The following is a 144,179-nucleotide window of genomic DNA, read 5'->3' on the forward strand; positions in this document are numbered from 1 at the left end:
TCTCCCTCCATCAGCGGTTGCAGGTTAGCTGGTGGCTGACACAAGGGCAAGGTGACCACACCTTGATTGAGTGGCTATGGGCAGCCATACGGACGGTGTGGAACGACACCAGTGAAATACTTGAAACCATGAGTAAATGGCAGTTGTATGCCAATTTGGTGCAAGTCAGCTGGGAGATAGGTATGCAGCAGGCTATGTGTATTAGGGTTCCCTTGGACAAAACTAATAGGAGATACATACATATACATACATACATATATATATGTATATATATGCGAGTTTATTAAGTAGTAAACTCTGTCTGCAAGCTGAGGAGCAAGGAGAGCCAGTTCAGGTCTCAAAATTGAAGAATGTGGAGTCCAATATTCTAGGGCAAGAGGCGTCCAGCATGGGAGAAAGATGTAGGCTGGGAGGCCAGGCCTGTCTCTCCTTTTCACATGTTTCTGCCTGCTTTATATTCGCTGGCAACTGATTAGATTGTGCCCACCAGATTAAGGGTGGGTCTGCCTTTCCCAGCCCCCTGACTCAAATGTTAATCTCTTTTGGCAACACCCTCACAGACACACCCAGGATCAATACTTTGTATCCTTCAATTGAAGCGAATTGACACTCAGTATTAGCCATCACACTATGTTTGACCTGAATACCCGGGGGCCAGATGATGAACATTTCACCTCCCATATGAGGGATCTCATGTTGGGTTCTGTGCTCCCGAGTGCCTTTGGCTTCCTAGCTGCTGTCCTTACCCCATACGTAGGATGCGGCATACATGAAGTGACTCCTGCTGTGGCAGCTCTTGGAGAAGCAGAAGGCCATTGGTGGGACCAAGGGCTCCACACAGTAAAGAAGGGGAAGACGTCTTGCCCATAGGGTCCCCACCATGGGAGAAAAGGGGGCCATAATGAGTGACATGCTCACAGATGTAGATAGATTTGATTTTGGCCAGGATTGGATGAGAGAAAATTGATAAGCAGCCCAGTGAAGTACTCTTAACTTTGTGAAGATAGTTGTCTTCAGAGTAGCAATTCCAGAAAATGCCCAAGGGGGAGAAGGACGTTGCTGCGCCACCTGGTGCCACCCTGTCCCACCTGGGTACTTTAGCTCAAAGACTACTTGCTTCAGCCAGGTGGAAATGTGGAGCCTTTTCTGTTTGATTAGGGAACTGGCTGAGGTCCCCAGCTTGCAGGGACACTAGATAACTGGAGGCCACGTATGGAATTAGCAATCCACTGCTCCCCCACTAATGTACAGCGGGTGCTGGCGCTGGCGGATACTGGCACAGATTGCAGCCTTGTTTATGGGAACCTGGATAAGTTTCCAGGCAAACCTGCTTACATTGACAGTTATGGTGGCTGATCAATGAAAGTGAAGCCTGTATCGTACCTTGGCATGGGCTGTTTGGCTCTCCGCTTATATATTGTGTATGTGTCTCCCATACCGGAATACATTCTGGGGGTGGACATTTTACAGGGCCTGGTGTTACAAACCACGGCAAGGTAATTCAGACTCCGAGTGCATGTGGTGAAGCCAGTGCTGCATGGACATATGCATCGCCAGCCTCAGGTCCTGCCACAACCCCAATGGGTTACTTCCATTCATCAATACCATTTGCCGGGTGGGCATACAGAGTTGACTGAGACAATTAAGAAGCTGGAGGAGGTGCAGATAGTGTGTGGCACCTACAACCCCTACGATTCTCCAGTGTGACCAGATAGAAAGCCTGATGAAACTTGGTGGATGATGGTTGACTATCGGGAACTAAACTAAGTAACATCCCCTTTGCATGCAGCTGTGCCATCAATAATGGATTTGATGGACCATTTGATGACAGAACTGGGACAGTACCACTATGTAGTGAACTCGGCCAATACATTTTTCTCCACAGACATCACTCCAGAAAGCTAGGAACGGTTGGCCTTCATGTGAGACGGGGGACAATGAACTTTTACAGTGTTGCCACAGGGCTATGTGCATAGCCCCACCAAATGTCACGGTCTAGTTGCCACAGATTTAGCTGCTTGGCAATGTACAGAAGGGGCCCACCTATTTCATTATGTTGATGATATTATGTTAACCTCTGATTCTCTTGCTGATTTAGAAGTGGCAGTGCCCCTCTTGCAGCAACATTTGGCAGCATGCAGTTGGGCTGTCAATGAATCCAGGGTCCAAGGGCCTAGATTATCTGCCAAATTATTAGGAGTTATCTGGTCGGGTGAGACAAAGGCCATCCCAGAGGTTATCATTGATAAGATTCAGGCATATCTCCACCCCACCACGGTGAAGCACCTGCAAACTTTTGTGGGCCTCCTGGGATATTGGTGGGCATTTGTGCCCAATTTAGCTCAAAGTGATAAAACCATTGCATTGATTAACAAAGAAGGGAGCTACCTGGGATTGGGATGATGTGGCTGAGACTGCCTTCCTGCCAGCCAAGCAGGCTATTCAGCCAGCAGAAGCCCTACAGGTAGTTGACCAGGGGTACCCATTTGAGCTGGATGTGCATGTGACCACAGATGGTTTCAGCTGGGACCTGTGGCAGCACAAGGAGTGCTTGAGAATGCTATCAGGCTTCTGATCTCTATGGAAGGGAGCTGAGCTCTGGTATTCCTTGATAGAGAAACAGCTAGCAGCTGTATATGCCACCCTTCAGGCTTGTGAGAGTGTGACAGGATTGGCTGCAGTCATTGTGTGAATGACTTACCCAGTAGCAGGATGGGTGCATCATGGGTAATGACTCCCTGGACTGGGACGGCACAGACATCCACCTTGGCAAAGTGGGGCGCCTACTTGGAGCAGTGGAGTATGCTGAGTACAAGCCCCTTAGCAGTAGAGTTGCAAGAGGTCTTGGGACCTGTAGTCTTAATGCAAGATAAGGCCTGAGGCACCCCTAGACTCTCAGCCTTCATTTAAGGAAGGGTGTCGCCCCCACTCCCGATGTGGCATGGTACACAGATGGGTCTAGCTGAGGTGCCACTGCTGCCTGGACCGCTGTTGCAGTCCAACCTAGTACTGACACCATATGGTTTGAAACTGGGTATGAACAAAGTAGCCAATAGGCTGAATACAGAGCACTATGGATGGTGATCACCAAGGAAGTGAAACCTATGGTAATCTGTATGGATATTTGGGTGATCTATCAAGGTTTAACCTTGTGGTTAACTACAAGGAAAATACATAAGTGGCCTTTGGCTACCCCCAGCAATGATGAGGCAGATGTCTTGGCTAAGGTCTGATGGTTAGAGTCGGCACCTACATGAGATGTGGCCATGTGGCTACACCAGAAACTGGGACATGCGGGGGTAAACTGATGCAACAGGTCAATATAGATTGGGATCTGTCCCTGCCCATGCAAGATATTTGGGAGGCTTGTCAGAAATGCCCAGCATGTGCTCAGACATACCCTAATCAGAGGCAGCTGCCCAGTGTTACACAACAGTAACGATAGGGCAAGTGCCCTTGACCAGGTGGCAAGTAGACTACATCAGGCCACTACGGAAGCTGCTAGGGTATACACATGTGCTAATGGCTGTGGACGTGGCCACAGGCCTTTTGTTCCCCTACCGTTGCAGGGTGGTCAACCAACAGAACACCATTCAGGCCCTGTAACACTTATGTGCCCTGTGTGATTACCCTCTGGCCATTGAGAGTGATAGGGGAACACATTTCACTGGACAACAGGTACAAAAATGGGCACAACGAATGGGCATAAAGTGGGGACTCCATGTGCCATACAACTCACAAGCTGTGGGTATGATTGAGGGATATAACAGGCTCCTGAAGAATGGGTTATGCTTGCATGTCACACCCCCATCTTTGCAGGGCTGGAGTTCCAGGCTGGACATGGTGCTCCAAACCTTGAATGAATGACCACCAAAAGGTGGCCCAGCCCCAGTGGAGGCTTTGTTACACTGGGCCACTGTCCCATTCAGTTGCAGATACATACCAGGGATGACCTCCTCTGACCAGATATGGGGACTTATGGTAACCTGTTGTTGCCTGCCCCAACACCCTTGAAGGCAGGAGAACAGAAAACCTGGCTGTGTCTGTGGACCCTCCAAGTCCCCCACTGCTGGTGGCTGGCCATCATAGCTCCCTGGGGGGAGGGCCTGCAGTGTGACTTGCATGTCGCTCCTTGGGTGTTTGATTCATGGCCCCCATGGGTGGCTGTTCATGGTGGGGCGGTCGGGGAAGGAGCCCTCCTCCGGGGGACATATGTACTGTCTGTGTGGCCTATTATGAGCTCCCCTGTGACTGTGGCACTGATACAGGACTCAAAGAAACCATGGGGAGCTGAGAAGGTGTAGTACCGTTGCCCAGGGCAAAAGTCCTTGGGGGCTGCATTGTTATCCAGGGATGAAAGGTTAGCTTGTATTTTGCCTGAGGGATGTGACTTACCCCCGTTAGTACCTGTGCTTGCTCTGTCACTTCGACATAGGTTAACATACTCCAACTGTATTGTGGACCTATGCTGAGGTGACCAATGTTTTCAACTGTTGGGTCTGCACCACCCTTCCAGCAGCAGCTGCGGATAGCTTGCCTTGGCACATGCATCCCACATCTGCAGAGAACTGGACATAGTTGGAGACTTGGGGTCCCATAGCTGACACTTGGAACACAAAGTGGCAAGCACTGGATAAAGGATGCTGCAAGACCCATGGTGCACCCACCCCCTGGCTGGCCTGTAGCGTTTATGACAGGTGGGGCTGGCTAGTGGGGGAACATGTAGTACCCCTGGCCCAGGCACTGCAACATTGGGGTAACACCACTGTGGGTTGGGTACCCGTCATGGCCTGTGCAAACATAACATGTGTCACCACACCAAAGGTAGGATGGAACAAGCGGCCCCACCAAGGTCAGGCCCAATGGACTTTTTGCCCCTGAGACTTTATGGGTCTGTGGAGACACAGGGTGGCCTTACCTACCAGATGACTGGATTGGATGTTGTACCTGGGGGTGGCCTTATGTACCTGCCTCTGTTCTCTCCATGTTGTCCAGATGTCTGTGTAACTGGGAGGTGCCACGCTCTTTGTTTTCGCAAATGCGACTAGCCCCCTGGTGGTTCTACCCCTTGGCAATGACTATCCCTGGAGTGGGTGTCGTAACTATAGAAGCACAAGTTACTGCTCTTGTAGAGCACAACACTTGGGCTCTGAATTACACCCAAGCGGCCCTCCTCCTGTTAATGGATGAGGTTGATCAGATCAGAAAGTTGGTGTGGCAAAACAGAATGGCCTTAGGCATAATAACTGCTGCCCAAGGAGGCACCTGTGTCCTTTTAGGAACACAGCATTGTACCTTTATCCCTGACAATCAGCAGAACTTAACAGCAGCCCTGTAAGGGGTCTCATGAGAGATTAAGGCAGTTGAGAGCCTTACTGATGACCCCCTGCAGAGATGGTGGCATTCCCCAGGCTCTGGCCTGTGCTGGGCCCTAACAGTCATAAGTAGCATAGCTGGGATCCTAGTAGTGAGCTGTTGCTATCTGTATTGTTGTTGTGGAATATGGATTCAGATCTCCACCCTATGGTCACGTATCCCTGCCTGGAGGCGGCCCTCAGCCTAGGGGGTGGAGTGTAAGCAATATGGCTGCACTTTAGTCAGGAGTAGGCTGAAGTGGCCTTCTGGTGCAGCATGAGTCAGTGGGTTTGGAGTGCAGGCGCACAACCCCACACATTATGTAACCATGCCACATGAGGCGCATTAGGCCTCAGAGCCACTATTGTCTGAAAAAGGTTTAATTACCCTGCTAACGCTGTACATATGGTTCACTCATGCCCAGAGAGAGAGTAAAGCCATGTCGAAACTGCCTATGATTCCTCGAATGTTTTTCTAGCTACCTGCCACTCACCCACTGACTCCCCTCGGACCTCAGTTAGAACCTGACAATTCTTTATTTATTTTTTAATTTATTATTGAGATAAGGTCTGGTTCTGTTGCCCAGGCTAGAGTACAGGGTTGACATCTCAGCTCACTGCAACCTCCACCTCCCAGGCTCAAGCCATCCTTTCACCTCAGCCTCCTGAGTAGCTGGAACTACAGGTGCACACCACCATGCCTGGCTAATTTTTGTATTTTTTGTAGAGACAGGGTTTTGCCATGTCGCCCAGGCTGGTCTCGAACTCGTGAGCTCAAGCAATCCACTCGCTCCAGCCCCACAAAGTGCTGGGATTACAGGCGTGAGCCACCACACACCTGGCTGGCAACATTCTTTAAATAATTTTCCACAAATGTGGATCTTCCTTGGCTCCCAATTTGCCTCAGCCTCTTTCTATCTTGAGGGATCTTCATCTCTCATCTCTCTTCCTCACTTTGAAAAGTAAAACCATCCAACTAGCCATCAACAAAACAAGCCTTTCCTGGCCTCATACAGAGCCCAACTTACTCCTCTGAATTCTAAGCACCACTCACTCAAAACCCAGGCAAGACAGGAGAAGTAGAAGAGCTCCCCTCCACCCCAGACATTTACCGACTGCTCTCCCCAAAAGGGATTCTTCAATAAGAGCTTTCAAAGACTATTCTGGCAAAGGCACTCATCTTCCTGGGGCCTTCAAAAGGGACTAGAGTTCACCTCTATATATTCTTTTCTGAATTCAAAGTCAGAGTATTTTCTCCTCTAACATTCTTTTTCTTGTGACATGTCAGCTCTATTTTCTAAAGTTGCCATTTTCCCTTTAACTAGCTGGGCATAGCCAAGGTCTCAGAGTAAGGTCTCAGGGCTCTTCCCATATCCCACCATGCCTAGCATTCTAACTTGTTCCCAGTTTTCTTGAATAATCTCCTGTTTTGATTATTCCAAGAGTCTGGCTATGGCTTGCTTGAAAATTCTAATGAAGGTCCTGCGTAAACTAAGACCACTTTGATCTCATTCCTCACCAGTTCTTTTAGTGTCTCTCATATGAGTACTTTCTCCTCTGCCTTTTTCTATACTCCCCACGAAGGCTAGGGAACAACTTTTTTTTTTTTTTTTTGGAGACGAAGTCTTGCTCTTGTTCCCCAGGCTGGAGTGCGATGGCACGATCTCGGCTCACTGCAACCTCCACCTCCCAGGTTCAAGCGATTCTCCTGCCTCAGCCTCCTGAGTAGCTGGGATTACAGGCACCTGCCACCATGCCCAGCTAATTTTTGTATTTTTAGCAAAGATGGGGTTTCACCATGTTTGGCCAGGCTGGTCTCGAACTCCTGACCTCAGGTGATCAGCCCACCTCAGCCTCCCAAAGTGCTGGGATTACAGGCATGAGCCACCGCGCCTGGCTGGGAACAACGTTAAAAAAAAAAATCAGTATTTATCTTTCACAGTGTATCTGTTTTTAATTTTTTCTCTATTAGAAAGTAATGGGATATTTTTGAGTAGAGATTTTTTAGAGTCTGATAGCTAGGAAAAAGGATAATGAATCAGTTTTTGGATGTAATGTTATAATTGGTTACTAAAAGTGCAATAATTTCCAAAACAAAAAGTGTACAATACGTAGTACATTTTATTCAAGATCAAATATTCATATTACAAAAATATTGAGTCTTTTAAAAACAATGGTTATGAGTGACACATTTTTGAAAAGAAACCTTTCAAGAAGCATATTATCTTTTTAAAGAATAAAAGAGTAAATTTTTTAGTGTCATAACTTATCCTAAATGTTACTACATCACACACATGCTTTATCTCCATTTGAATGACTTATCATAATCTAGATTATAGCAATGAGTCACACATTGTAGATTACTTACAAAGAAGGGAATAAAGCCAAAAGAATAAAATTCCAGAGTATAAGAATATATCAAAATTTCCTGCCACTTCTGTTTTCCATTATATGAACTTTTATTGGCCTTCACCTGCTAATCCTGTGTTATCACAATCATGTGGAAGCAGTGGATAAATGGTTAAATGATTGGGCTTTGAAGTTAGTCGGCCTGGATTGAAATCCCAGCTCTGCTTCTTACTAGCTGTGTGGCATTAGCTAAGTTATTAAACATCTCTATGCCTCAGTTGCTACATCTGTAAAATTGGTGTAATAATTAAGTGGGACATAGAGTGATTAAAACTATGACTAGGCCAGAGTAAGAGTTTTATAGATATTAATCTCAATTAATTTATTGCCAGTCTCCCATGTGTGTGGCCTCTGCTTAGGTTTTGTTAATGCCTACCCAATCACCATTCTCCTTCCTTCTTTCTTGCTGGCAGAACCTGTCTTCCATGACAGAGGTCAAATGTCCGATGCTCATTTTTCCAAACCTCCCTTATACTGTGACCTGACAATAGGATATGCTAGCAGGAGGGAGGTGCAAGAGAAGGAGGTGGTGGTTTTGGGATCATTTATAAAAAAGATTTTTCTCCCTGAAAAGAGAAGTCTGGAAAACCCCCATTCTTCTTTCCTATCATGGCGTCAGAAGCTGAGGGAGGCTCTGTGACTGTCAGGTAAAAGGTGTGAGGGCAGTCTTTTTGCTTTTTGCAAAGGGTAGCAGAGCTGAAAGGTAGAAAGAGCTGGCGTCCCCGATGACACTGGTAACTGCTGAGCCAACCCAAGAGCATCTAACTCCAGACTTCACTGTGAGAAGTCACGAAAGCCCCTATTCTTTAAGCCACTTTAACAGTTGGGTATCCTGTTACTACCAGCTGAAGCTGATAACGATTGATAAAGGCACTTCAGAAAATAGCATTGACGTTTCTAAAAAGTGTCAATCAATGTTTGGAAACATGTACATAAAGTGGTTTAATCTGTAAACTATGTAACATTTTGATGAACAAATTAATTTTATTTTCAGCCCTTCTTTTCCAAATAAAAGGATCATGTTTAGCTTAATAAGCTAGCGGGGGAAAGACCTATTGAAAAATATCCATCCAAAGTAGACAAGCCTATGTTAAAAAGGAAAAAGGGAAAAAGCAAAGTAATTGTTAAGGTTATTTAAGCTTTTCTTAAAGTGTGTGCTAGACCATACATGTGTTAACGATGGCAATTTCATATTTGTATCCCTGCATTATTAAGCTTCTGTCTCCAAAGGACCACTTTCTGTCTTCCTATAAATGTTTTTCTTTGTAGTTGGCACCTAGGAGTCCATCATTTTCTGAGGGTTCTTTAAATAGTTCACTAGCTCTCAAATTAATTTCTGGTTATACGAGTGGATTTTCAAACAATACAAGAATAAAAAGTGTCCAATTTCTCTATGATCACACAGCATCTTTATGGCATCAGACTTAAGTTGCTTACATTACCTTACATTAAAAAAGCCCTTAATAACTAATGAAAGCCAAGTGATAATATAGTTTAAAAGGTAAATTTTATACTCAAGCATCATTTTCCTTTGGTCAGACAGAGAAACACTGACGTCCCAGAGGACAGAGTATTAAGCTTAAAATACAAGGTTAAACAGTGTTATTTTCTGAATAGCATTTAAAATAAACAGATTTAAAAGCTGGTTATGTAATATAATGCATTAAATGTTTAATACCTGACCTAATTTCATTGACTGTAGACATTGAACATATGCTGCAAGGTGGGCTAAGTTTGACAGTAATTATTTAACTGGTCAAACATCCCGGATTTTTTTCAGGTTATGGTAATTACTGGAATCATTTACAGTTAGAGGGAAAACTAGATTCACATATACTGTTACTATCCTTTAAAAAAAGGCTCGTGTCTGAAGACTACAACTTACATGGAAAATATCTGGATGAAAAGAGATAAACATTCTTGATTGTGTGTCATGTACTTTGCACCTTAAAACAATCATTGCCAATACCTACCACTTATAGAGCACATATGATTTATCAGCAATAAGGCAATGTATTCTACGAATATGGCTTTAATTATCACAACAATCCTATCAGATGGGTAGAATTATTCCTTAGTTTTTTTTAATAGAGAAGCCTCAGAGAAGTAAAGCAATTTTCCCAAGGCTTCTTGGTGGAAAACATGAATACAGGTCGGTCTCATTCCAGAGCCCTTGTTACTAATTACTGTGTAATTGTAACAACCCATTTCACCCTCATCCCAGGCCCACACTTAGCCCTACCTCCACAGGTTTAGTTAGTGTAGTGCTGGGGTAGTTAGTGCCTTTCTGGATGGTTTCTGGTAAGAACCTCCTTTCAAGGTTCAAGGTAGCATGTTGTCCATTGCTATGGATTGAATGTTTGTATCCCCCACTCCCCAAAATTCATATGTTCAAACTATAATACTGAATGTGATGGTATTTAAGGATGGGTCTTTGGGAGGTGATTAGGTCATAGAAGTGGAGCCCTCAAGATGGGATTATTGCCCTTATAAGAAGAGACATGACAGTGGGGAGGGCATGGTCAGTAGCTGCAGCACTAGAAAGTTAGCGGAGCATGACCAAATAAAATTTCCTTTGGTCCTAGGAAATCAAGTCCTCAAAGCCACTCAGTCAAAGCGGGCACTTTTAGCAAAGAAGGAGCAGAGGAAAGGAAAAGGGCTCAGGTTTAAGTGACTGGAATTATTCCTATATGATTCTTGGCAGCATAAATGTGACAAGCTGCAACTCAGATGACTAGATGTAAAACTTTGTGCCTTGGAACAACCAGATAAACACTCCTCGGCCTTTGTTGTATGCATCCAAAGGATTAATGATGTGAGTTTGCTGGTGCAGAGAATCATCATAAGGCTTTGCCTGAAGACATTTTTCAGTGGTGTCTTTGTAGAAGTCACCCCCTCCCCACCCCTCCACCCTCAGCCTAGAAATGCTGCATATAGTGGAACATTACGTGACCTGGGGATTTTCAAATCTGAAGTCTTTTCAGGAACTCATCTTGAAATGTGGGCAAGCCAAGGTCAAAAGTAAGACCATTCCTTCTGGCAGACAACACAGTTATTGGGGAGCACCTGGGGAGGTTTGGCGTTATTTGCTTAAAAGACGTCATTCACGAAATTGTCTTCCTGGGGAAGTATTTCCAAGAGATCTCATTGTTCTTGCACCCTTTCCACCTCCTTGTGGCCTGTCATGCTACCAAGAATAACATGGTGGGCTTCCTCAAGGGAATGGGCTCACCTGGCTATCAGAGTGAAGGCATGAATGAGCTCATCCACAGCTGAACTAGACCCAGAATACTTGAAAGCACAGTGTATTAGTGTATTGGAAGTATGTGCTTTTGCTTTTCAGAATTGATATCAAGTAACTTCAGAGAAGATTATCTCCTGCTCTATTGTGAAAAACTGGAAGGGAAGGGTCAGGGAAAAGACAGCAGGTTATGTTCATGGCAGGCACCTCTCGGCACAGTCCAGTTCTAAGGAAACATTTCCATGCTCTCCATATTGGCTGCCACATCCTCTGAAATCAGCACATGCCATGGAGGAAGGAGTCCTGCTTTGTCACATCTTCTATCCTGGGGTTTAATATTCATGAGTGAATAAGCATTTTGTACAAGACACCCTAAGACCCCTGCAGCAGTACACCAAGCCCAGGGGTATACTTGAATCTAGGAGTTCCTAAGGCCTTATTTTTAAAAGACTTGAAATACAATTAGGACGAACAGCACAAAAAGAACTGCTCAGTTGTCTCTGCTGTGCATCTGTGTTCCAACTTTTCAGTGGTGGCTCTCAGAGCTCTCAGACTTGGCTGACTCCAAGTATATCTGGTGGCTTTTATATTCTAGCCTGCAACTGGCTTAGCCTTTTTCTCTAAAAGCTCAGGATTTGAGAATGAAAGACCTCTTCAGCAGAAAAACATGCACACACTCAAAATTTTGCTTGCGGTTTTAGGGTATTTAGACCCTTCTCCTCGGGGACCTATGCACCTTATGTGAGGAAGTCCTGCTCTTATCAGGACTGGTCACCCAGGCCCTGATGTTGATCATTTCTGGTTCCATGTCCTGTGGAAGACCAAAGCTTACCAAGAGAGCTTTTTCTCTTTACGTGGCAGATTGTGTTGCCCCCTGTGCCTACTAGAACTCTGAGAAATGCCCACCATTTCTCTCCTGGGCTTCAGGATAGAATTTCCTGATTTCTCTGATGATCAGCACTCTCCTTAAAACCCACATCAGGCAGGAATGAACCATTTTCTTCATTTGGCCTGGATAAAGTTAGCAGTGTCTGGCTTTTTAGGCCCCAGGCAGGCAGCTTAATAAACCTTTCCCTTGCAAATTCTAGTCTCCGAAAGTATTGCCCTTTGTCCTGCTGGTAATAATGTAGGAAACTAGCAACAAGGCTTCTAGGGATTTCCTGAAAACAGTGGATCTGATACTGCTTGTGTTTTTCATCAGTGACCACCCCCAAGTGGACCCTCGCATTACTCCCTTCAATTAATTGCCTCAGCTTGCCATCTGAGCAATTGACAAGGATGTGCCAGGCCTAGGTTAAACTTTAAAACATGCTTATCCATTGTATTTCCTGATCCTTTCAGAACAGCTTTCTACATTTTGGTTTATGGGGCCCTCAAATATAGCTGGAAATTGAGTTAGAGGTATAAGAATGCCTTAAAATATGCCAGCTTATGAGGCCATCAATTAGGCTGGTTGGCTCCACAGTTAGCCTGCCAGGAATAGATACTATAGATGTTACTCTTACACTGTAAAACACTGTGAAATCGGATTACTTTTAAATGATGTATCACAAAGTCATGGAAAAAAGCAGTTGTGAGTATGGAATCCCAGGTCTTCTATCCCAGCTTGTTTTCACTCTGCCTGTAAAATGGGAGCTTATATCCTCCAGCCTGTCCGACTCACATGTTGGTTAAAAGGATTAAGCAAAATAATAGTTTGTAATTTATAATTCTATACAAAGCAAAGATATTATTTACAAAAGGAAGAGACATGAAAGAGCTTGCTTCCCTCCTCTCTCTACCATGTGGGAGTACGACAAGAAGGCATCCTTCTGCAAATCAAGAAGAGGGCCCTCACCAGGAACCAAATTGGCTGGCACCTTGATCTTAGTCTTCTCAAATTTCTGTTGTTTAAGCCACCCAGTCTATATTTTTGTTACAGCACTCCAAGCTAAGACATGCGCTGATACTCTATCTTGTAAAGCAAAGTTGTTCTGTTCCCCCAAGACTTTGCTCAATTCTTGTCTGACTTGCCCTGTGGACAACCATCTTTGTAGTAAATGGAGTCTACCCAATTTTAAGACTTATATAAAACTACAGTAATCAAGAGAATGTCATGTAGGCAAATGTTTTGATTATAAATTATTAGAATAGAATGGATTGTCCAGAAATAAACACACACACACGGTCTAATCATTTTCAGCAAAAGCACTAAATTGATTCAATGGGGAAGAGAAAGTATTTTAAATAAATGGTGGTACCAAATTGAGTATCTGTATAAAACAAAGTGAATTTTGACGCCTTTCATCATTCCTAAAAAACTTAATTCAATATAGGTCATATACTTACTTATAAAAGCTTCAAATAATAAAACTTCTAGAAGAAAACATGGCGACTTCACAAATGTGGAGTTGTGGAACATTAAACTATAAAAGAAAAATGCTGGTAAGTTAGATGTCTCAAATAAAAATTTTCTGCTCTTCAAAAGATACCATTAAGAAAATATACGAGAAATAGGAGGAAAGTATTAGTTACATATATCTGACAAATCGTTTTTCAGAATACATAAACAACTCCTGAAAATCAACAATAAAACAACAATCCAAAAAAATGGGTAAAAGACTTGAACAACACTTCATAAATGATGTACGGTCAATAACTGAAAGGTGCTAAACATCATTTGTTACCAAAAAAACCACAAATTGAAATCCATAATGAGCTGCCACCTCACACCCCCTAGAACAGTTAAAATAAAAAATACTGCTCTACTAAATGTTGGCAAGGATGTGAAGCAACAGGAAGCATCATACACTGCTGGTAAAGTTAAACATACTTATACCCTATAACCAGTAATTCCACTCCTAGCTAAGAAAAATGAAAGCATATGTTAATAAAATGCCTTTTAAAGAATGCTTATAGCAGCCTTATTCATTAATAACTAAAAGCTGCCAACAACCTAAATATCTGTCAACAGGAGCACTAATAAGCAAATTGTGGTATATTTACACAATGAAATACTACTATATAGTAGGCTGTTCTTACGTTGCTATAAAGAAATACCTGAGGCTGGGTAATTTATAAAGAAAAGAGGTTTAATTGGCTCATAGTTCTATAGGCTGTACAAGCATTGCACCAACATCTGCTGGGGTTCTGTGAGGCCTTCAAGAAGCTTATAATTATGGCTTACAAGAAGGTTAAGGGGAGCAACCACATCACATGATGAGAGCAGCAGCAAGAGTTGGGATTGGAGAGGTGCAACACACTTTTAAACAACAGCTCTCACATGAATTCAGACCAAAACTCACTTATCATCAAGGGGATGGTACTAAACCATTCATGAGGGATATGCCCCCATGATCTGACACTTCCAACACCAGACCCCACCTCCAACACTGGGGATTACATTTCAACGTGAGATTTGGAGAGGACAAACATGCAAACTATATCAACTACTCAGCCAAAAAAAAAAAAACTACTAAAATATGCAACAACATGGATGAATCTCAATCTCAAAAAAAAAGAACAAACTACTAAAATATGCAACAACATGGATGAATCTCAATCTCTCTCGCTATATATATATATATATTCATTCAAATATGCATGGGTCTGTATATATATGTATATACACATATATACATATATACACACCCATGCATATTTGAATGAAAGAAGTCAGACAAAAAGGAATATATATTGTGTGATTCCATTTATATGAACACCAAGAATAGGCAACATTAACCTCTAGTCATATAAATTAGAAAGTAATAGTCTCTCTGTGTGTGGGCTAGGGGAGGAGGGAGAGGCATGAGGGTAGTTTTGGTGAACTGACAAGTTACAGATACAAATAAACACTTTGGACTGACATAAATGTTCTAAATTTTGTTTTAGGTATTATTTTCATGAGTGTATATAATTATATAATTGGCAAAAGTCATACTCTGAACATTTAATACATATGTACTTTATTGAATATAAACTATACAACCATTTAAAAGTGGCCTATAATCCTCAGGAATTAAGTAGTCACTGAAGGCACACCTTTGTTGGGAATGGCAGGAATGAAGAATACAAAGATTGTGGGGTGATTTTTCTATTTATGACTGTACTAGGATGCTTAAAGAAAAATGTGATAAGCTCAGAGGCCCAGAGAACTTCTATGATTACCTTAAAACTTTATTAATTGCTGGGATGACACATCCAAATCAAGTATTAATGCTGTGAAGAGCTAAATTACAAGGTAAGTTGAATAAACAGACTCCTCAGGTCTCTTATGTAAGAAATTAAGGCATTGATTGGGAAGGAGTTGGATCTTTAGAGTTGTGATAGAGAGGTTGGGTGAATTCGGATAGCTCTATTATCTTAATACGCAGACACTACAGAGCTTTTTGCTTTCTGAACTCCTCCCTTCCTGTCTATAGGGCTGGTCTTGTACTCCTTGAAAATTCTGAAGTAACTTAATCTGAGGAATTTACCTTGTGAATCAATTGAGAAGAACTGATTGTTCTCAAAACTCAACTGTTATCAGTTCTTTATACCTCTAGACTACATCACCTAGTAGAAATATAATGTGAGCCACATACGTAATTTAAAATCTTCTACTAGCTACTTTTAAAGTAGTGAAAAAGAAATAGTTATGGTTAAATTTTGGTAATATATTTTATTTAACTCAACATAAACAAAATATCATTTCTGGTGACATTGGTGGTATAGTGGTAAGTATAGCTGCCTTCCAAAATATCATTTCAACATAATCAGTATGAAAATCAAGATATTTTATGTTCTTTTTCATATGCAAAATGTGTGTATTTTGCATTTACAACATGTCTCAATTCAGAATCATCACATTTCAAATGTTTGAAATAGCTATAGGTGGCTGGTGGCCTTTGTATTCTCCATATTGGACCAGGGTTTCTTAATGTCAGCACTGTTGACATTTTGTTGTGGAGGATGTCCCGTGCATTGCAGGATGTTTAACAGCATCTCTAGCCTCTACTCACCAGATGCCAGTAGGACACTTGCCCTTCCCCTTTGGCTGTGGCAAAAAAAATGTCAAGAACCACTGGTCTAGATCTAAAGTTAGATCCCAACATGTTCCAGGGTATAATAAAAGATCTGACCTGGGAGAAGGGTTTCATACCAAAAAAGTGCAAGATTTTGCTTATTTATATTGGCAGAAGACTATAGAAAATGATAATGAATTCCAAGTGTGGCAGACCAGGGATGAAGGAATATTTTTGATGAGACCAAGATATTAATATGAATACATTTACCAGAGACCATAATTCACTGTGCTTGCTTTGAACATCTAGGAGTGGCTGTCAAGGTTTGCTCAGTTGGTTGATTGAAACTAAATAAAGTTGAGATGTTAGAAATCTCTTGATTTTAGAGGATTGAATTAAAAGACTTAGGGAAGGGGGTAACGAAGAGAGGTTGATTAATGAGTGCAGACATACAGTTAGATAGAAGAAATAAGACCCAGTGTTTGACAGATAAGTAGGGTGACCATAGTTAACTATAATCTATTGTATATTTCAAAATAACTAGAAGAGAACAATTTGAATGTTCATAGCATAAAGATAAATATTTAAGGTGATGGATATCCTGACTATCTTGATTTGATCTTTACACATTACACATTCATATAAATGTATCCAATTATCACATGTACCCTGAAAATATGTACATCTAGTATGTATCAATTTTTAAAGAAGACTTAGGGAATAGTACTGTATGAATGGATTTATCATATGTTACCCAGTCATCTCCTTTCAAAGGTGTTCTGAGAGGGCCAAAGGACCTTCTTTTCACTAAAGCATTGAGAAAATATAGGGAATGCCAGAATCCTTTAAAAGCTCTGTAGCTGCTATTCTATAAGCCTGGGGATAAAGATGCTGCCATTGCATGAAATCCCTAATTCCCTAATGGAAATAGTAAGATCCCAAAGTGATAGAGGCCAAGTGATACCACTGAGCCATCAGAGATGAGATATCTGTTGTTACCATGATACCAGCAGGGCGTATCATATTGTTTGACTAAGGGGGAATCTTTAGGAGTTGATAATCACTGCCCCTATAATTGAAATGGATAGTCTGCTAAGATTCTACTTAATTTGTACAGCAAAAAATTTACCAGAACTAATGAAGAGACCTGAATGTCATAACCTTAAAGGAGATTTACAGCATCTTGACATTGGCTTTTTGACTCATGGCTATTATAACAGGAAGACAAAGTGGAAGCCTTTGGAACTGCCCTTATCTACTAAAAGATTAAACCAAAGGCAATACCATAGTCCTAGGGGAATTCCAGTGATTAGTGGCACTATTAAAGAGTGCAAAGATGTAAAGGTGGTGATTCTCCATCACACTTTCATTTAACCTTCTGTTTGTCCTCTGCAAACAGGTTATCTAAAATGTTGCTTTTTAATTTTGAAGTATTATTTGTATTCAAGTATCTTTATTCTATTTCATTGCCTGCTATTTTTACATTCTAGTCCCTATTTGTTGCCATGAAGGTAGAAATCACAATTTCTACCCAACACTGTAGTGTTGCATCCTGCACACAAACGTACTTTAGTGAGCTCATATGTTTATGTTTATGTATCATCTGTGGCTTTTCTTGGTAAGACAATGGCAGAGTTAAATAGTATCACAGAGACCATATGACCTGCAAAACCTATTAATAAAATACTATCTGGCTGTATGAGCATATTTTCATACTGCTATAAAGAATTGCCTGAGACTGGGTAATTTATAAAGGAAAGGGGTTTAATTGACTCACAGTTCAGCGTCGCTGGGGAGGCCTCAGGAAACTTACAATCATGACGGAAGGTGAAGGGGAAGCAGGACACCTTCTTCGTTAAGGAGAAGTGCCCAGTGGAGGGGGAAGAGCCCCTTACAAAACCATCAGATAGCTTGAGAACTCACTAGCATGGGGGCAAACGGCCCCCATGATTCAATTATCTTCACCTGGTCTCTCTCTTGACATGTGGGGATTATGGAACTGCCCCCATGATTCAATTACCTTCACCTGGTTTCTCTCTTGACACGTGGGGATTATGGAGATTACAATTCAAGATGGGATGTGGTCGGGGACTCAGAGCCTAACCATATCACTGGCCCTTTACTAAAAAATTTACTAATTCTGTCTCCCGCTTTAAATTATGAAAGGGACAATTACAGTACTGGTGGAAAAACATTGCTGGAGTGCTTTAGTGAAACCAATTATTTAGGTAGCAGCATGCCACGGTTACGGCTTAGTTGACAGTTACTGTACTTGTGAACTTCATAGGTTGGTGTACGATTCTTAACATGAATATTAAGTAGAGGCATTGAATGAAGATATTTTTCCGATTAAAATCTTGCTTTGCTTCTTCAGGACTTTATAAACCAGCTGGCTGTGGCACAGATACGAAAGACTTTGAGACCCTGAAGGCACCTTGCAGAACATCCTCAGGCTTCCTCATTTAACAGGAAAAAACCTGAGGCCCAGGGAGGCATCTCAGCTAAAACTACTACCATACATTTAAAAGAAGGTTTCTTCCGGTCGCAGTTGCCTTCACGTTTTCAAATCTTCTCTTTAAAAAGCAAAAGCAGGGCACAACCAGGCCAAGCGCCAGAAAACTCGGAATTGGCTTTATTTCCTTTTTTTCTAGTTGGGCTCGGTTATGATTTTCGGTAACGTACACAAGTGCTGTCCTTGTCCATAAACAAACGCTTAAAAAAAAAAGTTTACCCGAGAAACAAGGATAGACACGAAGCTGCCCTCCCTGTCCCGTTCCTCACCCTCTCCAATAGCTACAGGCGCTGCCCGCCGTCCCTAACCCGGACCAATCGGCAGCCTGCTGCAGGCCTGACGGGAGGGGCGGGGCCGCCGTTGCCAGAGAAGCCACTAGCCGGTTACTAGCTGCGCTTTTGTTCCACTGGAGCGGGCACTCTTCCGCGGCAAGCAGGTCTAGGAATTCGCCTGCTTCCCACCTCGCGTCCCTTGCCTTCTTTCCTAGTCTACCCACTGTAGTGCCCCCTGCGTCCCGCTCCCTCCTAGCCGACTCAGAGCACAAGAAGGATTACCAGGGTTTCCATTGCAGCAGCCGTGGCGCCTCTGACCCTTTTTTAATATCGCGGCGACGGCGGGCTGACGTCACGACGACGTGCGGACGCAGCGGCGGGGGCGTAAGTACGCCTTTTGGGTTGGGGGCGACTTTGTGGGGAGCCTAGCTGCTGCTGGGCGTTTACCGCGGGAGCCCTTAGCGGTCTGGAGGTGAGGGCAGTGGTGGGTCCCTGAAGTAAAACGCCCTCGCGCCCACCCAGCCCCCTCCGCGCAAACCCTCCACCTCCCTCAGGCTGACTACCTGGCCTGGGAAAAGGGCGGCGAGACTCACTCTTAGGAAGGGTGTGGTCCCTGGGACATCAGGGCAAATGTTAGCGTGAGGTGGGCTTGTGCAGAACGAAGTCCTGACCGGGCCGTTCCTGGATATGGTTGCGTTTCTTTCCGAAATAGTGACCTCTTAATCATTGGGCTGGTTTTTAAGCGCCCATCATGGATATATCAGATTGTAGGAAGCCCTGGGGGCTTCGTAAGTGAGGTATATTACAGGAATCCTCAGGAAATAATTCCTTCTCCAGGATTCCTCTAGGTTCCAGCCCCTATAGGCGACCCTTGTAGTGCGGGATTGACCTAGGGTCGTAGAGAGTGCTAAAGGCCGACTTGTGTTCAGTCCCAGCTCTGCCACTGAACCCGCTGTGTGGCCTTGTCTAGGTCACTGAACCTTCCTGGATTCCTTACTGATAACTGTAAAATGGAGACAATAATCATCACTTTGGGGTGGTGGTAATACGAGATTAAGTAAACGCAGGGCCATTAAGGTGGCACCGAATGTAGGTGGTTAGTGAGTGGTGGTGCTTGTTGTTTACTGAGAATAACCATACTGGGGCTGCTGTTGGGGATAAAATCTATTTCGAAGACAGTTTCCTCATCACGCAACGCATAGTACGGTTTCAAGTGTTTTTGAATGAATGAGGTTCTTGGAGTTTTAAGTGCAACAGAGTTAAGGTTAAAGAAACAAACCGGGCCGGGCGCGGTGGCTCACGCCTGTAATTCCAGCACTTTGGGAGGCCGAGGCGGGCGGATCACGAGGTTAGGAGATCGAGACTATCCTGGCCAACACGGTGAAACCCCGTCTCTACTAAAACAAATACAAAAAATTATCCGGGCGTGGTGGCGGGCGCCTGTAGTCCCAGCTACTCGGGAGGCTGAGGCAGGAGAATGGCGTGAACCCAGGAGGCGGAGCTTGCCGTGAGCCGAGATCGCGCCACTGCACTCCAGCCTGGGCGACAGAGCGAGACTCTGTCTCAAAAAAAAAAAAAAGAAAAGAAAAGAAAAAGAAAAAAGAAGCAAACTGCAGAAAACCTGTCTGCTTTTGAAATTAGTTTGATATTCTGCTTATAGTAAGAATGTCATGATCATGTTTATGATCTGCTTTTTGCTTCTCTTTTTCATCTTCTTATTTCACAATGGATGTGTATTTATAGTGTAGTTTTTCTGTCCCAAAAGTTCCTTGTGACAAACTTTAGAACAATGGAATTTAGTGATCTGGTCGCGGTCTGCTCTCTCTCTTTAGAATTGTAGTCTGTGCTTTTAGCTAGCTCATTCATTACTCATTTCCTTGTCCAGAACAGTTTTCATCTTTTGAATCTAAATTGAACTTATGAGTATTAAAACCTGACTGAATAAAGGCAAGTTTGTGTGTTACTTTTTGCTTTGTAGATTTTTATATTTATGTTTTAGTATCTCATGGCTTTTTTTTTTTTTTTTTTTTTGAGATGGAGTCTCGCTCTGCCGCAGTGGAGTGCAGTGGCGTGATCTCGGCTCACTGCAACGTCCGCCTCCCGGGTTCAAGTGATTCTCCTGCCTCAGCCTCTCGAGTAGCTGGGACTACAGGCGCCCACCACCACGCCTAGCTAATTTTTGTATTTTTAGTAGAGATGCGGTTTCACCATCTCATGGCTTTTAATTCAAAACTGAGTTCCACCAATTCCTTACTTGTAATCTTGGACAAGCTATTTAACCCTTCTAAGATTTAATTTACTTATTTATAGCTTTTTAATAACAACCTTGTGAAGCTTTTGTGAGATGATGTTTATAAGGTCAGTCAGTGCTCTGCTCAGTAAGTGGCAACAGCTGTCGTGTTGAAGGAAAGGAATATGCTTTATGTTTATCTGGTACAGGATGGTGACTTTATTTGGGATTAGACAATATTCTGAACATCTTTGGCCCGGTCTTTTTCCGGGTAATTGGGCTCTATATGGACACTCAAAAGTGTCCGAGTTTAAACAATAAATAATTTAGTCACCCTAACTTATATTTGAGAACCTAATCTATGCTCCCCACTATGTTAGGTAATTTTTTAGGGCAGAGAGTGATGCGTATTATTTGTCCTCACAGTTAATAGCAAGTTTAAAAGAGAACTAAAATATGAGCATTTATGGAGCAGTTAAATTCTAAACTATATGATTCTGAAAATACTTTTGTTTAGAGTTCTTGATGGGCTGGAGAAATCAGGGCAACACTTTGAGAAGGAAATGGGATGTTGGCTTTGAAGTACATGCCGTGTTTCAGAACAGTCACTCTTGCTGTCAACTCTTCTGCCTATATTATCCAATCCGCAGCCCATCTTTTAAATATACATCCTTCTTTATTCATTGGAGAGAGGGATTACTAATTTGTTATCTAATCTAATCTCTCTGTATCAGAAAACGTTTTTTCCATTTTGGTAGCTTTTACCCATAAGATTTATTTTCCAGCTTTTTGCCTGTTTCCAAGACTCCTATCCTTTTTTTTTTTTTTTTTTCATACAATTACCTCTCTAGTAAACTTTTGACTAGTGTCCAGAATAGTAGGGGGAAAAAAAGAGGATTCCTATATCTACTTTGTGTTCCTTGCTGAATATGTCATGGTGACTTTTTTCAATAGAAGCTGTGTTTGAAGCCAGTGGAAGTTAGTTTTCTAAGAATTTGTGTTTGGCAAAACAAAATGTGCAGGTTTCATATGCTATTCTCTTCAGAGATACTGTTTTAAAATACGTATTCGTCTGAAGTTAGTTAATTTACTTAGTCTGATCTAGGTGTTAAGGAAGGTCATGGACCATGATTTTCCTTTTTCTCTGACCATGGCTAGCATCATGGTCCCTGAGCAGTTATCCCCAAATGCTTGCTGTTGGCCACAGTGGAACATAGTTTAGTGAATGTAGCTGGATCAGCATAGCCTACAAGCACTCCTGGAAAAAGCTTTAAGTACATGTCCTCTTGGCAGTAGACTGGCAAAATTGTCTCTGTATAGGAAATTTAAATCTTTAAACATTTTAAAATATTTTAAAATTGCTCATCTTTAAGGATTTTTAAATGGTTTTTAAAAATTTTTTATTTCCATAGGTTTTTGGGGAACAGGTGGTATTTGGTTACATGAGTGAGTTCTTGAGTGGTGATTTGTGAGATTTTGGTGCACCCATCCCTGAACAGTGTACGCTGAATCCAATTGGTAGTCTTTTATCACTCACCCCCTTCCCACCCTTTCACCCTGAATCTCCAAAGTCCACTGATTCATTCTTACCCCTTTGCATCCTCATAGCTTAGCTCCCACTAATGAGTGAGAACATATGATGTTTGGTTTTCTATTGCTGAGTTACTTCACTTAGAGTAATAGTCTCCAATTCCATCCATGTTGCTGTGAATGCCGTTAATTTATTCCTTTTTATGGCTGAGTAGTATTTTATCATGTATATATTATATATATATATGTATATCACAGTTTTTTTACTCATTGTTTGATGGACACTGTGTTGCTATAAACATGCATGTGCAAGTATCTTTTCTATATAATGACTTCTTTTCCTCTGGGTAGGTGGCTAGTAGTGGGATTGCTGGATCAAATGGTAGCTCTACTATTAGTTCTTTAAGGAATCTCCACACTGTTTTCCATAGCGGTTGTACTAGTTTACATTCCCACCAACAGTGTAGAAGTGTTCTCTTTTCACTGCATCCATGCCAACATCTATTATTATTTTTTGATTATGGCTGTGCTTGCAGGAGTAAGGTGGTATCACATTGTGGTTTTGATTTGCATTTCTCTGATCATTAGTGATGTTGAGCATTTTTTCATGTTTGTTGGCCATTTGTATATATTCATTTGAGAATTGTCTATTCATGTCCTTAGTCCACTTTTTGATGGGATTTTTTTTTCTTGCTAATTTGAGTTCATTGTCGGTTTTGGATATTAGTCTTTTGTCAGATGTATAGATTGTGAAGATTTTCTCCCACTCTGTGGGTTGTCTGTTTAGTCTGCTGACTATTCCTTTTGCCATGCAAAAGCTCTTTAGTTTAATTAAGTCCCAGCTATTTATCTTTATTTTTATTGCATTTATTTTTGGGTTCTTGGTAATGAAATCTTTGCCTAAGCCAATCTCTAGAAGGGTTTTTCTGATGTTATCTTCCAGAATTTTTATAGTTTCAGGTCTTAGATTTATATAGTTTCAGGTCTTAGATTTAAGTCTTTGATCCATCTTGCGTTGATTTTTGTGTAAGGTGAGAGATGAGGATCCAATTTCATTCTCCTACATGCGGCTTGCCAATTATCCCAGCACCATTTGTTGAATAGGGTGTCTTTTCCCCACTTTATGTTTTTGCTTGCTTTGTCAAATATCAGTTAGCTGTAAGTATTTGGGTTTATATCTGGGTTCTCTATTCTGTTCCATTGGTGTATGTGCCTATTTTTATACCAGTACCATGCTGTTTTGGTGACTGTGGCCTTATAGTATAGTTTGAAGTTGGGTAATGTGATGTCTTTTCACCTAGTCTTGCTTTGGCTATGTGGGCTCTTTTTTGGTTCCAAGTGAATTTCAAAATTGTTTTTTCTAGTTCTGTGAAGAGTGATGATGGTATTTTTATGCGAATTGCATTGAAATTGTAGATTGCTTTTGGCAGTATGGCCCTTTTCACAATATTGATTTGACCCATCCATGAGCATGGGTTGTGTTCCATTTGTTTGTGTCATCTATGATTTCTTTCAGCACTGTTTTATAGTTTTCCTTGTAGTGGTCTTTCACCTCCTTGGTTAGATATATTCCTAAGTATTTTATTTTATTTTGTTTTGTTTTTGCAGCTATTGTAAAAGTGGTTGAGTTCTTGATTTGATTATCAGCGTGGTCACTGTTGGTATATAGCACTGCTACTGATTTGTGTACATTAATTTTGTATCTTGAAACTGCTGAATTTATCAGTTCTAGGAGCTTTTTGGAGGAGTCTTTAGGATTCTCTAGGTATAGAATCATACCATCAGCAAACAGCAACGGTTTGACTTCCTCTTTACCTATTTGGATGCCCTTTATTTCTTTCTCTTCTCTGATTGCTCTGGCTAGGACTTCCAGTACTATGTTGAATACAAATGATGAGAGTGGGCATCTTTGTCTTGTTTCAGTTCTCAGAGGGAATGCTTTCAACTTTTCCCCATTCAGTATTATGTTGGCTATGGGTTTGTCATAGATGGCTTTTATTACATTGAGGTATGTCTCTTGTATGCCGATTTTGCTGGGGGTTTTAATCATAAAGGGATGCTGGATTTTGTCAAATGCTTTTTCTGAATCTGTTGAGATGATCGTGTGGTTTTTGTTTTTAATTCTGTTTATGTGGTGTATCACATTTATTGACTTGTGGATGTTAAACCATCCCTGCATCCCTAGTATGAAACCCGCTTGATCGTGGTGGATTATCTTTTTGATGTTGAATTCGGTAAGCTAGTATTTTGTTAATAATTTTTTTTTTTCTTGAGACGGAGTCTCACTCTGTTGCCAGGCTGGAGTGTAGTGGCATGGTCTTGGCTCACTGCAACCTCTGCCTCCCGGGTTCAAGCAATTCTCTGCCTCAGCCTCCTGAGTAGCTGGGATTACAGGCACCCGCCACGATGCCCAGCTAATTTTTGTATTTTTAGTAGAGACAGAGTTTCACCATCTTGGCCAGGCTGGTCTTGAACTCCTGACCTTGTGATCCACCCGCCTCAGCCTCCCAAAGTGCTGGGATTACAGGCGTGAGCCACCACGCCCGGCCTTTTAAGAATTCTTGCATCTATGTTCATCAGGGATATTGGTCTATAGTTTTCTTTTTTGGTTATGTCCTTTCCTGGCTTTGGCATTAGGGTGATACTGGTTTCATAGAATGATTTAGTGAGGATTCTCTCTTTCTGTATCTTGTGGAGTAGTGTCAATAGGATTGGTACCAATTGTTCTTTGAATGTCTGATAGAATTCAGCTGTGGATCTATCTGGTCCTGGACTTCTTTTTTTGTTGGTAATTTTTAAAATACCATTGCAGTCTCACTGGTTGTTATTGGTCTGTTCAGGGTTTCTCATTCTTCCTGATTTAAGCTAGGAGGGTTGTATCCAGGAATTTATCCATCTCCTCTAGGATTTCTAGTTCATGTGTGTAAAGGTGTTCATAGTAGCCTGAGTGATCTTTTGTATTTCTGTAGTGTCAGTTGTAGTATCTCCCATTTCATTTCTAATTGAGCTTATTTGAATCTTTTCTCTTCTTGATTAATCTTGCTAATGTTCTATCAGTTTTATTTATCTTTTCAAAGGACCAGCTTTTTGTTTCATTTATCTTTTGTATTTTTTTTTTCAGTTTCATTTTGTTCTGCTCTGATCTTGGTTATTTCCTGCCTTCTGTTGGGTTTGGGTTTGTTTTGTTCTTGTTTCTCTAGTTTCTTGAGATGTGACCTTACATTGTCTGTTTGTGTTCTTTCAGACTTTTCAATGTAGGCATTTAAGGCTATGAACCTTTCCCTTAGCACCACCTTTGCTGTATCCCAGAGGTTTTGATAGATAGTGTCACTCTTATCATTCAGTTTGAAGAATTTTTAAGTTATCTTTAAAATGATTTGATCCTTAAACATGTATACAGAATATGTGTCTTTGTTTCACCCACCACTGACAAGTTGTACAGAAGTACATTTGTCAGTTAACAGTATATTCCACATTACTGAAAACATTTTATTGTGAAATGTCTGCTTTTCTATACAAGAATACATTTGGTCCAATAAAAAGATAGCATTTCTTATAAAGTAGGACTTTTTATGCTAAATAAAATTATTACATTTTTGTTCAACACATATTTTTTGTTACACAATTATCACAACACAAAAGCAGTGGAGTGCCTTGGAATCTCTGAACAATATTTGTCCTGGAGAAGATGACTGTTGATAATTTTCATGGAAATTCCTGAGACAAATAGTTCTCTTCCTCGTGTGTTGAGAAATCAGTAATGTAATGTAGATTCCATTTTAGAATGTTAGGTAGAAAGTCATTCTGAATTCCTATTTTTACAGTGTGTTGATTTTATTTATTTGTTTACCCTTTAAGATAAGTGGCAGTTACCAATTATAGGTGATGAAGCAGAAAAATTTTATGACTTTATCTTAGGATAAAACTTTTAGAAAAGTTGTGTATAAAATACCGATACCAAACTAGTGTTATCTTGTAAAATATTTTCTACAAATTGAAAATTTCTATCTTCTTACATTGTTTTTTAAACCTTTATTCCAAATATAGGAACCATTTGTCTTTTAATGATCCCTGAAAAGACAAATCAAGGGGTGAATTTTAAAAAAAAGGCAAACAGTCTTTAGTCATTATATTCTTTAAAAGCTCTAAGCCTTATGTGTTTTCGTTCAATTATTGCTTAGCTTTTACAAGGCTTGTAGGTGCTGAGGATTCAAATATAAAAAAGACATTCTTTCTTCAGATTCCAGTCCACAGAGAGACAAATATGACAAATATTTAAACAAGTAAAAGGGTTGGTACCAGTTGCTTTCTGTATGGGGATAGCTATTGCAACTGAATGAATTAGTAGATGATGGTTCTCTTGATTGCAGTGACTTATCCCGAGCATATTCTTCTTAACTTTTAGGTTTGGTTTTTTATTTTATTTTATATACTTGTAATTCTTCTAGTCTATAGATATCTCGAAATATTGGTATACCATTGTAATAGATGTTGCATATTTGCAGCATTCAAGGGAATCATCCTAGACTATCTGTTGGTTACTCAGCAGTTCTTTTTGGACTTCACTTTCTGGTATTTAAAAAATATGACCATACTTCATTGGCCTGTTTCCTAAATATTTGTCTCTATAGTATATAGAACATTCAGATAAAATATATACATTTTATGGACACTTTGGAAGGTTTCTGAATGGCTAATTTAAATAATCTTCAACCTGTAATTTCACTTCTACTCCAAGTGTTAAAAATTCTTGAATATAATATGTTTTGTAATACAGACATATAAAACTAAATTACAAGGAGGTAAATATCCAAAAAAATGTAGAAAACCTTAAATATAACCTTTGATTTTGTGTAAACATAAAATGAAGTCAGGGAACACATTACCACATATTGTTAGAGTTGGGAAAACAGAGCCTTAATGGTTGCCAAAGCTCTAACTCATTACTTAAATTGGAGTAGTTTTGAAGAAATTAATATTCACGTTTTTAAAGTGACATCTACAGGTGTGAGTAAAAACAATTAGATTGGTAAAATTTGGAAGTAATGTCATCTGTCTGGTCTTTTCACTATCACCAATAATATTCTAGATTGAGTTGGGAATAGAAGTAAGTGAATTTAATTTTGAAAAGTCTACTTGCAATTGAGTATCCCATCCTTTGTAGCTATTGTTGCCAAGTACTTTGAAAAGTTGAATTTCTACATATTTAGGCATAAATAACATATATTTCTTATGGCATGGGCCTAATAAGACAGACTATAGGTAACCCATGGTTTTTATATTTGTTTTATAGTCCTGCTGGGTTCAAATATTGTAATACTTCAAGAAATAGACTAATAAAGATTTTTACACTTTTGTGATTATTTAGGAATTATCAGGCCTTTTGGAAACAGTGTATGGAAATTGGCAATTGTTGAGTGGTTGTGCTATGCAATTTTGATACAATTTTGAAGTACTATAACAATGAATAGCACTTATACTTCTTATTTTGTCTTTGAAATGTTATTCTCTTACACATCCTGATAACTTTTATTTTTTATGAGAGAGTAATGACAAAAAAACTCTATTGAAATAAATTTAATAACTAAAATATTTCTTAGCTTTCAGCTTATGTGGAGAAGTCGCTGTGAAGCCACCTATAAATCCATTTACTGAATTTATGGAGAAGGCTGTAAATGATGGAAGTCATTCAGAAGAACTCTTTTGCCATCTTAAAACTATATCAGAGAAAGAAGATTTACCACGATGTACCAGTGAAAGTCATCTCAGCTGGTATTCTCATCAGTATCAGGGGAAATCTAAATTTCCGATTCCAGGATTTCCTGTTTTGTCTATAATATAAATTATTTGAATCAAATACAGCATTCTTTTAAGAGTATCTTTTCCAAATCTAGTATTTATTTATTAAAATATATTTAATCTGATTACAAATGTACTCATCTAGCAGAATTCAACTAGTTTTTTTGAATCTTAATGAAAGCAATTAAAAATGAAAACCTGGCCGAGAGCAATGGATCATGCCTGTAATCCCAGCACTTTGGGAGGATGAGGCAGGTGGATCACATGAGGTCAGGAGTTCAAGATCAGCCTGGCCAACATGGTAAAACCCCATCTCTACTGAAAAAATGCAAAAATTAGCCAGATGTGGTAGCGTGTGCCTGTTGTCCCAGCTACTTGGAAGGCTGTGGTAGAAGAATCATTTGAACCCGGGAGGCGAAGGTCACAGTGAGCCGAGATAATGCCACTGCACTCCTGGGTGATAGAGCCTGGGTGACAGAGTGAGACTCCATCTCAAAAAAGAAAAAGACAAAAAAAATGAAAACCTCATCTGTTAAGAATTTGTAAAATAAAGCTATTTAAGATAAATGAAAATATAATATGTGATATCAGAAATGTAGTTAATGAATGTGAAATCACTGTCATTTGGTATATTACTATATAGCAAATACTTGTCATACTTCTTTAGAGTGGGGAATACACTTGTTATTTACACGAAATATTGCCCCCCGTCAAATGGCAATCTTAGTATATACCATTACTGTCAGTATGGATAGCTTAGTCCAGCTTCTGGTTGAATTTGTTATGAATGAAAATAATATTTTATCATCTATAATCACACTTGACTTTCTGCCCATGGTTTTTAATAAGGGACAGGTGTCATTCATAGATAGAATGTTCTTAGGCTCATTACTTTAAGCCAGTTGTGCTTAAGAACACACAGATTTTTGACATAGCCTCTAAGATGCCATCAGTTGTTAATGAGCCGTTATGTTTTACAAAGAAAGAGAAAAGCTGCCAATTAAAGAGTTTCCATATCACTTGGAATTTTATTTATAAATATTGAAAATGCTCCTTCAAACTTAACTATACGTACATCTTTAATCCAAATAACTTTTGTGATTACATACAAGTAAAATATAAGTAAAATATTCTTAAAATTTGCTTACACTCAAAGTCCAAGTTTAGAGCTACTTTTGAACTAAAAGTTGTCCTTGCTATTAAGAGTACTGTATAGGTGATATGGCATTTCTGAGGAGCATCTTTAAATGAAATGGATTTAACTTAAATTTTGTATGTGCATTTGTAATTAGCCTGAAGCAGGACATTCTAAATGAAAAGACTGAATTGGAAGCAACACTTAAGGAAGCAGAGTTGGTAACTCATTCTATAGAATTGCTTTTGCCGCTATTTAAGGACACCATTGAAAAGATTAATTTTGAAAATGTGAGTGACTTATGAATATATAATAAAATGAAAAGCTAGTATAATACTTAGAATGCATTAACTGAGGTCTCATATATAGGTATGCTCACTTATGAGTATTTAATACCAAAAATGAGGGTTTATCAGAATTCTTTATTCCTGTGTCATTAACTACAGTTCTTTTCCTGAAAGATAATCTCAGCATACACCTGATAAGAGGCTAAGCTAGAAACACTATATTTTGGATGTTTGAATTACCTGGAGTTGAACTAGAAAATCAGCTTTTCTTAAGAGTGAATTTTAAACTAAAATCTTCTGAGAGATGAAATATATCTGTTTCTATAGTATTATTTGGAGTAGAGAACTATTTTTAAATTTCAGCATATTAAAGTTTAAATTAGGGACAAACAATAGATTATCTTCTATAACTTTTATTTGAATAAAAGCCTAAAATGCTTTTAGAATCTAAGCTCTTATTTTGATTTCATTTTATTTTAATGTACTGTATAACAGATCCAATTTACTATTAACAAATTTCGTAGCATTTATTATTACTATGCACAAAAGAATGATTTTGTTTAGTAGGAAAAATATTGTTTGATAATATATTTTAGAGGGTTTTACTTAATGCCATGTCTTAAAATGTGTATGTGGTTCTTATAATTTGTCAGGCGAATCTTTCTGCATTGAATTTGAAGATTTCTGAACAGAAGGAAATATTAACAAAAGAATTAGACACCTTCAAAAGTGTAAAACTAGCTTTAGAACATGTTCTTAGAAAGAGAGACTACAAACAAGTAAGTCATCAACACTAAGCACTCATTTTAATAGTGATATTTCTCATTTGAAGGATACATTATTTTTAAACTGTAGAAATTATTGGTATATTTGAAATGGAAATAATTCTTTGAATTTTGTCAGTCATTAATCCCCACCTTTAGTGTTTCATAAGTAGTTGTATATGAACACCACGTTTTTATAGAAAATGTATTTTTATTTTTCATCTCAAAAACTTTGTTATACTTAATTGAGCTGATTCTAATAAAATATACACTTTTTGAATTTAAGCTCTTTGTACATTATATTTATACATATCTATATATTCTTCATCTGGTAAAAGCTTTATTGAAATAGAATTCACATACCATACAGTTCTTCCATTTAAATTATAAAATTCAGTGGTTTTCATTGTATTCACAGAGTTGTGCAGCCATTACCACAGTCAATTTTAAAGCATTTTTATCACTCCAAAAAGAAAGCTTATCCCTTTAAATCACCTAAATTATTATTCTGACTCTCTTTTGGCTTTTTCCTATGATAAAAATTATTTCAGAATTGTAAAAACTATCTAATATTAGGTAATAGTTTTTGTAATTAAAAAGTTACATGCTGATAGAAAATTGTGATAAGCAGAGAAATATTCTCTTGATCTCAGCACTTAGTGAAACATCACTATTAAGGACTGTTAGTTTTATGTTGTGTACATTTTGCAGTATTTTGTTTCTTTATATATGTTACATGTGCATATATACGTGGTGTTTTAGAAAAATGGAGTAAAACTACTATCTTTGTTTTGTAACTGGACTTTTATACTTAACACTGTATCATCAATATTTTCTCATGTATTGAATATTTTTTGAATAGAAAGGAATCTTAACTCGAGCTCTTTGAACCCTTATGGATCCAAGGATGGCCTTTATGAAATCCATGTGCCCTCTGAAATTCCGTGTACAATTTTGCATTATATGTACATATATATGTGGTTTTGGGTGAAAAGAATTGATGATAGCTTTTTCACATTCTAAAGCAGAAGTATGACTCTCAAAAATGAGTAAATAGTCTTCTATGATCTCATTTAAAATGGCTATATAGAATTCTGTTACTGATTTGCTGTAATTCTTTAAGAGATTTCTTATTGCTAGAATTTAGATTGTTGATAATTTTTGCCTATTTGTAAACAGCACTGTGTTGCATTCTATACTCTATACAAACTCTATACAAACTTCTTTTGTATAGAGGATTTTTGTGAGTTTAGTGTCATTGGCCTATACTTTCTGAAGCATTCTTTTGAGATCAATTTAGTAAATTAACTAATTTCATAAATTGCAGACCAATAATAATTTGGAATACTTGGGCAAAAGTCTTTTCAGTTGTTAACTCTTTTAAAAATCTGAATTAAAAGTCATATTAATTTATTGAGTAGTGCTTATTTCACTTCCTACTTTTTTATATAGAGAAATATAATTTGCGATCACTGATTTATAACATTCTTTTCTCAGACAGGAGACAATTTACCCAGCATGTTGCTAGAAAATCTAACTGATAATGAAAGTGAAAATACTGTAAGTCTTTCCACACTTACTTTGTGTCCATTCTTCCTGTCATTGTTATTTGCATGCTGCTTGGTTTTATAAAGTTAGCCAATATTATTCAAGTTGTGAAATTCCTAATTCTTATTTTATATTTGCTCAAGAATCTTAAGAAGAAGGTACTTGAAAAGGAGGCCCATATCCAAGAACTTTCTTGTTTGTTTCAGAGTGAAAAGGTAAGCAAAATTTGAGCTTTTGAGCTTAATTCATTATATTAATATTGACTCCCTTTTTTTTCCCCATCCTGGCCCCAACTCCTCAGAAATAAACACAGAAGAGTGTTTTGAAATTCTAGATTATTTGGATATTTTACAGGTTTTACCTATCAAATATAACATCTTAATTTTATTAAGTTTTTTTAGAGTTTTTATGGTGTTTGTCAGGATACCTGGCATAAATCACTTCGTATAGGAACTGTTTTAAATTTGTATTGTGTTTCAGTTGGAGAACAAATTAAGGAATTTTAGTGTTTGTAGGAGCATTTTAGGTATACCCATACCTTTATTTAGAAAGATAGATGGGAATTTTAAAAAAGAGATGGTTATCAGGAGCCATTAAATAAAAAATGTTGGGGGATAAAACTTAGCCCTGGTTGGGCATGAAATACATTTGTAATAGGGGCGACAGTTTATGTAAAGTAGTGCTTTGCTTTTTATCAGCTGTTTAGATTGTGCCTAAATCAGGGTAAAATTAAAGATATTGGGCTGGGGATACAGCAGATAATATGGATTTTTTTGGTTTTCTCTTTCTCTTTGTTACAGGCAAATACTTTGAAAGCAAACCGTTTTTCCCAATCAGTAAAAGTAGTACATGAACGACTACAGATCCAAATTCATAAAAAGGAAGCCGAGAACGATAAGTTGAAAGAATATGTAAAGGTTATATATAAATATATATCCAGTTTTATAGCTTAAGTGATAAAATTAATGAAAGGCCATAAAGCCTTCCTTAGTTCTAGAATTTGGTGGTTTTAAAATGCACAGTTGTTGACATGGGAAATACATATTTAAGGTAAATCTTAATATTTGTGGCCTAACTAAAGGTTTGGGTCCAAATTTCAACATAAAAATGCTGTCTCTGTTTAATACCAATCTAGGAAGGATTTATGGAATTGAATTACTTTAAAAATCATTTCCACTTTATAGTTAATTTATATTTACTGTGGAAAATTTATAGAAAATAAATTTAAATATACCAAAATCATTGTTAACATTTTGGTGTACATTATTTCAATCTTTTTTCTCCATCTATACATATATACATACATACTTTCACACGTTTAACAGTCAATACAATGTTTATTTTTTGTTACTAATCGTAATAATTTTAAAATCAGCCCAACTTTGATGTTCACAAAATTAAGTAATTCTCTTATTAAACAACTTTGTAGGAGTATAAATCAGGGGAATTTTTTGGTTTAATTATTCTTTTGGAGTCAAAGTCACTTTGAGATAAGAATTTGAGGTGGCATATCATACAATATAAGGTAACTCTTTTTTTTTTTTCCGCCAAAGGCAAAGAAGCAATATTCCCACCTTGAGAGGTTACAGAGACTCAAACTCCATTGAGTGTGAGGACTTCTGAGTTAGATTTCTGTTTGGTTTTGCACTCCTGAATTATAGCAGATGTCTGCAACCTGTAGCATGTTTCAAAACCATACTCGCGTGTGTGTGTGTGTGTGTGTGTGTTCCTTTAAAGGGACATAATGCGGGTTTATGGGGGATAATAAATTTTGTATGCTAGGGCACTGCAGATGAACTGGACTTGGTATTGCAGTGGTCTGTCATAGTAAATACAGGAGAACACATGTGATTGAATACATCTGATGTATGATTGAACATATTAGATAATCATCTTTCCCAATTTATCTTAAAGCATAGTGGTTATTTTTTATAACCATGATAATTTGGAGAAAGAACATAAGGCTAAAATCCTAAAATTTTGCTATGAAATTCAACTATAATTTGAATTCAAATTCTTTTACCAAAATGCTACTGTTAAGAAATGATTAAAAGAAATTGTCTGAGTCTATGAATTTTTCTACATTTTCTCTCACACACTTTTGGATTTAAGGCATTAAGTGATTAAGGGGTTCAGAATTTAGTTCTTTTTGACTTAGGTTTGACAGTGGTTTTTTTTGTTTCATTTTTGTGTCTTTTTTTTTTGAGTATGAATCCAATGAACTCAATTTGGCAACATCAATCTCAACTTTTTAGTGTTGAGTAATTTGTTGCATTGGGTCTTTTAAAAATTTACATTATAAACCTCTGGGAACATCCCACAGATGCCTTCCACCAATTTTTCTTTCTAGATCTTTGTGATGTAGCAATTAGAATTAGAATGTTTTCGTATTTTCAGAAGAGACTGAGAATAATTGTCTGTATAAAATGTGACATGTATACAGACTGCTTTGGACATGGAAAAAGAAGATAATCAGCTTTATGTGTCCATTCATTTGGCAAATGAGAGGTTATTTTGAAATTATAAAAATAATTTGTCATTTCAGTATACTCCTTGATAGGGCATAAGTGTGGGATTTGATAAATCTGGTGAGAAGATCGTGTCTGGAACTATGTTCAAAAAGAAAATTTAGTTTCTATGTTTAGAAGTTTTTTAACCTAAGACAGCAACTATTCATGGTGTGATGATGACACCGTGTGGACTTTTAGAGGAATGACAACAGTGTTTCCTGTGGGATGTTCCTTTGTCTTATGTCGACTTACTGTACTGCTGTTTTTCCCCAGCTACTTATGTTTTATGGGATTTTGTTTTTTAAAAACAATTTAAGAATGTATTGCTCCTTCTCTTAGTTTACTTAGTCACTCTTCAAAAAAATCAAATCGAAATCTTAATATATACTTCTTAATCTCAATTTTAGTGGCAGTTAAGAAGCTTAGATTTTGATGATTGTAGAGTTAAGTTGAAAAGTCCTAGGTTTAGCTTGTACTGTGACTCCTTTGCAATTTTTAAAAATTAAAATGGCTTTCTAAGGAATGGGAGACTAAAACTTATTCTGTAATAATTTCACATTCATTTCAGTATTACACAGGTTTTGAAAATGTAAAAACATTAAAATCATAAGTCTTTAATAGATACTTAATACTCAAATACTTTAAATACACAGTCTTAAAATAATTTGAAATAAAAGCATTTGAGTTACCACATTAAATCACATCCCTCATCTACCCAGCCTAATATTCCGTCTCTCATCATGTCACCAAGAGGTATGCCAAAGAGATAGTCATGCCAATTAGTTACAATCACATTCAATGATAGAAACATGTCCTCAATAATACTAATCTTATGACTCTTATAGTCATTAATTTATCTAAACCTGTGTTTGGTCTTGGAATAATGACTTCCATACATTTACTTTATTGGATAAAGCAGTATTTTATTATCTTTAATGTAACTCTAGTGTCAGGGCATGCCCCCTAATTCTAGTAAATTAAAATTTGGTAAATCTGTTTATCTCGTCTATAGCCTTCTTAAAGATTATAATCATATCTTTAAGATTTTGTCTTTCAAAGTGAAGAGTCCTAATATATTTGGGGAGCTACCAATTCCTTTGAACATTGGTACATATTTGGATTGTTTCTAGCTCAATTATGTTTTTTTAAACTAGTTTTTAAAACTAGTATGATGTATAATATTCTAGATGTGAACTAAAAAAGCTATCTGAGTTAATCACAGAAGTTTTAAGGAAGTTAGTGTTTGTACCATAATCACTATAGTATCTTTGATAATGGTAGCATTAGTTTGATATAGGATTATATGTTTTAAATTTGCATCCTTTAACAGGTTATAGAGAAGCATTGGTCCCCAATGTGTAGAGGATTATTGTATTAGGCTATTTTAACATTGTTATAAATACCTGAGACTGCATAGTTTATAAAGAAAAGAAGTTTAATTGGCCCACAGTTCCACAGGCTGTATAGGAAGCATGATTCTGGCATCTGCTCAGCTTCTGGGGAGGCCTCAGGAAACTTACAATTATGGTGGCAGACAAGTGGGGAGTGAGGCATCTCACATGGTGGGAGCAAAAGGAAGAGAGAGCAAGTAGGGAGGTGCTGCACACTTTTAAACAACCTGATTTCGCAAGAACTCACTCACTATCAGGAGAACAGCACCAAGAGGATGCTGTAAACCATTCATAAGAAACAACCCCCATGATCCAACCACCTCCCACCAGGCCCCAGCTCCAACACTGGGGGTTACAGTTTGACATGAAATTTGGGTAGGGACACAGATCCAAACCGATATAGTTTGGCCGTGTCCCCACCCAAATCTCATCTTGAATTGTAATCTTCAGAATCCCCATGTGTCTAGGGAGAGACCTGGTGGGAGGTGATTGGATCATGGGGGTGGTTTCCCCTATCCTGTTCTCATGATAGTGAGTGAGATCTGATGGTTTTATAAGGGGCTCCCCCCCTTGGCTCTTCACTCTTTTCTCTCCTGCTGCCATGTGAAGAAGGTCCCTGCTTCCCCGTCACCTTCTGCCACGATTGAAGTTTCCTGAGGCCTCCCTAGCCATGTGGAACTGTGAGTCAATTAAAACTTGTCCCTTTGTAAATCACCCAGTCTCAGGTATTTCTTTATAGCAGCGTGAGAATGGATTAATACAGTTAATTGGTACTGCAGAGAGTGGGGTATTGCTATAAAGATGCCCGAAAATGTGGAAATGACTTTGGAACTAAGTAATGGGCAGAGGTTAGATCAGTTTGGACAGCTCAGAAGAAGACAGGAAGATGTGGGAGAGCTTGGAACTTCCTAGAGGCTTGTTGAATGGTGTTGAGCAAAATGCTGATAGTGATATGGACAATGAAGTCCTGGCTGAGGTGGTCTCAGATAGAGATGAGGAACTTCTTGGGAACTGGAATAAAGGTGACTCTTGCTATGCTTTAGCAAAGAGACTGACGGTATTTTGCCACTGCCCTAGAGATCTGTGAACTTTGAACTTGAGAGAGATGATTTAGGGTATCTGGTAGAAGAAATTTCTAAGCAGAAAAACATTCAAGATATGACCTGGTTGATTCTGAAAGCTTTCAGTTTTATGCATTCACAGAGAGAAGGTTTGAAATTGGAACATACATTTAAAAGGGAAACAGAGCATAAAAGTTTGGAAAATTTGCAGCCTGCCCATGCGATAGAAAAGAAACACCCATTTTCTGGGGAGAAATTCAAGTGGTCTGCATAAATTGGCATAAATAATGAGAAGCCGAATATTAATGGGGAAAATGTTTCTGGGGTATGTCAGAGGTCTTCATGGCAGTCCCTCCCATCACTGGCCCAGAGGCCTAGGAGGAAAAAGTGGTTTTGTGGGCTGGGCCCAGAACCTTGCTGCTTTGTACAGTCTTGGGACTTGGTGCCCTGCATTCTAGTTGTGGCTAAAAGGGGCCAATGCATAGCTCAGGCCATTTCTTCAGAGGGTGGATGCCCCAAGCCTTGGCGACTTCCATGTGGTGTTGGGCCTGTGGGTGCACACAAGTCAAGAATTGAGGCTTGGGAACCTCTGCCTAGATTTCAGGGGATGTGTGGAAGTGCCTGGATGTCCAGGCAGAAGTTTGCTGCAGGGGTGGAGCCCTTATGGGGAACCTCTGCTGGGGCAGTGAGGAAGAGAAATATGGGGTTGGAGACCCCACATAGAGTCCCATTGGAGCACTGCCTAGTGGAGCTGTGAGAAGAGGGCCACAAGTCCTCCAGACCCCAGAATGGTAGATTCATTGACAGCTTGCACCATGTGTCTGGAAGAGCCACAGATACTCAATGCCAGCCTGGGAAAGCAGCTAGGAAGGGGGCTGTACCCTGCAGGCCATAAGGCTGGAGCTGCCAAAGACCATGGGAGCCCACTCCTTGCATCAGCATGACCTAGATGTGAAACATGGAGTCAAGGGAGATTATTTAGGAGATTTAAGATTTAATGACTGCCCTGCTGGATTTTGGACTTCCATGGGTCCTGTAGCCCCCGTTTTTTTGGCCAATTTCTTTCATTTGGAATGGGAACATTTACCTAATACCTGTGCCCCCATTGTTTCTTGGAAGTAATTAACTTGCTTTTTATTTTACTGGCTCCTAGGCAGAAGGGACTTGCCTTGTCTCAGATGAGACTTTAGACTTGGGCTTTTGGGTTAATGCTGGAATGAAGTAAGACTTTGGAGGACTGTTGGAAAGGCATGATTGTGTTTTGAAATGTGAAGACATGAGATTTAGGAGGGGCAAGGGGCAGAATGCTATGGTTTGGCTCTGTCCCCACCCAAATCTCATTTTGAATTGTAATCCTTATAATCTCCACATGTCTAGGGAGAGACCTGGTGGGAGGTGATTGGATCATGGGGGTGGTTTTCCCTATGCTGTTCTCATGATAGTGTGTGAGTTCTCGTGAGACCTGATGGTTTTATAAGGGGCTCTTCCCCCTTTGCTCCTCACTCTTCTGTCTCCTGTCGCCATGTGAAGAAGGTCCTTTCTTCCTCTGCCTTCTACAATGATTGTAAGTTTCCTGAGATCTTCCCAGCCATGTGGAACTGTGAGTCAATTAAACTTCTTTCCTTTATAAATTACTCAGTCTAGGGTATTTCTTTATGGCAGTGTGAGAATGGAGTAATACACAAACCATATCAGTTATGTACATATTTTTTACAATGTTTACATAAACATTGGAGTTCTGAAATAATTTAATTGTTGCTAATTTTTTTTTTTAGAGCTTAGAAACCAAGATAGCCAAGTGGAACCTGCAATCAAGAATGAATAAGAATGAGGCTATAGTGATGAAAGAAGCAAGTAAGCAAAAAACTGTAGCTTTAAAAAAGGCATCTAAAGTTTACAAACAAAGGCTTGACCATTTTACAGGAGCTATTGAAAAGCTTACTTCCCAAATTAGAGATCAGGTATGTAAATGCATTCTTTTAAAATTAAAAGATCTATTATGTACTTAGTTTATATAATTCATATCATGATGCTTAATATAGTAATTTTATTCTTTTCTTAATGCTGTTAATACCAGAAAAAACTTACACTTTTTGCTTTAATCTTTTACTTTGAAATATTACATAAAATGTCAAATTTTCATATTGAAATATATCAGCATTTCCTTGGGAACTTTACTTAAAGGAAATATTAAGTGTGTCCCCCCCGCCCCCACACACAAAAAAAGGTTCTATTGGCCAACTAACTAAGGGTAATACTTCATACATGTTTCCCCTTGGGACATTGTGGTCTATGTTAGCAAATTAAAGGTTCTGAGAAGGCTTTCAGAAACAGTGGAATGAAGGGTATTGAACTAAGAGTTTCCCACACTTTTTTAACCACAGAGCTAGTCTTTTATGCACAAAGCAACTCTTGGAACTGGTTCTGAGGAACACTAGTTTGAGAAATGCTGATTTATGTTATTAGACCCTATGACTTTATTCAGTAATTAACCTCATTTAATCTCTGTAATACATTTAAAACCATGTGCTGACATAAACACACCATGTAAAATATATCTTTGGTATAGTACAAATTGGAAAATGGCCTTAGTGCTTTGTTGTTTTTGATAAATTATTATATTTATTCAATTACTAATTAATAATTTTTTTTAAAAAGTCTCACTGATATCCTGCCTCTTAAGAACTTATGTTAAGGCTTATAGAATTATTAGAGGCTTTTAGAAATGAAAACAGAATTGTATAAAAAGTTTATTGCAAACAAAGTAGTATTTTGTTAACCTTGTGACTTGGGATAAGGAACTTAACCTCTTCAATTTCCTCATGTATAAAATAGGGCATCATAATACTCCCTACCTCATGTGTTTGTAGGGAGAGATAAATGAGAAAATATATTTTTGCACTGTCCTCCTTTCTGTTGCTGTAATGCATGAAGTTTTTTTCTTTGTTTTGTTGTTTTTCTTGTTTGTTGCTGCATCTGGCTTTAATATTCTTCCCTGGCTCACAATAGCTCTTTCTTTTTTTAATCATTCAGGTATCTTTTCAATTGACATCTCTTCAGAGAGGCCTTTCTTGACCATTCCTTTTGAAGTAGTTCTAAAACAATCATATCAATGTCTTAATTTTTTTCATAGCATTCACTATAATCTGAAACTATATCATTTATTTTTTCATTTATCACTGCTGTTGTGTTTTGTTTTATTTTTAACTGTTTCCTTCTACTTGAATATAAGTCTCAGAAGGCAGGAGCTTGCTATCCTATTCACCTAAGGTAAGGGTACCATTATTTAAAACAGTACCTTAAGTCTAAAATATGAACAGTTCAGCAATAAGAGCTAAATAATAGTTTAACAAAATGTTATCACATATCTACACGATGCGTAAATTTTGCCAAGGACTACAGAGACACATCAAGGACAAGGAGGATTTGTAAAGGTCTGTGGTCTTTGGTAATTAGAAGGTCACTAGTTACTAATTCAGATGCAGTTTCAATGCAGTGGAAGGAAAGGTGAAAAGGGGGATTTTGCTTTATCTGCATGTTATAAGGAGAGATGAAAGGAGAAATGGGGATTTGGAAAGTACTAGAGACCACTGATTCTGACTTTTAGTACCTAGGGGCCAGGATGTTAAATGCTCTATAATTCTGCACACTGAAGAATTAACCCATTTCCTTCTTTGAAAATTAGACAGATCCTAATTTTGCTTCTCGTGGCTTAGATGTGCCATTTCTCTAAAGCAAAGAGAAAAGGTAGGCCAACTCAAAAAATCTCTAGGAAGGTGATTCCATCACTGACTAGTTTCAACATCTAGGAATGCCATACTGATGAAGTAGGTAATAATTATATTGCTAACACATAAATTCTTTTCTTACTGATAAAACTTCTAAATATCTTAATTTATATTATAAACGTATACTTCATAATTTATATTAAAGCTTATTTTATATAAAATATGGAAACAATACTAGTCTTCAATATATCTAAAATATTCCTGTGAAAAAATTTAAACAAAAAAGTCTTGCGCGTAATACATGCTCAGTAAATACTTGCTCAGTAAATGGATGAGTGATGAAAGAAAGAAGTACCCAATAAATGTTAATTGTTGTCATTACTGTTTCTAAGCTTTTTGATTTGTAATTACTGGCATTGTGGCCTTCCAGTGTGTTTTTATGTAGAATGTAGAGCGGAGGCACAGTGGCTACAGCTCTTTAGGTGGATCTGCAGAGAATTATTTGAGCTATTTATTGAGTGTTTGCTGTGCTCCAGGCACTATCAAGGCCCTAGAAATATAGCCATGAACAAAAGCAGATAAAAATCCCTACCTCATGAGAGTTCACATTCAAAATGAATAAGCCACTACTACCACTTGTATCTCTGTGTGGACATTAGCAGTGTTTGAAGGCTGATGGGGTGACCTCTACAAAATAGATCTTGGCGTCATTATAGCAAAGACAAGTAAGGTACATCACCAAATGCTATGGAGCTGTGGAATCGGGGGTAGTTTCTGTGTATATCACAGGGGCTTTCTCCTCTGATGCTTATGTGTTTGTTACCATCTTCTGTATATAGAGCATGAAATTAATTCAAGACCAGCCTGGGCAACATAACAAGATGCTGTCTCTACTATATATATACAGTATATAGTATATAGTATATACACCATATATAGAGAGTAGTTATATATATCAATATATATGTATAACATATATATATAGTATATACATATGTATCTAGATATATTTTATATATGCGTGTATATATATGTGTTGGCTGTGGTTGGCACACATTTGTAGCCCTAGCTACTAGGGAGGCTGAGGCAGGAGGATCCCTTGCACTCAGGAGTTGGAGGCTGCAGTGAACCATCATGACCGTGCCACTGCACTTCAGCCAGGGCAAAAAAAAAAAAAAAGTAAAATGGAAAGTTCAGTAAAAAGAAAAGAAATTATCTTAATTATGAAATATTGTTTAAAAATAGTTGCAACATCTTTTAAAATTTAAGTTGAAACTTCCACTATGTGTATATAAAATAATAGCAATATAGATATTTACTTTAAAATTTTTCTATTCAAAGTTGTACAGTGACTTTATTTATTTATTTCGATAGTTTTTAGGGGACAGGTTGTTTCTGGTTACCTGGACAACTTCTTTAGTGGTTATTTCTGACATTTTGGTGCACCTATCACCCAAGCACTGTACACTGTAGCCAATGTGTAGTCTTTTATCCCTCACCTCCCTCCCTCCCTTCCCCCCAATTCCTAAAGTCCTTTATATCAATCTTATGCTTTTGCATTTTCATAGCTTAGCTCCCACTTATGAGTGAGAACATACGATATTTGGTTTTCCATTCCTGAGTTACTTCACTTAGAATAGCGGTTTCCAACTTCATCCAGGTTGCTGCAGATGTTCCTTTTAATGGCTGAGTAGTATTCCATGATGGATATATACCATATTTTCTTTATCCACTCATTGGTTGATGGGCATTTAGGCTGGTTCCATATTTTTGCAATTATGAATTGCACTGCTATAAACATGCATGTATAGTTTTCTATATTTGAAGTTCCATACTTTTTGGAAGATTGCTTCCCTGTTTATAATGTATTTGTGTTTAGAGATCTGAACAAAACAAAAATGTTTTAAAATTATAGTATGAATACTTTTATGTATTTTTTAGGAAGCCAAGTTGTCTGAAACAATTTCAGCTTCCAATGCCTGGAAAAGTCATTATGAGAAAATTGTAATAGAAAAAACCGAATTGGAAGTACAGATTGAAACAATGAAAAAGTAAGAAAAAATTTAGAATATTTTATTATTTAGTAAGAGTTTTCACTTTTTAAAAAATTCTTTGAGTTGTTTGGATTTTGATTTTTTTAGATTACATATGGTAAAGGTGCTACCTATATGATTTGATATTTTTGCTATTTATAATTCAATAGTTTTCTTACTCTACTATTAAAAATAATTAAAATGATTGCTCATTAAAAGTGAATTGGTGTTCACATTTTTAAATTTTTTTTTTTTTTTTGAGATGGAGTCTCACTTTGTTGCCAGGCTGGAGTGCAGTGGTGCAATCTCAGCTCACTGCAACCTCCGCCTCCTGGGTTCAAGTGATTCTCCTGTTTCAGCCTCCCTAGTAGCTGGGACTACAGGCACGCACCACCACGCCCAGCTGTTTTTTTTTTTGTATTTTTACTAGAGACAGGGTTTCACCATGTTGGTCAGGATGGTCTCGATCTCCTGACCTTGTGATCCGCCTGCCTCGGCCTCCCAAAGTGCTGGGATTACAGGCGTGAGCCACCACGCCTGGCCCACATTTTGAAATTTTAAACTTGTAGATTATCATTCAATATTTCGGTATGCCATCTTTTATTTGTAGTAAATGTTAATATTTACTTTTTCTTAAATGGAGGTGATGTTTCTCTTTTAAACAAGAATGTGTGAAAATATATCTAAAAGTTTATAATAACTGCTTTGAAAATCCTAAAAATGATTGTTCCTTAATTAAAGTGACTTAAATGCATAACAAAGAAAATGAAAAATAAAAATACATATATTTTATTATTTGAAATGTATTACTGATAACACTATAATGAACCCTGAATATTTGATTTTAAGTGTTTTCTCTGTCTTCAGTTTTGTCATTGAAAACTACCATATATAAGTCATTTCTAAAGTTTAGTTTTATTGCCTCACTTAATTCTTTTCTTTAACCTTGTCCCTAAAATTGTGTATATATGTGTGCATGTGTATGAATGACAGGAAGAGAGAGATGTGCATACTTGTGGATAATAGTTTAGAAGTTTTATTGAATAGCAAAGAGCATGTTGTATAATTTTTTGTTGGTATCATCAGTGGGCAATTGTTTCTAATCAGATTTACTTTGGTTGTACCCTTTTAGATTACTTCTTCCTATTTTTCTTGTTCTATGAGTTCTATTTATTTTTTGTATATTCCCTATTTGAAACAGTGCACCCGGCCAAAGTGATTTCAGAAACACACTTAAAATGTGTTATTTGAATAAAAATTTTTATGACTTTTATAAAATGTGTCATTGATTTTATAAAGGCAAATCATTAATCTTTTGGAAGATCTGAAGAAAATGGAAGACCATGGAAAAAATTCATGTGAAGAAATTCTTAGAAAAGTTCACTCAATTGAATATGAAAATGAAACTCTGAATCTTGAGAATACAAAATTAAAGGTACTATGTATGAGTGTTTGAGCAGGCATCTATTGTGTAATGACCATAGTCTACTTAGTAGAAATAGCTTGAAGAAAGAGTATGTTTAGAGCAGTGCTCTTGTATAATTCTGTCTTCTATGCTTGTCAGGATATTATGTTTTCAGCAGTACTAAATAATATTTATGAAATTGACTGTCTCTTTGCCTCAACTTTTAAAATAAACTACTATGCATTTTTGCAGTTAAATGAATCATCCAAATTACATTAACTTTAGTACATAAGATTATTTCTAGATGTCATGGTTACAATAGGATATAACCTCAGGCCTGGTCTGTTTGAAACCAGAAAGTATGTTCTTGGCTGCTTCATAACCAGAAAGAATTTTCCAACTTACTCATATCCAAGGGGTAATTGCTTTCCATAGGTACCAGAGGAGAGACAGGGGAGAAGCTTTTGAATTTTCTGAGAAAAAAAGATATTTGAGTTCTCAGTGAACCAGAGATACATACAACCAGATGGAACTTGAAAGATGATGGCATCATTTTCACTTCCATAATAATACTTTTAGAGGACAGAAAATAGAAGACAGAAAAGAACCTTTTAAAGCCATGAAATAAAGTTTATGTGCACAGGATAAATAATATATTAGTAGCATAGAGTACATTTTAGAGAAACTTGTAATATAAGCATCTAACATTGTTTTGTTGTATTTATAACAGTTTAATTCTATCACTGTATTTAGAATTAACTAAATGATAATACATTTATTCTATGTATTAAGATGTCCTTAAGACATGTTAAATTCCTAAGAGATATTGCAGATATATTTTGTGGTCCTTGAGAGAAAAGATCTTTAATATTAAAAGAGAAGTGAAGGTCTAAGGCTTTTTTTTTTTCTTGATTTAAGGTTTGTTTTTCTTTGTTTGTTTTGCATTACAAATGCACTTGTTTCCTGGAAACATAATTACTGGCTGTTTAGAATTATGCATTATATAAAGCTTGCAGTGGGTTTTTAAAAATGAGTATGTTTATGAGAAAAAATATACACAATTTAAAAATCATCACCAAAGGAAATTATTTTAATAAAATGATAGCATTCCGGGCTTTAAGGTTCTGAATTGTTATTTTAAAAGATTATTTTTCTGATGGAAACTTGAGATACATCCAAATCTCTTTTACCCTTTCTAAACCCTTCTTTCTATGTAGGTCTAAAATGTTGTGGCCTGAAAAGAGAATTTTATCCATTGTAGGTCTTAGCATATTTTCTCAGGAGCCAATCTGTTTGCTACGTACTGATCTGTCTTTGTGGGAGATACATAGTGTTATGCAGTACAGTGTATAGTAATTAAAGCTTGTTTATTATATATTACAGAAGGCAACAGATTGCCCAAGCCAAAAAGATTCTTTCCCTTTGTAGGTTTATAAAGTTGTAACTTTTCTCATCTTGATGTTGAGTTTCAGTCTCCTTTAGACCAGTGGGACAAAGCTAGACTCACAAATCTCAAGTCTGTTTTGTTCCAGGTGGAAAGACTCGATTAGTTTCAAATGCAGGACTTGAAATTGCCAGTCCTGTTGGCTGTGGTCATTCAGAGTGAGTGGAGGAAATAGGAATCTAAGTGATATACGTTATAGGAAGTAGCAAGGTCTTCTTTTCTCACCTTTAATGTATTTAGTAATGCACTTATTTCGGCTACTTTTTGTTAGGAAAGATTTTAAAAAATCAAAATTGCAGTGTACCTTAATACCATTTTTTTTTAGCAGTGACATTGTGATATTCTGAATTAGAATTTTTTCCTTCAAGAAATTTTGTAAGTCCTTTATGGTTCTTCAAGCAATATGAACTTCTCATGTTTTCTTAATAAAAGAAGTTCAGTTATTCAGTGAACATAGTTCCTCCAACTTCTGACAATTTATTCAGTATTATCTTTTGAGTGAAGAATATATACTCATTATAGTAAAACTGGAAACTCTAGTAATATAAAAAGAAAAGAACAGAGTGATCATTGATCTCACATTCCTTGGAGATAACTATATTTTGTAATATTTCTGTTTTTTCATAGTTGTTATTAAAATAATATCTTGCTTTGTTCACTTTAAAATGGAAACAGATTTATGTATATAACATATAAATTCTTTATAAGCATCCTTTTAAATTACTTTGTAATATATATTCAACGTAGAAGTGTTAGGTGATTCCCTATTTGTTGGACATTCAGGTTATTCCCAATGTTTTTAACATTTAATAATAATAATGCTCTGATGAACATTTTCATACATAAACTTTTTGTTGTATTGTCTTTAGCTTAGATTCCCATGTAGAATTACTGAGTCAAAGAATATGAACATTTTGATTGTTCTTGATATGCTTTGCTACATTTCTTCTGAAAAGGTATTTTATTACTCATACTGCCATTAGTTCTCTATACCTCATCAGCACAGGAAATAAAATGTGTTTTTGATTTGTAGTGTTTGTTAATTTGGCAGGTAAAAATGTTATCTATGGTTTTAATTTGTAACTCTTTGAGGAGCTAGTTTTAAATTTCTAAACAATTTCTATTTTTATTCTTCTGATAGTTATCTGCATATCTGCAAATTATATATTATACTATTCCTTGGTTTATCAAATTTAGTCAATTATATTAACCTTCTAATTAGTCGAGCACTAACATAATTGATAATATAAATACTAATACAACTAAAAGACGTGTTAAATTCCTAGTAAATAATACAACAAACATATAACTTTATACTTTCAAAAAAATAAGTGAAGGTAGTTTGATAGAGGAAGCTAAAAGAGTTAAGGTTTTTATGGACATAAGATATGAACGTTAAGGGCAATATACAATAAGCACTTCCAAGATAGGGCTCATGATCAAAGAGAAGAAAGAGGAGGAGGAACATGGAGTATATGGGCTTTATGTAGAGTGCTGTGTACCTCTGTGGCTTGCCGTGTTCAGCTGTGTTTGTGCACTGTGTATTCAGCTGATGTTTTTTACATGGTTCAGACAATTAATGAGCCAGAAAAAATTGCATCTGAACAAAAGTTACTTCTTTGTTATACATCAATCCCCTGCTTACCAATACTAAGATGAGATTCACTTGACAGAAATGTGAAACATAGGACAGATTATATATCTTCACCTTTTATTTGGAAAATAAGGATATTTTCTGTTCTTTGTCTGTTCTCCCCACGTTCACTTTGCCAGTGTTGTTAAATTGACAATTTGTTATGTAACCTGAAGTGCTCTTTTTATAGATTGATTCTAAACATTAATAGCAATGACTTATAATTGCTCTTTCACTACACAGTCAAGTAATATGTTTATAAATGTTTTTTTCTTGTACAACTTTTAAATTTTTCCTGGAGTTTCCAAAAACCCTGCTTGTTGTACTCTTTGCCCTTATTATTGTCTTGTTTTTGTTTTTGTTGTTGTTTTGTTTTTTTTTTTTTCCCTTCTTGAAATTCTTCATCCTATCTCTATTCTCTAAAGAACCTATTTTCCCCAGATTTCTTCTACTTTGGGCCTTCTGTCTTATTTCAATCTGAATGGGTTGGTCTCTAGGCCTGCTGCCTAGATGCCATGCTGGAATTTTCTTGACTGCTACCCCGGTTCCAGTGTTTCCTTGAACCCACATCGTGTTTCCTTTTCTTTTTACTGGAATATATCTGCAACTAATATTCCCTTAAGACAGAGAAAATTAGAAGTAAACATTAAAATAGTCTTACATGTCTAAAAATGCCTTTATTCTGTCCTCATTATGATTAATGGTTTCAGCTGGGTATAGCAACCTAGACTGAAAGTAATTTTTACTGAGAACTTTGAAGGCTTTGCTCCATGGTTTTCCATAAGTCAGAGTTGCTAGGAGAGAAAATCTGCCACCATTCTGATACTTGTTCCTCTGTAGTGACATTTTTAATTTTTCTTGAAATTTTCAAGAAATTCCCCTTATCCTTGGTGTTTTGAAACTTCACACACATCTAGCTGTGTCTTCCAGTCCTTTGTGCTAAGTGCTTTGTAGACCTTGTAAATCCAAAGACTCATGTCCTTTACCTCTGGAAAATTCTGTTATATTATTTCTTTGGTAATGCTTTCTCTCCTGCCCCTTTCTATTTTCTCCAGTCTCTCTGTCTGGGTGTACTGCTGATTGTATTGTTGATTTGTTGGACCTCCTAGATTGATACTCTGTCTTCAATTTCTGGGTTTTGTTCAATTTTGGGGGCAGATTTCTTTGGTTTTTATCTGCTAATCCTCCGTTTAAAAGTTTAATTTTCAAGAATTTTAAAAAGTATTCCCCAAGTGTTCATTTCATCAAATATCTGAAAATACCTATAAGAATTTTTTCATTTTTTTTTTCAGTGTTTCAATTTATTGTTTCCAATTGGCACTTTTTGTTTTTTGAGACAGAGTCTTGCTCTGTTGCTGATGCTGGAGTGCAGTGGCACGATCAGAACTCACTGCAGCCTTGACCTCCCAGGCTCAAGCAATCTCCCGCTTCAGCCTCCCAAGTAGCTGGGACCACAGCCCATAGCTAATTTGTGTGTGTGAGTGTGTGTGTATGTGTATATATGTGTGTGTGTGTGTGTGTAGGTGGGGTCTCACTATGCTGCCTAGGCTCCTGGGCTTTTGAACTCCTGGGCTCAAGCGATCCTCCCACCTCGTCCTCCCAAAGTACTGGGATTACAGGTGCGAGCCACTGTGCCCAACCCAATTTTTTTCTTCCTTTTTTTAATATAAAAAAATTTTAGATCTCTCTCGTGATACTCTTTTTCCGAAAGTCTGGTGACATTTAAAAATTTACAAATGGGACAATAAAAAGACTAACGAAACAGTAGAAAACTAAATGGATATGTGGATGGTTCTTGCCACTAGATTGGTTTCACTTCACTTTTCTCAACTGTTGGGAAACTAGCAATTTACTGGTGGCTCCTAAAAATGCCAAAATACATGCGTCTTTGCTCTGGGTCACCAGCACCGTCCCTCTGTTATTCCCAAACAGTTCATTCAATTTCTTTAGAGAAGGACTTTTCTTATCTTTGTTTTTTGGGAAGTAAACTCCTAGTTCCAGGTGTTCTGCCTTGAGTGTGTGAGCAGGGGGTGGAGGGTAGTGGTAGTTAGCTGTTCTAGTCACAGACTTTGAATTAATCCTTTTCAAACCCAGGTCTCACTCTTGCCTTTAGCCCTGTGCCTCTCTAGATTCTACAGATAGATGAACTTCCTCGTTAGCTAAATCCACTCCTGATTCGTTAGTCAGTCATCAGTTTTCCAGAAGCATTAACAATATTTTGTCCTTTGATAGCCCCTGGTCTGTTATTTTTATTAAGTTGACTTACAAACATTCTTTTTCCTTTATATTAGTTTGGTCTTGGGAATGAAGGGAGATTTTACAATGTGTTTAGTTCTCCAGCAGAAGTTAAACCTAGGAAATTCTCTCTGATAGGGCACATTACTAATCTTCCCATTTTTCATTCTGTTTTATTCTCTCTATATTAATTTTGCAGGTAGAATTTCATTACACTTACTTGTTTGTATAATTTGTCTCCCTCTGAGGGCTTTTCTTCCCTCCATCCATCCATATCAGGGCCAGGGCTTGTTTTATCCTTCCATTACTTCTAGTGCCTAGTACTATGCCTGGAATACATCAGTCATTTAATAAATGACTCTGGAGAGTAGCAACCGTAATGGCTACTATTTATCAATTACCATTAATGTAGGAGGCACTTGATAAGTACTTTACTTTTTTTACTTCTAATTCTCGTGTCAATACTATCGTAAAGATACTTTTCTTAATTATGGATGAATACATTGAAGCTCAGAGAGATTAAATAACTTGGCCAGGATCATACAACTAGATTAGTGGCAGAGCCAGAATAGAATTTGGAAGAAGACAGGAAAAAATACTAGACACAATCTTGTTCATATTTTATGATTAGAAATTTTATTTGTCTCACATTTTAAGTTATGTAAAGTTTTCCAGAAATTGTATTGGAAAATTCCAGAAAACAAAATACACTAGCAGCACTAGGGAAGTTTCTTTTATATTTCAGCAAGTCTTAGTTAAGATTCAACTTCACCATATATAACAAAATCCAAATTAAATGGCTTAAGTAAGATAGAGATGTATGTTTATTATGTAGAAGAAGTACAGAGTTGGCACTTCAAAGCTGATGTGGCTCTTTAGCTTTTTAGCTTTCTGTTCTGCCATCCCTAGGTCATGACCCTCATTCTCATGATCTAGAATAGAGGCTGGAGCTTCAGCCATTATAGTCAAGTTTCAAGCAACAAGATGGAGGAAAAAAAGATGTATTACCTCCCTTTTTAAAAAATTTCCTCCCCTTTAAGGAGCCTCCCCAAAATTCCCGTATGACTTGATTCTTTTACTTACTTAGGCACATGACCCCCACCTAGCTGCAAGGGAGACTAGAGAATGTAGTCTTCTAGTTATTCTGAGCTCTAGCCAAATATGAATACTCATTTTCTGCAATTGTTTTATGTTTTCTGCATCTACTACTATAGTTCTCCTATTCTTACACATTGGAATGCCATTTTTCTCAGTATCTAAATCCTACCTTTCCTTTAAATTTTAGCTCAAATGCTACTTCCTCCCAAAGTCTTCTCAATGAATCTCTCCTTGTAAACTCCTATCTTTGTGTACATACAGGTTGCCCAGGGAAAGTGTGACATATACTTAACTCTCAATGAATATTTATTGAATGAATGCTTAAATTGCTCTATTTGGAAAGAAAAAGCAATTTTATTATGTTTATTATTTTCTTGAAATCCTTCAGAGAGAAAGGATTAGAAAGATATTATAAACTAGTTTTTGATAAAATGATGAATTAATTTTAAATTGTATAGACTATAAAAGTCATTAAGTTAAATTTGTATCTTAGCATATTCTATTAATAGTTAAGAAATGTATTTTTAATGCATTATTTTCTGGATTTTTAAGGAAAACATTTAAATAAGTTTGGCATATGTTATTTGCAGAGTAAATGCAGTTTTTTTGCAGCCTAGATGTTTGTGTTTTATTACTTTTAATTACTTTAGAATAGTTTTAGATTTTAAAGTTGCAAATGAAAAATAAACTGTGAGTACTGCTTTCAAGGCTGAGTAACCTCCTCTATTAGACACAACAGAAAGTTTATTTGGAAGGTTAAAAAGTTGTATTTGTTTCTTATAGAAAGTTAGAAAAACAGAAAAGCACAAAAGGAAAAAAATTTAAATCACCTGTAATCTCATAACTGAAAGATAACTGGAGTTAATATTTTAGCATATGTATAATTTTTTATTTTATATGTAATATATACACTACTTCCAATAGCTACTTCCAGTTTTTTACTATTGTAAATAAAAACATAATTTCTTTGAGTCTTTTTTGCTTATCTGTTTTCTTAGGATATATTTAACTGTATGGTCAAAAGAGAGACTCATTTTTAATATTGTTGTATATTTCCAAATTAAATGTGTCTACTATAAGTAAAATAGTCCCTATACATTTTCCAATACTAGGTAATTAAAAGTGCTAATTTTAAAACAAATCTCTCCAAATTTTATAAATAATCTCATTTATTCTTGTGGCTTTACATACCATCTATGTGCTCGAGGCTTTCAAATTTATACCTCTAATCTAGACCTAGTCTCTGAATTCCAGACATATAATTCTGCTGCCTGATTGACATCTCCACTTCAATATTTAATAGGTGTCTAAAAGTTGTCATGTCCAAAATGGAGCTCTTGATGTTTCCCAAAATAGTAAATCCTGCAGTTTTCCTCATCCCAGTTAATGGAAAATCATCATTTCTCTCATACGCTGCTTCCAGTCTGTCATCAAATCTACCTCAAGTATATTCAAAATTTGACCACTTCTCACCAGCACCACTGTCATTATCCTGATTGAAGCCTCCATCATCTCTCATCGTTACTGTGACCTCCTGATCATTCTCCTTGCTTCAGCCCTGGCCCCTGCAGGCAGCATTCAGTATTAGCAGTAGAGTTGTTTCTATAAAAATGTAGTCAGCTGGGTGTGGTGTCTCACGCTGTAATCCCAGCACTTTGGGAGGCCGAGGCGGGAGGATCACTTGAGCTCAGTTTGAAGACCAGCCTGGTGAACATGGTGAAACCCTGTCTCTACTAAAAATACAAAAATTAACTGGGCGTGGTGGCGGGCACCTGTAATCCCAGTTACTGGGGAGGCTGAGGCAGGAGAATCGCTTGAACCCAAGAGGCAGAGGCTGCAGTGAACCAAGATCACGCCACTGCTCTCCAACCTGGGCAACAGAGTGAGACTGCCTCAAAAAAAAAAAAAAAAAAAAAAAGAAAAGAAAAGAAAATTCCAAAGGGCCCTCATAGTGATTCCAGGTGCTGAGTTCTGACGTGTCCTTCACTGAAGGTCATTGACTGCCTGGGCACGGTGGCTCATGCCTGTCATCCTGCAACTTCAGGAAGGCAGTGTGGGAGGATCGCCTCAGCTCAGAAGTTTGAGCTCACTCTGGGCAACATACTGAGACCTCGTGTCTACAAACAATTTTTGAAAATTAGCCAGGTGTGGTGGTGTGCGCCTCTCAGCTACTTGGGAGGCTGAGGTGGGAGGACCGCTTGGGCCGGAGAGGCTGAGGCTGCAGTGAGCCATGATTACACTATTGCCCTCCAGCTTGAGCCTGACACCCTGTTTCAAAAATAAATTAATAAATACAAATTAAAAAGTAAAAAAAAAAAAAATTTAGATCGTGTCACTGCCCTGCTCAGAACCCCCCAGAGATATCTTGGTTCGTAAATACCTACAAGGCATTATACCATCTCATTTTCTATTACCTCTCTTCTTCTTCCACTCTCATCTCCTTCCACTCTTCCCCTTTTTTCTCTATTTCTACCTCACTGGCTTTCTTGTTGTTTTTCCCTAACTTGCTAGGCCTCCTCCCGCTGTTGCCTTTTTCCCTTAAACAGACACACTTCCTATCAGTTTTACTCAAAAGTCTCTTTCTCGGGAGGCCTTCGCCCACATGTCATTTCTAGCTGCTTTTGTGTTTGATGTATTTTACTGCTTGTTCTTATTTTTTGTCTGTCTGCCCCTCCAGTATGTAAGCTTCATGGAGGAAGGGAATGTCGTCTGTTTTGTTCACTAATAGAACCTTCAGTGCCTGCAGCATTTAAAAAAACAACTAGTGAACATATTGGGTCATGTATTCATCAATCATTCACATTTCTGCCTTTTTGAATTACCTACTCATTATTTTTTATATTTGTCTTTTTTCCTAATTAATATATAATAACTATGTATTAAGGATATTAATCTTATATTTGTTTTATTTTTCTAATGACAAATGTTATTTGACAAGACATCAAATTTGTCATTTGCTAATACTTTTTCATATTTTGTTTGCCATTTAAACTGTATTGGAAAGCTGTGAAATTTTGGAGAGAGATACACGCACACACATTTTTTTAAATGGCTTCTCTTGAGAGTGCTCTCACAGCTCTGCACATCTTGTAATCAAAGATATTGTCCATGTAGACTGTCTTTTCAAGGATGTTTGTATAGTAGATATCCTTGGAATATGATAACTGTGTCTCCCTTAAGAGTATGGGTAGGCATACTCACTGCCTGCTATAAGAAATTTGGGTTCCCTAAACTCAGGTTTGTTCTTCTGTAATGCATTTGACTGCATATACAGTTGCCACCTGGCCTCTGGGTTGCTCTGTGGGAACTGGGGCTCAGCAAACTGATACAAATGCTGACAGTCTTGCTACTCTTATTGCTGTGAGTAATAAGTCCCCTGTCTCTGACCTAGGAATCTTGTACCTTCTGTTAGCATCCATGAAATTGCAGTAGACTAACTAGTAAGCTTGCAAGGAAGATAAAATCTCAGACTTTTACATTTCTACATATCTTCTTTTAATTTTATGTTCTTTAGGACTTTTGCTATCCTGAAATGAAATACAGTTTTATCTGAATTGTCTGAAAATTTTTTAATAAATTAAATTAAATAAAATTTAAATTAAGTTTTTATTTAATTCATTTGATGCTTCTTTAGTGTTGGGCTGAGGCAGGTAGTTAACCTGTTTTTTTCCTAATAGTTAAACAGTTGTCTTATTGTCATTTATTTAGTTGTCCGTGTTTCCTCCATTGATTTAAAAATCTAACCTTTATCATGTATTAAGTATAATTTTTGTGTATTTTTCTTTTCCAGTAACCTCTGTATTCTATTGATTTTTCATATCTAGGAACATTTCCAAGTTTTTTTGTCAGTAAATTTAAAAAGTTTTAAAAATAATATGTCCTGTGTAAATCTTAATAAGGATGTTCATAATTATTAGTCACTAGCTTTGTGAAATTCCTAAATTTTAGATGGTATTGCATGAAATAAAAAATAATTATTTTATCAACTTTGTTAATACATGAGTTATGTTTTTATAATAATTCTGTAGCACTGGAGTATAAATGTATTCTAATGACTTATAAAATCTGTATCTTTTTTGCTAGACTACACTTGCTGCTTTGAAGGATGAAGTTGTATCTGTTGAAAATGAACTCTCAGAATTGCAAGAAGTAGAAAAAAAACAGAAAACCCTTATTGAAATGTATAAAACTCAGGTGACTACTGCATTTATTTTAGTGTTTACTAAAATTGGTAGACAATTTAAAACACTATTTCTTTATAATCTAAATAAACAGAACTGAAGAGAGGTGGGGCTATCATTGTGGGTTATAATATCTTGTGTCTCAAATATTTCTTAAGGTCCCACACATCTTTATAAATAGATGATTCTGCTGATGCCTGATTCAAACACTGCATATGGATATACCCCATATTCCTAAAAGTAGATTTAAAATGAATTACATCGGTATAATGTGACCCTTAATGTATTCTTGTTAATCTTGGTTATATTTGTTTGTCATCATGTGTATTTAATGATATTGATTTAGATTAATGACTCCCTTCTAGGGTCATTAAAGTTCATTATGCCTCCTTTCTCAAGAAATAAAGTATAATTCAGATTATTCACATGAAAGACCAAGAAAAGAACATATGACAATATATATGAAATAGACCATGTGTTCAATGGTAATTTATAGAAAACCTTTATTTTTTTGGAAATGTAGTATTCAAGAAAAAACTTCATAAGATGGGACTTATGCAGGTCCTTGCATGATGGTTAACACACTGATCAGAGAGAGTTTGAATTAAAGAATAATGAACTGGCTGGGTGTAGTGGCGTACACCTGTAATCCACTGGGAGGCTGAGGTGGGCAGATCATTTGAAGTCAGGAGTTCGAGACTAGCCTGGCCACCATGGTGAAACCCTGTCTCTACTAAAAATACAAAAATTAGCCAGGTGTGGTGACATGCACCTGTAGTCTCAGCTATTCAGGAGGCTTAGGCAGGAGAATTGCTTGAATCCAGGAGGTGGAGGTTGCAGTGAGCCGAGACTTCACCAATGTGCTCCCAGCCTGGGCAACAGAGCAAGACTCCATCTCAAAAAAAAAAAAAAAAAGAATGAACTAAGGATGAAAGCTTAAGGGGGCCAAAGTGTGGGCAAGTAGGAAGGGGCTGCATCTCGATGGATTAGATGGGAAAATTAAGTTGAGACATCCAGTTAGAATATTTCAGTCATCCAGGTGTGAGGTAGGAATGGAGGTTGTGGTGGACTGTGGGACCTGTTATTCATCAGGGTCTTCCAGCTGGTTATTTGGGTTTAATCCCTCAGCAGGAATACTGCGGTTGAGTGACCATATTCTGGGTGCAGGGCCTAGAATTTTTTTTTTTTTTAGCAGATTTTGATTTGGTGGGAAAAATAATTTAAATGGAAGCTAGTTTGGACCAGAGACTGATTCTTTGAAGTGACATTGATCTGCAAATGAAAATCTTTGTAGTCTTCAAAGCTCAAGTGGAGAGTTTAGAAGTATTGATGAGAGAAGACAGGTAAATCAGACAAAGATTGTGGGTTAGAGTAGAGCACTGAGTGATTCCATATTTAAAGAAGGAATAACATTAGATGAACCAGTCAAGGATATTGATAGGAAAATAATGACTTGTTTAAAATGAAATTTTAAATTTTAGATTTTTATCTCATGTTATGATTCTAAAAATAATATGTTTCTCTAATACTTTATTTTCAGGTACAAAAGTTGCAAGAAGCAGCTGAAATAGTAAAAAGCAGATGTGAAAATTTGCTACATAAAAATAACCAAATAACAAAAACCAAAAATAAAAATGTAGAGAAGGTACGTTTGGAATTTCAAATAAAATAATATTTTATATATTTTTTACTTTATGAATAGTACACAAATTCATTCATTTTGGTCATTTTCTCTAGTTCATACTTAGGAAAGGGCTAGTCTTAGCCTCTGTAAGAGTTTGTTTTCCAAGGAAATAATGTTTCTTCCAGGCTGGAAATGTTGTTTGTTTATGTGAATGTTTTTTCACTTTTTTGTTAATATTTGGAAAATAGCATAAATGTTTAATTTTTCTGATGCAAGAGCAGACTTTAAATAGCTCAAAAAATGGTTATCAATCATAAGTGTACAAACCTAAGTATCTCTCATTTTTAATCTCACCCTTTTTTTCTGGTTATAAATGTTTTACGTCTACAAAAGCAAAGCCAATATCTGCTAAATGCATTTTTGAAGAAAAATAATATCTCTTAAAAAGCAATCATTTCCTTTTATTTGTTCTATTGCAACAGAATGAAGGGAAGGCCAATGTTGGCAAGTTATGATGTTTTTGTGAATATTTTAAAGTTTTTAAATGAAACCGCATCTCTGTTTGGGTTTTTGTGTTGTTTTGGTAAAGAAGCAGTGAAAGTTGTAGGATGCTGACTCCTGGCAGCAGAGGTCATGCGATGTTAGTGGTCGCTTCCATCTGAATCTAATAAGGTTACTCTCTCTGGGTTGCTGCCTATCTTAGGATTGAGAAGTCAGAGCAAGGCAATAATGTGAAGAAGAGGTCAGCCAGAGCAAGCGTCCTCCAGTTATACAGACATAAAGATAGCTCACTGAATGCACAACTTACTGCTTTCATGGAATTACTTTTCACCTATTTTTAGCAGGCCAGCGAATAAACCATTTCATGTCTTTTGGTCTCATTTTCTCATGAAACATACCAGTGCAAATGTCTCCTTTTCTGCTAGGCAGCACTGTAAATAAAAGCATACTTTACAATCCTGTTCAAATGACAGAAAGGGTTGGAGCCTGTCTTTTTCAGACACTGTGAGGTCACAATGTTTTCTAACTAGTATTTAACAAGACAACTATTTTTTTAATGAAATTTTTCTTTTTCTTACTTCACTGTTTTAAGTCTCCTGGTTTTCTCATGGCCTCTAAGATGTTTTAAGGACACTGAGGGATCCTTTGTTCTGGATCCCTCAGTGTCCTTAAAACAGACACTTTTCAGTCTGTTTTTTTTTTTTTTTTCCTGTTTTACTTTATATACCATCAGAATATGGATCATGTGTATCCTGTTAGTAGCCACATAGCCTTCTCCTAGCTCAATGCCTAGCACGTAGTAAGCACTCAATATTTTTTTAATTAATGAAATTTTTTTTAAAGGAGCAGTCCAAGGATGGCGACAAGTCTTTTTTCTTTTACTTTCAAGACAGTTTTAGGAAGCATTCCCTGTCTATCTTCCAAATATAATCTGGATTTTAATTTTGCAAAAAAAAAAAAATATTGCATTATCTTTCCTGATCAAGAATGCCAGATACTACACAGAAACTATTAGGTGTTCCTGTCTCAGGGAAAGAGTCTGGCTATTTTTTGTAATTAGCAGTGCAAACATTTCTTAAGGTTACTGCTTTTCACATCTCCACGAAAGTGCTGCAGCGAGGAACTGCAGTAGCCAAAACAGATTAATGTAGATGAAATTAGAGAGATTTGTTGATAGTAACATTAATGGCCAAATTAAAGGCAAGTGAGAACTGATGATACTAGCAATTTTTAAATAATATACAGTAAACCCTATCAGTTTTGGCTAAGATGAGTGAAGCAAGCTGCTCTAATTTAAGTAAGTGTCTGAGTTATAAGATTGAATGACTAAAAGTGACAATTCCTTTAGAACCTATAGCTGGACAGTAGACAATTACAGCTTTATTAGTAATGGTTATTAGTGATAATCTATGCTTGAATATAATGTTAGGATTTTAAAAATTTGCTTTTAAAAATTAGTTAAACATCCACCTTGTCAGCTAATTTACCCTATTTATGTGCTCAACAAACTTTTTGAAAACTAAAGTCTACCCCACTTTTTAGTTATACGTTCTTATTTAACAGAGTTTAAATTAATATTTATTCAGTTGTGTTCTTATTTAAAGCCATTATACCTAAAATACTTATGTTATAAGCATATCTAGTATTTAAGATAATAAAAATATTAATGCTGAATGTGTGATCTTGCACTTATTTCCCTACTGCCACAACTCAGATGAGAGGCCAGATGGAGTCTCATCTGAAGGAGTTAGAGCGTGTCTGCGATTCCTTGACGGCGGCGGAACGGAGGCTTCACGAGTGTCAGGAGAGTCTGCAGTGCTGCAAGGGGAAGTGTGCAGACCAGGAACACACCATTAGGGAGCTTCAGGGCCAGGTATCCAGCCGTCCTTCTGAGTTTTGCTAGATGCGTTAAAAGAATGCTTTGGAATGATTTCACCAGTTGAGGGCACTCATGTCAGGGCTTGATTTTTAAATTCCCATCTACTTAGTTCGTAAAACATCATTTTCATGCAGATACTATAATACTGTTTTGCAAGCTATTCTTTTAGAATTTTATGGTGAAAAATTGGTAATTAAAATTCCTATTTTAGTTTATTCATGCAAATCTATAGACATTTGAAGACATGGTAATAGAATGAGAGAAGGAGCAAAGTTATACTTACATATATGTTCCTTGATGTAAGGATAAGGTAAATTATTGAAACTTAAATTACAAAAATTGAATTTATTTTAATTAGAATTGTACGTCAAGTTTTTTGGGATATTTTTCAGTCTGTTTCTTTTTCCTGTTTTACTTTTTATACCATCAGAATATGGATCATGTGTATCCTGTTAGTAGCCACATAGCGTTCTCCTAGCTCAATGCCTAGCACATAGTAAGCACTCAATATTTTTTTAATTAATGAATTTTTTTTTAAAGGAGCAGTCCAAAGATGGCGACAAGTCTTTTTTCTTTTACTTTCAAGACAGTTTTAGGAAGCATTCCCTGTCTATCTTCCAAATATGATCTGGATTTTAATTTTACAAAAAAAAAAAGTACTGCATTTTCTCACTTAAAAAGTAGGAGCTAAATGATGAGAACACATGGACACATGGAGAAGAACAACACACAGTGGGGCCTTTCAGAGGGTGGAGAGTGGGAAGAGGGAGAGGATCAGGAAAAATAACTAACCGGTACTAGGCTTAATACCTGATTGATGAAATAATCTGTACAACAAACCCCCATGACACAAGCTGACCTGTGTAACAAACCTGCATTTGTACCCCTGAACTTAAAAGTTAGATAAAAATATGCAGACAAAATTTTAGAGTTTAAATTCCTGAGAAGAGATTTTTCTAGTAAAATGTCAAATGACATAGATTAGCCTAAATTACTAATTGAAATTATGAGAAAAAAATTTTTTCCTTAAATCAAAGCTTCTTACATTATTTAGAGCGATTTTGAAGCAGTGGGAAGAATATTCTGTCTTGGCATGGGTGAATGTGTCTTTGGTTGATTTGTTTACTTCAGTTTGCTTCTCAAAAAAATTTGTATTTTACTTATAGTTTCGACTTCACAGATACTCAATTATTAATCAGTATTTTTAGGTGAAACAGAAAACCATAAGAGAAACCCTAGGTATCCAAAAATAGGAGATTAATACTGCTTAAAATTTTCCTATTTCAACTTAACAAAATACATATCTTTCTTCAGTAAGGTGTTGTTCGAAGTGTTTTAATAGCCATCATCCTGAATTTTTTTTAGTTGGTTATTTTCCAATACAGGCAACATAACTTCTTTAAATTTAACCAGGAATTAAAAACTTCCATTTTAACAATATAACATTTTCTTGGTGTCTTTCTGTGTAAGAGTAGTAACATTTATACCTTCTCGTTGCTTGTGGTTGTTCTAACAATAAATTATATGAATTTCTTTGGAAGTTGATTGTGAAGAAAATGACTAAGAAAACTTTTTTTTTTCTTTTAGGTTGATGGAAATCACAATCTTCTGACAAAGCTTTCTCTGGAAGAGGAAAACTATCTTATTCAGTTGAAGTGTGAAAACCTTCAACAGTAAGTATTAAATTACTTAACATTGCTGCTGCATATTTCTCTGCACATTAAAATTTTAAAATATATGTTTTCTGTAAAAAGAAAATTAGAACAGATGGACGCAGAAAATAAAGAGCTTGAGAAGAAGCTGGCAAACCAAGAAGAATGTCTTAAGCACAGCAATCTTAAGTTTAAAGAGAAATCTGCAGAGTATACAGCATTGGCCAGACAACTGGAAGCCGCTTTAGAAGAAGGAAGACAAAAGGTATGCATGGCCTTTATTTAGAAACTTTTTAATTCATTTACCAAAGAGTCATCTTTTTAAACATCTTGCAACCTGTAGTTATTGTTTTTGTCCTGATGACAGGGTGAAGGGAGCAATTACATTTTTCTTCTTTAACTATCTTCCTTTTCAAGCAAAACAGATATATTGCTAGGCTAGAGCTACTTCACTAGATAAATGGTAATGTGGCTGGGGAAAGGGCAGAGATGGAAAACACTTTGAAGACATAATCTCCTCCTGTACCTTTTTTATATACAACCAAATTGAATGTGCAAATAATTGAAAATTTTTGTTTTGATCAGGATTCAGTGAGCTGTAAAGTTCAAGTCCCTTTTGACAAATATTGTTGCATAGATAAATACATACAATATTAAATTTCAGTTACATCCATTAGGTTAGCATTCAATGAATACTTCAGTATCAGGCAATCTGCTAGTGCTTGAGATGCAAAGATGAACAAGACCTGGCCTTAGCTCTCAGCACTCTCATAGTCTGGTAGGGTTCAGCCTAAGTGCATTTCGGAAATGCCAGGTATGCTCTCAGATTCCTTCCTGAAAGGAAGAGTTCAGAGTCCCAGAGGTATGTCTGCCCTCTCCTTTCTCTCCTGCTACAGTGGAATATGGGGCTATCTGTAGTTTCTGCCCACGTGAGAGTGCCATCACTGCCCTGTTACCATTGCCCACACTGAGGGGACGGCGCCAAGGGCGTCAATGTTTGTCCTAAGGGCCCTTTCTCCCATAGCTTCAGCTCACACTGGCATCTCTCATGCATAATTGTGCTTGGAATATGTACAGAAGAAATCTTTATAATAACTTAGAACTGAGTTCATAGGAATTAGGTTGGAGGACAGTCCTTTCCACTAGCTCCTTGTTCCTGGATCAGTCCCTGCCTCTACTCTCATTCTTGTGGCTCCAACCCAGCATTCTTACAAATAGGCTTCCTTAGAAGGAAACATATCTGATTCCTTAGATGAACATAACTAAGCTAGACTTCCTGCTAAAATAAGTAACCAGAGAAATATGAAAATTCAAATTCAGACCAGTTTGGAAGTGAATGAATGAAGAACCAGTCTCTGTGTTTGTGTGTGTGTGTGTTTGTAGGAAGTGTGTATACCAATTCCTACTCCCAATTCTATTAATCCAAGTGTATAATGAGTATTTAACAAGAAATTTCTATGTTCCATCACTGCTCTTAACACCCTGGTGAATATAAATGCTATAAAAATGGTAATTGGTCTCAGTCTGTTTATAAAATATATTGTTGGAGAAAACACCTACCTAAGTCACGGAGCAGTGAAAATGTATACATCTCTTCCATCTCAAGCCAATTTTGCAGATATTTAGTGCTGCGAAGATAAGTATAGTATATACTTACGCTATATGTGCTTCTTCAAGATAGAACATCTTTAAACTTGGATATAACATACAAGTAATATCTGTTTAGAAAAAAGGTACAATATAACTGTCAAGGCTTTAAATCATATTTTAAAGAAAGCACTTTATTTTACTCTTTTGATAAAAATTACAGGTTGCTGAAGAAATAGAGAAAATGTCATCTAGAGAGAGTGCTTTACAAATTAAAATATTAGATCTGGAAACTGAGCTTAGAAAGAAAAATGAAGAACAAAATCAACTTGTTTGCAAAATGAACAGTGTAAGTATTAGCATGGCTTAACATATCATAAAAGATAACATTTAACATTCTTACCATGTAGACAATACAAAGTGAGTGAATCAAGTCTATTGTTTTACTGATAATATTAAAAATAACAAGCAATATAAGATATAACAAATAAAAATGTTATGATATGCCAAATAATTTATTATTCTGCCTCCTTGGATGGCATGTATTGCATTGCTTTCAAATCTCATCAGGCCCTTTCCCTACATATTACTTTTGCAATGACAACTGCTTAATGAAAATTACAGATATAATCTACTTGATTTCATCCTGATATGAATTTTTCATTTTTTAAAGATAAACACAATTTAAACTATTATTACAAGTGAGTTTTATATCTGTCTTGAATAATGAATATTTTGTTTTAGAAAGTTATAATTTTGTATTAAACATTCAGTATTGTTAGATATACATGTGAGATGGATGCTTTAGTCCACTCAGCCATGAAATGAAAATACCAAATTGACTGTGTTTAATTAGTCTTCTGTTTTTTTTTCCTGAATACTCATGAAACAGTCAATTGGCATAGAATATTCTGAAAGCTAGCATTACTCATGATTAAATTACATAATAACTGTCTACTAGATAATGACATAGAGAATAATGATACTGTGTTTTTTCCAGGATCCAGAGACTCCATGAAATCTATTTTTTAAATTCCCAAGTGTCTAAAAAGTTGGAAACCTAAAAGATTCAAGAGTTAAATGATTTTTGGCATGCACAATTCGATTTTATTGCCATCAAAAGTTTCATGACAACTTAGTCAGAACAAAACGTCAATCACCTTTAATTTAGCACAGGCCTTCCATTTATTTCTAAACTTTTTTTTAACTCACCATTTGACTTTCTGATACTGTAAAATATGTGTGCTGTTTTTTTGTGTAATTGAAGCCTCTGAAAAAATAAATGAGGTGGGTTTTGCTGTAATGTCCCTAGTACTTGGCTAAAGCTAGTAAAATAAATAGATCCCACTCACAATTGCCACAAAGAGAATAAAATACCTAGGAATCCAAATTACAAGGAATGTGAAGGACCTCTTCAAGGAGAACTACAAACCACTGCTTAAGGAAATAAGAGAGGACACAAACAAATGGAAAAACATTCCATGCTTATGAATAAGATGAAACAAGATCATGAAAATGGCTATACTCCCCAAAGTAATTTATAGATTCAGTGCTATCCCCATCAAGCTACCATTGACTTTCTTCACAGAATTAGAAAAAACTATTTCAAATTTCATGTGGAACCAAAAAAGAGCTCACATAACCAAGACAATCCTAAGCAAAAAGAACAAAGCTGTAGGCATCACGCTACCTGACTTCAAACTATACTACAAGGCTACAGTAACCAAAATAGCATGGTACTGGTGCCAAAACAGATATATAGACCAATGGAACAGAACAGAGGCCTTAGAAGTAACTCCACACATCTACAACCATCTGATGTTTGACATACCTGAGAAAAACAAGCAATGGGGAAAGGATTCCCTATTTAATAAATGGTGTTGGGAAAACTGGCTAGCCATGTGCAGAAAACTGAAACTGGATCCCTTCCTTACACCTTATACAAAAATTAACTCAAGGTGGATTAAAGACTTAAGTGTAAGACCTAAAACCATAAAAACCCTAGAGGAAAACCTAGGCAATACCATTCAGGACATAGGCATGGACGAATACTTCATGACTAAAACACCAAAAGTAATGGCAATAAAAGCCAAGATTGACAAATGGGATCTAATTAAACTAAAGAGCTTCTGCACAGCAAAGGAAACTATCATCAGAGTGAACAGGAACCGACAGAATGGGAGAAAATTTTTGCAATCTATCCATCTGACAAAGGGCCAATATCCAGAATCTACAAAGAACTTAAACAAATTTACAAGAAAAAAAAGAATATGAACAGACACTTCTCAAGAGAAGACATTTAGGCAGCCAAAAAACATATGAAAAAAAGCTCATCATCACTGGTCATTTAGAGAAATGCAAATCAAAACTACAGTGAGATACCATGTCACACCAATTAGAATGGTCATCATTAAAAAGTCAGGAAACAACAGATGCTGGAGAGGATGTGGAGAAATAGGATGCTTTTACACTGTTGGTGGGAGTGTAAATTAGTTCAACCACTGCAGAAGACAGTGTGGCGATTCCTCAAGGATCTAGAACCAGAAATACCATTTGACCCAGCAATCCCATTACTGGGTATATACCCAAAGGATTATAAATCATGCTGCTATAAAGACGCATGCACACGTATATTTATTGTGGCACTATTCACAATAGCAAAGACTTGGAGCCAACCCAAATGCCCATCAATGATAGACTGAATAAAGAAAATGTGGCACATACAACATGGAATACTATGCAGCCATAAAAAAGGATGAGTTCATGTCCTTTGCAGAGACATGGATGAAGCTGGAAACCATCATTCTCAGCAAACTAACACAAGAACAGAAAACCAAACACCGCATGTTCTCACTCATAAGTGAGAGTTGAACAATGAGAACACATGGATACAGGGCAGGGAACATCACATACCAGGGCCTGTCAGGGCGTGGCAGGGCTAGGGGAGGGATAGCATTAGTAGAAATACCCAATGTAGATGACGGGTTGATGAGTGCAGCAAACCACCATGGCACGTGTATAGCTATGTAACCAACCTGTATGTTCTGTACATGTATCCCAGAACTTAAAGTATAATAAAAATTAAAAAAAATAAAGATCTGATGTTTTGTTAAACCTGATAAGTTTTGTACTAGTAAAATTCTAGAATTCTAAGCATAGATTTAAACATTGCTGAAAAATGAGTTTGTGTGTTTTATGCCTTCCAGGGGACTGTTAAGTGGGCAGTATTTATTTAATATACCTGCTTCAGCCCCATTTGAATTGTAAGCACTCTGAAAGCATGTCTCATAGTCGTCTGTATCCCTGGTGTCTCCCACAGTGCCCTGCTTACCTGCAGGCCTTTTTGTATTTTCTGTCCAAGTACCCTAATAGGGTGGTGCAGAATGGATGTACAGATCTGTGGATGACCTCAGCAGCTTAATCCAAGGCACCCCTCGGGAAGCCTGAAATGTCTTTGAAGTCTTATGTATTATCCTAAAATCCATTGACATTTTATATTCTACCCTACAAAATAAGTATGTGTTACTATTTTTCTTTCCAAATTGTTGAGTAAAACTCATTGTATTCATCCTGTGACTTTGTACTGCCCAGCCTAGCTCATTGTTTTTTACCTGCCCCATTTCCTGAGCTGGGCATTGCTCAGTTTCAGAAGGTATCAGGTGTCATTGAACACCTGATATGAAGGATGTAAAAGTTCTCTCTTTTCTATCTAGGTGTCTATATTTTAATTGGAAGCTAGATGATATTTGCAACCTGTCTTTATCTAAAGCATTGTCAGTGAATTCACCTACTTAGGAATTCATATGCACCTTAGTTAAAAAAATGTATTGCGGTTTTAAATTTTTTCCTCAAAGAACCACTGTAATATGAAGAATTCGTTTTATTTTTTAAGGGATTCTAAGAAAATGTTCACATTATCAAAACTAGAATTCTATCAACTTTTAAGACATTTAATTATTTTGGAATAAAATGTGAATTTTTAGACAGAAAATGGCAAAAACTAGTATGAAAATATATCATGTTACATGTGAAATTATGACAGTTGTTAACCTATTAAGTTAATCATGTTAAATATGTAATAATTTGGGGCTAAATGAATGTATATTATAAATTATATCAGTGAAGATCAACCGTGTGTGCTTTAATTATTAATTTTAAAGAGTGAGCTCTAAGAATGAACACATCAGATGTGAGTATTCTTTTAAAAAATCAAAAAGAATTATCTAGTTATTGTATATATGTTTTTAATATTATGACTCTGGTCCTTTGGAATGAATGCTATTATTGCTTATCTGTATTTTTTTCCTTTTTTCTTTAGAAAGCACAACATCAGGAAGTGTGTTTGAAAGAAGTACAAAATAGTCTTGAGAAGTCGGAAAATCAAAATGAGAGTATTAAGAATTATTTACAGTTTCTTAAAACTTCTTATGTAACAATGTTTGAATAAATTGTCAAATTTATTTTCTCTAAGTAGTAGATTTTTATTATGAGTCTAAAATGTGATTGGGTAAAAAAATAAATATACTACCAGTTACATTTTATGATTTATGAGTGGTAGTATTAGAGGTTTTTATGTAAAGATTTTTGAAACATAATTTATCTAACTGAAACTTTAAAATAGGATAGTTGTTACTATTCCTGTTTGCTGGATAATTCTTATTTATCTTTGGTTTAATTTCTTTTAAAATTAAATTGGTTGTTAGAATATGTTTCTCACACATAGACATGGAAGTCAGATTCATTCTCTGTGATGTTCGTAGCCACCATTCAAGTGAATTTGTAGTAAGTCTTAGTCAATATGATTTTAAATAATATATATAATTGTTTTATATTGTGATATATAAATATAAAGTAAAATATTCTGAATTTTAATTTTTAATAATGGTGTAATTACATACTTTCTAAAGCTACTAAATGTCTCAGTATACTACACTTAATATTGTTTCAAGTATATGCTGAGTTGCCATTATAATTTCTGTTAGGTTTTAAGTATACAATTTTAAGTCATCGCTATTAAGTACCAACTGCTAATAACAGATGAAAACGTGGTCATGCATTCTTTCATTATAAAGAATATTCAGGCTGTCTTCAATTTGTACTCTCTTTTATTCATTTTATACTAATGATTATCTGATATTATTATTATTTTAGACATTCTAGAGCCCCTTAGTTAAATAAAAGATTAAAGGGGAACAGCTTATCCCACCCTTTCCATGGCCAACTCATGGGGATGATCAAAATAAGCACTCTTAACATCAAGAAGCTTTAAAATAAGGTCTTTAGTATTGGGATAAAGTTGTCCAAGTTGAAAAAGAACTTGTTTGCTATAATCTCCCACTGTGTGTGCCAAGGCAGGATACTCTAAAAGGGGATGACGTGGTTTACAAAGGATCAAGTAATAGTGACTCCTCTTGGACAATGACTTGAGAGCTGTTAATTCAGAGGAACACTCAGGTCTTAAAAGATCACTAAAAAAGGCAGGTTGTGAACTACACAGTTCCAGCCTATGAACAGAAATATCTCTTTAAGATGTTTTATGCTCTTTTTCTGATCAGAGATGGGGGCCTGGTCCCCTCTGATCCCCTCACTTTTAAGACTGTCATATTATCCACAGATGCTTACTTTCTAGTGATCCAGTTGGTTCATAGTATTTTTCTTAAAATAGCAAAACACAGAGTGTCAGAACTGGCCACATTTTTTACCCAACAATTGCTAACAAGATTAGTGTCACTTTAAAAAAAAATCTTAGTACTCATCATACTAAAAACATACTTGACCCTTGCAGCCCTTTCTTTACCTCCTAATGCAAAGGGAGCCTTAAATGCCCACATGAAAGGAAAGCAAAGCTCTTGAGTTTTACTCACTAAACTGTAAGCTCCTTAAGGGCCGAAATGTATCTTAGTCATATAAATATCTGGGCACTCAGTTGATGTTTGTGGATAGATGGACAGATGTTGAAAGAGGCAGGTATTCGTACTCCTGTTTTAGATATGAAAAATGTAAGCAAAAAGGATTAATTACCATGGCTGTGGTATGAAACTTGTTTAAAGTTGGCATTTAAATTCAAGTCTGCAACATTAAAGTTCTGTGTACAGAGCCGTTTTCCCACTGCAGCAGCAGCGCAGCAGCAGCGCTGCTATGATTGATTAAGCACTTGCTATGTGCCAGAGTTAATAATTGTGATAATATATTAACTCATTTAATTTTCAGGAAACTAAGACATGGAAAGGTTAGGTAACTTGCCCAAGGTCGCACAGCTAGTAAGTGGCAGACATCCAGAGTCTCTGCTCTGCTCTTAACTCTCACCATACTACCTCTGTATCCATTTCATAAATAAAGATAGTAGTTTCTTATAACAGTAATGCATTTGTCTTACCCATGAATACCTCCTTTCTCATATTTTTAATTTTTTATTGTTACCAAAGTAATTTGTGCTTATGGCATTTAAAAATTGGTGCCTGCAGCTTTAGATAGACTGTGGAAGGAAAAGACTACCACAAAGTTCCTAAGGTTGGTATTTAGCTCCTAGTGACAACATGACAAAGGAAAGTTGCTGAATGCTAGAATTTAACAATCTCTGCTTAATACTGTTTCCATGTGAAGCATTAGGTACACACGTTGTGTGTACCTAGGGCTTACCTGGTATGTGACCTAAATTCAATGTCAGCGAGGCCCTTGAGCCAGAAAGCCCATTTCCCCACAGTACTAAAAGATCTGCAGGATTTTCCCTTTATCTTTGATATTCAGGCCCTCAATACTTTCTAAGTTGTAAATGTTTTCTTCCATTATCTATGTTATTATTACTTCTCATGTTCCTTTCCTCCTCTTTAGTTGGCTCCTGGATCTGACCTCCATGCTTCTTGGTCTTTTCCCTCAGGTTATCTGCACTGGGTCTCTTATGAGGTATTTCCTCCAGCGATTTTTCTGACCACTAATGTTATTTTCAAAGTCAGTCATTCTCTTTTTCTGTTGGATATTGAACTTTTAATTAAGAAATCGTGGTAGTTTTTAATTTCTGAAAATCTTTTCTATTTTTAGTTCTATAATTCCATGATATTTTTCATTAAAATTATCTTCTGTCTCTTCCATTGGTTCTGCTTCAGTAGACATCTCTCTTATTTCTGTTGTACTGGTCATCTTTCTTCTCATGCCCCATAAATGAATTTAACTTTTCCTGGCCTACTCAAGCTATGGTTTCCTCAGCATCTGCCAGCACCCTGTTGTGCACATCTCTTGGGCAGTAGCAAATTAAGTGTTAAGAGATGCAGTGGCTTCATTTCTCATGGGCCTGTGAGACCTCTTACCATCTGATAACTTTCTATGAGGAGCTGTTTTGCTCCCAGATCTTTTCAGTCTCAAGCAGCAGTTCTTTCCCAACTAAAAAGATTGGAAAGCCCTTCACTAGAGAGCCCCTTCAAGGTTTTCTGAGGTCAGCAGGTCTGTTGCAGCAAACAGCAAATGAAGTCCTCTTAGAAAGTGAGTCACAGCAGGGTCTGTAGCTGGAAAAATATACAGCAATTTAAAGAATGAATTTGATCTATCTGCTGGCTTGCAGTTTATTCGTTATATTTAGGTGAAAAAAGTCACAAAATCATGTTTATTTTTGTAATTAAACACCTCTCTGTATATAGGTTCACATATGTTGGTATGCACATGGAGAAAGGAATAGAAACCCACACACCTGATACGGTTTGGTTCTGTGTCCCCAACCAAATCTCATCTCAAATTGTAATCCCCACGTGTTGGGGGAGGGGCCTGGTGGGAGGTGATTGGATCATGGGGGTGCATTTCCCCCTTGCTGTTTTCTGGGTTCTCATGAGATTCAATGATTTAAAACTGTGTGGCAGTTCCCCCCGACTCTCTCAGTCCTCCTCCTGCTCTGCCATGGTAAGATGTGCTTGCTTCCCCTTTGCCTTCCACCATAATTGTAAGTTCCCTGAGGCATCCCAGTCATGCTTCCTGTTAAGCCTGTGGAACTGACTCAAACTCAAATCAGCAAGATAAAAATAATCCCATTAAAAAGTGGACAAAGGATATGAATAGACAAATTCTCAAAAGAAGATATGCAAGTGACCGACAAACATGAAAAAAATGCTCAATATCACTAATGGTCAGGGAAATGCAAATTAAAACCACAGTGAGATACCACCTTACTACTGCAAGAATGGTCTTAATAAAAAAATCAGAAAAGAATAGATGTTGGCATGGATGTAGTGAAAAGGGAACACTTCTACACTGCTGGTGGGAATGTAAACTAGTACAACCACTATGGAAAATAGGATGGAGAGTCCTTAAAGAACTAAAAGTAAAACTACCATTTGATCCAGCAATCCCACTACTGGGTATCTACCCAAAGGAAAAGAAGTCATTATGTGAAAAATAACTTGCATTTGCATGTTTATAGCAGCACAATTTGCAATTGCAAAAATATGGAACCAGCCTAAATGCCTGTCAACCAATGAGTGGATAAAGAAAATGTGGTACATATACATTGTGGAATACTACTCAGCCACAAAAAGGAAAAAAAAATCACAGCATTCACAGCAACCTGGATGGAGTGGGAGACCATTATTCTAAGTGAAGTAACTCAGAAATGGAAAACCAAATATTATATGTTCTCATTCATAAGTGGGAGCTAAGCTATGAGGACACAAAGGCATAAGAATGATACAATGGACTTTGGGGACTCCGGGAAAGGGTTGTGGGGAGGGGAGGGATAAAAGACTACACAATGGGTATAGTGTAAACTGCTTGGGTGATGAGTACACCAAAATCTCAGAAATCACCACTAACGAACTTATCCATGTAACCAAACACCACCTGTTCCCCAAGAACTATTGAAATTTTTTTTAAAAAAGAAATAATTTCATTGTAATAATGCCAAGGAAAACTTCTAGAATGTCACCTGAATGTAATCCTAAAACTCATTTTTGTCTATATTTATTAAATTTGCTTTAACTTCTATAGACAAACATAGTTAATTACCTTAAAACTTCATAAATTTGCATTTCCAGGCTAGAAGTATAACTTGATTTCACTATTTTGAGCTTGTTTAATTTGAAATTTTTTATTTAAGACTTTCTGACAGTATACATATGGTAGTGTAAGCGTTTCAAGAAATAAGAATTTTAATTTCAAATGACTCGTTAAAATACCAAGCACAATACTGTATGGTATATTCGATACTCAAAGACTTCTTTCTTTTTCCTGCCTGACATAGAAAGAACTTTTAGAAATTAATAAAAATGTGATTTCCAACAATAAAATATCAAAAGATAAGAACAGACAAATCACAAGGGTGAGGATAGCAGCTGCTGCCAATGCTCGGAGGCAGGCAGGCCATCTGAGAACTGTGGCTTCAAGCTGTTTAGAGAGGTAGGCAACAACCTGGAGGGTGGGTCCCTTAGACTGGGTTAGAACACATAGTGCAACTCCACGCCATTTGTCGGTATAGAGGGAGAAAAGTTTGGCGAGGTCTGGGAGAGTGAGGACGGGGGCTGAGATGAGAGCCTTCTGGAGTAGACGGAAAGATTGGGTAATAGGCTGTGCAGGTTTTAAAGGCTCATGGAGAGGGCCTTTAGCAGCTTGGTATAACAGTTTGGCAAGTAGAGTGAAGGAGGGAACCCAGAGCCTAAAATATCCCGCTAGTCCTAGAAAAGAGAAAATTTCTTGCTGAGTTTGCAGGAGCGGGAAGGACTGGAGGAGGGATATGCGGTCCGTTGGGAGCCTTCGGGTTTGCGGGGTAAGAGCTAGGCCTAGATAGGTGACTGAGGGGGTGCATGTGTGCTTTCTTAGGGGAGACCTGATACCCCTGTTCTGCCAAGAAGTTTAAAAGAGAGATGGTATGGGCATTGCAGTCTCTTTGAGAGGGGCTACATAGGAGCAGATTATTAACATATTGAAGGAGAGTGGATGGTTTTAGGGATAAGGTAAAGAGGTCTCGAGCAAGGGCCTTTCCAAAAAGGTGGGGGCTGTCTCTAAAACCTTGAGGTAGTACGCACCAGGTGAGCTTATGTGAAAGGTGGGTGTCAGGGTTTTCCCACATAAGGGCAAAGAGGTTTTGGGAATCAGGGTGTAAAGGAATTGTGGGAAAAAAATCATCCTTTAGGTTTAGAACAGAAAAATGGGTGGTATTGGAGGGAACTGTGGAGAGTAAAGTATACGGGTTAGGAACTACTGGACATACTGGGAGTACAGCTTGGTTAATAAGCCTGAGATCCTGGACTAATTGATAAGTTCCATCTGGCTTTTTAACAGGTAGAATTGGTGTGTGAAAGGGAAATTTGTTGGGTGGAGTAGGTGACTGGCGAGGAGGCCAGAAATGATAGGCTTTAGGCCTATGAGAGTTGCTTGGGGGATGTAATACTGCTTCTGTGATAGGAACTGGGTGGTCTCTTTAAAGGTAATGCGGAGGTGGGTGTGGTGTTTTGCAACTGAGGGTCTGGAAGTATCCTAAACAGCGGGGTTAACTATGGATGGGGGATAAGGAAAAGTTGCATGTTTTAAGGTGGGAGGTTGGAGGAGCAGAAGAAAGAAGCCCCGGAGGGGTCTGGGTTGATGCGTTGGGTACTGTGGGGAATGTGGAAATGGATAGTGTGGAGTTTTGAAAGGACGTCTCTGCCTAGGAGCGGAGTTGGGCATGAGGGCAGGACTCAGAAAGAGTGAGTGAAGGAAAAGGTGTGTGGGGAGCAGAAAAGTGGAGGGGTGGCTTGGGGTTTGGAGACTCGTCCATCAATTCGCACAACAGAGACTTGGCAGGACTGAGTGGGTTCTGAAAAATTAGGTAAAGCAGAGTAGGTTGTCCCATATTAATTTAAAAAAAAACCATACTGGCCTACCTGCCACCATCAGGGTTACACTTGGCTCAGATGAAGCGATGGTAGTTGCCGGGGCATCCGTTCCAGGACACCATCAGTCTTCAGTAGCAAGGACAATGAGATTCGAGTAGGAGGTTTTGGGCGGCTTAGGAAGGGGCAGTCCTTGTAGGGGCCACTCACAGTCCAACTTCCTGTGGGGTCCTTCACAGAGGGGACACGGCCTGGTGGGCTTACCTGGGTTTGGGCATTGTCTGGACTAGTGGCCTTCATTGCCACACTTGAAACAGACAGGTGGAGGTGGATTGCTAGGAGGCTTCCTTGTGGAGCTGCGACCCTGTGGGCCTGCAGGGCCCCTGATGGTGGAAGCAAGCATTTGAAACTCTGCCTGTTTTTGCCTTTTACTTTCCTCATCATGATTGTTAAAGACTTTGAAGGCTAAATTAAGAAGGTCTCATTCTGGGGTGTGAGGGCCATCATCAAGCTTCTGAAACTTGTACCGAATATCAGGGGTGGACTGGGAGATGAACCGAAGGTTTAAGATAGTAGTTCTTTCTGGGCTTGCTGGGTCTAGGTTGGTATATTTTCTCATGGCTTCAGTTAAACCAGAGAGAAAAAGGGCTGGGTTTTTATTAGGACCTTGGGTGATTTCTGGAAGTTTTTTATAGTTTACCACTTTATGGGCACCCTTTTTGAGTCCTGCAGGGAGACACACAATCATGTGGTCTCAATGGCGGTGTCCAGAGGTCCTGTCTTGATAATCCCAGTGGGGTCCTGGTTGGGGACTGCCTCTGTGCCAGTAGGCTGGGCAGGAGCTTGGTGATGAATTGTATTAGCATGTGACGGAGCTAGGGTCCAGATATGGTCGTCTCGGTCTTCTGGGGTGAGGGTGGAAGAGAGGATAACATAGAGGTCATGCCAGGTTAGTTCATAAGACTGGGTGAGGTACTGAAACTCTCTAATGTAAGAGGTAGGGTCTTCTGGAAATGAACTGAGTCTTTTGTTACTTTGAGAGAGATCAGTGAGGGAGAAGGGAACATGAACTCTAAAAACACCTTCAGTTCCTGCTACTTCCCAAAGTGGGCACTCTAGCACCTGCACTGAAGTAAGGGTGGGGCGTGGGCCAAAGATGGCACCCAAGTGAGTATGGGCAGGAGAGAAGGAAGAAGCCGGAAGTGGTTCTTGCTGAGTGTTTGAAGGGGAAAGGGGGGATGAGTTAACAGGCAGTGGAGGATAGATAGGGGCATAAGGTGTTGGGATAGGTTTACAAGCCTCAGGAGAGGGTGGTGGGGGAGGAGAATGGGTACAGGCAATTCTAGAATTGTCCTGAGGAGGGGACGGTGCAGAAGAAAAAGTGGATACTGCTGACTGAGAAGATGGCAGCTAGGAAGAGGGCAGCTGGGAAGATGGCGGTTGAGAATATAATGAGGAGGCTTGGGGGGTTAAAGAAGACGGTTGAGAGGAAGAGGTAGGGGCTGGGAGGGGTAGACAGCAGTCAGCTGGATTGAATGAGGAAAAAGAGGTAGGGTCAGGAGGAGAAAGGTGATCAGGGCAGCAAGAATGGAGGAGAAGGATTTGAACAGGTGAGCAAGAATTGCAGAGGTCGAGTTGTGATCTGAGTGCAAAAAAGCCTGGACATAAGGAATTTCTCCCCATTTCTCCAGTCGTCGGCAATAATTGCTTAAATCAGTTAAAACTGTAAAGTCGAATGTTTCATTTGTGGGCCATTTGGACCCATTATCCAATTCGTATTGTGGCCAGACTGAATTGCAAAAAATGACAAGACACTTAGGGTGGATATCATTAGGCAAACCTTAGGTGAGGCCTAAGGTTTGCGGGTTTTTTATGAGGCAGGCTAGAGGGCTGTTTTTTTGGAATGGAGGACCACGAGTTTCCCCATAATGGAGGGTAGGCTTGGGAGAACAGGGAAAAGGAGACTGTTGTGGATGGCTGGAGGGATACGATAAAAGGAGCGATTGTTACTACTGCGTTTTTCGCTCCTGGAACAGGATCAAATGGCGTAGAGGCATCCCCCTAAGACCAGATGATCAGCGAGTGCCTGGCACATGCCAGAGCCTTCTTGGACCAATGTTGGGTTTTCAGACTGGAGAAACCAAGAGAGGCTGTGCAGATTTTTACCTGTTAACTGGGCTCCTGGGAAAACTTACCAGTAGGTGAGATCAGTGACTGAGGTGCATGCACAGAGAGGCAACTGGAGACTGAGGAGCTTCCTTTGTCTGCTCTCTGGAATGGAGGGGTAGGTCCACGAGGGACATGGACTGGAGCCCCTCCCGGGTTTCAGCACCAGATGTAAGGTTCTTTTATCAGTTCGAACCCTGCGAGGACACCAATAGGCAGGAGTCAGTGTGGAACAACATGCTGTTTAATGAACACCTGGGTGCAGGCAGGCTGAGGCCTACAGTGGCGTCAGTCCCAAGTGAGGACAGGGCAAAAAGGTTTTATAGACTCCTGTAAACAGAAAGTGTCCTAGTCTGACGTAACTGCTACATTGTACCCAGATGTCCTCTTTCTCAATCTTCAGGGGTACGTGTCTTCCGGCCAGGGTAGGTGTCTTCTGGCAGGCTCTCTTCCTGCTTCTGCTATCTTGCTGTTGCCTGCTGCTGACAGAAGTGGCCTTGTGCCTTGGGAGTGGGCCTGAGAAGGGAGGAGTTATTCATCTCCCTAAGCCTTCAGGCCCCATGGAGAATCTTACAAGACCCCCCCACTATGACCACAGACACATACATTCTAAAATCTTAGGATTCACTGCTGACTTCTCTCAAATTATTAAGTAAGAAGTAACATAAACCAAAGCTTCCAAAAATAGAAGAGGAAATGCTTCTCAACTTTTTTTTAATGAAGTCAGCATAATCTCAATAACTAAAACACAGCAAGGACATTTTAAAGAAAAACACATTCCAATATCACACATGAATGTAGATGTAAAAATCCTAATCAGAATATTAGCAAATTGGATTCAGCAATATGCAAAAAGGAGAATATATGATTATCAAATGGGAATTTATTTCAGAAATACAAGTGTGGTTTAATATTTAAAATTGAATTAATTTAATTTGCTTTATTCTCCAAAATTTAGCATCCATTCATAATGAAAACTCTTAGTAAACTAGGAATAGACGTTGGAATGTCTGCAAAAACTTACAGCAAACATCATCCTTAATGGCAAATTATTGAAGTGTCTGCCTGAGATTACAAATAAGACAAAAATATCTGCTCTCACATATTTATATTCAAAATTGTATGGGAGGTCCTATCCAGTGCAATAAGGAAGAAAAAGAAATGAAAGGCATAAGAATTGAAAAGGAGAAATAAGATGGCATTATTTGCAAATGACATTATTGTGTACATAGAAAATCCAAAAGAATTTATAAACTCCTATAATCATGTGAATTTATTAATATATATGAATAGGTCAGTATACCAAAAATCACACTATTTCTGTATTGCAGAAATAAACATATAGGAATGAAATTTTAAAAATACCATTGATACTAGCATGAAAAAAAATAGTCCACCTTTAAGTAATATTGCGTCAAACACTGAGGACAAGCAAAATATCTGCAAGGCATTTACACTGAAAACTACAAAACACTACTGAAATTTTTCTAATCTAAAAAATTGAAGGATATATATCCATGAATTGTAAAGATCTTAGTCAACTTTCCAAATTGATCTGTAGATCTACAAATTCATTGCAATCCCAGTCAAAAGCTCATTTTATTTTCTTAGATGAACATTGACAACCTGATTCTAAAATTTACATTTAAATAAAAAGGGCCAAGGATGGTTAAAGCAATCTTGGAAAACAAAGCTTAAGGGCTTACACTACAAGACATCAAAACTTATGAAGCTACACTTATTACAATAGAGTAGTAATGGAGCAAAGGCAAATAGAACAATGAAACAGAATAAAGAGTTTGAGGCAAAATCCACCCATTTGGTTTATGATATCTGATTTATGACAAAGATGACACTGTAGTATATTGGGAATGAATTGTAGTTTTAATAAATGGTGCCAGACCAGTTAAATATGCACATGGAAAACAATCTTAATTTCTAGTTCAAGCCATACACAGAATCTATTCAGGATGAATGATTGAACATAATATGAAGGTAAATCAAAGTTTTTAGAGGAAAATTTAGAGGACTATCTTCAATAGCTTGGAGTAGGTAAAGACTTCTTAAAGAGCATAGAGGATTGGACAAATTGGATTTATAAATTTTATAAATTATATAAATTATAAATCCAAATTTATAATTGGATAAATTGTTTCCTTTGTGATTAGCAATTAAAATTGAGAACTTCCATTTATCAAAAGTCACAATTGAGAAAGTGAAAAGGTAGCACAAAGAGGGATAGAAAAATATTACATAAAAATATTGGAGATATATATATATATTTATATGAATATATATATATTTTTTCTCCAGCAAAGACTCATATCCAGAATTCATTTTACACTAACTGGGACCTAACTGTTGATTTTTAGCAATGTAAGATAATTTTAATACAAATGGATAATTGAATAAGTACATGTATATGGGAATAAACATCAGCTTCAGGTATTACTTGAAATATCATCAATTAAATATTAATGAGATATAAAACCACAGCACTTCTAAATTATGTACAAAATATTGATATAAACAAAATATTAAAGATTTATGATTTCAGAACTCTTCACAAAGCTTTCAAAGCATGTTCCCACTTGTAAGGATGTACCAGATGCTTTACTTGATACTGAACATTCAAAGTTGAGTAATAACTCTTTTCCTGGCAATAGTGCTTCCCTACATTTTGAAAACTGTGACACAGTAGAAAATAATACGTGTTATGTCCAACTATGGTAAAAAGAGGTAGTTGCTTATAGCTAGAAATTCTGGTCCAAGGCTCTAGCCAACATAGATATTGTCCAGGTTACTCCACTTTATGAGTTGAGATTAGTATCTGTCCATATTTGTAATCCATTTGTGCCTTAAGAAATCCATCACCAGCCTTTCTTCTTTTGTTCTAGCTTTTCTTTTACAAAAGATCCGGTGAACATCTCATGTTCCCGGTGGGAGAACTGGTGCTTCCTCTAGATGCCTTTGGATCTGAGATAGGTACATGAGCTAGATTTCTTATGTTCTTCCTCAATGTGGGTATCTTGGTGCAACTAGACTATTCACAACTTGTTGCATGGAAGCAATAATTGGTGTCTTGTTATTCTGCCTCCTGCCTCCACTTCTGTTTTCTGTTCTTTCTCCATGTAGTATGCATTTTCCTCATCCAGAGGGATACATGATTTCCATTATATGAAGTGCAGTATAATTTGGCTTTGAAATAGCTGAGATAAAATTTTTCATTTGCAATGGGAATATGGCTGAAGTAAAATGATAGGTAAGCATTTCATAAAGTGGTATATAATCATAGAATTTATGCTTATTTTTAAATTATTATAGTTTTTATCCTAATTCTGTATATAACTTTCTTAGTTCTTTACAGTTGATGAATGCAAATTCTCTATACAGGTCTCAGAAAACTCTCTTGACTTATACAAAATGTGAACTTATGTCTAGTTTACAAACGTGTTTTATTTAAACTTATTTATAAAATGTTGAACATGTAATTAATTGATGGGTTTACTGTGATACCTAGCTAGATACCAAGTCAAGTGATGATTTAGAAGATTATCATAATATATTCACACATGAAAGTTTAATTCATTAATTATGATATCCTTTTATCTAGCATAAATATCTAGAGAGAACAATGGTCTATGATCACAGCATTAATTCTTACTAGGATTAGATTATAGTTGGACAATGTAATTACATAAATGCTCAAACTGAGGTAACAGGAACAGCCAGAACAAGATTCTGTAGGCAGGTTTACAGTCATCTGATTGCTACGGGTTGGGGGAACCTTAGAGATGATGAGCTTTGCATAGGAATGTTAGTAGCAAGCGTTAGCCAAGCAGAATGTTGTTTAATGAGGTGAGGCCATTGGAATTGGTAAAGGCTATGACCCCCATAATAAAACTTTGAGGCTACAACTTCCTAATTATGAACAGTCAGAAATGAATTAACAACCCCAAATCATTAAAGACAAAATGATCCAATTGTTATTCTCCAACTTCTTATAATGAGACAATTCTGTAACCAAATATTTCAGTATATGATTTTGGGATTCCTAAGTAAAGAAAGACATTTTTACTAAAATAAACTAGTAATTAAGTTGCCTGTAATATGTTATTCATTAATAGACTGGTAAGAAGGTAATGAACAGAGTGTATTACAAAATGGGTAAGCGCATTCTTAATGTGTAATGATTTTTGAGGCAATTGGAAGAGAGAGTATAAAGACAATTTATGTAAGTATTTCTAATTATCAGTATAAATTCTATAAATTCTGTAGTTTTCTTCAAACCACTTACACACATTTCTTGGTAAAATTAATTCAAAGTATTTTGGATTTTCGTGTAGATATTAAGAATTATTAACCTCTAGTAATTAATAGTATATATGAATGTAAAAGTTTTATCTTGTATTTAGTCACATTACTAATCAATTTTGTCAGTTTTCCAATTGATTCTTTGGCCTTTTCTGAATAAGCAGCCTAAGGTTGTAATTAGCAATATTGTTAATATTGTATCACTGTTAAGTATCAATAATGTTTACAATGTCTTTACAAATGACTTGTTCATATTGGGATCAAAATGAAATCCACATATTTCATTTGGTGCATATGTTTCTTGTAGTCTATAGCAGCCTTCTCCTGTATTGTCATGACATTTATTTATGGATAAATTTGATCATTTGCCCTGTAAGCGTTCCCACAATTTGTATTTGGCTCATGACATTTTAAGATGTTTCTCCATCTCCTCTATTTCCTGTAAACCAGTAGTTAGGTCCAAGATCTTGAATGAATTCAGGTCTAAAATTTTTTTGGCAAGTATTCTTCATAGGTGATACCATATGCTTTCAATTGTATCATGCTAAGAGTATGGTAATGTCTGATTGTTACACTTTTATTAATGTGAAAATGGGTCAGTGATTTCACGTGATGTCAGACTGATTCATTCATTAAAAAGTTAGATCAACCTTTTTTTTATTATACTTTAAGTTCTAGGGTACAAGCGCACAACGTGCAGGTTTGTTACATATGTATACATGTGCCATGTTGGTGTGCTGCACCCATTAACTCGTCATTTACATTAGGTATATCTCCTAATGCTATCCCTCCCCCGCTCCCCTCACCCCACAACAGGCCCCAGTGTGTGGTGTTCCCCTTCCTGTGTCCAAGTGTTCTCATTGTTCAATTCCCACCTATGAGTGAGAACATGCTGTGTTTGGTTTTTTGTCCTTGTGACAGTTTGCTGAGAATGGTGGTTTCCAGCTTCATCCATGTCCCTACCTACAAAGGACATGAACTCATCCTTTTTTATGGCTGCATAGTATTCCATGATGTATATGTGCCATATTTTCTTATTCCAGTCTATCATTGATGGACATTTGGGTTGGTTCCAAGTCTTTGCTATTGTGAATAGTGCCACAATAAACATATGTGTGCATGTGTCTTTATAGCAACATGATTTATAATCCTTTGGGTATATACCCAGTAATGGAATTGCTGGGTCAAATGGTATTTCTAGTTCTAGATCCTTAAGGAATCGCCACACTGTCTTCCACAGTGGTTGAACTAGTTTACAGTCCTACCAACAGTGTAAAAGTGTTCCTATTTCTCCACATCCTCTCCAGCACCTGTTGTTTCCTGACTTTAATGATCGCCATTCTAACTGGTATGAGATGGTATCTCATTATGGTTTTGATTTGCATTTCTCCGATGGCCAGTGATGATGAGCATTTTTTCATGTGTCTTTTGGCTGCATAAATGTCTTCTTTTGAGAAGGGTCTGTTCATATCCTTTGCCCACTTGTTGATGGGGTTGTTTGTTTTTTTCTTGTAAATTTGTTTGAGTTCTTTGTAGATTCTGGATATTAGCCCTTCGTCAGATGAGTAGATTGCAAAATTTTTTTCGCATTCTGTAGGTTTCCTGTTCACTCTGATGGTAGTTTCTTTTGCTGTGCAGCAGCTCTTTAGTTTAATTAGATCCCATTTGTCAGTTTTGGCTTTTGTTGCCATTGCTTTTGGTGTTTTAGACATGAAGTCCTTGCCCATGCCTATGTCCTGAATGGTACTGCCTAGCTTTTCTTCTAGCGTTTTTATGGTTTTAGGTCTAACATTTAAGTCTTTAATCCATCTTGAATTTATTTTTGTATAAGGTGTAATGAAGGGATCCATTTTCAGCTTTCTACATGTGGCTAGCCAGTTTTCCCAGTACCATTTATTAGGTAGGGAATCCTTTCCCCATTTCTTGTTTTTGTCAGGTTTGTCAAAGACCAGATGGTTGTAGAAGTGTGGTGTTATTTCTGAGGGCTCTGTTCTGTTCCATTGATCTATATCTCTGTTTTGGTACCAGTACCATGCTGTTTTGGTTACTGTAGCCTTGCAGTATAGTTTGAAGTCAGGTAGCGTGATGCCTCCAGCTTTGTTCTTTTGGCTTAGGATTGTCATGGCAATGCAGGCTCTTCTTTGATTCCATATGAACTTTAAAGTAGTTTTTTCAATTCTGTGAAGAAAGTCATTGGTAGCTTGATGGGGAGGGCATTGAATCTGCAAATTACCTTGGGCAGTATGGCCATTTTCATGATATTGATTCTTCCTATCCATGAGCATAGAATGTTCTTCCATTTGTTTGTGTCTTCTTTTATTTCGTTGAGCAGTGGTTTGTAGTTCTCCTTGAAGAGGTCCTTCACATCCCTTGTAAGTTGGATTCCTGGGTATTTTATTCTCTTTGAAGCAATTGTGAATGGGAGTTCACTCATGATTTGGCTCTCTGTTTGTCTGTTATTGGTGTATAGGAATGCTTGTGATTTTTCACGTTGATTTTGTATCCTGAGACTTTGCTGAAGTTGCTTATCAGCTTAAGGAGATTTTGGGCTGAGACGATGGGGTTTTCTAAATATACTATCATATCATCTGCAAACAGGGACAATTTGACTCCCTCTTTTCCTAATTGAATACCCTTTATTTATTTCTCCTGCCTGATTGCCCTGGCCAGAACTTCCAACACTATGTTGAATAAGAGTGGTGAGAGAGGGTATCCCTGTCTTGTGCCAGTTTTCAAAGGCAATACTTCCAGTTTTTGCCCATTCAGTATGATATTGGCTGTGGGTTTGTCATAGATAGCTCTTATTATTTTGAGATACGTCCCATCAATACCGAATTTATTGAGAGTTTTTAGCATGAAGGGCTGTTGAATTTGTCAGAGGCCTTTTCTGCATCTATTGAGATAATCATGTGGTTTTTGTCTTTGGTTCTGTTTATATGCTGGATTACATTTATTGATTTGCGTGTGTTGAACCAGCCTTACATCCTAGAGATGAAGCCCACTGGATCATGGTGGATAAGCTTTTTGATGTGTTGCTGGATTTGGTTTGCCAGTATTTTATTGAGGATTTTCTCATCGATGTTCATCAGGGATATTGGTCTAAAATTCTCTTTTTTTGTTGTGTCTCTGCCAGGCTTTGGTATCAGGATGATGTTGGCCTCATAAAATGAGTTAGGGAGGATTCCGTCTTTTTCTATTGATTGGAATAGTTTCAGAAGGAATGGTTTGTACCTCTGGTAGAATTTGACTGTGAATTCATCTGGTCCTGGACTTTTTTTGGTTGGTAGGCTATTAATTATTGCCTCAATTTCAGAGCCTGTTGTTGGTCTATTCAGGGATTCAACTTCTTCCTGGTTTAGTCTTGGGAGGGTGTATGTGTCCAGGAATTTATCCATTTCTTCTAGATTTTCTAGTTTATTTGTGTAGAGGTGTTCATAGTATTCTCTGATGGTAGTTTGTATTTCTGTGGGACTGGTGGTGATATCCCCTTTATCATTTTTTATTGCATCTATTTGATTCTTCTCTCTTTTCTTCTTTATTAGTCTTGCTAGTGGTTTATCAATTTTGTTGATCTTTTCAAAATCTAGCTCCTGGTTTCATTGATTTTTTGAAGGGTTTTTTATGTCTCCATTTCCTTCAGTTCGGCTCTGATCTTAGTTATTTCTTGCCTTCTGCTAGCTTTTGAATGTGTTTGCTCTTGCTTCTCTAGTTCTTTTAATTGTGATGTTAGGGTGTCAATTTTAGATCTTTCCTGTTTTCTCTTGTGGGCATTTAGTGCTATAAATTTCCCTCTACACACTGCTTTAAATGTGTCCCAGAGATTCTGGTATGTTGTGTCTTTGTTCTCATTGGTTTCAAAGAACATCTTTATTTCTGCCTTCATTTCATTATGTACCCAGTAGTCATTCAGGAGCAGGTTGTTCAGTTTTCATGTAGTTGAGTGGTTTTGAGTGAGTTTCTTAATCCTGAGTTCTATTTTGATTGCACTGTGGTCTGAGAGACAGTTTGTTATAATTTCTGTTCTTTTACATTTGCTGAGGAGTGCTTTACTCCCAACTATGTGGTCAGTTTTTGAATAAGTGCGATGTGGTGCTGAGAAGAATGTATATTCTGTTGATTTGGGGTGGAGAGTTCTGTAGATGTCTGTTAGGTCCGCTCAGTGCAGAGCTGAGTTCAATTCCTGCATATCCTTGTTAACTTTCTGTCTTGTTGACAGTGGAGTGTTAAAGTCTCCCATTATTATTGTGTGGGAGTCTAAGTCTCTTTGTAGGTCTCTAAGGACTTGCTTTATGAATTTGGGTACTCCTGTATTGGGTGCATAGATAGTTATGATAGTTAGCTCTTCTTGTTGAATTGATCCCTTTACCATTATGTAATGGCCTTCTTTGTCTCTTTTGATCTTTGTTGGTTTAAAGTCTGTTTTATCAGAGACTAGGATTGCAACCCCTGCCTTTTGTTTTGTTTTGTTTTTCATTTGCTTGGTAGATCTTCCTCCATCCCTTTATTTTGAGCCTATGTGTGTCTCTGTACATGAGATGGGTCTCCTGAATACAGCACACTGATGGGTCTTGAGTCTTTATCCAATTTGCCAGTCTTTGTCTTTTAATGAGAGCATTTAGCCCATTTACATTTAAGGTTAATATTGTTATGTGTGAATTTGATCCTGTCATTATGACGTTAGCTGGTTATTTTGCTCGTTAGTTGATGCAGTTTCTTCCTAGCATCAATGGTCTTTACAATTTGGCATGTTTTTGCAGTGGCTGGTACCAGTTGTTCCTTTCCATGTTTAGTGCTTCCTTCAGGAGCTCTTGTAGGGCAGGCCTGATGGTGACAAAATCTCTCAGCATTTGCTTGTCTATAAAGGATTTTATTTCTCCTGTACTTATGGAGCTTAGTTTGACTGGATATGAAATTCTGGGTTGAAAATTCTTTTCTTTAAGAATAGTGAATATTGGCCCCCACTCTCTTCTGGCTTGTAGAGTTTCTGCCGAGAGATCCACTGTTAGTCTGATGGGCTTCCCTTTGTGGTTAACCCGACCTTTCTCTCTGGCTGCCCTTAACATTTTTTCCTTCATTTCCACCTTGGTGAATCTGACAATTATGTGTCTTGCAGTTGCTCTTCTCGGGGAGTATGTCTGTGGTGTTCTCTGTATTTCCTGAATTTGAATGTTGGCCTGCCTCGCTAGGTTGAGGAGGTTCTCCTGGATAATATCCTGCAGAGTGTTTTCCACCTTGGTTCCATTCTCCCCATCACTTTCAGGTACACCAGTCAGACGTAGATTTGGTCTTTTCACATAGTCCCATAGTTCTTGGAGGCTTTGTTCCTTTCTTTTTACTCTTTTTTCTCTAAACTTCTCTTCTCATTTCTTAGACAAATGGCTAACTACAATAACCAGTGTAGAGAAGTCCTTAAATGACCTGATGGAGCTGAAAACCGTGGTACAAGAACTACACGACGAATGCACAAGCTTCAGTAGCCGATTCGTTCAACTACTGAAGATCAAATGAATGAAATGAAGTGAGAAGAGAAGTTTTGAGAAAATAGATCAACTTTTTAACCTAATGATTTTAAGCAGCCATCGATAATCATTGCCAAGATCCATTATTTTATTAAGGAATCAAAATAGTGATTTTTCTAATTTTGTCATTGTTCTGCATTTATTCACTGTGATTTTTCTGTGAAGAACTTTCCTTCATCAACTGTGCTTATCCTCACATACAGGTTATAAGGGAAAAGATGAATATTTGATTCAATTTGCAGAATAATGAGTGAGTTCGTAGCAACCTCCAGAAGCTACAAAATGTTTTGTTTTAATTTTAGTGTATTCTTGCAGAACATGGAATATACAAATATATCTATGTTTTTTCATCTACTTTAATTCACTGTAGTAATTTATTTTATTTTTTAATAATGAAAGTCTTCATAAATTTGACATATGACTTTTGGCTACTTCACTTAAGAGTGAGTGTGTATGTTGCAGATTCATGTGTGTGGTTTGCATTTTTTTGAGCTTTTGGTTTGTTCTTATTTTTCTTATTTCACATTTATGTTTTTAAAGTTATTCTTTCTTTATTTTTTTAATCACAGCAATCCTCCCCTCATCCATGGTTTCATTTTCTATGGTTCCAGTTACTCATGGTCAACCATGGTCAGAAAACAGGTGAGTACAATCCAATATGATATTTTTAGAGAGACAACATTCATGTAACTTTTATTACAGTATATTGATATAATTATTTTGTTTTATTATTGTTGTTGTTAGTCACTTACTATCCCTAATTTGTAAATTAAACTTTATCATAGTTATGTATGTATTGGAAAAGCACAATATATGATATGGTTTGGATCTGTGTCCCCGCCCAAATCTTATGTCAAATTGTAATTCCCAGTGCTGGAGTTAGAGCTTGGTGGGAGGTGGGGCTGTTTCTCATGAATAGTTTAACACTGTCCCTCTAGGTGCTAGTTCTGTGATAGCAGGCGAGTTCTCGTGAGATCTCATCATAGAAAAGTGTGTGGCACCTCCCCCAACCTTGGTCCTGCTCCTGTAACATGTAAGACACCTGCTCCTGCTTTGCCTTCTGCCAGGAGTAAAAGCTCCCCTAGGCCTCCTACGAGGCAGATGCTGCCATGCTTCTTGCATAACCTGTGGAACCATAAGCCAATTAAACCTCTTTTCTTCACCCAGTCTCAGGTATTTCTTTATAGCAATGTGAGAACAGACTAATACAGTATATATAAAGTTTGGTACTGTCCTCAGTTTCAGGCATCCGCTGGGGGTCTTAAAATGTATCCCTTGAGGATAAGGGTAAACTATTGTGTAGTAAAAATAAGGTCTTCATAATTTCTGCTGTTGGGAATTTATTAAGTATCTTTCTCTACTCCATTATTAAATTTCTATATCTTCTTTATTGTGTCTATTTTACCTATTATAGATTAATACTGTAAATTCTCCTACAGAGAGTGTGTTTCTGCCCATTTTTCCTTATATATCTAGTATTTTTATTCTACATACTTTTCTGCCCATTTTTCCTTATATATCTAGTATTTTTATTCTACATACTTTTGCAACCTCTACATATTTTTTCTTCATATTTGTATGATAAATTGTGCCAATTTCATTGTTTCTATTGTTCTTTGTTATTTTGTTTCAGTACTTTCTCCTGGAGATAAAGAACTTGATACTTTCCCATCTTTTCTTCCCAGTCTGAGATTAAAAATTCTCATTTATTATTTTTATAAAAATAAATATTAATATATACTTTCAAATAGTTAAGAGGATATTGAATGTTGCCAACACAAACAAATGATCAATGTTTGAGATGATCAATATGCTAATTACCCTGATCTGATCACTATATATTATATGTATGGAAATATCACTATATAACCTACGAATGTGCTAAATTATTATTAAAAATGATAATAATAAAAACTAAGATTGTAACCATGTATAAAATAATCATTTAAATTTATAATTATATTGTTAGCTGATGTCATGTTCTTTTTGGTATCAACACTCAATTGTTATTTTTGTTTTACCTTTAATTTTTCTAGGATATGCTTTAAACATTTTATTCAGTAATTATCTGTATTTGGAATATATTTAGGGTTCTCATATTCATGATTTCCTTCTTGCCTTCATTTACATGTGGAAACCTGAGCAGAAACTTTAGTGGGAAGAAAATCTTGGAGTTACAACTGTTTCCTTCAAAGCTCTGTAGATGTTACTTCCTGTCTTCTGACACCCACGGAAGAAATGTTTGAGGCCTTCAAATTCTTTTTCTTTTGTGGGTGGCGTAAGCGTTTTTGCTGTGTTTCCCTGGATCCTTTTTTACCCCAGAGGTCCCTTTAAACATTATCATCACTGGATCAATGTCATTAAATCATCTGACTTAAGATCCAGATATTTTACTGTCTGTCTATTCTCTCCTTGTCAAAGTAGAATTTTTGAAAGAGAAAATGTGCCTGACACCATCTTTTCTAGAATTCTGTCCAAACAAGGACATATGTGGTCAAATTTTCACTTATGTAGATAACTCTGGTGACCATGAAATAACACTATGTTGTTGGGAAGGATGAGAATGGGTGAAGAGGGAGAAGGAACACTGGAGGCTGGGAGACCCAATAGGTGACTGTGTCATAGTCTAGTAAACAACAAGGAAGGTAGCAATGGTAGGAATAGCGAAAAGGGGATAAAGTCATGAAATTTGATAACATGAAATCCACATGACTTGGTGACTCATTGGCTTTTGTTGGGAGGGATGCACAGATTGCTGATCAGGTACCAGTTAGTGCCATCAACTAAAATACACGAGGAAAAAGTGGGGTCGAGGGAGACCAATTTTGTTTCAGATTCCTTTTATTTTTTTTAATTAGGAAAAAGAAAATTATTATTTTGCTTATATTTTTGGTCTGATTTTAACTTATGGGTTTGTCTAATTATTTTCCAGTGTATTTGTGTGTGTTTATTGGGGAACGAATGTGATGTTTGATTTAACAAGTCACAGAATTTTTCTGTGTTCTTTGTTACTGCATTGTTGCTCATGTGTTAATTTTATTTCCAGTGTCTATATTATTTACATAATGATGTAAATATTTATCATATTTTAAAGTCATATTTAGGACAGACTCAGAACACTGTCAACCTTTACAGTTCTAAACAAGTGCCTACACTAGTTTCTCATAATCATAATAGCTTTGAAATTAGATGAGGCTCTAAGTTAATCATACAAAAAAATTCCAAACAAACCCTAAATCATTTAAGGGATTGTAGAAAGTATTAGCCAAATTTGAAATTTATGTTATTTATTATAAATTTCTTTCATTGACAAATTAAAACATCCCCTGTAAATCGTAAGAAGGGATGCACATTTATACCGGGAACTTGACTGTTAAAAAAGCACGTTAATGTTACTTCAGAATTATTGTGAAAGAGCTAAAGAAGGCAGTATTTCCTTCCAAATACTCAAGAGTCATTGGTATTTAATGAAGAGGGATTTGGGGTTTCCTGATTTATTAGGATAGATTTTTTTCTAAAAAATCTACAGCAAAAAATAATATGTAATCTAAAAGTTTTTCAATTTGGGCTTAATAAAATCTTAGGATTGGATCTTACTGTTTTGAAACTTATTTATTCATATCACATATAAGGCTACTTTTCAAGTTTCAATAAAGGCAATTATTTTTCATGCTTTATATTTTTGTTTCTTCAGGGATTTTGATCTTATAAAGTTTTCAACTTCAGTTTATCATTAATAATTTAATTACAAAAGTAGTAATTTTTAAATTAAAAATAAATTCAAACAATACCAAAGAATATGATGTGAAAATATTACTTCAGCTTCTTCTCATCCCAGATCCCATTGTCCAAATTAAGCACTATTCATTGTTGCTTAATCATATTGCTTAACCTTTAAAGAAGGCCTAATTCTTTAACTTTAAATAATTTAGCCCGGGGGAGAAACAGTATCTAGTTCTCTTACAAGTAACAAGAACTAAGTATCAATACCTTTAAATTTTGATAACTCACTAACCTAGGGATACTGAATAATATTGAAAATGTTTGAACCTTTTAATTTTAGCAGCACTAAGATTGTCTTATCATTGCTAAAATGGCCAAGTAAACTTTTTTTTCATTGTTTTGAATAAGAACATAAGCTACACTTTTAAAAACATGCTTTTCTATATTTCTAATAGATATAGCAAGTTTCACTATTCATGTCAAATCAATATATAATTTCAATATGTAATTTTAGTCATCCTAGTTCTATTTAAAAATGAAAAATATAGTTTATCAATGGTATTTTAAATGTTATTCATCTTAATATGATCCTTTGAAGGCTACACATTCCAATATCCAAGCTTTAAAGTAGTTTGTATACACCCAACATGCAAACCATGACTTTAATCATTTCCTCACCAGAACTTCAATTATGCCAAGCACTTTTTAATTATCCTGCGGCCCACAAGTCTATTCTTAGTAAAAGTCTGATTTTATGGAGGCAGTCTTCTCCTCTGTGGCAAAAATCAACTCACCACTTAGCAACTCCACCCATGAAAAAGCCCTGTGAATTAAAAGCTACTAAATTAAGTGTGTATTTTTAACAGCTTCAATTTTGAAGTCTATTTTGGCATAAAAGTTGAAGACTTTTTTTTGAAGTACAAAAATGCTATGTTGGCATTTCCTGGTATTTTCGGAATGCAATTTGTTTTTTGGGTTGTCCCTTTTACAAAGTTAGTTTCTTATAACATCAATTTTTTTTTCTAAAGGGAATATATGTAATCAACTTGCCCTATCACTTTGTCTTTTTTATCTTATTTTAAAAAAGCAAATTCTGAACCAAGAAGAACAATGATAGAAAAAGAATTTCTGTGTGACGCAGGGCTGTAGGATAGGAGGAGAAGGTTTGGGGGCACGGGGGGAAGCAGAGGAATCACAGAGCTGAAGTGTAAATGGGCTCAGTGTTTCCTGCATGGATCAAAACCTGGAACACAAATCTAGAAATTAAGAAAAAGTAAGGCACGTAGAATTATTATGCTTTTTACTATTTTCATTTCATAGTAATGGAAAATCTGTTTTTCCCAATTAATACAAACACAATACAAAGTCATTTTAGGAAATGCTTGTATAAGGCTAATGCTTATAAGTTATATTAAACACTAGTATATAATACATTCATTCAAGAAATAATAAGGACCTACTATGTACAGGGCCCTGTACTTCTCTTGTGTTACAGTATAGCTCCAATAAATGATTGTATTATGATCCACCCTCCCAAAAATGTGGTGTTCAAAAGCTGAACTTAGGAAACGTGACACATAATGTGCCCTCAGTCAACACCTGTTTTCCTTGTTTTTCCCTGCTGTCATCTATTATAGAGGTTGGAATATCTAAAAGTTCCCCAGTTTGCCTTACAAATAAAAGTTGCTTGACAAGGTTCTGGCCAATGAGATGTAAAGAGAAAGTCACTGATACCACACAGTCTCTTTCTAGTATGCTCTGGAAGTGCTGCTTCATTCACCCCAGGTGGTGGAGCTGAGAAGCCAGAAGACTCTTTGAAGGTGCTCTTGACCTACTGTACTAACTGTGGACCTCCTACTCGGGACTTCTTATGGCATAAAATATACACACCTCTTCCTTGTTTAAATGACCAGTTGCTGGGTTTCTGTTACTCTTGGCTGCATGAGTTACTGACTCAGGAAAAAAATTTGGCAATAAGCATGACAGTGGTCTTCATATTCCAAATTGTGATGAACAGTGTCTAAGACGGCCCACAATGATCCCCACCTCCTTCTCCGCCTTGTGTAGTTCCTCTTCCACTCTCTACCAGGGTCAGTTTCTGTGACCAATAGGAAGTGGCAGAAGTGAGGGTTGTTGCTTCTGAAGTTATAAAAGGTTACGTATGCTGGGGTGCTCTCTCTCTGATTCTTTGCTCTGGGGAAGTCAGCTACCATGTTATGTGAGCAGCTCTATGGAAAGGTCCACATCGTACAAAACTGGAGCCTCCTGCCAACAGGAGCTTGGAAGCTGACTCTGTGGTCCCTTCAGATGATGGCCATCTCACAAGAGACCCTGAGACAAAGCCACCTAGTGGTGCCCCTTTCAGATTCCTAACCCTCAATAGTAAATGTTTGTTGTTTTAAGCCACTAAATTTTAGGGTGATTTATTACTTAGCAATAGAGAACTAAGAAACAAATGGATTGATTATAGTATCTAAACAATGTGCTTTAAAAATACTCAATTTAAAAATATTTTATAGTTCTTTAATAACACATTTTGGTATAGGAAATGGATATATCCTATATATATATTGGTAACATTTTTCATATTGAAATATATGTCCTCATATGTTTGCTATTAAAACTTTTTTGGCCTTCTTAATGTTTAGGTGCTATTTGCTGACTAATTGAATATGTGATCTAGATAGGGTTCTTTATATGAGTCAGAAAATATCCCAGCTTTCATGGAATTGCTACTCTGGTGTGGGAGGCAAATAATTGAACAAGTAAACAAATAAGACAGTTTTATATAGGGCTGATCATTGGGAAGGAAATAAAACCATTAAATGATAAACTCAGGATGAAGATGGCTGGATTTTGGAGAGAGTGACTTATACTAGGAGGGAACATTGTTACTGAAATCTGAATGCTTAGAAGAGGCCAGAAATGTAAAAGTTATTCTAAGCAGAGCATGCAGAGAGTGCAGAGGCTAGGAGGTGGGAATTCTTAGCTTGCTTAAGCAATTGAAGTAAGGCCATTATGGCTGAACCACAATGAATGAAGGAGAATAGGATGAGGGCCTGGTTCCTTGAAGGTGGCTTCTTATTGCTAGAAACAAAGTAGGCAGGGCCAAGCTTTGTAGGACACAGTAACAGGTTCAATGAAAGCCACTGGAGAGTTCTAAGCAGGGCAACATCATGATTTGTGTATTGACAACAATCTGTGAGGCTGCTGGGTGCAGGATAGATAATAGGGCAAGAGGATGGAGAACAACTAGGAGGCAGTTGTGCTTAGCATATATAGAAACTGTATGAGTGAGTGTGTGATAAGTGAATGAATGAATATGTCAGAGTCAGTCAAGAATGACTATAGTTTGGGTCAGTGTGATGGCAGTGGAGGTGCAATCATGTGGACAGATTTGCACTATATTTTGGAAGTAGAAACAGTAGAAGAACTTGATAATGCTTTGGAAATTTGCATCTGGAAAGGCAGTGAGGGAAAAAGCAGACTCAAGAAAAAATAACTCCCACCATTCTGATTTAAGCAATTGGGTAGATGAACATGCATTTATACGTTGAGCAAGGACTGCGTGGGAGTATATTTGGGAGACAAAAGCTTTTGTTGGTTTTGAAATATCTGATATTTTCATATGAAGATTGTAATCAGAGAACTCAATTGGGTATTTGACTACGTTGCTTATAAGACGGGTCAGGGCTAGAGAAATACATTGAGGAGCTGTCATCAATTTCTCAGAGATTCATAGTGCAGGCTAATTTATACAGGCTTTCAAAATCAAGCTTCATTGGCTGTGAAATCTCGTCATGCTAAAGGGAGCCAACAGACTGAGATAAAAATGTATAGATGCTATTTAGATCATGCCACTGGATGAGGTATAGCTCTAGAAGAAGACAGAGCTAGTGGAGCTTAAGGGCGCTACAGCATCACAACGATGCTTTAACTTTGATACCATCAAAATTGACGTCACTTTAGAAAATGTTCTGAATAGTTTCCAGGGCTTTGTAGAGCTCTCTTTTTTTCAAGGAAATTGACAGAATTTTGTATCTTGGCTTAGCACTCTCTCCAGCATTAGAGTCATGTGGCTTTCTGTGTCTTCTTAGAAATAATAGTTCTCATTTCTGGGATTGTAGATGGTTTTCTTGAATTTATTTTTAAAATGTGTGGTATTTTCATAGAAAAATAATGCAATAATGTACCACTGGTATGGCACATTGATTAGACATGCGTTTACTTCTTAATACACCCAGTGTACAAAAAGGGATCACAAGAGAAAAACAAAATAATTCTGCTACTCAAGATCTTACAACACTGTGTGATACGTATCTGTTAGCAATAATAGGAAGCTACTTCACACTTCTGCAGTGATCTGAAAACTGTCAGATGTCTTTGAACTTGCCATGTCTGCATGCAGCTCCTGCACTTATTTGAGTTACATGAGGTTGCATGTTCTTATTGAGAGTTAAGAGTTCTCATTTGAAAGTGGTCCAGTCTTGCAAAAGTCTAATGATGAAAGTAGCTCACTTACTGGAAGGCAATGTAGATGTCTGGGTCACCAATTGAGAATAAGTGACTTCGTGGATGTTAAGCACCAATAAGAGGCAGTTTCAGATGGCTGGCCAGCTACCTCACACAGGAATCTAAGACAGGAAGGCTGCAGTCATGTGCAATTTAATGGCAAGTCTAGTAAGGATGATAATTTCAAAGTAGTGATGAAAGTAAATGATATTTGGAGATATCTCCAGTAACAGTAATAAGAGATTAAAATATCCGTGGTTACTATTGGTGACAAGGTGACTTGTTCTACTCCTACAATGGTGATTTGCTGTCTACATTCACAATGAAAGGAAAGGCTAAATGTCAGTTAGAAGTTTAATGAAAATAGGCTGGGCGTGGTGGCTCATGCCTGTAATCTCAGCACTTTGGGAGGCTGAGGCAGGCCGATCACTTGAGGTCAGGAGTTTGAGACCAGCCTTGTCAACATGGTGAAACCCCGTCTCTACTGAAAATACAAAAATTAGCCAGGCGTGGTGCCAGGTGCCTGTAATCCCACCTACTTGGCAGGCTGAGGCAGGAGAATCGCTTGAACCCGGGAGGCAGAGGTTGCAGTGAGCCAAGATTGAACCACTGCACTCCAGCCTTGGGAACAGAGTGAGACTCCGTCCCAAAAAAAAAAAAAAAAAAAAGAAATTTAGAAAAAATAAAGATGTGATTTACTTTTCCCATCCATGTTTATGCATGCATTTGCAGACCCCAGGTAAGAGCCCCTGGTTTAAGTGGAAATTAAAATAATATGCCTGAGTTAACATGCCGTAGTTTGAGGGGATCACTATTCATCTTTTCACTATTTATCTTTTCTTCCCCACCTGATTTTAGGACAAATTGAGAGTAAAAGATGCAGGGATAAAACACAGAAATCAAAATAAAGGGTTTACTGCTGAAAAATCCGCTTGAACGAGCCTGTTAATGTGATCTTCCTGAATGAAGCCAGCTTACCCCTAGGCCTCCACTGTCCCTCAGGAAAGAGAACACGAAAACTGGAACTCTCTGCAGAAAGGAGGATCCCAAAGAAGGGGCCAAGCTGTACATTTATCAATCAGGAAAGCCACTCCACCCTCCATGGCAGCCCCTACAATTTGAAACAAGTATTCTTCCTAACATAACACATTAATTCATGAGTTTATCAGTTCATTTCATTTTTACTTTGAGATTTTTGTGAATAACCATAGAAAAATCTATTTCACCTGGCAATAAATAGGAAAAGGCACAGCATAATGTTTAAATACAGAGAATATTGTTACATGTAAGATGTTGATCGAATGTTCTAAATACAATTTGAAAACTGCGTGAGAGGAGGAAAACGTATATTCAGAAGGACTTAGGTGAATCCAGATGAATATTTTCATGACAGGATGTTGGCTATTGATATGAAGAAAGTAGAGGAATAGACTTGCTAAAAGTTAGAGGAGTCTAGTTTATCTTCCAAGAAGCTTTGCAACCCTGTAATACTGTAGAAATCACAAATTTGGCAATAATTTTAAGATAATTTATGTTCATTTTTTATGGAATGCCATGTTTGTCTTTTTATATATGACATTATCTGGTCAGTAGTAATATATATCCTTTATTAAAATTGGAAAATAAATACAAACATTTTATTTATTTATTGGTTAAAAAATTATTATCCTCATTCTTTTTTTTTTAACCAGTAAAGATCTGGATAAAGAAAAACATTTTAGAAAACCACTTGTAGAGTACCATGAACCAGTCTCTCTTCTCCATTTTAAAAAATTTATTGACTCACTTTTTTTCCATAACTTTTTGAGATACTATTTCAACCACTTTGCATTTAGAGAAAAAGAGTCAGAGAGTGATTAAGAAATCTGCCCAATGCTATACTGATAGAAGTTGGGAGAACTGGGATTTGAGCTTACATAGGCTAGTTCTAGCATTTGTGAAGTTCTCGCCTAATAAAAATTATCTGTAATCATAACCAGAGCAAGTCATTTCTAGCCTCCTGTCTATAGACACGCAGATATATTTGTAATGTTTTTGTTTGTTTGTTTTTAGCACGACAGATCAATTCCTGCTGGCATTATAGTTCTTTAACTATCATAGCTTCTCTGATTTTTCAACACATCTGTCATCCGTATTCTGCAGGCATAGCCAACTCTGTCAGTGTCTCCTCAGGCAATCAGAATCAACAGACAGAATGTAGGACAGAAAACTGGCTGCAAATATGTTGGAAGGGCTGGAGGAGCAAAAGAGGGAAGATCTGTTACCTAGAGATAGTAACTTCCAGAAGTTACCACTATACTAGTGCAGGAGAAGCAGAAAGGAAGATGCTGCTACCCAGAGCCCACAGTCATTGTGCCCCTGATGCCGCTGGAACCCCACTGCAGCTGCTTTACAGGAAGCAGGGAATTAGCGCTCTTGCTGATGCTACAGGTATCCAGGATCCAAAAGTCATCAGCCGCTGTCCCTGTTGCAGCCTAGGGAAACTGTCCCGCTGAGGTTGTTGGGGTACCTGCTACTGCATCTACTGTCTGAACCATGTTGCCTGAGCAGATGTCCAGGCCTCAGGCTTGCCTGCTGCTGTTACTGCTGCCACCATGTTTATCAGAGCTACTTCAAGAAGAGAAGAAATCCTCCTCATTTCCAGTTTTTTCCAGTGCCTCCCATTGCTTCCCAGAATGCCAAATTCTCTTTGAGAGACAGCTGAAAGGAAGGTTTGGAAAAGACTCTGGTGTAAGCAGATTCTGCTTCCCTGCAATAGGGGGAAAGCATAGGGTGAAACTGGAGCTGAGAGCTAATCACGAATGAGCAAATCAGTCTTCAAGACATTTACCTTCCCTTGAAAGGTTTCCCTTCTTTTACCGTGTTTTCCATGTCATTATTTTTCCACAATTCTGCATCATATTCTGTTAACTATTAATGCCCTGGATAAGTTTATTTGCTCTTTCTTAGGGTTAATTTTTCTCCTTTTCTTCGAAGCTTTAGTTTGCAGGTTCAGCTTGTGTGGGAGTTTTCATCTCCCTCCTCTTCAAGATTCCTTGGATATCAGTTTTTTGGTTGCCTTCACCAACTCACCCCCCACCATCTCTAGACCAGGGCATGGTCTTAGTTGGTGGCTTGGACTCCTGTGGCTTGGTGTCTTTGGGGATATTAGAGATCCAGTCACTGAACTGGCAAAGGGAACACTGTCCTTGCTTCCAGCTTTATGAAGAACGCTTTGCTCTGTCACCCCACGTGAGTCCAACTCTTGGCTGCCTACACTGCCTGAGGCTTCAGTTCTGGCATCGTGCTGCATGTGATCTATTATCCTGCTTTTGAATATGCCTATGACTTTTCTTTATATATTTTTAAAAATGTTATTATTGGTATGTTTACAGTGAAGGGAAGAATGTGAAGCATGAACTCAAGAGTCACAGTAATGATAAATTTTAATGATTGTAATTGTCCTATCTGTCATAATACATTTATTTTGTTGATTTGTTTGGATTTTCTAGGTAAATAATCATGTTATTCAAGGATAATGAATGCAGCCACCATGTAATCGTCACTGACTCCATGGCAAGTACACTCTGCCTTGTGCTTTATATACTTGTCAGGACTCAAGGATAATGAATGCAGCCACCATGTAATCATCACTGACTCCATGGCAAGTACACTCTGCCTTGTGCTTTATATACTTGTCAGGACTCAGAAAATGGGCAAAGAGGATCACTGGTGTCTTTCAGTGGAGTGCTGGGCATTATAGTGGAGTCCTGGATTATCTGATTCCAAGAATTCACACCTCGACTTTCTATTGACTAGGTTATTTTGCAGCTCTGCAGAGGTAGCTGTTAAATTGTTGAAAACTGCTGACAATGCAGCAAATTCTTATTCATACCAAAGCAAACAAATTTTGACTGGTTGATTATAAAGCTCTATAAGTCAAATTCTCATTTGAACAGATCTTACTATATTAGTGGTTCCCTCAGTAATTAAAGAGTTGAAATAAAATCTTTGACATATGTTTCTTTTATAACTGTAGAAGGGTCATAATTTTACTTTTTTGAAAATTATCCTTTAGCATACATAGTATCTTTTAGTCTTCACAACCTGAGAGGTAAGTATCACTCCCATTTAATAGATGAGAAAACCGAGACTCAGATCAAATGCTTGCCTGCTCAATGTCAGATTAACTACTAAGTGGTCAAGCTGGGATTTGAATGCCAAATTTTGCTGTCTTCAAGCTCTGCCTTGAAGATCTATGGTCTTACATATTTTTGCTTCCTGGAGAAACCCCATTTACTCACAAATAAAATGATGAAAAAATATGAACTTTGATAAAACAATATTAATAATGACTAATATTTATTAAGTGTTTACTGTAAGCCAAACACCAAACTAAACTTATTTGGATTAATTCATGTAAGTAACAATGAGAGAAGTGAGTTTAAAGAGGTTCAATAACATGCTCAAGGTTTTACATGCTATTTCTAACTTTTTCTCTTCTTTCTCCAAATGCCTAGTTTTCCACATTAGCTGCACGCTAGAATCATCTAGAGAGAGCTCCTTAAAAATATTGGGGTATCAGCATATCTTAAAAGATTCCTAGGTGATTCTAATATGGAGAATCACCACATAATAGAGAGGACTTTTCCTGCTTCCCTAGCTGATACTTAAGAGAACTGGACAAATCTGCAATATTTGTTTTGGTTTTTCTGCTGTAGCTTGGAAAAGGAGTAATGGGGCTGAAATCTGTACTATCCTGAAGCTTGAGTGTCTAGATGTATGCAGGGCTTAGCTAAAAGCATTTGAAAAAGCATCTCAGCCAAAGGTCAAATCATAGCAGGAGCACAGCAATTTAGAGAAACCATCTGAGTGGTAAGAAAATGACTTTTACATGGACTCACTAAAAGATTTAGATATGCCTTAATAAGGCCAGACAATAACACATATTGTCAGTATTTGCTAAACAAATTCTCTTCTTGTAGTTTGGAAATGATTTCAATCACATATTAATATTTTCTATAAACATCCTTATCCCCTTGCCCACAGAAGCAGACACAGTAGCCTAGCTACTCAAAAGCCATTCACAATCTTTCATTCTTGTCTTTTCCTTCATCATAACTTGAAAACTAAAACATTTAGGTTTCCAACCATCTTTCCATTACAAGTAACCTTGTGACCCAATTCTCGACCAGTAAGATGAAAACAGTTGTTATGAAACTTTGAAACATCATTTTTAAAGAGATAAACTAAGAAGCCCCTGCCTTATATATAGATGAGCCTTGAGGTGGTAGAGCAGCTATTTTGTGACCGTGTAGAAAAAGCCACAAGCCAAGAATGGTGGAACAGAAAACTGAAAGGACGCTGGGTTCTTGATGATATCGTGGAGTCATGTACCAGTCCTCAACAACCTCATATCAGAAATTTTTTAACATAAAAAAGTTAGTCCCTTAATCATACAGTCTACTCTTGGTTGGTTTTTCTGTTGCTTGCAGCTGAAGGAAACCCTAACTGATACACTTGTCAAAACATGGAAATAAGAATGTATTTTTTGTTGTTATTTTATTTGAAAAACCACTGTTAAACAAAAGCTTTTGAAAGCCAACTTCAGTCAATTTAATTAAGCCCAATAAGAAATCCACACAAGTCATGTCTTTTTTAAGTCAGTCATGTGTTGTCTTCTACCTTGGTTAGTTTCCATTCTGATTTCAAATTGAGTGACAAACTCTGGTAATATATACCCAGAATTTTTCTAAATTAACTCCTATTTTTTCCCCTTTTACAACAATACATTACAAAACCTAACACTTAATAGAAACCAACTTTCTTCTCTTAAATTTAATTGTAATGCAGAAATCTAGCAACAGGATCAGTTGTGATATTTTGTAATGCAAAACTCCCAAGTAACTTTTAGGCCTTTAAGCATCTCATCATGAGAAACATGGATTAAATATATAATAACATTGTAAGAAAAATGTGTCCTGTTTTATTGGACCTTCTTGCTGCTTTCTTTTTTCACCTTTTCATATGGTTTCTTCATAATTGTTCTACCCAATTCTCAGCCAGTCTTGTTTGTTCATATTTCAGATTGGCAATGTGGTAAAAACATAGTGATTTGTGATCATTCAAGAGTAGTTTGATCAATAAAATAGATTAAATCTAAAACATCTAGATTAAAATAGCAAGTTCTTAGATAATCAGAAGAATACTGTAATTGTTCTCTTATATAATTTTTATTTTAATTTTTTAGAGACAGCGTCTCTCACTGTCACCTAGGCTGGAGTGCAGTAGCATGATCATAGCTCACTGCAGCCTTGGACTTCTGGGCTCAAGCTGTTCTCCCCTCTCAGCCTCTCAAGTAGCTAGGTCTGTGAGCAAATGCTACTACGCCCAGGTAATTTTTTTTTTTAATTTTTGTAGAGACGTCTCTCTGTGTTTTCCAGGCTGGTCTTGAACTCCTGGCCTCAACCAGTCCTCCTACCTTAGCTTCCCGAAGTTCTGGGATTTACAGGCATGAGCCGCCATGCCTGGCCTGCCATATATAAACTTTAGGTATTTTAGTATAATGTACTTAGTTCTAAATTTTTTCTAACCATAATACAGTCTTTCTTTAATTCAGAGTACATGGTCTTTTCTGCCCAGTGGAGCTTACGTTTGTTTTAAGAAAATTTTCTTTTATGATTACCCATAGGTCAACAAATTTTAGCCTTTTATAGGAAGACTGAATTTACTTTTCAAAACTGAGTAAATTGTTAAGCTCATTTTGAGTGATGCAAGTAACCCATCCAATGCAATGTAGATTGTCCTTCTTATCTTTATTATTAATGAAAAGAAACACATCCATTTAGAGTTTCTCAAAGGAGATCAAATTTTCAATATTTAGGGTGTGGGCCAGTGTTTTGGAAGGAACATGTTTTTTCTTCATGAGTTTCATTAAACATGTTTACTAATGTTTTACACCAGTGGAATTTCATATCTGTCAGAATTCATGATCTCATTCAGTTGTTATTAGAAAAACTTTAGACAAATTAAATTTAATGGAGTTTAACTGAGCAAAGAATGATTTGCACATCAGACAGCCCTCAGAACCAAAATAGGTTTGGAGCAATTCTGGTGCTGCAGCGTGGTCAGATCATTTTATGGACAGAAAAAGGAATGTGACATTCAAAAAATGGAAGCGAGGTACTGAAACAGTTGGATTGGTTACAGCTGGGTGTTTGCCTTATTTGAACCTGGTTTGAACAGTTTGCTACCTGTGATTGGCTACTTGTTACAAGAGTAGGTTACAGTCTGTTTACATATCAAGTTAGGTTATAGCTCACTATGCATGGAGAAACCTTTAGGCAAAAGTTAAAATACATAGGGAGGCAGCTTTAGGCCAAACTGAACTTAACAATGACCCCTTCAACCTCTTAATTATACCACAAACTTTAAGCATAATGTCACTTTCTGTCATTATTGTAAATGAACAGACTTATTTGGTCTCAGTATAGAATTCATAAGTCTTATTTGGTCTCAGCTCCCATCTGTTTTGAGATCTGTTTGCTTCTTTAAGGCTTTGGTTTGATTATGTGGAACATAGCATAAGTGACTCCAAGTTGGGTTAGTGTAGTGTGTTAGGGCCTAGTGCATGAGTTCAGTTCAAAACAGTGGCCTCTCATAATTTTGTTTAACAAATGTTAGATGAGAGCATGACCAAAACTTAGAGCTTTGTTGCTATTCTTAGTTACCATCATTTTGGGGTTCTAGTCTCAACAAGTCAAGCATAGGTTACGGTAGTGTCCTCATGATCACATGTCTTTGGGTTTTTGTTGTTCTAGCTGAAGAGGGACCATTTGGCATTCTACAGATGGCTGCATGTACACATTTAAAACTTTTGAGAGAATATGGCACATCAGGGAGACTACTATTATGGCTATCAACAGGATAATACCAAGAGTTTGGAGTATGCTTCTTAGCCAGGTTTCCCATGAACAAAACCAATCAAAATCAAATAGATCAAAGAATGAACCAGATGAGGAATCTACCTATTTTAACTAAGCAGCTTGTTGGTTAATCCCCTGTGACTGAGTCTCTATAATACCTGATGTATTCATCTATGTGTAATAAGTGTCAAAAACTGCACAGATTCCTCTCTTTTCATGGTTAATCTAGAGCAATTTTATTATCTAATAAAACTTTAGAAAGAGAATTTAAAGAAGTCTGTTGTGCAACCATAGCCTTTGCAGTTGAACCTGCTGTAGAGCCTATAATGAGTGATACATTTGTAAGCACTGCCTCATTTATATTTATTTCAGGCCATGGGAAAAGAGACCTAAGAAATGATGCCCATCCAGAAGAGTGAAGACTTCCTGGCAATGTTCTTTTAACCTAAGATGTAGGTTAAGAGGAGTGAAAAAATGTTCTGTTTCTGACTGATGATGGAGCAACAAAGGTACTATTAAAATTTCTAGCCCATATTGGCCCTTCATCTTCTATCCATCAAGGCATAAGTTGCTCAGGTATAAAGTTGGCTGCAAAATCCTCCACAAATAAAGGCATACCCCATCGGTGCACACAAGGCCCCTTTCCCAATTATATTGTTCATAGAGGCATAAGCAAGGAAAAGGTAAAAAATTAAGAGAGGTAAAAGTTTTCTGATGGCAGAGAATTCTTGATCCATGATCTTGGGAAAGTTGTCCATGTCTAGGATGCTGTCTGCTTCTGGGGAGAGACTTCTCTGATTAGCTGTACCTTAAGGTCTCCAACAGGTGTACAGTTCCAAGAGTCTGAAGGGGCCACTCTGAGTTGTGTGATTACAGGCCCAACGTTCAGTGTCCCAGCGTTTTGCTGCAGTGTTGGTGGCAAGGGCAGTCTTCCTCTAATATCATTCCCAGAAAACCCGGTCTCCAGGTTGTAGATTATGAAGGGTTTGATTTTCTTAAGTTGGTGGTTCATGAAAAGTTTCTTTTACTTGGTAAAAATACACTTTGGCATAAGGCATTAAAGCCTTGCAGCATTTAGTCATACCAGAGGTTAGGAGCAGAACATACATGAGTTTCTATTATTAGGGAAATAGGCCTTCCAGTAACTATTCCATAAGGGATCAACTTACGTTTCCCACTGGAAGTGGATTTGGTTGTAATCAATCTATAATATCTTTGACTGAGGCAATCTAGTTGATTCAGTTTGCTTTACTTAATGTGACTGTATCCATAATACCTTATTTAACTGTTTTACAACTTGTCCAGTGAAACAAGTAGATCTATTGCTGGAATTTTCTCCAGGAATACGCCATGAGGGAAACACATTTTCTAATAACTTTTTAGCTACTCTTGTAGCCTTCCTATATGGGAAAGCTTCTGTACAACCAGAAAACATGCAGTGAAAATGGCAATTGAATGAAATCCCTTTATAAATGACCCATCAGATTGAAGAAATGTACCTGAAGTTTTGGTTGTCTTATCAGGATTATGGCTTTGACAAATCAAAAATTAATCATCAACCATTACAGAAATTTAGAATAGTTACCCCACCAATATTTTTTCCCATAATTTGGATCATTGTATCTCTTCCATGATGAGTCATGGAGTGGAAAGCCTACATTGAAGCTTCAGGGACTCAGGAAGCAGTCCAGGCTCCCTGAGTCCATGCTTAACATTGGGTTTATAGCCTCTTAAATTCCAGTTTTGTTTCTCAATTTAGGTGTATAGCACTCTTTGTTAAATATGTTATCATAGGTAATTTGATCTGGACCATGGAGTTTATTGGAATTGCATATCGTAACAATTTCAGTACTTATAAACTTAGTATGAAAATCTGCAAACATATTTCCTTGGTATTTAATTAATTCTAGTCTGCTTGGGTAAGCAATTTTATAAACCAGTTTCTTCATTAGAGTTCTGATATGATCCTAAAGTAATCAGAAACCTGTATTCAAAAGTGCTTGTCAGGGTCCTTTCCATCCTTTCCATGAACCTCCTTGAAGATATAACACTTCAGGATTATAATTGCTTGTAAAGAGCTTTCAGAAAAGGCAGCAGAATTAATCAATTAACTAGAGACAACAAGACCTAAAATGGTTATAATTAAAGACATAATTGACAAGAAAATTTAATTTTTTATGTGGCCTACAATAATATAACATAATAACCATAGTATCATGACTGATAACATATACCATGACATGTCAGAATTTTAGAAATCTCATACTATTTTTGGAAAACAATATAACTGAGAAAAAGGCTAAACATCATTTCTTATTTGACAATGCTTCCCATATAATTAAACATATCAAATAAGCCTATTTATTATATCTCTTTTGAATGCTTCAAGGGCTCTCTGTAGCATCCGAAGGTTAGTTTGAAGTCAAAAAGACTTAATTTTTCTTTTGAAATCTGATGTTGGGAAGCCTGTCAGATATGTCAAAGGTTTAAAATACTTGATCAAAATAGGATCACAGATCACTCTGAAATAATAATCATTCATTTAGCCAAATTGATAATTGAAAGTTTTAAAAAGCAAAAACCTTTACTCTTTGATAGAGGGAAGACCTAATTTTCCAAATAATTAAAAGACCTACAAAAGACATCATGAAGCATGTAAATCTGTTTCTCTTTCTCTCCCCTCCCACTCTCACCTTTTGCAGTTTACTCAAAAGGTGAACAAAAAATCTTTTACTATCTCTTATTATATTACAGAAAAATCTTTAAAAAATTTTCCCCATGATATAGTCTCAGGAGGTCCTGAGAACCTATGCCCCAGAAAAATCTTGTTTAAAGGAGAAAACCAAATTCTCATTTCGTACTAGTGTAATTTTGATAGTAATGCTGTTTTTAGAAAAAACTTATAATTCCCTTCCAATTTTAGCCAGCATAATTGCACATAAAATTCTTTTCACAAGATTCATCTTTCATAAACTTTCTACAACCTTTTCTCTTTTTCATTTTGGGACAACTAATCATCCTATTTCAGGACAAAAATTCCTTTTGTTTCCCTTAACTAAAACACATCTTTCATGTAAGCTTCACTTACCAAAAACATGTCTTACTTTCCTTGCGTAAGGAGTTGTTTTAATTACCATATGTTAATTAGATTTTTAAAACTGTGGTAACCTTAATTTATCATGAAAACCTAGGACATAAGCAACTTTGAACTGTTTTATATCAACATTTTGTCAATGGTAACCATTTCATAATTTTTAGAACCATGTTTCCTTGTAACAAAATTTTTTGTTTATTTACAAACCCAAATATATTTAGCTTCTCCATACCATATAAAAATATATTAAATGTATAAACTTAAATTTATGCTTAATAATTAGTGTTTCAGTGTTTTAACTGACTTAGAAATGGCCCAGACATTTAATAAGTATCTATTACTTAATTTAACACGACTTGAAGGTTCAAAATTGTTAAAAAGGATTTTTGAAATTATTACAAGTTCATTTATAAACTTTTATTCCATGACACATCAGATTTGATTTTCTCATTCTTAACAATTATAGCTGAGTTGCTCATTAAACAAAGCTAGCCATTGAAAGATGTTACTTAACTTCTCTGTGCTTCAGTTTCTCATCTACAAAGGAGAAAATAATTATCCCTGTTTTCTAGGGTGCTTGTAAGGATTGAACAAGATTACATACTCGTAGCAGTTAGAACAAGGCTTGACATATAGTAGCTATTTCAGACTAACTATGGGTAACTTCTTACTATTACTGGCATCATCATCATCATCTTATCTCCCTGCCTCCTTTCCTTTGTGGCACTCTTTGTGAGCTGTAATTACATTGGTTATTTACTCACTGATTGTCTGCAGCACGTATAGCATGGTAGAATGCAAGGCCCCATAGTAGCATGCAAGGTAGAGGGAAAGAGCCTCCTCTACCTTGTTGATTTCTCTCCCCTTTACATCTCCTTTGAGCTTGGAGCACAGTAGGTCTCAATAAATTAGACATTTCAACTATTCTCTTTATCTCGTACTACATTTGTCATTGTTGACCATGCCATTCTTCTTGAAGCTCTCTCTTTTTTTTTCCTTTCCTCATCTTCCTCCGCCCATATTTTTAAATGCCAGGATATGTCTCTTTGAGGTTAAAGGACAGAGCAGAGGCATGAGTGGTGGTTGAGACCGGGTGAGATACTGGGTATCCAGTGGAGCTGGTGAGAGAAGGAAGGATGCCTGGGGCTGCTGATCATAATTGAAGAGGAGAACATTGGACTGAGCCAACAGGGTGAAGTTGGGAGTAAAGGGCTTGGGCTTACTTTTAAGGCTCTAGATTAACTCAGTATGGATTAGGCCCCCCTATGCATCAGACTGAGCTGGCATTAGGTAAGAAACATAAACAAGATATGGTCTGTGCCAACAAGGTTATCAAAATATAGATGTGGATAGACAAAATATAAACAAATACTTGAAATTCACTATAGGAAGAGCTGTGTAGAGATGTGTGCAAGGTGCTGTGCTGGTAATGAAGGGAGTGAAATCTGCTGTCTTGGGGCCCTGGGATAGAAAGAGGAGTAGAAATATGAAGTGAGCCTTGAATGTGTCACACCAACCAGGGAAAGAAAACTCAAGCTTTTTTGTGGATTGATTTGATAGATAAAGCTACTACTTAATCTTGAGAATTCTTAATATTGAATTCTACGTGCCAATTTTAGAAGAGAGAGAGGGTAGATGGTTATTTGGGATGGCGGTATGGGTGAGTTGACTGGGGGTGATGGATAGGTGGAAGACTTGGAGATGGATGCCAAGAAATCCCATAGAGATTTTGGATGATACTGCTTTACTAAAGTTCTGCTTGGACAATATACCCAGATGCAATAGTGCCCTGGGAAAGCCATCCACATCTTCCTATGTACCAATTTCGGATTTTATTATGATAACAGTAGTTATTGATATCTACTGTGTATCTGACATTATTCTAGGTTCTTTTTATATATTATCTCTAACTACCCTAGAAGAACAGTTTGGGGAAATTGAGACTTAGAGAAGTTACTTACCAAAGGTAACACAGAAAGTAGATGGCCTGGATTCAAACCTCGATTTCATAAATCTAAAGCTCATGTTTTTCCTACTGTATCACAAGGATGATTCCTACTTTTTTCTGAGCAAGGACACAATTTGTTTCTGTGCCCACTTGCAAACCTAATCACTGGTCTGCTTCAAGAATTCTCTCCAACTCTTGGAATATAAAGGGCAGCTAGGAATGACACTGCTATTCCATTTCCATGATGCCTCTCCTTTAATACAAATGATTTTTCTTCTAACACTAAATGACCTTTGGCAATATCAAATGCTTTCTTTTGTGTTTGGAATGGTGGCCACCACCACAGTCAATTTACTTCTGACATCTATTTCATGCCTCTCCAGAGAGAATTATCAGCTGTGGCTTCTGTTATTTGCAATTAAGACCTTCTGGTTGTGCTAAGTATTAAGGAAATTATTACCAGCTATTAGGTGGTTTAAAAAATCATTAAAGTGGCTAAAAGAGCAGGCTCTAGGCTGTGCGTCTAGGAAAAACTCCCCATTTCCAAAATCACCCAGCTTTTGCATGGCCAAGAATCTCACAATCTCCTCCTGATATTTTGGCAGGAAACTGATAACAGGAGACCCTTGATGCCACAATCAGCAGGCATAAAATGGAATGCTTTCTTTCCACTAAGCACCAGCTTCATGAGCAGGTGATCTGTGCATTCTCTCAGGGCCCCCATGCATGGAGTTTAGTGCTCTGTGGTTACCATCATGAAATTCTTTTTTTTTTTTTTTTTGAGACGGAGTCTCGCTCTATCTCCCAGGCTAGAGTGCAGTGGCATGATCTTGGCTCGCTGCAAGCTCCACCTCCTGGGTTCACGCCATTCTCCTGCCTCAGTCTCCTGAGTAGCTGGGACTACAGGCGCCCGCCACCTTGCCCGGCTAATTTTTTGTATTTTCAGTAGAGACGGGGTTTCACCATATTAGCCAGGATGGTCTCGATCTCCTGACCTCGTGATCTGCCTGCCTCGGCCTCCCAAAGTGCTGGGATTACAGGCGTGAGCCACCGCGCCCGGCCACCGTCATGAAATTCTTAAAAATTTATCTTTTGATTTGTGTTTTAAAAGTGATGTCCTCTGGGACAATAGAGTATGTCCTGGGAGACCTTAGGTCTTCTTCTTGCCACCTTCCTGTGACAGCTTCTCAGCCAACAGCTCCCCTAACCCACACATCCCCTTCCTGGGCATGATCCACCAATCACTGCCTCCCTCCACCCCTGGTGGAGCCCTAGGCATGGATAGGAAGAAGATTGGGGTTAGAGTCAGGTGCATGCTCCCAGAGCATCTCTATGCAGGACAGGGTAGGAGAGGGCAAGGCAGTGGCAGTCCTTGCCCCACGCTGGTAGCATCATGGAACATTCAGTGGGTGACTTGGCAAGGGCACACCTCTTGTCTCCATCCAGGTGTCTCATTTATCCATACATGAAGGTGATAATACTCTCAGGGGTCACCCAACAACCTTGAGTTGCTATGGCCAGTGGAAGGAAAAAGATGCCTGATTGAACTTCTGGAGCCTTTGGTCTTGCAGCGGGTAGGAGGGAAACCTCATAGCCAGTGGGCTGCACATATGCCAGATTATAAGCAATGGTGAGGATCTGCCCGCATACCTGAGTATCCTCACATTCCTGGGACTACAAACACCCTGATAGATGGTGAGAAAGACCAGGGGAAGAAGAAAGGAAGAAAAAGTTTTTTTACTGCCTTTTGTACAGAGGTCTTCACACTTTAATTTTGTACTGGGTCTTCCAAATTATGTGGCAAGCCATTGTCTCCACTTAATTTAGTTACAATCCAAGTCTTTTGAGTGCATCTGATTGGTGGAATCCAAATCACATCCTAAACTCTGATTATAAGGGAGTCTGGGAAATATAGTTTCTAGCTTTCCAAACTCAGGAGTACTGGAAGGAGGCTGGAATGTATATTGAGTAAGGCAATCCATTTTAGATGCGCTATTACCCCCACCATGGCTCTGGCAAAGAGTGGTACCCTAAGGTCTATGGGGCAGGGGCTGCATCTGGCTCATTCACTCCTCCATCCCCAGTTCAGGCTATAAGTCCTGTCACATAGTATGATCACAATAGTTGTAGAATTGAATTGCACATCATCCATTTTCATTTGCTATATTTATGAACCTATACATTTAATGGTATAACTTCTCTTGCCATTGTTCATATTAGCTGGAGCTCTTCATTACCAGCGGCAAATTCATATATAAAATACAGTGAGTTAGGGAAAAAAAGCAGGTAACTGAATTCTACTTAGTGATTTCTTTTCATGTACTGGGCATAGCTAATGCAAACAGGGTACCATATGTCCGCTGCACTTAATAAATTAAGTCACTTTCTAGGCCAGTATGAAAACATTATTAATGTTTATCTAGTCACAGAAACCACTAATATGAAATTACATTCCTTCCAGTCTTCACCTTTCAATGTTCACAAGCTGGGATTAATTTCAAAGGGAACAAGTTTCTGGCTGAGGTATATTAAGGGTGGGCAAATCACTCTTAGAATATTCAATGGAAAAATTAGTTTGATTTAAAACAGGAGTGCCCTGAGCAAAATCAAACTTTTCTTAATACTTCTCATCATCTCCAAAATGGAAAGTAAGGATATTTCCCCCAGAATGTTTTAATTAAAAAGTGTTTTGGAATATGCATGTGTGTATAAAAATGTCTCTTAATTACAAAGATATAAAGTTAAAGATTTTACCTGAGATTTAATTAATAGTCTATGTAGTTTTGGAGTGGATGATGGTGAGGACAGCTGGGAATTTGATGGACGGTCTGATCATCCAAAGCAACTCAGGAAGCAAGCTGCACCTTTCAGAACTTCCCCGACTATCCAAGAAGTGGTGGAGGGTAGAGGGCTTGCTCCAAAAATTTTGTACATTCAGTAGGATAAAAGAGGTCTTTGGAATCTCCATCTTTAGAGGCTCTGCTCAGGGGTTGTATTGTGGTAATCTGGCCTGACAGTCTGACAAGTCCTGAAATAGATCTAGTCATAACTCAGAGCATATGAGTTGCTTTACGGGAATCAATGAGCCAATTGTCCATGGTTACCGGTTGTGATGGCCTGGAGGCACAGTCTGGCCCTTGAGCAAAAGTAGGGAGTCAGAGAATTCTGGTTTCATTCAGGCAATGTGGAGCAGATAATGTTGACTTTTATTATCCAGGTAATCTTGTCTTCCACATCAACTTGACTGCAGGATTTACCCTAATCTATTTTGCCTCTAAAGAAAATAGTTATATGTAGAAAGTATAACTATAATACAACTATATAATTATAATAAAGGTTATCCCCTGGATAATCCAGGGTAATTTCCTCATCTCAAAATACGTAATTCAACTATATCTTAAAAGCACTTTTTGTGATATAAGGTAACATTCATAGGTTCCAGGGATTAAGGCATGGATATATTTTGGGAGGAGCCATTATTCAGCCTAACAAATACACGACCTGAGGATTCACTAAAACACGATCCTAATTACTACCTATTTTCTTATTTTTTATCTATTTGTTACAGAATGACAGACAGAAGGAAGACTACTTATTTTTTTTTGAATTGTTATCATACACCTATAGTGATATAATCAGTACCAGGTGTTTTTTTTGTTGTTGTTTTATGTTAAGAAACATGGTCTTGCTCTGTCACCCAGGCTCAAATGCTGTGGCGTGATCATAGTTCACTGTAACCTCGAATTCCTGGGCTCAAGTGTACTTCAGCCTCTGGAGTAGCTAAAACTACTAGCACGTGCCACCATGCCAAGCTAATTTTTAAAATTATTTTTGTGGAGATGGGGTCTCCCTATATTGCCCAGGCTAGTCTTGACCTCCTGGCCTCAAGTGATCCTCCTGCTTCAGCCTCTCAAAGTGTTGGGATTACAGGTGTGAGACACTGTGCTCAACCCAATACCATGTTTTGAAAGAAGTTTATTTTAAAAAGAGTTGTTTGGGGGAACATCTGAGAACACAGTTTCTGTTTTTAAATATCCAGACTGATTTACAAGTCTTCAAAAATCCTGAGGGTAGGATTTGAATGAAATTTAATTATGGTTCTGCTGTATATGTTATTGAACTCCCTAAATCATCATGTGTTTCTAGGTGTTTTTGATCAGCCATGTGGAAGCTATAAGACCTGGAATCTGGAGTGAATCAACACTATTTAATTTGGATCACCCTGGGACTCATAGGTTACACTTTGAGCTAGATTAAGGCTGAATTAATAAACATTTTTTGATGAATTTACACCCAACAGGTCATTTAATATGTCCTGACCTTGAGCATAGCTATTGAATTATTATTGCTGAAGTTTAAATGGACAGGCAGGTAGCTTGTTTCGGGATCCAAACTTTAAATATAAGGACAATCTGAGCTTTGTTCATTATTGTAAGATTCTGAGTACCATGTATCTCACTAAACATTTTTAAATTTGTCCTATTTTTGTAAAATATTTTGGTAAATTAGAAAATGTATCTTTAGAGCTCATAAACTCTCTTGGACTTGACTATTTTCTGCTGTTTAAAATGTTAATTACAGCCACCAATTACTGTACTTGGGACTTGTAGTTCTAGTTCTTTTAGGGGAAACATGCCTTCAACACACCTAGAACTTCTATTGAGCATAGACTCTATGACAGCGATGATGTGAGGGGCAGAGTGGATATGAAGATATCTAAGACTTGGTCCCTGCTACCTCTAGTCTGTGAGCTCTGGACTGGGGCCAGGTTTTATTTAACTTTAATCTCCAGCATCTATCCCACTTTGCAGCACATAGTCAGTTCACACTGCCAGCTTGCAGTCAGCTCACATTTCTTCATTAAATGGACATTTGTTTAATGAAATTTTTGTTCAGTAAGTAGTTATTGAATGAACAGTCTAGAAATTGAGCAGGTAATGAAATCAAATAACTGAGATAGAATGCTTATATCTTTAAATTACTTCTGAGTGAGGTATTGGAGGTCTCAACAGGGCACTCTGGGACCCCAGAGAATGGAGCTACCAAATCAGCCAAGGAGACAGTCATGTGATTCAAGTCCTAGAGAAAAAGAGTCCAAATCACTGATGCACCGCTTGTCTTAATGTACTTGTTTTTTTCTCTATTTAGTTTAGATGGCCTGATTCTCACTGGGTCTCCATAATAGTGTTTCATGGAATGTGGAGTTTGTCTCTGCCCCAGCTCCTAGCTGCTTATGCTGGAAGGAGAAGGGGGGTAGTGAGTGCATGGGGGAGAGATGGGGAGCAGAACCAGCACACAGCACAGCCCTTGCAGGGAGAAAAGAGACTAGCGAGAGACTAGGAGCAGAATGCCTGGGAAACAGAGCAAGGAGGAAGCTGGGGCTACTTCTTATTTCTAAGAAGAATGTATTTATGCAAAGTGGTTATATTTGGGGATATATTCTGCATGAGTGGGTATTCCCTGAATGTATCTTTCTCTTTATGACCCACATCCTCCCTCTTATTGGAATCAGCAAATGAGCTGAGCCTCCTTCCCATCTTGCCCCTAGCAGAGGTCTCCTATCTCTGTCCCCAGCTCTTTCCAGCTGCAGCAGCAGGAAGCTGGGTAAAGATAAATTAAACATTCCTTAAAATGCTGCTATGAAAACAAAATAAAAACTGATCAACTAGAAGTTTACATAAATATTTAAAAGCTATTAAAAAGATCTCATTCAATGTGAATTGCTGTAAACTTTATAAAGAGTTCTAAGGAAGAAGAAAATTTGGCAAACTGTCCTTGTGGAAAATTGGCTTTCTGTGGTTTGATTTTTGGCAAATTTACTCAAAAGCAGTCTTGAAGAATTAATACACATTCACCTAGAACAGAAAAGCAAATATTGTGAGTGAAAAAATATACATAAACATAGATGAAGATTAAAAATATAAGTAAAATGACCATGTACAACTTTGGCATTCAAGAAAAATCTAGATGGAATAGATTGTTTATGCTAACCAAAATTAAGAAAAGGACAACAATCTGAATAAATCAATAACCATAAAAGAATTTTAAAATATTTAAAATTTACTTTTTAGAGGTACCAGATCCAGTAGATTTATCTGACTCCTATAATAGATCATCAACAAAGATGGCACAAAAATATCAAAGCATGTAGCCCAATCTCAGATATGATGATGAAAAAGTCCCCCCAGAACTTTAAATATATCAAATCCAGAGCATTAACAAATAACAGAATGTGATAATAAACTGTGATTTAGTAGGGTTTTCCCTCTGTGATGCAAGAATAGTTTGAAATAGGAAGTCCGTTAATATAATTAACTATATAACAGATTCAAAGGGAAAAATATAATAAAATATATTTATTTCTATAAATATTAAAATATAAAATTTGCCATTCCTTCCTGATAAAAACGCATGGCAAGAAAAGATAACTCGCTTACTATGATGAAAAAGACTTTTTACACAAATCAGCAACTACAAAAACAAATATTATGCCTGGTACTAAAACCTAGAGGCTTTCTCATTAAAATGAAGAATAAAACAAAGAAACAGTAACACTATTCAGAATATTTCACTTCTTCTTCTTCCAGGCATCTTATAGATTGCACTATTCCACCCCTTTGACATTTACATTTGAGGTGGCTTGTTTTAGCCAATAGGTTGCAGCCAGAAATGCTGTGTTTCCTTTAAGGTCAGAGTAATTATTTCTGGTTGGAGACCGCTACTGCTCCCTATTCTGGTTATAGAAGCATGTGTGCAGAAGGAGTTTCCATGGCAGGAGTAAGTCCTTACTTAATAATAACATCGAATGTGAATGGACTAAACTCTCCAATTAAAAGATACAGAGACTGGCTGAATGGATGAGAAAACAAGACCCATTGATCTGTTGCCTACTAAACACACACACACACACACACACACACACACACACACACTTCGCCTGTAAAGACATGTATAGACTGAAAATAAAGGGATGGAAAAATACTCCATGCCAATGGAAACCAAAAAAGAGGAGGAGTCGCTATACTTATATCAGACAAGATAGATTTCAAGACAAAAACTATAAGAAGAGAAGAAGAAGGTCACTATGTAATGATAAAGTGGTCAATTCATCAAGAGGATATAAGAATTTTAAATATATATGTACCCAACACTGAAACACCTAGATATATAAAGGAAATGTTATTAGAGCTAAAGAGAGAGATAAGCTCCAATACAATAACAGATGGAGATTTCAACACCCCACTTCCAGCATTGGACAGATCTTCCAGACAGAAAGTCAACAAATATCAGTTTAATCTGCACTAGAGACCAAATGGACCTAATAGATATTTACACAACATTTTATCCAAGAGCTGCAGAATATGCATTGTTTTCTCCAGCACATGGATCATTCTTAAGACAGACCATAGGTAAGGTCATAAAACTAATCTTAAAACATTAAAAAATTGAAATAATATCAAGTGTCTTCTCTAACCACAATGGAATAAAACTAGAAATTAGTAACAAGAGGATTTTGAAAACTATACAAATACATGGAAATATAACAATATGCTCCCGAATGACCAGTGGATCAATGAAGAAATTAAGAAGGAAATTGGAAACTTTTTTGAAACAAATGATAATAGAAACACAACATACTAAAACCTATGGGATACAGCAAAAGCAGTATTAACAGGGAAGTTTACAGCTATAACTGCCTACACCAAAAAAGAGGAAAAACTTCAAATGAACAGTCTAATGATGCATCTTAAAGAATTAGAAACGCAAGAGCAAACTAAACCCAAAATTAGTAGAAGAAATAGTAAAGATTAGTGTGGAAATAAATAAATTTGAAATGAAAAAGCAATGAAACAAAAAGTCGGTTTTTTGAAAACTTAAAGAAAATTGACAGACCTTTAGCCAGACTAAGAAAAAAAAGAGATGATCAAAATAAATATAATCAGAAATAAAAAAGGAGATATTACAAATGATACCACAGAAATTCAAAGGATCATTAGTGGCTGCTATGAGAAACTATATGCCAACAAATTGGAAAATCTAGAAGAAATAGACAAAGTACTAGATGCATACAACCTACCAAGATTGAAGCAGGAAGAAATCCAAAACCCGAACAGACCAATAACAAGTAATGAGATTGAAGCCTTAATAAAAAGTCTTCCAGTAAAGAAAAACTGGAGACCTGATGGATTCACTGTTGAACTTTACCAAACATTTAAAGAAGAACTAATACTAATCCTACTCAAGTTATTCAGAAAAATACAGGAGTGAGGGAATCCTTCCAAGCTCATTCTGCAAGGCCAGTATTACCTTAATACCAAAACCAGACAAAGACGCATTAAAAAAAATAAAAAAGAAAAGAAAAGAAAACTACAGGGCAATGTTGCTGATGAATATTGATGCAGAAATCCTCAATAAAATACTAGAAAACCAAACTCAGCAATACTTTAGAAAGATTATTCATCATGACAAAGTGGGATTTACCCCTGGGATGCAAGGACGGTTCAACATATGCAAATCAATAAATGTGATATCAACAGAATGAAGGATAAAAACCATAAGATCATTTCAATTGATGCTGAAAAGGCATTTGATAAAATTAAACATCCATTCATGATAAAAGTCCTCTAAAAACTTGGTATAGAAGGAACACCCTTCAACATAATAAACACCATATGTGACAGACCCACAGCTAGTATCATACTGAATGGGGAAAAACTGAAAGCCTTTCCTCTAAAATCCTGAACATGACAAGATGTCCACTGTCACCACTGTTATTCGACATAGTTCTGGAAGCCCTATCTAGGGCAATCTGACAGGAGAAAGATAGATATAAAGGGAGTCCAAATTGGAAAAGAAGAAGTCAAATTATCCTTGTTCGCAGATGATATGATGTTATATTTGGAATAACCTAATGACTCCACCTAAAAAAAGAAATAAAAAAGTAATCCCAATTACAACAGCCACACATAAAATTAAATACCTAGGAGTTAACCAAAGAAATGAAAGATCTCTGTAATGAAAACTATAAAACACTAAAGAAAAAATTGAAGAGGACAACAAAAAATTGAAAAATATTTCATGTTCCTGAATTGGAAGAATCAATATTGTTAAAATGTCCATACTACCCAAAGCAATGTACAGATTTAATGCCATCCCTATCAAAGTACCAATGACACTATTCACAGAAATAGAAAAAAATCCTAAAATTTACATAGAACCATGAAAGACCCAGAATAGCCAAAGCTATCCTACACAGAAACAACAAAACAGGAGGAATCACATTATCCGACTTCAAAATATACTACAGAGCTATGGTAACCAAAATAGCATGGTATTGGCATAACAAAAGACATATAGACCAATGGAACAGAATAGAGAACCCAGAAATAAATCCACACACCTACAGTGAACTCATTTTTGTCAAAGGTGCCAAGAACATACACTGGGAAAAAGATAGTATCTTCAGTAAATGATTTTGGGAAAACTGGATATCCATATGCCAAAGAATGAAACTAGACCTCTATCTTGCCATATACAAAAATCAAATCAAAATGGATTAAATGCTTATAAATATAAGACTTCAAACTATGAAACTACTATGGGAAAACATTGGGGGATATCTCCTAGACATTGGTCTGGGCAAAGATTTCTTAAGCAATGCCCCACAAACACAGGGAGCTAAAGCAAAATTAGACAAATGGGATCATATCAAGTTAAAAATCTTCTGTACAGCAAAGGATACAATTAATAAAAAGACAACCACAGAATGGGAGAAAATATTTGCAAACTACCCATCTGACAAGGGATAATAATCAGAATCTGTAAGGAGCTCAAACAACTATATGGGAAAAATTTAATAACCCAATAAAAAATGAGCAAAAGGCATATGAAAAACTGCTCAGCAGCACTGACCATCAGAGAAATGCAAATCAAAACTATAACGAGAAATCATCTCACCTGAGTTAAAATGGCTTATATCCAAAAGACAGGCAATAACAAATGCTGGTGAGGATGTGGAGAAAAGGGAACCATTGTACACTGTTGGTGAGAATGTAAATTAGTACAACCACTATGGAGAACAGTTTGGAGGTTCCTCAAAACACTAAAAATGGAGCTATCATATGATCCAGCAATCCCATTACTGGGTATATACCCAAAAGAAAGGAAATTAGTATATTGAAGAGATATCTCCACTCTTACGTTTGTTGCAGCACTGTTTACAATAGCTAATATTTGGAAGCAACCTAAGTGTCCAGCAATAGGTGAATGGATAAAGAAAATGTGGTACATATGCACAAAGGAGTAATGTTTAGCCATAGAAAGAATGAGATCTAATCATCTGCAGCAACATGAATGGAACTGGAGGTGATTATGTTAAGTAAAATAAACCAGGCACAGAAAGACAAACATCACATGTTCTCACTTATTTGTGGGATCTAAAAATCAAATCAATTTAACTCATGGACATAAAGAGTAGAAGGATGGTTATCAGAGGCTAGGAAGGGTAGTGGGAGGTTGGGCCGGGGGTAGGTAGGGATGGTTAATGGGTACAAAAAATAGAAAGAATTAATAAGATCTAGTATTTGATAGCACAGAAGGGTGACTGTAGTCAACAATAACAACTGTACATTTTAAAAATACTTAAAGTGTATAACTGGATTATTTGTAACTCAAAGGATAAATGCTTCAGGGGATGGGTATTTTATTCTCCATGAAGTGCTTATTTCACATTGCATGCCTGCATCAAAACATCTCATGTACCTCATAAATATATATGCTTAGTATGTACCCACAAAAATTAAAAAATATTTAACTCTATATAACATGGAAGAAAGGAAATAAAGAAGAAAGAGAGAGAGAAAGGAAGGGATAAGGGAAGTTAAAGCACTATTAAAACTTTGCTAAGGGCTGGCAAGGCTGTGGAGAAATAGGAAGTTTTTACACCATTGGTGGGAGTGTAAATTAGTTCAACCATTGTGGAAGACAGTGTGGCAATTCCTCAAGGATCTAGAACCAGGAATACCATTTGACCTAGCAATCCCATTACTGGGTATATACCCACAAAGGATTATAAATCATTCTACTATAAAGACAGACGCACACATATGCTTACTGCAGCACTATTTACAATAGCAAAGACTTGGAACCAACCCAAATGCCCATCAATAATAGACTGGATAAAGAAAACGTGGCACATATACACCACGGAATACTATGCAGCCATAAAAAAGAATGAGTTCATGTCCTTTTCAGGGACATAGATGAAGCTGGAAACCATCGTTCTTAGCAAACTAACACAGGAACAGAAAACCAAACACTGCATGTTCTCACTCATAAGTGGGAGTTGGACAATGAGAACACATGGACACAGAGAGGGGACCATCACACACTGGGGCCTGTCGGGGGGTGGGGGCAAGGAGAGGGAGGGCATTAGGACAAATACCTAATGCATATGGGGCTTAAAACCTAGATGATGGGTTAAGTGCAGCAAACAACCATGGCACATGTATACCTATGTAACAAACCTGCACATTCTGCACATGTATCCCAAAACTTAAAGTAAAAACAAACAAACAAAACAACAACAACAACAAAAAACCTTTGCTAAGGAACAAAATAAATAAATGGACAGACGTGCCTATTCCTAGCTAGGATCTGGTGAGGTAAATTTCTCTCCAAATTATTCAGTATAGTATGTAATTCTGCAATGACAGAACAGACAATGGCTAGTTTGTGCTAAACATGATGAGAGTAAAGGGATGATAAGAAGTATTAACTTAAAAATCACTATGTATAACAATGTATAAATTTAGAAAAAGAGAGATTTATTTCCTTTTTTTCTTTTTTGGTTCCTCATCATTCAGTTGGATGAGCTTATGAGCTTTATTTCTTAAGAAGGAGATTACAACCTCCAGGCAGGAAGCACAACCACCATCTAAAAAAAGCACTTTGAGGCAGAGGCGGATGGAACAGGGATTCCTTTTGAATGGGTTGGCCAAGTATACATATTCAACAGGTTACAGGAGGAGCTATTAATATTCATGAAGGTGGTCCTCATGCATATTACACACCACCCATGTTCACTTAGGGGTGGAAGATTAACATTTAAATGTATTACAGCTAGGCCAAAAGGTGAAGCAGGGACACGAAGGCATTCCAGTGTTCAGTCTCTGTAAAACCCACCAGAACCAGTTCATGATAAGTCATCTCTCATCAGAAGAAAGTTACAGAAATCAGTCTGTTGTCCAATCAAGGCTTGTGGAACAGGGTGTCAGTTAGTGAGCATCTGGTGGTGAGTTGCAATTGTTTTAATATTGTTTATTTCAAGGCCAGTGCTTGTTTAGCTTCTAGAGAAAAAGAAAAACCTTGTAGCACTTTGCACGTAGTTTATTCTTTAACTGTAGGGTGTATGATTTAATCTTTCTCTGGCATGGCCTTAGGTCCTATTTATAATCTGGTATCTTATTTCCACAAAAAGTCCATTCTGTCAGTCATATGATATCTATTTTGACATTACTGCTGGTCAGTTGTGTCTAAACCACAAAAGGAGGCGGGTGTAACAAGGGGTGTCGGGCCTCCCATCCTGTCATGGCTGGGAACTAAATTTGTAAGGTTTCTCCGGAGTCCCCTTGGCCAAGGGGGCAGGGTCCATCCAGTCAGTTTGAGGGACTTAGGATTTTATTTTTAGTTTATAGAAGCAAGAGGATTTCTGAAGAATGTAATTATTTAACTGCAAAGCTGGGGAGAAGTCGCAAGAAAGCATTCTCTGAAAAGACGTGTCAAAAAAATGTCCACTTTTTTCTAGAACTGTTGCTAATCATTGTGAGCTGTGTTGTTTGAGTGAGAGAAGGCATACCGATCACAGAAAGACTATATTTGTCCCTTCCACTCTCCTCCCTACAGTTGACTGAATGTTAGTAACAAAGTGACTCTGGAAGATCTCTTCCCACCATTCTGCATTTCTCCTGCAATCTTGTGGTGGATCTTGGAGAGTCACTCTTAGTTAACACAGAGGCAATGGGGTTGGTAACAGGTGAAACAAGCAAATAAATTTTTTTTTGAAAAAGTATAACATGAGAGGACTTACCTACTAGGTATGAAAACACACTATAAAGCTTTATTACTGTTATTGTTTTTAATGACATTTATTGAAGGCTTACTGTGTGCTGGACACTGTGCTATGTTTTACATACCTGATGTCATTTAATTATCTTCCAAACCTTATGAAGTAGATAGCATTTTTAGGACCTAATACTTAGAGGAAGAAACTGAGGCCTAGAAAAGATACATTTGCAAAAAATTAAATAGCCAGTAAATAATGAAAATATAATTCTAATCTAGACATTATAACTCTAAAGCCATTTTTATCATTACTATCAATATAGTTTTGACTACATAAAAGAGGAACAGTAGAACAGAGAAGAGTTTAAAAACAAAATAGTCATATCTATGGGATTTCACCATATGATAAAATTGACATTTACATCAATTTAATAATTATTGCTAGACAATTGGCTATTCACTGACAAGTGACTATTATCTCTCATACCAGAAAAAGATATAATTCAGAAATTTAAAAAAATTTAATATAAAAAGGTAGAAATAGTACTAAAAAATATAGAACATACAGCATCTGGTGGCCATAAAGAATAAGTCAGGGACCAGGGAGGTAAAGGTTGCAGTGAGCTGTGATCAAGTTACTGCACTCTAGCCTAGGTGACAGAGTGAGACCCTGTCTCAAAAAAAAAAAAAAAAAAACCCAAAGCACCAAATTAGTGAGGGTTGGTACATGAGTGGAAGCCTATTTGCTACTTCTCCACAAAAACTGAGAATGAGTGAAAAGAAAAAGTTTTAAATTAAGAAGTTTCAAACTTTGGCTGGAGACTGTTAAAACATTCTCCAAGAAGTATGAGGAGAAGGAAATATTTATTTTCCAATGCAAATTCAATCATTTCTTTTATTATTGACCTTGTTCGATACATATGGATAAAAAAAATCCTGCATTGGTTAGAATCAAAAGACACAGTCCCTGAATGACATAATATAAGAAAAATAGGCCAGGCATGGTGGCTTATTCCTGTAATTCCAACACTTTGGGAGGCCGAGGCAGGTGGATCACAAGGTCAGGAGTTCGGGACCCACCTGGTCAACATAGTAAAACCCCGTCTCTACTAAAAATACAAAAAATTAGCCAGGCATGGTAGCTGGCAGCTGTAATCCCAGCTACTTGGGAGGCTGAGGCAGGAGAATTGCTTGAACCTAGGAGGCGGAGGCTGCAGCGAGCCGAGATAGCACCACTGCACTCCAGCCCAGGTGACAGTGCGAGACACCGTCTCAAAAACAAAACGAAAAAAAACAAAAAAAGAGAATAAGAATAGCAAAATTTGACTAAAAATCTTGATCAATGATACCATTTATTTAAAAATTGTATTACTTACATTACCTTGAAGCTATAAAACAAGGGCCAAAATAGATTGTGGGAATTTCTATTTCTAATCAAGATGGAGTAACAGGAACCAGATTCTTCTTACTACCTGTGACAACCAAAAAATTAATTAATTAATTAGAAAAAGGACAACATACAACATACAGGACACAATAGTTCTCAGGATGCTGGACATTGGGGAAAAAAATACAGTAACCCCAAGAGACAGGAAACAAGCAAGATGAGCCCTACAGTTGCCCCAGCTTACTGTCTTGAGGGAATTTCCAGGATGAAGTGCTAAGAGGGGAAATGCAGGAGAGTGCAGTGGACTCTGAGTTGAGGAGACAGAGCTGAGAGTCCAGGGAGACTAAGATGGCCAGAGTCATAGGACAGAGTACTGGAGAGCAGAGACCTGCAAAGAGAGAGAACTTCAGAGATCTACAAAGGGTTCCTCTCAAGTATTCAGATGAGTACAGATTACCACTTGCCTGTGAGGAAACTGGGTGAAGCTCAGGAAAGAAATCCCTAAACATATTAGAGGAACCAGTGCCCAATGCTCACACAAGGCTGAGAGTAATGCCCGTTCCCACCATCCAGACTGGAAAACCCCATAATTCACAGGACATTTGCTACAGTGCACAGTAGGGTCTTGCCTCACTGGAGAATAAGTAGCTCTCCACTGAGTATTGCTCTGGGCCAGCCTAACAAACCTGAAAGGATAAAACTGTTTCCAAGCATCTCAGAACAAAGCTCAAGAATACTTGTAGGAGTACAGAAATATCCAGCACCCAATGAAACAAAATTTACAATGTCTGGTAGTCGGTTAAAAGTTACAAGTCAAAGAAACAAGAAAATACAAACCATATTTGGAAAACTTATCACCCAATTGAAACAACTCAGAATTTATACAATGTTAGAATTATTAGACAAGGACACTAAAGTTATCAGAATTACATTTTATATGTTTATAAAGTTAAGGTGAAACATGAAAGATATTTTGAAAAACAAAATTAAAAAAAACCACATTGAACTCTAAAGATAAAAGCTGCAGTGGACTCACAGAAGATTAGACATTGAAGAATAAAAGAGTAGTGAATTTGAAGACATAGCAATAGAAATGATCCTAAATGAGGCACAGAGAGAAGAGAATTAAAAAGAGGAAAGGGCATCAGTGAGCTGTGGGACAATTTCAAACATCCTAATGTGTGTGTAATGAGTCTCCAAAGGAGAGGAGAAAAGAGGAAATAGAAAAATAAACTCTTAAAAATACATTTTCCAAATTTGATGAAAACTCAAAACTCATAGACTCAGGAAGCTCAACAAACCCCAAGCATAGGAAACATGAAGAAAACTACACCAATGTGCATCATAATCAAGGTGCTCAAAACCAATGATAAAGAGAAAATCATAAAAAGCAGCCAAAGAAGAAAGACATGATACATGCGGAGGAACAAAGATAAGGATGACAGTATAATTTTTATTGGAAATTGCAAATGAATTCACTGTGAGGCAACATCGTTAAATTACTGAAAGAAAAAAAAGTCAACCTAAAATTCTATATTTAGAATTCTATACCCAGAAAAAAATCTTTAAAAAACAAAGGTGAAATAAAAACTTTCTAGACATAAAAAACTGAAAGAATTCATCATCAGTGGATCATCAGCACTACAATAAATGCTAAAAGATGTCCTTCAGACGAAAGGAAAATTGTTAGCTATATAAAAAAGGATACATCATAGTGACAGCATTAAAGGATATGTGTTACAGTCAAAAGCTTCAAAGAAAAGGATCTGGAGAGGCTGGAGGTGAGCTCCAAATATTCTCCCTCTACAGAGAGTACTTTCCTCCTAATATCAAAAACAAGATCACAATGTCCACTTCTTCCACTTCTGTTCAACATTGGGTTAGATGTTCTAGCCATTGCAATGAGGCAAGAAAAAGAGTAACAGGCAGACAGACTAAGTAGGAAGGAACAACAATTCACAGACATGATAATCTACATAGAAAATCCATGGAAATCTACAAAGAAACTTACTAGAACTAATGACTTTAGCAAGGTCACAAGATACAAGATCAATATACAAAAGTATCTCTACATACTAGTAAAAATATTATTTACAATAGCAGCAGAAAACATGAACTAACAAAGGTTGTGAAAGACTTGCACATTGAAAACTATAAAATAGTGGTGAGAGAAATTAAAGAAAGCCTAAATAGAGAGATATGAGCTGAGTGCAGTGGCTCATGCCTGTAATTTCAGCACTTTGGGAGGCCAAGGCAGGCAGATCAGTTAAGGCCAGGAGTTCGAGACCAGGCTGGCCAACATGGCAAAATGCCATCTCTACTAAAAATACAAAAATTAACCAGGTGTAATGGCACATGCCTGTAATCTCAGCTACTCAAGAGGCTGAGGCACGAGGATGCTTTGAACCTGGGAGGCAGAGGTTGCAGTAAGCCAAGATCGTACCACTATACTCCAGCCTAGGCGACAGAGTGAGACTCTGTCTCAAAAACAAAACAAAAACTAACTAATAAATAAATAGAAATGTCTTGCTCATGGGTCAGAAAATTCACCCTGCCCCCTCCATTAATGTATAGATTTAATGAAATTCCGATCATAATCCTGAAAGTCTCTTTTATAGGTATTGATAAAAACAATTATAAAATTTACTTTGAAATGCAAAGACCTAGAATAGCCAAAACAATGTTGAAAAAGAACAAAGTTAGAGGACTAACACTACCTGATTTTAAGGTTTATTATAATGCTAAAGTAAGCAAGACTAGTGGTACTAGTGCAAAGATAAAGAAATGAATCAGTAGAAAAAAAAGGAGCGCCCAGAACTACACCCACCAATTTTTGAACAACTAATTTCAAGTCTTTTTAGCAAAAGTTGAAGAAAAGGAACCTCAATCCATTCCTTAACACCATTTACACAAATTCACCAAAAATGGATCATAGACCTAAACCTGAAACCTAAAACTATAGAACTTCTAGAAGGAAACATAGAAAGAAAATCTTTGCTGCTTTGGATTAGGCCAAGATTTCTTAGACACAGCACTGAAAGCATGATCTATAGAGGAAACATGATATATTGAAATTCATCAAAGTTAAAAACTTCTATTCCTTGAAAGAAAGAAAATGCAAGCTACAGAGAAAATACTTGTAAATCATATATCTGATATATCATCTATATGATATATTTGAATAAACTTGTATCCAAAATATATAAATAACTCTCAAGATTTAATATAAGAAGGCAAATGAACTAATTAAAAAATGGGCAAAAGATTTGATCAGATTCCTCACCAAAGATTATATATAAGTCTGTTTTCTCATTGCTATAAAGAAATACATGAGACTGGGTAATTTATTAAGAAAAGAGGTTTAATTGGCTCATAGTTGTGCAGGCTGTACAGGAAGTATGACGCTAGTATCTGCTGGGCTTCCGGGGAGGCTGAGCTGGAGGCATCTCACATGGTGGGAGCAGGAACAAGAGAAGTGAGGGGAAGTGCCACACACTTTTAAATAACCAGATCTCACAGGAACTCACTATCACGAGAACAGCACCAAGGGGATGGTACTAAACCATTCACAAGAAATCCACCCCAATGATCCAATCACCTGCCACCAGGCCCCACCTCCAATATTGGGGATTACACTTCGACACAATTTTTGGTTGGGCACACAGACCTAAACCACGTCAGGAGACAATATGAATAGAAAACAAACATATGAAAATATATTTAATACTATTAGTCATTAAAGACACGCAAATTAAAACCACAATGGATAGCACCACTCATTGTCAGAATCACTAAAATTTAAAAGATTGACCATACCAATATAAAGGAACTAGAATTCTCAGGCACTGCTGCTGAGAATGTAAAATGATACAACCACTTTGGAAAACAGTTTCTAAGTTTCTTTGGTTCCTAACACCATACAAACACTTGTATATAAAAGTTCTTCGCAGCTTTACTTGTAATAGCTAAAAGCTGAAAATAACCCAAATGTCTATAAACAGATGAATAGATAAACAACTGGGTTACACTTATGTAATAGAATACTTCTCAGCAATAAAGCAGAATGAATTGTTGATATATGCTATAGCAGAATTATGCTGAGTAAAATTTAAAAGGTCAAAAAAGCATACATACTGTGTGATTCCATTCATTTAAAATTCTAGAAAATGCAAACTAATCTAGAGTGGCATAAATTAGATCAGCAGTTTCCTGGGCATCTGGACTTTAAAATTATGGAGGGGAATGAGGAAACTTTTTTGGGTGATAGACATGTTCATTATCTTGATTGTGATGATGGTTTGGTGAATGTGTACATATGTCAAAACTAATCAAATTGTATATTTTAAATATATGTGACTTGTTATATGTGAATTATACCTGAATAAAACTGTTTTATTTTTAAAAAGTTTGTATCTAAAAGGATAGTAAAACTACTCTCTTCTGAAGGCCAGATTTCTATACTCCTCAATTCTCTGGTGTAGAGATATGCATCCAGAATTTTTTTTAAAGCATGATGGAATGGCTTTGACAAAGCTACAGCACTCTGGCTAAATTCCTTATTTCCTAGGTGACCTTTTAAACTCTCATGCAGAGCCTTTTGATTCTACTTAGCACATTTCAATTAAGCTTGATAAGTTATAAACAATACATTTGAAGAGAGAAAGGGACATAAAAATATTTGAGGGAGTCCCAGTGAAAAGTGATTATCATTACTGCAGGAAGTGAAAAGAATTTTGGAAAGTAGCTGGAATTTCACTCTGAAAGCATTATCTAGTAATGACTATTCATTGAGATAACCACGGAGAGCATCTTTTGTTTAATAAGTCAGGTTAAAATGTATGGACTACAAAAAGATTTATGTCAAAAATAAGATGAGAAAGGTTTTCAATTCTAAAGAGTTGGTTCTTGGTTATGTGAAAATCTGATTTAGATGGCATACCTTGTTGACCCACAATGAAGTGCTTTTGAGGAAAGTCTTGAATATTACAGAAAGTAGTTGGATTCAAACTAACTAAAATATTGGAAAGAATGTGAAAGAATATTCCAGCATTAGAGGCAAAATAGAAAGGTTCACTCCAATCCTTTTCCCTTTATGAATGTGCATGTGTCTTTGGTTTCCTAAAGTGCTTTTTGTGTTTAAATTGACAGGAAGGGAAGAACAAGTCTTAATGCCTTATGGCTCCAAGATCTGTTTTCCAGTCATTTCACATATGGCTCAGAATGTTAATAATGGAAAGTTGATCTATGTTGACTACTTGCCAACTTTATTACTTAAACTCATTCCTTGACAATAAATCTTGTCCTTTCAAGGACAATTCTGGAATTAGGCTCAGAATTCTGACAGTATGACTCTTCTGTTACTGAAAATTACATCTATCATTTAAAGCATTTTATCATGCTAAACCTGTAACAAAAATTTTTGAAACATCACATTTCTAGGAACTCCTAAAGAAGAAATCATCCATTCAGTGAGAGCAAATGAACACTCCAACAGACTGAAACAAAGCATCTTTACAGGAGATGTGAATGCGAGAAAGCAAAGAGAACTACAGTCAGGGTCTCCGCTGGCATGGCCCAAGCCCACCGTGGCATGATCCAGAGAGACGAGTCAGCAGAGCACTATGGGCAGCTCCCATACTCTTCGCAGATCAACAAGCCAGCATATAACCCAGGGAGATAGATAATAGTGATGCTGTGCTCTGTAGAGGGTAGTGGCAACAGTGGGATTTCTTCTGGAATAAATCTGTAGTGAGCCAGATGTTTCTGCTGACTATATTACTTCTGACAGTGTATAATCCAAAATTGTTTCCTTGGCCTTCCAAAAAGTTTTATAAGCTACCTAACGGCTGCAATAAATCCCTTTCTTCTTAAACTAGCTAGAGTGGATTTCTGTTCTCTACAAAACAGATCCTGCCACTAAGAACCCCACTAGTATTTGTTGCCATGATTAGGGAATAAGTTAAACCACTGTAAGGGGGGAAAAAGCAGCTCCAAGTACAAGGGCTTAAATGTGTTAGAAGCTTCTTTCTCATATCACAATTCAAGATGAATATCTGGGCCATGCTCCATAAAGTCATCTAGATACCCAGGTTGCTGAGGCAACTCTGCCATCTTCTACATTTGGCTTTTCTCTCTAGATCAAAAGTGTTTTCTCCAGTGATCATTAACTTCACTGGTTCCACATTCCAGGCCACAGAACGGAGCAAAAGAAAATATGAAGGGCGAACAACTTTATTTTGAAAAACGTAAAGCAGAAGTCATTGCTAAAACTTAGGCCTGGCGGGTGGCTGACATCTGTAATTCCAGCACTTTGGGAGGTCAAGGCAAGAGGGTCACTTGAGCCCAAGAGTTTAAGACCAGCCTGGGCAACACAGGGAGATACGTTCTCTACAAGAATTAAAATAAAAAATGAAATAATTTAGCCAGGTGTGGTGATGCATGCCTGTAGTCCCAGCTACTTGGGAAGTTGAGGTGGGAGGATCTCTTGAGCACTGATCAAGGCTGCAATGAGCTACGATCACACCACTGCATTCCAGCCTGGGTGACAGAGCATGACCCTGTCTCAAAAAATAAAATAAAACCTAGAAGCTACACCCAAACTCAAAGCCTTCTCAAGAGAATGTGGAAAACGTAACCTGTAACTGGAGTAGCCATTAATCTAGCCAAAACTTGATGGGCGTGGGGTGTTCTCTTAGTAAAAGAGGAAAAGAGAAATGGACATGGGAAAAATTCCAAAACTTTATTCAAGAGGACATCATCAGCTTTTGAGACTTCAGTTGTCCCCTGCAAATGGGCTCTTACTCCCCTCTCTTTTCTTAAAGCAAAAATACCTGCAGGAAGCCGCAGAGCAGTGGAAAGATCAGAAAGCGTACTCCTCAGTCCCTCTACCTAAGTAGCAGTGAGATGGCCATAGCTGTTTTTACCCTCTTACTAGAAATAAAACATTTAGATTTTGAAACACCAACTCCTCCTCCAATGTAGAGCATCCTCTGTGTAGACACTATGAGATATAGAAGTCAGCAAGGCTGGCCTGGCCACTGCCCTCTTGATGCTTTCATTCTACAATGGAAGATTAATTTCTTGGTAGTTGATTATTTAACTAATTATTAAGAGTGCTCCAAGGAAGTACAAAATGGATATGTGTATAAATGGATATGTGTCATAAGTAAATGGATATAAGTGTCATAAGTATATGACAGAAGAATTTGACCTAGGCTGAAGAGATCACAAATGCATTTTCCTCTTAAAGTGATATTTAAGTATATACAAAAATTATGAACAGATTTACCAGTGAAATTTATTTCTGCAAGTTGGCAAATTGTTTACATAACCTTCCTATTTCACGTTTTAGTTATGATTAGGAGTTTTTTTTTTCACTTAAAAACATGTATCAAAATTGTTTGAGTAGGTATTCATTTACCTGACTTAAACACAAAGTATGAAAATGTAGCTGGGCACCATGGCTCACACCTGTAATCCCAGCACTTTGGGAGGCTGAGTCAGGAGGATGGCTTAACTCAGGAGTTTAAGACCAGCCTGGGTAACATGAAGAAACCCCATCTCTACCAAAATACAAAAATTAGCTGGGCATAGTGGTGCACACCTGTAGTCCCAGCTACTTAGGGGGCTGAGGTGGGAGGATCGCTTGAGCCCAGGAGGTCAAGGCTGCAGTGAGCCATGTTTGCACCACTGTATTCCAGTCTGGGCCACAAGGTGAGACTCTGTCTGAAAAAAAAAAAAAAAGAAGGAAGAAGAAGAAGGAGAAGGAGGAGGCAGTGGTGGCAGAGGAGGAGGAAGAGGAAGAAAAAGAAGAGGAGGAAGAGGAAGAAGAAGGCTTCTATGGGGAAGTTTAGGGAGAGTGGCTTCTCATACAGGAATTGTCTTTTGTAACATACAGGCTAGAATCTTCAACGTGCAAGACAATCAGTAAAGCTTCACCATTCAGAAACCAATCAATGTCCTTTTCAGTATCAGTTAAGTTACATCTTAGTTATGGAACATCAACAGTTTGAGGAACCCACTATAAGATTTCAGGGACTCAGGATAAGTTTCTTTACTCAAGGATAGGATGTAAGCCATGAATCATAGACCTCCCCCAAGTGGATTAATTTGGAAACCTGCCAAATGTGACATCTAGGTTATCATATCCTTGATAAGAATTTGTATTTATCTGAAAGCTAATAAAAATAATTATCTTTCTTCTCATTTCAAATTACAGATAATAGGAAACTGTACACATTTTACCTCCTGCTCGAGCTTTTTTCACTTACTATAGCATGGAGATATTTTGATATAATATATTGATAAAAAAGCTTTTTTAAACAATTATAGTATTCCATTTTATAGATATACTATTAATGTATTTAACCAGTCCCTTATTGGTGAGCTTGTAGATCGTTTCCAATATGTTGCATTATAAACAGTGCTTCAATGAATTATATCCAAATGTCATTTCATTCTTATGTGTTTGTATCTGTAGGAAAAATCCTAGCCCATTTGAAATTTACCGTGGGTTAGGGTGTGAGGCATACATCAAACCACATTTTTTCTCCATCTGGCTTCCTGGTAGTTCCCAGATGACTCGTTGATAGCACCTCTTTTTCTCACTGATTTGAGATACCACATTTATTATATACTAAAACTCCGTATGGATTTAGGTCTATTTCTGACTGTACATTCTGTTGTGTTAGTCTGTTTGCCTATTCATATGTCATTATAATAATAATCACTGAGGCTTTATCTGACAGAGAAAAATCTTCCTTTGGTGCTTTTCTTTTGCAGAGATTTCCTATTTTTTTGTTTCTATTTCCATATGAGCTTTTTCTGTTTTTTGAGACAGGTTGTTGTTTTGTTGCCCAGGCTGGTCTCAAACTCCTGGGCTCAAGCAATCCTTCTCCCTTGGAATAGCCGGGGTTACATGTGCATATCACCATGCCTGGCTTACTTTCATCTAAACTTTAAAATCATTTCTGGTCTAGTCTGGTTCTAAAAAAACCCAGATTTTACTTTTATTGAAATCATATTAAATTTATAAATTAACTTAGAGAAGTTCGACATCTTGATAATATTGACTCTTCCTATCCAAAATGCCTTTCCGTTTCTTCATGACTTCCTTTTATCTTTCAAAGAATGTTTTAATGTTTTTGTCTGTAGAATACTCAGCCTTGAACATTTCTTTTTAGGCTCATCACCTCGCTATGGGGTCTTTTCTTCTATTATATTTTCAATGAATATTGATTGTATACATGAAAAAATTTGCATATGAATTTTGTACCTTGCTAATTTTCTAAATGTTTTGTTTGTTTGTAGTAGTTTTTATTTGACCTCCTTGAATTTTCTAGATATGTTATATGATTTACATATAGTGATAGTTTTATTGCTTTGTTAATTCTCACATCTCTAATTTCTTTATCTTGCATAATCACATTGGCTAGCACTTCTGGTACAGTGTTAAATAATAGTGATGATAGGACCATTCTTGCCTTGTTCCTGAGTGGGGATGCCCTAGTGTTTCTCCCTGAAATGTACTACTGATTTGGGAGGTGAAATAACTATATTTCAGCATTCAAAGATGTATCCATTAATAAATACTTTCTTAAGAATTTCATCAAGAATGGTTATTAAATTTTGTCAAATATCTTTTTAGCATATATGAAGGTAAGGGTGATCATATGATTCTCTTCCTTATGCCTACTAATTGGTAGATATCAATAGATTAATAGATTTTCTAACATTGAACCTCCTTTGCAGACTTTTAATAAATCCTATTGGAAATGGTACATTTTTCTTTTAAGGTACTGCTAGATTTATATAGGAGTTTTCTTTAATATTCTATATGATATTGGAGATAGTTTTCATCAGATTTTACCATAAGTGTCCTGCTTGCTTTATAAAATTAATCTAGAATTATTTTTGAAGATCTTGTAAAATTGCTCAGAGAAACAATTTCAACCTGGTGTTTGGCCAGGGAAAATGGGCAAGAGGTGGCAGTAGCTCTTTGATGAATTTCTGGGTTTCTGTTAATGAAAATTATGCTACTTAGATTTTATGTCTTTTCTAAGCTTGAGTATAAAATTATCCAATTTATTAAGATTTTTTTTTCATTTTTATGGTAATTTCCTCTCTTATTCCTTCTCATTTTACTAGCACATTTTTATATTTTTTTCTTGACTAAGTTAGTAATTTATGTTTATTGACTTTTTTCAAAGCAGCAGCTTTCAGTTTTTGTGCTCCAACTTCTTAAATTCTGCTTTTATCTTTATTGATTTTTTCCCTTGATTCTCCTTTATTTTATTTTGTTTCTTTTTTGACCTCTAAAGTTAAATGTCAAATTCATTTTTTCAGTCTTTCATGTTTATAATGGAAGTATTATTTCCTCTCCTCTCACTATTGTTTTAGCAATTTGTAGTTTTCTTATTACTGTTTGTTAGATGCTTTGCAATTATAGTTTTGTATTTTTCTCTTTGGTTCAACAATTGTTTAAGTGAGATTGTTAAAGCCAAGAGCTATTGGTTTTTCATTTTTAAATTCAATTATTAATTTCTAGTATTACATAGTGATCACAGAATGTTGTCCATATCACTTCTACTTTTTGTAATGTATTTAAGTTTTCTTTGAGTCTTAATATATCATCAATTTCTGTGATCATGGGCACTTAAACAGAATGCGTACTCTTTTTTTCAGGATACAGTGTATGATATTTATAATTAAATCTGCCTAATTCATTGTGTCATCTAGACTGACTGACTGACTTTTTTCCTCTTTATCTGTCATGGCCTGAGAAAGGTGAATTAAAGTTTCCTTCTATTAATAAGTTTCTGTTTTTCCTTATAGCTTCTCTAATTGCTTGAAGCATAAATTTTCGTTACTGTTACATCACTATTGTGAATTACCTTTATTATTATAAAATTCATTCCTTTACCTCAGTTAATATGAATTGTACATTCTGTAATATTAGACTGTGACCTTTACATTCTCTCCTTCTCTCTCTCTTTTTTTTCCATTTGCCTGATAATGTCATTCCCCCATTTTGGCCATTCTGAAATACTTTATCCTAGAGTGCATCCTTTGAAGACGGTGTAGAATAGGTTTAATAAACTAATCTGAAATCTCTTTATAATTGGTTTAAGCCTACTTACTCTTATTGATATGAAAGATATATTTAATCTTAGTTTTATTATTCAATATTATATTTTCTGAATTTATAAATTTTTTATCTTTATAAGCTTTGTTTTCTGTTTTTCTGTTTTTCTCTGTTTTGCTTTCTGTGTGTGATTCTACTGATATTAAGAAAGGTTTGTGGTTTTGTTCTTTGTTATTTTGTAATTATAGCTTTATTTAACATCCTTAGTTCTTCATAAATCTTTATTAATAAGAATTCTCTAGATAAATAGAACCAATAGGTTAGATAGATAGATTCATTATATGAAATTAACTCACATGATTATGAAGTCTGAGAAGTCCCAAGATCTTCATTTGGCAAGGTGGAGACATAGGAGAGCCAATGATAGAATTCTAGTCCAAGTGCAAAGGCCGGAGACTGAGGAAAGCCAATGGTGTTAGTTCCAGTCTGAGTCCAAAGGCCTAAGAACCAAGAGAGCTAATGGTATAAGATTCAGTCTGAGTACAAGTCTGAAGGCAGGAAAAGACCAATGTTCCAGCTCACACACAGTCAGGCAGAGAGCGTAAATGCTCTTTTCTCTTTCTTTTTGTTCTATTCAGGCTTGGATGAGGCCCACCCACATTAGGAGTGCAGTCTGCTTTGCTTAGTCTACTGATTCAGATGTTCATCTCATCCAGAAACACCCTCACAGACACATCCAGAACAATGTTTAACCAAATATCTATCACACACCCAGAACAATGTTTAACCAAATATCTGGGCACTCCTGACCCAATCAAATTGACACATAAAATTAACCATCACAAGTCTCCCCCTTGTCAAGTCAGCCCCCAAATGCATCTCATTAAACCATATTTAATCTCCAAATCAAGACAATAACAAGGCTATAATTCTCCCTAACATGATACAACTATACCTTACATAACCAAAAAAGCACCTACCCTTTCCTCAGAAAAGAAAGAAAAGTTCTTGGGTGATGTTTATTCTTCTCCTTGATATCCTGTAACTTAAATATTATGATGTAAAATTAACAATACTTAAAAATACTATGATATAAAATCAGTATTTTTTTACATGATAAGAAAGAAAACAAAGGTATTTGAGGTGTGTGTCTGTGTGTGTGTCACGCATGTTCATAACAAAATAAGGAGAAAACACTAATGACAACTACAGTCCTTGTTTCTGTAGCTGGCCATGTGGTCATAGCTAGTATTTACCTTTATCCACTACCCTTTTTGTATTCCCTTTGTTTTCAGCAAGCAGCTCAGCTGGTAATGGTTCTTTACCTGGTTAAGTGATCCAAATCTTCACTCTATAAGATTTTGAGATGTTAGTAGTGTAATGTTGCCTGGATTGGGCTGTTGTAGTTTTCTGTTGACCTTAACCACGTTGCATGGTAATCCTGAAGTGCCCTAAGGGCTCTTCTGTATTGCAGACATACTCTTCCTTACTTCCACTGTGGCATAGCAGTTCAACTTCCTCCTTGTAGTTGGGACAAATCACCCTGGTCAGAGTATTAACTCACTTCTTTGCCTGTTGATTAAGAGGCTTGAAGAGCCCAAAGTAACCAGACAGCAGACTTAACTTCCAGTTCAATGGAATCATTATGTCTCTTGGTGAAAGCCTTTCTCCTTCTGAGACTGAGGGCATGAGGTTGCAGAAACCAGAAGCAACATTTTTGCTAGTGGGTCACTAGGGCTAATAGTGAGGGTGCCACTTCCATTTCCACCCCAATGACTCCTGGATGATGAATCTTGGCTATGGGAGAAATAGCATCATACATTGGACACTGATTCAGAGTGTATACGGCCTTCTAGAGACCCTTATCCCCACCTTGCAAGATGCTGCCACCTAGCTGGTGCTGTAACTGCGTCTTCAAAAGACCATTTCATTGTTCTGTCAAACCAGCTGTTCAGATGGTGGGGGACATGGTAAGACCAGTGAATGCCATGAGCATAGGCCCATTGCTGCACTTCCTTTGCTGTGAAATGTTTTCCTTATTGGAAGCAAAGCTGTGTGGCATACCAGGACAGTGTATAAGACTTCTGTAAGTCCATGGATGGTAGTTTTGGCAGAAGCATTACATGCAGGGAAGGCATATCCATATCCAGAGTTAAGTCTATTTTAGTAAGAAATAGACTGCCCCTTCTGTGATGGAAGAAGTTCCAAGGTAGTGATCAACCTACCGCCAGGTAGCTGGCTGATCACCCTGGGGAGTGGTGTCATTTTTGGACTCAGTGTTGGTCTCTGCTTCTAGCAGACTGGCATGTGATAGTGGCTGTAGCCAGGTCTGCCTTGGTAAATGGAAGTCTGTATTGCTGAACCCAAACACAACCTCCATCCCTGCCACATGGCCACTGTGTTCATGAGCCAATTGGGCAATGACAGGAGTGGCTAGGGAGAGAGGCTGACTGGTGTCCACAGAATGGGTCATCCTATCCACTTGATTAAAATCCTCCTCTGCTGAGGTCACCCTTAGGTAAGCATTAATGTGAGACGCAAATACCTTCATGGTTTTTTGTCCATTGAAATAAGTCTATCCACTTACCTCTTCTCCAAATTTCCTTGTCACCAGTTTTCCGATCGTGCTCCTTCCAAGTCCCTGGCCATCTAGCTAAACCACTGGTCACAGGCCTGGAATCAGTATATAATGGTTCATCTGGCCATTTCTCTTTCTAAGCACAGTGCATGACCAGGTGCACTGCCCAAAGTTCTGTCCACTGGGAGCATTTCCCTTTACCATTGTTGATTGGTAATTGCCCAGAAAGGGGCTGTAGTGCTGCAGCTATCCACTTTCAGGTGGTTCCTGCCTGTCACGCAGAGCTATCTGCAAACCAAGTTGTGGCATTCCCTTCCTCTGTCAGCTGATCATAGAGAACTCACAAGGCCATAGGTGCAGGCTGGGAGAAAGAAGGCAGTATAGCATAAGGCCTGTTCTCTGTTTGCTTTGCTTTGCTTTCTGTATGTGATTCTACTGATATTTTAAAAGATTTGCAATTTTGTTTTCACTGTCACCTTTGTAATTACAGCTTTATTTAATATTCTTAGTTATTCATATCTTTTGTTCCCTTATATGAGTAAATATAAAATTGAGATCTTTCATACTTTTCCTCCTTTTCCTACCTCATCTCTGTCACTAGCTTTAGAATTTACAACTGTATTGTGAAATATTCATATAGATTTACTTATGTGTCACTTTTAAGTGATATCTTTTTACTCCAGATAGTACACATCTGGGAAAATCAATATTTTTTTTTACCCACTTTCTTTCCAATTTCTCTTTCAATGTTTTTGTTATAATTTCTACCATGTTAGGGCATACAATATTAATATTCTCTTATGCCGCTCTAATCTCCACATTTTTTAGTCTCAGTTCTATGTTTTACATATATACCTACATATATATCATGAATTAAGTAATTTATAGATGACATCATGAGAATAACTTATAGACATTCAGTTATATATCTGCTTTAAGTGAATTAAGCAAAAACATCAGGAAATTATAAACTCAAACAAAATTGAACTCTTAAATCCAACAATTTGAAATGAAACATGGACTAAAACATTTTTCTGGCAATAATCCTTTCCATTTGGCCTTTTCTGTTCTCTTTCCAACATCCCTACCTCAAAAAAATCAACCAAGAAATCAAAAAGCAGCTATACAGTATCATCAAATCCATGTTAAATCCACATATGGTTTGGAAATATTTGAGACGTAGCCATGTATAAGCAAAGGCAGATGCTTAATTTTTTTTTTTTTTAGTTGACAGTATCAGTATTATTAACGCTGTTGGATATTAGAAATACTCTCAATTCCACCCACTAGAACATACAATTGTAACTTAACACAACATCCTAGAATTGATACCCTCTTTTCCTTTCAGATCCTAAGAGCGATCCCGCAATTCATTCATCTTGAATAGACTCACAGAGCTTCAAGAGTGGGCTTCTGGAGCCCACTCCAACTCCATTCTTGTTCCTTGGTCCCTCTGGAGCTGGTCTGGCCCCTAAGGATGTGAGCCAAAGGTTTCTAAATGTTTGATGAGTTCCAGAGTGTTTGAGTTAATTTTTGTTGATGCACTGACAGTTGGGGCACTTCAAAAAAAATCATGGGTTTACTGTTTTTCTTGATTTTTGCATAGGTTACTTCACTTTTCTTAGTTTTAAAAATATGAATAATAATGCCTTCCTTGCCGGTTTCACAAACTCCGTTTTATTTGTATGTGAGGGCTAAATTAGCAATGCATGTAAAAGTACTTTACAAGATGTATAATACTAAACAAATAGGAGAGTAACATTATTTAATTTTGTTTGGTGGCAGGTAAAGGGGAGAAAATAGCATAGAACCACTTATATCATAGTCTCAGTGATAGAAACCAGTGGAAGAGAGCACATGGTAAGACTCTAAAATTGTGTTTAATTTTCTTTATTCAACTACATACTGCCATGTGCTAAATGTCTAAGTTTCCACTAATTATTCATCAGAGCTGGCAAGTATAGCTTGACATTTGATCTACACACCTTGCCTGGAAAGTATATCAAGGTCATCCGTATTCTTGTACTTGCTTTCCCAAATAATTTTTATCAACACATTGGCACCAGCTGTGGCTTCAAAACATTCAAAGCAGCCATATTTAAATACTTTAAAATCTAGTGAATAGGAATTTTATTGGACCTAACAAAATTGTTGCCAAATGGGACATTTGAGAGCAGGACTAACTTTTGAACACGTTTTTAAACACAATGGTGTTGAAAGCTTGTGAATAAAATGTTTTTATCTTGTGAATTTTGATAGTTTGACTCTAATCAGTGTGTCCCTGAAACTTTGACTATGGAAGAAAAGGAGTAGAGCAGGTTGGCCCAACAGAAAGCTCCACTGATTGTCCCACTCCAGCCCCACAAGGATACCAATTTAATAACCATCTACATGAAAAAAGCACTTTCATAAGAACAAAAAATCAAGCAAGCACCCACAGTACCTAGTTTTAAATTCATATTGCTGAAAGAGGCACTGAAGAGGGTAGGAGACAGTCTTGAATCACTGATGCCACTCTTCCCCCGTATTCCCTGGCAGCTGCTGCATGGCATGGAGAATGAATCTGTGTACTTTGGAGAGGAAGAGTGCAGCAATTGTGAGACACTGCACTGAACTCAGTGGTGCCTTGTCACAGCAGAAAGCAAAACAATGCTGAAATCAGCTGACTCCTGCCACAGAGGTAGTATTTAAACCAGCCCTAGCCAGAGGGGACTCACCCATCCCAGTGGTTAGCACTTGAGTTTTGGCAACCCTTGCCACTGTAAGCTAAAGTGCCCTGGGGTATTAAATAATGCACAGACACAGATGAACATACAAAAAGTTAAAAAGCAGGGAAAGTCAAAGTATAAAGTTTTTATTAGTGTTCCTTTTGTTTATTTGTTTATGCAAAGAATGTTATTACCTTAAAATAATGGGTTATAAAATAGTATTTGAAATCTTGACTGTGATTTTCAAAATCAACTAGATTATTATTCAAATAGGCCTACCAGTTGGGAAAAAAATTTCTGTTGCATTGGACTTAGTCTACAATTATTGGATTTTAAACACCCACTAAAATTCCAACAAAATGCCCTCTAATGGATAAGCCTCTGTTTCCCTTTAGAGATACTCTGAACCCATGTTTTAGAAATAAGTTTAATGTACACAAACTATCACAAGCATTGAATTGGAGATTGCAAACAGAAACAATCTTGCAGAATTCTAACCTTTTCAATTTTTCTTCAGATTATTTATGGTGTAGGGAGAGAATAGGACAAGAAGTCTTCTAGTTTCCAAGGCTTTCAAAGCCTTTGAACTACCAGTCTACAGAAATTTCCTTGAACCACACATGAAGGTGACAAAGACAATTTAAACTGAGTATTCACATTCATTTTCTATAATGAAAATTATTGATGAGAATATTTTGTTAATATTGAATTTACTAGAATGAGTCAGTCAATGTACTCAGTACTTGGCACACATGATCTTATGTAATCTCATAACAATCTCATGAGGTGAGTATAATTACTCCATGTCATCAGTAGGTGCAGAAAGCTCAAGGACCTTGTTGAGGTCTAGCCACAAAGCAAAGCTTGTGTTTTTTTTTTTTTTCAGACGAGTCTCGCTCTGTCACCCAAGGTGGAGTGCAATGGTATGATCTTGGCTCACTGCAACACACTCTGCCTCCTGGGTTCAAGCAATTCTCCTGCCTCAGCCTCCCAAGTAGCTGGGAGTACAGGTGCATGCCACCAAGCACAGCTAATTTTTTTGTATTTCAATAGAGACAGGGTTTCACCGTGTTGCCCAGGCTGGTCTTGAACTCCTGAGCTCAGGCAATCCACCTGACTCAGCCTCCAAAAGTGCTAGAATTACAGGCATGAGCAACCGTGTCTGGCCCAAAGCTTGTGGTCTTAATCATGATACACCCCCCTCCCTTTTTTTTCATCTAAGCACGCTATCAATTTTTTAAATTTTGGTTTTGTAATACTGTAGCATGGCAGAACTTCATCACTTTTCTTTCAAAAATTTAACAATAAAGACTTGAGTAAATACATATGGACAATGTGGACATTTGGAAAACAAATGTTGATTTTCAGGCTTCCTATTGATATTTTACTTGAAGAATTCTTCTGAAATATATGTATATTCATCCACTGAAACTGGCATTGGGCCAAAGTTAAACTCTCCTGATGTCCAGTGGATGATGACATTTTCCAAGCATCCATTTGACACACAAATATGCTACACTAGGGATAATATCTAACATGAAAAATGTGGAAAAGGAACCATCCCAAATTTGTGCTGCTCCAAGGCAGTTTATTGTCATCCCATCAAACTGAACTCATTCCTCCTGGAAATGCAATTAATTCTTTAGGTGAAGAGAATTTTAAAAGCCTGCATTTGAACATCAGCCTCCTCTTGGAGGAGCTGAGAATTCAGTTTGTTCACAACTCACGCAATGGTGGTTATTTCAGTCTCTGGATGAGTTTACCCATTTCTGATCTTGCCCTATTAAGAGTAACTTGGGTTTAAATGTTAGTATCAGTTTTACTAATCTTATTTCTGAAAGGGACATAAATTAGTAATAAATGTTTTATTAATTTTTAGTCTTACAGAGTTTATCTATTCCTACATGTAATCTTATTGGGCTGAAGTAAAATTTCCCATAGGTATTTAATTTGATTAGATTTACTATGTATTTTTAGTTAAAAAAGACATCTATTAAGGTTCACTAATCACATGAGTTTATGCAGACATATTTTTGCCTAAAGCTGAGCATATTCGAAAGTGAGACAGTGGCTCAATAAATGACGATGCTTTCAGTCAGATGATTTCTTTCTTGAAGTGGAAATGAGAGGCATTTCTATGTTCCATTAACATATGCATGTTAAATGTAAGGCTCATGTGACCTGTCCAGGCATGGAGATCACAGGATTCTCTAATGACTAAAATATTTTTTACATTTCAGCAGTGCTTTCCATGCTGTTTGTGTTAAATAATATTTTTGGTTATCCGTTTTATAGACAGGTCATCTTATCTTCATAACTAACTTTGGAAATATAAAGAATTCTATCATTTTAACACAATATAAAGAACTACCTGAACTCACACACTTTTAAAAATTATAGGATTATTAAGTCTTAAGCAAACATATGCTATTTCTGGCGATAGGCAATGACTGTATATGACAAAAGCAATACAGTACATGAAGTCTGGATTTTTTGTTGTTGTTGTTAAAAGGGGATGGATTAAGAGATTTATTCCATCCAGATTAAGAAATTAATAATTTCTGCGACATTCCTTGCACACCATCTCCTTCTCAGAGGACTAAGAATTGTGGAGAGTTAGGAGGTAGAACCTGGAAGCAGGAAGTTGGTTCCTTCCTAAAAATCTTTGGTATTGTATGGAGTCTCTGCCAGATAGCAGATAGCGACATTTTCTGCTTAGATGATCCTGCCAACATGGCATTTTGCTTGGGCAAGAAGAAGAAGCTAAAGCTACAGCAGCTCCATAGACCAGGCTTCTGCCACCCTGTATGCTCCACAGAATTCCAGCTCAGGCTAAGAGATGTCACTGGGAAAAAACGTTCTGACCTTCAATAACTGTGAACAGTATTGGAGAACAGTTTGGTCTCTGTTGGCTGGTTGAGAACGACTAAATTAAGCTTTCTAAGCCTCAGTTTCTTCTCCTGAAAAGTGGGGTTCATGATACATATGTACCATAGGGCTGTTTAGAATTAAGTGAAACAAAGAATGAAAACACTTAACACAGTGCCTGACATATTTTAAGCTTCACTAAATGATAAAGATTCTTTATATTTTTATACTATGGGCTCAGAATGTGAAATTCTTATTGTTGCCAGAAAAAGTCAAGCTAGAAATAGCAATTTATTTGGCTGGACATCTGTGAAATTTGCTCTGGGGAAGAGGTTTCAGAACGCTGTATTAGTGCATTCGTGGCAACAACAAACCCAAAGAAGCAAAATGTACAAAATCTTTATTCATGTGGCATATCTTCAACATATTTGAATGAGTGAGTCATTTATACTGGAAAAAAAATCTTGTTTGTTATCAATAAATTTATCTCACAATTTGTCTCACCTTTCATTGCCTTTTCTCTACAGAATAGTTTTAGGAAGTTTTTTCTTTAAAGTTCAGTTTCAATTTGCACTCTAAAACTGTAAACAGAGAGAAGTAATGAAACGGTAATAATCCACAGGCCTCCTCAGTGTATTCGGATAAAAGAAACAATTGGGCACTTGGTGGCTGTGGTGATAATGGTGATTTGGAGGAATTTTGAAATGTATTTCTGACCATTAAGTTTGCTAAAAGTCCACAGACTGCCAAGAGTTGTCAGGAAACCAATAGAATTATTCTCTTTCCTAATTAATATTCACCAAACTTTCAAGGAAAGCCTGGTATATTATATTTAGTGCCATGAGATCTATGTAGTTCCTTAACAAAATCTGGTTTCTAATTTCAAAGTGCTACTACTTCTACTGGCATGATCAAGAGACACTTATTATATACTCACTACCTATGAGGCGCCATGCTAGATTCTACAATTACCAGAAGAAACTAGGAAGAATCCTTGTCCTCTAAAGTCGTATTATCTAGTAGGAAGAATAGGGCATCTGTAAGTTCAAGACTGAGTTCTTTCAAGACAAAACTATATTTTATTATAGACCGGCTGTAGGGTCAAGAGGTAAAATGGCATCAAAGTATTGGATCAGCTCTTACCTGTTGGATCATTGCACTCATTGTTTGTACTCAAACTTTAATATGCTTTTGAATTACCCAGAGATCTTGTTCAAAAGCAGATTATGATTCAATGGGTCTGGGGTGCAACCTAAGATTCTCAATTTCTAACAAGCTTTCAGGTGATGATGATGCTGTTGGTCCACAGAACACACTTTGAAAAGAAAGTCTCTAGAGCAGTGGTCTCAAACTGGCTGCACAAAGAATCACCTGGGAAACAGAAATCCTGATGTCTCCAACCCTCTTTACAAGTGGAAAATTCCCCACTCCACCCCACTTCACACAAGAATCTGGGAGCTTTTGCCTCTCCTCAGGCTTCCTGGCTTCAATCAATAGGGGGTCAAAAGTGTGCCCCACAAGCTTGGAGCAAGACTGCTCCTTTCCTGGCTTGGCAATTTTACATATTGCCTGGAAAGCTGATGAAAACGAAAGAAGATGAAAGACAGGAATCCATGTGTCATCAGAATCATGCAGTCACTCCAAAATGTTCCAAGTATTCCTCCAAGTCACACTAATAGACCAAGGTTCTGTGGTGTTTCCTAAGTATTTTTGAACGAAAGCTTACAAAAAATTGCATTTGTCTGTGTTTTCCACATTGAAACTACATATCTATTTATCACAGTTTCTTCATTGTACACTGGGAGGTCTTAATTAATATTAAGGATGATACTCAAGTAAGAGTAAGTATTAACTAAAAACATAGGGAAATGAAAGCAATTATATTTGGAATATTGAGTAGTTAAGATGTAGTGTTGACTTCTTTTGTATTAGTAGCTTCTAACTTTACTGGAAGATGCCAAATTTATAGATGCTGAAATTAGCGAGGATACAACTGATGAGGTCACATAAGATGGATGTCTCTCTTTTTCTAAGCAGAGTTTTATTTTATGATTAACTGATTCATATATCTTCCTAGCTACATGTGAAATATTTTTCATGCTGGTCCACCAAGACTTTTCAACAGCTTCTTTGAGCTTGCTCAATGACCATTTAATGGTAGCAAAACTATATGTAAAAATGTAATCTTAGAAATTGAGGTTTTTCTTTTTCTACTCTCCTTATGAAATATATTAGGCTGATACACCATGTTGCTGTCTACCAAGATATTTTCTTTCAGAACACTGATTTGAACCAGTCTTTCACCAGCCACTTCGCTCCCAAATCCTTCCACTGTGCCTTTGGAATACATAGTTCATCATGCTTTGTTGAATATACATCATGCTTTGTTGTATAATAACTACCTTATGGGGCTGTTAGGAGGATTTAATGAGACGTGCATATAACACGTCTAGCACCATGCCTGGAACACACTCATCATTCAATGGCAGCCAACCTTTAGTGTTGTTACAACTGCTATTACTATTTTAGTTAAGTGTTCCAAGCAAAAAGAGTAGTACATACAAAGACAGTGGGGACGGTGGTAGAGGCCAGCAGGGTGGCTTAGGGAGAGTCTAAGTAGAATGGTTCAGGACTGGATTCATGTTAGGATTCCAATCCTGACTCTGCCACTTTCTTGCTGTGTGACATTGGGAAGTCTGCTTCCTCATTTTCAAAATGGGGATAATAATAGTGTTTACTTCAGAGGAATATTGTGGGGATTAAATTAGAAAATAATGCAAAAGTTCCTCACCCAATGTCTGACACATAGTAAGTTTTCAGTACGTTTTAGCTAAGATGAAAACAATTGGTCAGAAGGCCTTTAGATGTATTTCCCTTTCCTAGTGATAATGCCGTCTTCTGAATAGGAGGTAGCTTCTCCACTTCCTCTTGGAAAAGCTAATATTCACCCAGGTAATGGTCTCTTGGCTTGACCAAGGATTTCCTACCTGGACACAGGAGTGCTTCCACCTCATGTGTCTCAGCACTGCAGCAGCAATTATACAGCGAGAATCTTTGTATTATTCCCATATATTTCTTGCAAATATAGTTCCCATTGACCCTTTTTGTGGGTTTATATTCACTTTCATGGTTTGTACTGTTTTTATCAGGTTTTAATATTATAGCTATGCTAGCTTCCTAAAATGAATCAGGGAGCTTGTCATCTTTCCTATGGGTTGGAGTAACACAAATAATATAGGCATTACCTATTTTAAGAGTAAAATCTAACCCAATTACAAAACTGTTTTTGTCTTCTTACATTTTTATCTGGCATCTCTCTCTTTTTTTCATTATTTTTAGTTTTTGAGACACTCTTGCTCTGTCGCCCAGGCTGGAGTGCAATGGGGTGATCTCGGCTCACTGCGACCTCTACCCCCCAGGTTCAAGCAATTCTGCCTCAGCCTCCCGAGTAGCTGGGATTACAGGTGCCCACCACCATGCCTGGTGGCAATAATTTTTGTAATTTTAGTAGAGATGGGGTTTCACCATGTTGGCCAGGCTGGTCTTGAACTCTTGATCTCAAGTGATCCTCCTGCCTTGGCCTCCCAAAGTGTTGGGATTACAGGCATGAGCCACTGCGCTTGGCTGCATATCTTTTTTTAATGGGAGATCTTTAATTATCTTTCCAATGTAGTCTATAGTTATGAGTCTAGGTTTTTAAAATCTCTTCTTGGATCAACTTTGGCACTTTATATTTTATAGGAAATCATATAATTCTTCTAGATTTTCAAATTGTTTATCATACAGAAACACATAATATTCTCTTATAGTTCTTTTAACCTATTCGGTATCCATGGTATCTTTCTCATTGCTAATCTCACATGTTTTTGTTTTCTCTTCTTTTTAAGGAGATTTACTGGGTCTTTCCACTTTTTTTTCTTTTTTCCTAGTTTCTATTTTCTTCATTATTTTAATCTTTTATCTTTATTAATTCAAGTCTCTTACTTTCTTTTAGTTTCCTTTGGTATTCTTTTTCTAATATTTAAAGTTAAATCATTTAATTTTAGTCTTTATTTTTAATCATAAAGTATGGAATAAGTAAGTTTTTCTCTGAATTTAGCCTTGGTTACATCTCACATATTTTAATATAAAGTGGTCTTTTTGTTACTTTCTAAAAAGTTTGTTTTTGTTTGGGTGCAGTGGCTTACACCTGTAATCCCAGCATTTGGGGAAGCCGAGGTGGGATTATTGCTTGAGCCCAGGAGTTTGAGACCAGCCTGGGCAACAGAGTGAGACTCTGTCTCTACAAAAAAATAAAAATTAGCCAAGCATGGTTGTGCACATCTGTAGTCCCAGCTGCTTGGGAGGCTGAGGCTGGAGAATTGTTTGAGTCAGGAGTTGAAGATTTCAGTGAGCTATGATCATGCCACTGCACTCCATTCTGCCTGATTGGCAGAGCAACAATCTCAATGAAAGAAAGTTTGTTTTTTACTTCGGTCTAAGATTATTTTGAGTGTTTCTT

The 144,179-nt window shown here is 37.1% G+C and overlaps 1 protein-coding gene and 1 pseudogene across 16 annotated transcripts; one reads left to right on the forward strand and one right to left on the reverse strand.

Annotated features, from left to right (window-relative positions):
* Window positions 1-10,345: 10,345 nt before the first annotated feature.
* On the forward strand, window positions 10,346-67,112 carry ODF2L (outer dense fiber of sperm tails 2 like). 16 transcript variants are annotated; one of them, XM_034934185.3, is made up of 18 exons: window positions 10,346-19,154; window positions 28,131-28,302; window positions 29,622-29,754; window positions 30,405-30,530; window positions 32,013-32,075; window positions 32,207-32,278; window positions 32,864-32,980; window positions 38,801-38,986; window positions 42,695-42,804; window positions 44,086-44,221; window positions 46,505-46,591; window positions 54,685-54,795; window positions 56,323-56,427; window positions 58,622-58,780; window positions 60,374-60,459; window positions 60,541-60,703; window positions 62,249-62,374; window positions 66,344-67,112. In XM_034934185.3, exons 2-18 carry the CDS (start codon window positions 28,190-28,192, stop codon window positions 66,470-66,472), a joined length of 2,022 nt encoding a protein of 673 aa, XP_034790076.1. In that variant the 5' UTR covers window positions 10,346-19,154; window positions 28,131-28,189; the 3' UTR covers window positions 66,473-67,112. The 16 variants fall into 16 exon arrangements, with proteins under 16 accessions (XP_034790076.1, XP_008967840.1, XP_054972532.1 ...); XM_063607069.1 differs by having other exon boundaries at window positions 19,142-19,242; XM_063607079.1 differs by having other exon boundaries at window positions 19,142-19,242; window positions 63,026-66,495.
* A 5,363-nt stretch (window positions 67,113-72,475) lies between these two features.
* Window positions 72,476-76,014, reverse strand: LOC129397809 (transcription factor NF-E4-like; annotated as a pseudogene).
* Window positions 76,015-144,179: the final 68,165 nt, after the last annotated feature.

The sequence above is a fragment of the Pan paniscus genome, chromosome 1, assembly GCF_029289425.2.
Source record: "Pan paniscus chromosome 1, NHGRI_mPanPan1-v2.0_pri, whole genome shotgun sequence".
Classification (NCBI taxonomy): domain Eukaryota; kingdom Metazoa; phylum Chordata; class Mammalia; order Primates; family Hominidae; genus Pan; species Pan paniscus.

What these genes read in the sequence shown, in the direction of transcription:
- ODF2L (XM_034934185.3), top strand. Translation starts at nt 28,190, where the DNA reads ATGGAGAAGGCTGTAAATGATGGAAGTCATTCAGAAGAACTCTTTTGC. An exon ending in GTTTGTTTCAGAGTGAAAAG is followed by an intron (nt 32,279 to 32,863) that starts GTAAGCAAAATT and finishes TCTTTGTTACAG; the next exon opens with GCAAATACTTTGAAAGCAAA. An exon ending in CTTCCCAAATTAGAGATCAG is followed by an intron (nt 38,987 to 42,694) that starts GTATGTAAATGC and finishes TGTATTTTTTAG; the next exon opens with GAAGCCAAGTTGTCTGAAAC.